The sequence below is a fragment of the Vanellus vanellus genome, assembly GCF_965231255.1.
Source record: "Vanellus vanellus genome assembly, chromosome: 1".
Classification (NCBI taxonomy): Eukaryota; Metazoa; Chordata; class Aves; order Charadriiformes; family Charadriidae; genus Vanellus; species Vanellus vanellus.
This window is the reverse complement of record NC_138905.1, coordinates 207185092-207329270: the sequence shown is the minus strand read 5'-3', so window position 1 is coordinate 207329270 and position 144179 is coordinate 207185092. Positions and strand designations below refer to the sequence as shown.

Genomic DNA, 144179 nt, shown 5'->3' with positions numbered 1-144179 from the left:
GATATAGTGTGAGATGGTGCAGCGGCCTCAAACTCTTGCTGCTTTCCCTGCAAAGGGCATGAAATTCCCCAAGTTTTGCAGGGTGTCTCTTGCTTTACTGGTCTTTTAAAAATAACATCCTTAACCAGCGATGTACTTTCCTTAAATTTTCCCCTGGGAAGAGCTCGAAAGCACAGCCTCGCTGCTCCCAAACAGCTCAACACCATGGGAAGCAAGAAGCAGCCCTGATTCATTAGAGCTTCATAATTCATAACTTTAGGCTTTTCATAATTCAGTTTGACGTTACGTTATTGGGGGTGGCATTGATTAAGCCAGCAATGGCAGTCCCTGCCTTCGCGCGCAGGCTGCTAGGTCCTCCTTTGGCAAGCCAGAAAGCGTTTTCCCGGTGCATAGACAGGAGCAGAGGGGGGCGGGGGGAAGACTGATGTTTAATTAGGGGATTTTGTGGCTAAAAATCAAAGAAATCCTGTCAGAAATGGGACAGCCGTGCCCGACGGCCCCCGCGGGGAAGTTGTGCGTGGCGGAACGCTTGTGAGCGGGGCCGGGCCCGGCGGCGGGAGCGCGCCGGCGGCGCACCCGTTTCCACGGCAACCGCCGAGCCGCCGCCGGCGCTGGAAGATGTCCGCCGGAGATCGGCGCTGCGAGGCGGCCTTCGTTTTCCGCTGCCTGCCTCAGAAAGCTTTCCCCTGCCTGGAGGACAGGGCCATCGGGGACCGGCTCCTCAAATGGTGGGAGGGGGAGAGGCGCCTCGCTTGGTGCGGCGGGGAGCGCTGAGAGGCGGGAAAGGGCGGGCGGTGCTGACGGCTGGGGCCGCCACCGCCCCCTCAGGGCTCCCGCCCTGCAGCGGCGGCGGGTCCCGGCCTCTCTCTTCCCCCCCTCCTCCTTAATAGGAAGTCCCCTCAGTATTTTTCAGGCACGTAAAAGGCTTGTTCTGAGGAGCAAGGCGTTTATCCTTGTCTTCCGAGACTTAGTTCAGCTTCGCAGCGTTGCTCTGATGCTGCTTGAGCGGCAGTTGTGCTCTCACCCGTCTTCCCCCCGCAAAGCGGGGTGGGAGGCCGGTATAAGGGAGAGTGAAAAAGAGAAAGAGGAAAAAAAAAAAAGTATGATTATTGGTCAGAATAGGACTTTATGTAGTGTCCCGAGGGAAATTTGCAAAGTGAATAAGTACCTAGTGTGTCTGCAGAATATTTCATCTTATTTTTCCATTTCAGGTCCATGCAAGGCAGGATCACAGCACAAGCGTTCAGTTTTGACCAGCAGTTTAAGCCCTATCAAAAGGACGAATTTGTCATGGTAGTTCTAAGTCCTTTACATTTTAAGTTGACATTTTTTTTTTCCAGGAAATTACAGCTATTGGAAAACTGCATAATGGCAAACATTGTAGCAGTGTTAATGTGCTATTTGCCTGCTCGCTGTCTGTCTGAAAGTAGGTGATTTAGGTGTGGTGCTCAAGTCTTATTTTGTGGGTTAACTGTATTGTCCAGTAAAAATATTTTAGTCTGTACTAGTATTACTCTGTTTTAAGAGGGAACAATTTAGTCATTCAGCGTTCCCAAGAATGGGAATCTGAACTGGATTATGATCTTGGCCACTGCATTTAATGTTGGGAAGTCCACCCAGAGGGAGACTTGAAACAGTGTACATGCAGTTGGTACACTTGTTCACAGCTATTCCTGCTTTGTCACAGTAAATACACCATGCAATTAGATGTGCATGTGCACCGTAGATCTGAAAATCTGGTTACTGGTTACCATTACTTTATACTGGAATTTTGGGCACTCAGCTTTTTGAGACTCAAGTCTTTTGCTGATTTTGTGTCCTCTGCTTTTCTTGTCTGCAAAGTCAAATCTGTTCATCTGTTTGCAGACAGAATAAAACAATACTCTGTGATTTTAAAAACAGTGTGGTTTTTACATCTGTTTTTTTTTTAAAAAAAAAACAACTCTTTGATTTGTTTTATGTCTACTTTATATTGTTATCCTGGATAAAGAGTTCATCCACTTTGTATTTTTAAGCAATTCACACAGAAATACACCAATAGTTCATCTCCCACTGATAAACATTTCAAGTGATTGAAGTTTACAAAATATGCATTTACCTTGTCAATGCTTGTCTCTTTTGAATTAAAAATGTAAAAATATCACTATGAAATGATGAACTCTGAGTAGCTGTGAATTATTTGAGAACAAAGGGTCCATTACATGATGTAGTCTGATCTCTCTGTATCCCAGAGAGGTGGTAAAGAGATTTGGTGATGCAAAGAGTGAAAAATCCATCATTTTCTTAGCAGCTCCTTCAATGATTATTCACTCTGCTCGTATGCATATATGTAAGTGTGATTTTTCTTAATTGGCTTATCTTTCATTTAATCTTGTCAGCTACCAGCATTACTATGCATGTCTTTTTTTTTTTAATTGATAAATCAATAGGATTGAATACTTAAAATCTTACTGTGGAACATCATCTCCATCCCTTCAATAACTTATGTATTTCTTCTGTATCTGTTTAATATATTTTTTGTGTCTCTACACTCTCCAAGCTTCAAATTTATTTACAAAATGTACATTTTGCAATCATACTTAGCATTGAATTTTTTCCTTCAACAGCATTGTATGCAGAGATAGAATTGTTTCATCTCTTCTTCCACTTTCTGTACCTGCAAGGTTTTCATACAACCTTTTTGTGTGTTCTTGGACTCAAAGTACTTTGCTGTAAAGCCTTAATACTGCATATATAAATATATACATGAAGATATCTTGAATATATATAAGACACTGGCTACACGAAGTTACAAAAACATGTATTTGTCGTGTGATATTTAGTATCCAAACTGAAAGACCATACAGAATCTACTTACTAATTGGATCCCTATAATTTGCTTTGAAAGTATCCAACGCACTATAAATGATGATTTTATGTTTCATTTCATTAACTTATATTCTCTTATTTTAATACTATAGGCATTTTTTAATGATCAAAATGTGAACTCCAGTTTAAAGTTGCTCTCAGCTTCAGGACAATGGACTACATTGGGTAAATTTAGAATAAATTAATCTTGCGTAAAAAGTCTGTGTTATAGCTATTTTCCTCTAATTTACCATTTTGTAATAATGACAGATCATATATGTGTATCTTCACCTGGTTGAATAATCTTAAAGAATGACTTCTTTTACTAAATAATAAGAAAAGATTCTTACCTAGTTTGTTACTAAATTCTCACATTTTACACTTTTTTCCTTGACCCCTGCATTGATCCATAAACCAAGCTACTAGAAGTGTGTTTAAATGGTCTGTGAAATCCAGTTGACCTGATCATGTATCCAGACATAATCAACTGTATTAATTGTGGAATTACAGTACTACCTTATTCAGATAATATTTAGATAAAGACCCTCTTCTACAGATGCAACCACCTTTCTTAGAACAGATCTGAAATTATTGCTCTGTTACAAATTAAAGTTGAGAGAGCAGAAGATCAGATAGAGCACAGCCCCAAGCTTGTGTAAATATGCAATCTGCACAACAGAAGTGATCTAGGCACAGAAAGAGTGCCGGGTCATAGATTGCACTAGTTGTAGTCATGGCATAAGGTTGACTTCTAGTTTGTTGCTATACCATTAACTGCTTATAACACTTGATTATGTCTGTAGATGAAGATGAGACACTGAAGGAGAAAGACCAAGAGCAAATAGCACATGATTTTATGGCACCACTTTTAAATGGTATTTTTGATTATGTAAATGACACGCAAAATTTCAAGGCAAGTGCGTGTGATAATATAATGAGATTTTATGCATAATGTGAACTCTGATATTGCTAAAGTGATTTTCCTTAAAAGGAATATTTTAAAAGGGTGTAGTGGGAAGTCCTCAGTTCTTTTGGTTTGTCTGCAAATACTTTACTGTGTGTAAATATTTAATGGAGCTTTGGGAATTTTCTAACTTTTCCATTTCAACTCTTTGGAATTGGCATAAGTTTTCCCCACTATATACAATGACATTAGACATTGCCACCTTTTTGTCAGCAAAATCTATTTTCCAAACACTGTATCTGGCTGTTAAAACAATTGAAATATATAAGATGCAAAAAAAATATCTCAAGTTGCCCTTCAGGTACCTCTTTTTCAATCTGGCAAGCAAAAAGAAAATAAATATATTTTAAACCATGGGTAAACCTTTTCCCGCTTTAGGCAAGAATTTTTTTTAGGCTATCTGTCTAGCCTGTGACTTGCCAGTCCCTGTAGTGAAGGTCAGTAGGTTACATACCTTGTGTTTAAGAGCGGAGGGTCACTTGCCAAGTATACCATCTTAACTCCTGATTCTGCTCAATCTTCCTCAGCACAGAAGTAATGCATTTTGTTCTGAGGACTGGAAGGGTTCCCTGTCTAAATCCTGAACAGCTGGTATACCCCATTTGCTCTTAAAATTTCATCTTCCCATTCTTTGCCTATTTTTGGTGAGGAATGTTGGCACATTTTTCTATCCTTAGTCTTCATGTGCATTTTTTGAAAATATAGTAAGAATAAGCTTTGAGTGGGAGGAGGTAAAAAATAATCTTCTAGTATTTTCTTCTTCAGACATTGCAATATATTAATCCAGGTATATAATTTTCTTATCACTATAAAGTAACTCTTTTAAAAACAAGTTCCTGTTCTTGAAAGAAAATACTGGAAATTGGCTTATTTTGCTTTTTAGAAAATAGGAAGAAAATGACACAATCTAGTTTGATTCAAATACTGTATTTATTCTCTTGCAAACAATTTTAGGTTTTTTTTGCAGGGGGGAGATATTTTTGATGCATAACATAAGTGGGGTTTAGATAGGTTTTTAAAAACCTCCCTTCTCTTCCCTGCTGTGAGCTTGGGCAGGAATTATTTACATACCCACAGAAAGATGTCAGCATTATATAAAACATCAATATAATACTACTTTACGAGAGTGTTTGTTTTCATAATTGTTTTGTCTTTTTCCAGACTGTGCCCCCTTTTACCTTCTCACTAAGAATTTATTTTTCTTTTTAATTCAGTCGGTGTGGTTTCACTTTCATATTTATCTCTACCTCTTCTCTCTCTATCTCCTTTTCCTAAAAGCTGTTTCTAAAAGTACTTTATTACTTTTTTCCTGTGTCTAATCTCATTTTTTTTCTTCTTTTGACTGCTTTTCATCCTCACCTTAATATTGTCAGACTGTAACATCCTCAGTCTCCAACTGTTAGATCAAAAGGTGGCATAAAACATGGGGTCCCCAAGGAATGCAACATGTACCTCTCTCCCCAGCTCCCCGATGCGTTGCGATTCCCGGTAGGATCCCACATTAGTACATTGTCTCAAGGACTTCAGCTTTAACATTACTTGAAATATAACATTTTAGGTAAAAAATGCACAAGGATATACTCTAGGCTTCTTCATCTGATCAGACATATAATTAATTACCTATTCTCACACCAGGCTTTTTTGCCTGTTGCAGTAGAGATATTTGTTTCCCCTCTTTCTGGCTGCATGGCAAAGTACCTGATAGTTCTGTCATGTGCTTTAAGCACCCCCTTCATCTGTTACTCTTGTATTTCTAAAATAGCAGCAAAAAAAGCAGCAAAAGGAACAAATTTGATGCATACCAAGTTATGTCTTGAGTCTTGTATTTTCAAATAGCTGCAATGAAAACTAAATAGTAGTTTTTCCTTGGACACATTACTGGCCTTGCACCTGTCAGCAGTCTTGGGGACGCAGGACTGTATCTGCTTAAGCTCAATTAACACTTGAAATGTTATCTTCAAAGGGATAGGGTTACTGTCTTTTTGGGTAAATAAAAGTTAAGTATTTGCCTAAGAAAGATTCTTGAGTTGCCGTATGTACTTGAAGCCCTAATGATTGCTGTCTTTGGTGTGGGGTTTTAAAATCTGGAAGTAATTTTTCATACTACTGTTATAAGTTATCATTTGCAAAAAAAAAAAAAAAAGTCATTTGAATCTATTAATCATCAATCTGCACCTTTTACTTTTGAAATACCATCTTTTTAGTAGGGAGCACTGAACTTGCATTATGTATGTTCTGTATAAACTGTTTTGTAAATAGTGAGTTGCAAGATGTTTCCTTGAGGTAAAAATCTTTCTTAAACTTTGGAGGAATTCTAAATATACCTAATCTGGGGTTTATCTGCCCCACACTAGATATGCAATGTGTTAATTTAAAAGTGTGTTAGCAGCACTTTATAGATATTCCAGAGCTAGCTGTTGTAAGAAGCTTAATCTGCTTCAGTACTTCTCAGCTCTTTGTTTTCCATTTGCAGAATTGTCAAGGCATTTCTTCTTCCTATTTTATTGCTCACTTTTACAGTGTTATTAAAACTGGTCACTCTTTTCCAGGAAATTCTGAATCTCCAATTTCAAGTCTCACCTCTCAAATGGAGAATAGGACCTTCCAGTATATTTAAACTTTTCCATTTATAGTTTGGTCTTCTGAACTACTGAATAGATTACAAAGCTCTTGATTTTTTTTTTTTCCTGATGAGATTTTTCATAAAATCTTGTTTCAGAGCAGAACTATGGCTCCTTTCCTCCCCCTCCCCCAATAAAATCCTAACAATTTGAAGGCCTATAAATAGCTCAATTTCTTATACTTTGAGCTCAATAACCGGGAAAATGTAAGATATCTCTTTTTCTTCTCAAGTCATTTAACATCTGATTTTTATACGTCTTGACTCAGTTTTTGATTCATAGGTCTCCACAAAATAATTTCTATGTTAGAGGCTGATTTAGCTCTTATTAAATCTCTTATAAAATAAAAGATGGGAGGAAGCATAAATAAATAAATAAAAATCAGTGTTTGGAGTTTTTTTCTTAAGTTGTGAGGCTGTAAGTCATGTTTTTTCTGACTTGTGATTTTGCTTACATAATTTGATTATTTTTTTATAGTCACTGTGTGGACAGGTAGGAGAATGTCCTAAACTTTTTTTCTTTAATAAAGAAATGAATAAAGATATGGTTTTCATAACCATATCTGTAGATATGAAGCCAAGCAATTAAATACCAAGCTTTTCTCCATAGCTGATTTTCATTACATCACATTGGCCCAATAAAATAATTATAAAATTTCATGCGAGTATTTTTAGCTGAAGTAGACACATTTTCAAGCCATCAGCTTGTAACTTCTCTCTAATTTTTTTCTTAGAGTTGATCAGGTGGGTGGTACAGTTTACCCAGGTTTAGATACCAAAATGCCAGTCCAACTTAACCTCCATGTAATAATATATGGGAGAAATCCCAAGGACTTTTTGGAAGTGTGGAGGCAAGAGAAATTTTAGGTTATACTACGCTTGCAAAGATTAGGATCAGAATGAAATGATAGGTGCTCTTGGAAGCATCATGGTTTATACATCCCTTCTTGGCATGTTTCTGTTCCTGAAATACTGTCATCTAGTGAAATTTGTACATTTCCTAAGTACTAATCTTTAGTGATCCTTTAGGTCAGTTTGTCAGGACATGACATAATTTTATCTTTAATTGTACAGTTAAAAGCTTTTTGATATTGTGATATTGTTGAACCTACAGAGGAGAGAACAAGAGAGTAAAGTCACGGAAAGCTGGAATGCTGTGTATATTATTTCTGCTGAGACACATTGCCCTCGTGTTGCATGCTCACTCCTGCTCATGCTCACTTGTGCACTCCTCCCCTCTCCTGTTCCAGAAGCACTTTGAAGGGTGTTCATGGTGACCTGGAGATGAGCAGAGAATGTGTTCTGATGAGCAGAGAATATGTTCCATCATTTCGTCCGAACACTTTGACCGTAGAGAGCTGATGGAACTGAACTGACTCCAAAGCTTCTTAAACATGGCATCTAATGCTATTTGAGGTGCCATAAATTATCCAACAATAAAAATTTGTAGATGTAACACTGTATGTAGAAAAGATATGTGCCCTTATGGATTGATACCTCATTAAGTAAAATACTGTGGGGCATCTCAAATGGCACTAGATGTTTAGGACCAACAAGGATCAAACCTTGGATGACTTGCTGGCACAGAAAAGAGAAAAACTACAGAAAAATGTACTCTGCACTTAATGATTACATTTAATACTCCTGATTCATACAGGAAGTACTAATCGTACCTTTTTCATCTCCTGAAATAGCTGGTTATTAAAGCTTACAGTAGCTACAAAATAAATTTTCAAAAAGTTCAGTTATAATACTTAAACCAAAAATTCATCAGGGCTGTTAATTTGGTTTTTACTTTGTGGGATGCTGTTGGCAGCTATTGACTTTTGTACTTCATCATGCCAAATTTGGTATTTGTCCTCAGACTCTTCAAGGCTTAAGGTGTAGAATATGATATTCTGAGGGTGTGATCTAAGGCGACGCTGAGTTTCACATGGTGTTTCACCTATTACTTGTTTCGGCTCATAGTATTACCAACAGGGGGAGCAGACACATGAGTCTTAATAGAGGGTAGCATCAGATGAATTTAATGTTTTCTTTACACTTGTTTATTTCTTAGCTTGCTTTGTTTTTGAGGAACTGTGTGATTGAGTCATACTTATGTGATCTGTATTTTTTTAAAGAATATGCCACACACAAGCATTTAGAGAAGCTGATTATTTCCACACTGTATCAAGTTACTAATTATTACATGGAAATTCTCTTATTGTATTTATTGCAAGAGACTTGGAATGAAGCTGTCCTATGTATTCCAGGTTCCAAAGTGACAAAAATTGAAGCTACAATGGTGCCCTGTACACAAATTTCCATGTCATTTTTTGATCGGCTATACACTGAAGGAGTTGTTAGAGAAACTGGAGATATTGTGAAATGTTATGATGACTATTACGATGATATTCTCATCTCTGATGAATTAAGGAAGGTCAGTATAGCAATGAGTATTTTCTTATAATTTTTCATACTCTAGTAGGTACCATGTGTACATGAGGACACATTTTTCAGTAATTTTTCTGACAATACGTACTTTCCATGGTAAAAATGGGCATCGATGGCCGTGTGATAGAATCAATTGAGGTGCTGCAGTGCCTGAATGTGTGAAAGCAATGGCTGTTTTCCACATGGGCTCTCTTTCAAGATGTGAGAAAAAGGTATAAATCTTCTTCTACCCACCCTTGTCTCAAGTAGTCAGTGCTTGCTTGGGGGGAAATACAGCTACTTGTTTGCCTAGGAGGGGAAAACAAATGGTGCCAATGGGAAGGTTCCACGATACCCAGAGCTGTGTGTTCACCCAGCCTTCCAGGTAGTTGATGAAACTGAATGTACTCAACAGCTACATCCTGAAGCATTCCTGGCCAGGAATTCTGTCCATATCATATGTGAAGGCATTTAAGGAACGGCTTCTTCATATATTTTCACTGAAACAAAGGAGAGGAAACTGTGAAAAGGGAAATTATTTTTCAGGGTAACACTGGAAAAGGACTAAATATAACTCTTGACCAGGCCTGCAAGGTAAAACCTGCTTGTTATACTCCAGTGGAGGTGTTAGAGAACAGATTATTCTGAAAAGGAATCTCTCTAACAGTGGCACCTTCTTAATCAACATATATCTTCACCATAAGTGTTTCTTTTGACTTCATAAGCTAACAATTTTTTTTTTACTTATGTTTGTTTAGCATTAGCAAAGCATAGTGTGGGAGAACTGGATTTTGCTCTTCCGTGTATATATAATCATCATAAGTACTTAATAATTATAGAGTTGCACTCATTTGCACTTGGCAAATCCTTTGAAGGCAATGTATTTGAACCAGTGACACTGGTTACAGGATGTGGCCTGAAATACTGGTCTGTCTTGTAAAGTTCTGGGAAAAGGAGAGAACTCAAGCTCATGTTTGAAGTTCAGATGTGGTTTGTAGCCTAGCCGTTCAAAATACTATGTATTTATTTCTAAGTTGGGTACATGTGAAAAGTTTTCTGAAAATTAGATATATTGGATACAGGAAAGTTAGAGGCAACATTTAAAATAAGAAATCATTGGAGTTTCAGTTTCTTTCCATTTCCCTTCCCTTGGAAGGGATGTGTGTGTTTGCAAGTTGCAAGTTGACAGATTCACATTTGTTTGAAATGAATGTGATTCCTACTCATAAGACCTAAGATGGCAGAAAGAATTCAGAGTCAAAATCTTCCAGGAATGATGTCAAAGCTTCAGATGAAATTAGTCCGTGCCCCAGGACAGTAGACTGTAGGGGGCAGCAAACTGTCTATCTCCTGGAGTCAGACGGTGGCCTTCATCTGCAAAACTCCATGTTTCTTTCCTACCTGTCATGTCTTCTCTTGATCCAACCAAGAAGGGAGTTGGGATACATATGAGGTGGCCGTCAACAACAGTTGCACCCCGACCCCTTTTTACGCAGGTTGTGTAGTGATGTTATATAGAGGGCCAGAGAGCAGTAAGCTCATGCCTAGCTTTGACCAGTTTGCCTTTGCCTGGGTTGGCATCTGTACTTTGGCTGATGTGACTCACATCTTGTAGCCATACTGAGTTACAATTCCTGTCCTCTCTTACAGTGGGCAGTGTTGGGACTAATGTAGCAAGTCCTCTGTGTTCAGAGGACATTGCAGCAAAAGGCAGGTGAGACGCATGGAGGCAGCTGGATAGCATGTCTGGTTTATACAGGCTGCAGATGAAGGCTTACTAGAGTCTGCAGTACAGAATGATGTGAGTGTGAATTATGTCCTCTGGGAGATCCTTAGGATTCCTTTACAAATCTGAGATAACTGTGTAAACTTAGAGTAAAAAAGGAAATGTAGGCAAAGTTACCAGAGACAAACTAATTGGCAGTGATCGACATACCAACTATAACTAGATTATTTTCAGATTATTGATTGTTTCATTAGCATGATGACCAATTAACCAGTGAATAACAAGACTCTTGAAAAATCTTCCATTAATGTCTTGTGGGCACAAATCTGACAGTGATTCTGCTTTATGTTGTATCTATAAATTTTGAACATCATTGCATCATTGGAGGAAGGATTTAGAGAGAAGTACTTATTTATTTCCATCCCTAGTTCATACATTTTATATGGGTATAAACTCTGTGTGACATACAGCAAAGTAGTTGCCTTGTTTATAAGCTTAGATGAAAATTTCTTATTTGAGATTATTAGACTTCTTTGTTATCTTCTTGTTCCACAAGGTCTTGCTTCTGGAAGATTCAGACCATTATGACTTATTCAGTCAATTGGATCGCGAGGAATTTCTGTTCTGTCTTTTTAAGCATCTTTGCATTGGAGGAACTCTTTGCCAGTTTGAAGATGTAGTTGGCCCATACTTAGAAACTACAAAAGCTTTATATAAAGACTTGGTGAGGTAAGTGTTTTCTGGTTTATACAATTGTATATGTATGTGCTCTGCATAGATACTTTGTGCTGATTTGTGTAAATTTATTGTGCATTACTGCTTCAAAAATGGGGCTGTTATTTAATCAATCTACAAGCTTATTTGTCTTCAACTATCAAAATACTGTGTAACAATGGTAGTAGTTCAATGGCAAAATATAAGCAATTTTAATGGCATCTGTCCCACATAAAAACTTTATTTTATATTACATATGGACATTGATGTTTTATAATTCACTCCCTTTTTTTTTTTCTTTTTTTTCTGTAATCATCTGCTGAAAACATGATGTGGCACTGGAACCAGATTGTGTTCCCACTGTCATTGATAAAATATCAACAATTAAGTCTTGGATGTATAGTCTTGGACTACTTTCAAGCTGCTTTTGGCTTAGGATTTAAAAATTGAAATACTTTAGTTGAAATTTTTAGTTCTGCATGTATTTTATTCCAGCTGGTTATTAATTATTTTTTTTCAATACAGTTGGATTTTTGGCATTCTTAATTCCACAAATACACTTCTTGCAGCAGAAAGCTAAGGGTCGTAGAATCTGGCTATTAACATCACACAGTGAACTAACACATTTTTGCCAGGTCTGGTGTATGGAATTGTTTGGAATTTTTTTTCTTGAGATTAGAGGTGATTGATCAGAGGTTCAAATTCAGAAATAAGGGGCAATTTTTTGGCCTGTTTTGATAAACCCATATGCTGACTTCTCTGATTGATAAAATGTCTTATTTCCTGGTTAGTGGGAAATTGAATGTAGCTATTGGTTGTGCAAGGACTCATTCCGAGCTAAGCTAATGTGAATATGAAGATCGTCAATTATATTACTAAAATTTTATATTATATTATACTTCGCCATTCATAGTATTTGTGGGATGGTATAAAGAACAATATCAACCTGAACAATGGAAAAGAACTGCAGACCTCTGAAATGATAGTACAAGAACTCTGATAATGTGGATATTAAGTAATGCAACTACAACGTACACTACAAAGGTTTGAAATCACTTGAAGTAGGAATTGAAATTTTTCTTCCTTGTCAGCTCTATTTGGAATGGTGACCAATTGCTATTTCATCTCCTATTTTAACATTATACACAAGCATACTAGGAAAAAGATAGTGTAAGATGTATTTGTCATTATGTCAGTTCTTAAAATGTCTTTGGATAGAGTAAAATGTGTATGTCTGAACAAAGATACCATGAAAGGATTAGACCTAGTGATTCTGAATCACCTGAATATTTCTTTACTTTTGTAGCACTTGTGTATAGATTGCTGTTTCCAAACAAAATATTTAAAACAAAATATTTGGCTTGTTTCTGGAATTTTTTGTAGTACTTAACTAAAGAAGCTTAGAAATCTCTAATAACTTCTAAGCAGCTTTCAGATTTTCTAGTGGTCAGTACTTTTCAGGGTGCAAGTTGATTTAGTCACTTGCTCTTTCCCAGGGTCATCTAAAATATATTATTAAAATAGCAGTAGAACAGTTCATACTTCTAGAGAAACCACTGAAACAGAGAAGTCGAACGTTATCAATATTCCAAGACTTTTTAGAAATAGCAAACTTAGATTGCTGCATGTATTATTTTGAATACATTACTTAATTAGTCACATTAATTAATTAATTAGTTACCAGAGCTTTCTTATTAGTGTGATTAGTTTTGATATTTTCATGTCATACATAGATGGAAATCAAGTGGGTTCTTCAGAAATAGAGAATATGACAAAACCCGATCCTATCAGTGCTTCAGCTCTACCCTCCCTTTTCTTTTAAATCGTTCACTCTGCACTTGAAACAAGCTGTTTGTTACTCTAATCCTTGGCCTTAGTTGACTCTGCATTGACTACAGCTGTTTCTGCTCTTGTGTTGCTGAATTGACCTAGCACAAAGCACAAATCCAATCAGTTCCTTCACTTTCTTGCTTCCCTTTGCTGTTGAGTTATTTTCTCCTAAACACGTTCAAGCTTTGTTCTAAGCCATTCCTTTTCTTTACCTTCCTATCTCCTGAAGCCTTTTCCCCTTCTTTTTCCTTTTCCTGCTGTAAAATTCAAGAAGGATGTCAAGTAGTTCTTGCTACTTAAAAAAAAAAAAAAAAAAAGCATCTGCCAAAAGCTTACTCACAATTTGATCCTCTTTTCAAGTTTTGCTTTCTCTATACCGTCAACCTGTTCCCTGTTGGCCCTTTATATATTTCTGTGATTTTTCTCGTTTGCTACTTCTATCCTTTATACAATACCAGGAGAAAACCTATCAAGATCCATTCCTCTGTTTTTTTGGTGTTTGGTTTTGGTTTTGTTGGTTTGGGTTTTTTTTTTGTTTTGTTTTGTTTTTTTTTTTTTTTTCTCCAGTTAGCAGTTTGCTTTCTGTCCTCCAAAGTTTTGAAGTACATCTACATAGTTCATGTGACAGCACTGATCTTCAATATTTATTTACTACGTCTCTTCATTTCTATGCCTACAAATGCCTGCTGGTTTCTCACTGCCATTGGAGCTGATGTTAACACTGACTAACAGTTGAAAAAGAAACTCACAATTTAACTAAATCTTTTATTCTTCTCCTTTAATATTAAGTTCTCTATTGGTCCCATGAGAAAAGCTTTTGATCTTGACATTTCAGACTTTTCCTCCCCCTTCACAATCATGGTTGTCTCCTGCTTTGTCTCATTTCCCCCTGCCCCCAGTTTATCCAAACTAACATTGCTGTTTTGTTACCACCTTCTTAAGAGAGAAAAAGTCAGTGAAAGGTTGAGCAATGCAGCTCTGAAGAGGGATACTTATGCCAGTCTTGACTTGATTTCTAATTTTTAGCTCATGCTGTGCGCTGTTACATACTTAATTTTTGCACAAATTACACCAGAAAATAAAGCAATGAAAATTACTTTCTTATAGCCTCTTATTTGCAGTAAACAATTGCTAATGAGAGTAGTGGTCTCTTAAATTGTGTTTACCAAATAGTTCACCTTCAAATTGCTGTTGAAAACCAACTATTCTTTCAATTCTTCTATTCTTGAATGCTATCCTCTGTCTGGTTTCTTTTCATCTTGGTATGCAGTCACATTGGATACTTTCTACTTTTTGTAAAGTGATATTAAAAACTTTTCGTGGTATTAAAAAATTCTGTAAACTGTACTCTTCTTAAGCTTTAATTTTTATGTCTTGAGGGCTCAGAAGGCTTGCTGAAAAACAAATGGATAGTACAATAATTATTAGCTGCTAGCTGATGTACATTGAAAAATTGGCCCCCACAGCTGAACTTAGTCTAATCATGATGTGCTTACAGAGGTGTAAACCAACACTGTTTGGTCCTGTAACAGTTTTTCCTATGGAAAAGAGCTTTGGCATGAAGAGTTCCACAAAAGAGTCTGTAGTGTCAGGAGTGGCAGACCTGTTACGAGCTTTTCCTCGCTTTTTCTTACAGCCTTTCTTCTGGCCTTTCCTGAGTTCTAACTCCAGGGCACTAGTGTTCAAAATAGTGCCAAATGGTTTGAGATTTCATTTTATAAAGTATTTTCCTTTATATTGCTTTATTATGAGAGAATGCAATAATCTTTTGAAATTACCTGCTCTATATATTTTACAAGCACAGCTTGGGACTTCCAAATACAACTATTAAATGGCAGGCATTTTCTCCTTTGTAAAAAGAGTAATAATTACTTCCTAATTAATTGATGTACAACTTGTTGTTGGTTACTAATCCAGCAGTAATAATTTTAGCATTGTTTTGTATCCTCTGTAACATAAATGTTTTCAAAATCCTTGTTGTAGTATTTTTGGTTTAGCTAAAGAATACATTTACATGGCAAAAACTTGTTAATTAAAATCTCGTCTATGCAGCTTTGTTGATAAATCTTGTCTTCTGTACTTAACCCCTGATTTTCCTAACAGTGTCTCTCCATGGTGACATCTGCGTAGTATCTTGTGGTCATTGTTCTCTTCTTTCGGTGCCATCTCTATGCCCTTTCCCCCACAACAAACGAATTTATGTGAAAGCACTGAGTTGTTCTTTTAACATTTGGAAAGCCTAATAAAATATTGCCAGTAAGGTTAAGATATAAATAAAACCCAAAGTGAATTGAGAGATGATGAGGAAGATTGCTCTTCATAAAAAGAGAATAGTTGCACATTAAAGTGATGAAGGAACGACCATATTCAGTGAATAGTTTAGAAGTTAGCAATTTGAAAGAACAAAGGTGGGTATTAAGACTGTTTTTAAGGCAATACTATCCTCTTCAAGAAGACAAGGTATTTTTTTCTAAAACCTTTTTAGGAAAAATAAAAAACCAAATAGAGCAAATGAGCTTGTCAAAGGCAACCTTCTGGTTTCTTTCACGTAAGCAAAGGAAGAATCTCATCTGATTTTGGCAGATATATTATTTTGCCTTTAAAATTAACCAAAGTACTAGAAATAAACATTCAGTCTGAAAAATGACTTACAGGAAGGTAACCACAAGGGGAAAATTTCTCAAGGCAGGAGTATAAAGAGGAAGACTTACTCTCTGTCACCCCTTACTTTGGTATCCTAGATATATATAACATAAAAATTAAGAAACCAGAAATTTAAAACATTGTTTTCATCCACAACAATATGAAGCCAGAGTGACTTAAATACAACTGTAGCTTTTGGGGGTGATGATCCATGGTAGAAAGCGCTAACCCCACTAACCCTCCATACCTTGTTCTGAAAGTTGTCACTTTCAGCAGAGATGGTTGAACCGTTTCTGAACTGCTGCAGTTTACAGCCCGGCACGTTAGCATAAACTGACGTCCATGTTAGTTTATATTAATATGCTGATCTGTAAACTGCAGTGGTTCAGAAGCTGAGTCATGAACCAGTTGAGCTGTCCCTGCTGGGAAGGCAGTAATCTCTAGAGGGGTGGTAAGGCACACAACTGGGGCCAGTACCAGTTTCAGCAGTGCCCTCTTAATCCACTGTTGAGTATATAAACATGTCAGTTGCGACAAAAAAATTCTGAGAAAGCCTCCTTACTGACTCACCACAGGAAAGATCAACTTCACAGTACAGGCTTAATTCGTACATGCCTATGTCATTACAGATGAAATCACTTAATCGGAGAGTCAATTTCTTTTATTGGTTGGAGAGATTGAATCAACAAAGATGATGTTGGTTGATTTGGGGGTTGTTTGTTCTTATAAAAAGAAGCTTTGTGAAAGCAGCGGTAATAGGGGGCTGCTGTCACTGACAGCTTGGAGCTGGTGAGGTGTACAACCGGGCCATATTTAACACACATCCTCTAGCAACTTGGCTATATTGGGACTTTTCCCGGGAACATAACCTTTTTGTGACAAGGCAGATTTTGAGCTATGCATTTCTTGGAACTGTGTAAGTATGGAGTTTATGAGACTCAACTGCTCCACAGGGAGTTAATGTAAATAGGAATCTGTGAAATTAGATAAATTAATAGAAGTTAAATGATCTAATTAATGAAGAAATGTAAGCATCACTTAAAGCAGAACTGAGGAAAAATGACACATTTAAAATATATTTTGAGTTTAAAATCTGTTGAGATGATTTGCAATAATATCTTAGTGTTATTAGTAATTGTGATGGAAGAAATGTGAGTCTTCACAACAAACACAGTGTAGAAATATAAAAATTGAGAGCGATTACCATCCTAATTTGCATAGCTGTCTATATATACAGTATCCCAAAGGAGGAAAAATGAAACCAAACTATAATTATATATTAATTAAAAATGAGCTAAAATCTGCATTTCTTCACCAGTATTGCTGCTACTTCTTGTAGTCTGTGTTAAGATACAGTTCACTTTGCAGTTTTTTTTCTCAAGGAATATGTGAAGATTTTTAGAAAACGTTTAGCTGAATAACTTTTTATAACTATCAAAATACAAACTTTATGATGGAGTCATCTAGGTCTTGGTAATATTGCTGTGATTTAGTAGCTGAAAACAGTGAAACCCGCTCAGCTGACTAGATAAGTTCGATAGTTTTCAATAAAATGTCGTAATATCCATGTTTTCTAACAATGGTCAGCACAGCTTTTCGTGGTCAATGTGATATGAGTTGAATTTTAACTATTAATTTGGACTTGATCAAATTTGAGCGAGAACACAGTGTTAAATGTTAAAAATGTATTTATTAAAGGAAGTATTCTAATAATCAGTGCTTACTGTATGTATTAAGTATGTATTATTCCCCTGTATTTCAGTGTTCAAAAGAATCCTGAAACAAAAGAAATACATATTATTTCTACAGTCTTCAGAGTGTCTGCATATGTAAGTATTAATAATTTTTGGTACAGGATTTTACTGTCATGTATAACATGAAAATAATGAATCGATACTTACACAAAGAAAGCATAATATTCCATTTGAAAGGGTTATTTTTCCATAGTTGTTGTCATTTTTTCTTCACAAACTTTTTCTCTGATCTCATCCTGCTTTCTTGTCCTCTTTACTAACTCTTCATCAATAACCAACAACTAAAGTTTTATTTTGTAGCTCACTAAAAATAGGCTTACTGGATTACACTTGAAGTCATAATAGTCATCCAGAAACTAGTTTATAAAAAAAACATCTCTTTAGGTCTGAGTAATTTTGGGTTTAGATCTACTTGAGATAGCAGTAAGGATTAAGAATCCACTCTTGACTTTGCATAGTTCTGTTTTTAGAAATATTGCTAGAGCTTTCTTAATAGCTTGTATTGCATCTGTTTCTGTAATGACTGCAAGGAAGTTTAGTACACAAAAAGGCTGGGGTGGTGAGATGACTGCTAACCTCTTTTCCCCTCCCTTGTCAAGGCTCATTCCTATCTGTTTCTCTTGCAAAATCATACATTTACCATCAAGATAATTTGAGAACTGGCTGCATGTTTACTCAATTCAGCAGATCTGTCACTTAATTGTTACAGTAGGATGAACTACTCCAAATTCTTCTTGAGTAACCAGAATATGTAATAATTAAATGTCAGATAACGTACCCACTTTCAAAAGAACTAGCTGATGTCATTTCAGACTGCACAAACTTCCCTGTAAGTTGCCAATAGCCCAGTTGTTCATCTGTGGGTCATCATTTTTAAATACTATGTGTGATTCATAAAAGGCTTTTGAAGGGTTTTTGAAAATAAGCACTTTATGGATGTATCAAAATTTGCCTATCTACTAGGCTGCAGACTGTAATAAAAATAACGTGATGTTCTTCTGTTACTACTGTTTCCTCCCCATCTCTGAATCAAGTGTATTGATGTGAACTTTGCAGATTTCTATGTTTAGGTAGATGCATGATACTTAAGAGCTCCCCTAAGTGTCTTTGCCACACATTAAATATCATCAGTATTTAAAAAAAAAAAAAAAAAGGAAAGAAAAAGATACAAACTTTGTCAACTTTTTGAAAACAAATAAGTGGATGGACAAAAAGAAAATCCAGTGTAAATACAGAGCAGGCTATCCTCCCTTTGGCTTTGGGGGAAAATTGGACTTTAAAGGACATTCTGAAAATTTGTGAAGAATTTTGAAATTCTGGTTTCCTGAAGAATTTTCTCGCAGAATAGAGAAAGGCTTAAACAGGTATGCATAAATTGTTAGCTATGTGGATCAAAACTCTTTGAACTCTACTTGGAAATTACAGGAAGGGTTTCTACTGGAGCACAAATGTCTTGTGCTTGTGATGAGAAGTTTTTCTCAAGGAGCTAACTACATTTCTTCAGTAGATTTAGGTTTTGAGTTCATTTGGTAAATAACTGCAGAGTGTGTTGTCTTAATGTTGAGCTGACAATTTTTAAGCCATGGATTTTTGGTTTCTGAAAGAAATGTATCTGAAAGAAATGGACATGTCCTCTTAGCCTTATATAAATAAATAAATGAATAAACAAACAAATAAATAAATAAAAGCTGTTCTGGTAAAAGTGACTTGGAGAGCAGCTGAGAAGTTAGAAGAACACACATTTCTGCAAGCTGGATTAATAAATAGACAAATAAATATACGTGTATACTTGCACAAGTAGAGATGGAATCAGGAATTAAGAACTTATGTAACGCTATACTGACACCATCCCTTCAGTTTTATTTGTTTTTTAAGCTGTGGCTGAGAAGACCTTGTTTTGGAAACAGTATCTGAAAAAGCACACTATTAGAGATGTAAATATTTCAAGGTATTAAGGTGTAGTTATAAATGTCTGTAGATTTGTTTAGCATCAAAACTCATTAGACCTGGGCATCACCAGAGAAATAATTTTAAATCTTGTGACCAAGCACTCTGTTGAACTCCAGATACCCTTGAGAGCTCTGGGGCTTGCACACCATGAAACGTTGTTGCAGCTGAAGTATTTGGATGCTAACTGGTATTTTAGAACTTTCTTCACCTGAAGGCAAACTAGGGCAGCGTTAGAAATCAGTGTAATGTACAGTTTACACAAAAAGGTTTTCTTTTTTTAAATTGTTTATAAAATGATGCAGTTTTGAGACGTGTTCAGTGGTATCTTTATTTCTGCATTATACTATGCATTATGCTATGCATATGTACTCTTAAATCATCAGCTGATTATCTGTGTTCCTACAAAGAGAAAATAAAATGATCCTACTGTAACATCAGTAAATCACTCATTATACCCCCTGCATGTCTGAACCGAAGTCCACGCTGCAGGTGGAATTGGTATGATTCTTCATTTGTGTACATGCGCCCTATTGCTCTAAAAAACAAAGTAAGTCTGTGTAAATGCCAGAGCCTTTATGCTCAAGTACTTCAGGGTTTTTATGACCTCTTTTACTAATTAAAATACATTTAAGAACCCTTTTAATTTAGTTAGAGTAATTATTTTCCTGATACCGGGTTTGATATATTCCAGAGTTTCTTGAAATGCCTCATCACCAAAACTTATCTCGTTTTTGTTCTTGAGTTGTTGAACAAATTTTTAGTGTGCTAACATTGCCTTTAAACAGTGGAAACCTCAACTGACATCAGTCAGTTCCATAAGGACTGCAGGAGTGGGATCTTCAGTAGGAACAAGAAAAAAGCTTAACTAGCAATCACATCTTGATTTTGGTCTACTCTTCCTTTTCTTCGGTGTCATGCATGAGCTTAGGTTATTTTTGGATCAAACTCTAAAGGCATTGTGCTGAGTACTGTAAAATCTTAAAGCTTGTTCTCCGTACTGCAGTTGAGAATCCAGTGTTTGATACACGTGTATCCCTAAAAAACACCTGAAGAGAGCTAGGCATCTTAAAATTGGAGCTACAGAGCTTGTATGTTCTGTTGCTTAAAAATAGAATGCTGTTTTTAGCTTGTGGCATTTGACTACCATTGGAAAATCCTGTGAATAAACATTATCAAATCTCCACCTGTCTTAAACAATGCTTTTATGGTGGTGCTTATCTTAATTTAAGATTTACTGTCCTGAAAAATTCCCCAAAGGAGGACACCAGAACATATAGTAGGGGGTTCATCCTCTTTGCAATAACAGGAGAGAAAATGGGGCACCAGTAACAGCTAATGGATAACATTCACAAATGGTCCTCGGAGCAGAAATCAGAACCCAGACCTTTTCCTTCTAAGCTGACTGCCTTAACCACTGAGAGAGCTTACAGTTTCCATGTTTGCTTGGTCCAAAAAAGATGGATTATTTTATGCAAAGGAAGACAGCTTCAGCAAAAGAATGTGAGAGATGTGCCTGTAATCTGGAATAGTCTGTAGTCCAGGAGTTCAAAATTTTCCTGGAGGAAATGATCAATAAATGCAATATAGCAATTTCCCTCAGGCAAAAAAGTGGAACAGAACATACATCTCTTCTACTGTTGTGTAAAGGTGCTGGGGAGCAGGAGGAAACTGGTACGTCATTTAAAAGAAAGGAGGTGTCAGCTACATATTTGTTGATCGATCTTTTAGATGTTAAATTACCAGACTGAATGAATTAAAAAAAAAATAAAATCCTCCCTCCAAAAATCCCCCCACCTAGTTTCTGGATCCCTACTGGATTTGACGCGTGTGTTGAGCTGTGCTGCCCTGACCGCGCTGAAGCTTTTACTGAGGTGGGCAGATGCGGGGTGTGAAACGCAAGAGCCCAGTTCTTGGGCTGGTCGTCAGCTGAGCGTGTGTTTTTCAGAATGAGGATTTTGGAGCTAGGTGCCCAGATTCCCTTCAAAGGGATTCCCTGTTCAAATTCCCTTCCCCTTTCTGAGGATTGGCACACAAAATGTTTTCAGTAACAGTTCAAAGCTGTTAATAAGAGCTGTAAGGAGGGTTTGCCTTAAATGCAAATATTTGAAACTGAATAGATGCATTAACAAATGTTAAGTGAATTACTGATAGAACGGCTTTACGTTGTGATATAGAGTCCTTAATTTTTTTTTCTGTTTCAAAGGAAGTATGATTGGGCCATTGTATATTTAATCATCTGTATTTTAGGCTCTAACTGTGTAACACGTGCTTGCATGTTTCATTTTACATTTTATATTAAAATTGCATTTACCTCAAGGTTATTGGAACTATTCTGACAGAACTACTGTGCGTTCGTAGTGTCAGGATCCTCATGGAGACATAATGCTGCTTAAATAAACCATTATTCTCTTTTTGCCATGAAATAAACTGTTACAATTGGAACAAAATAATACATTTCATCTGGATTGTATGAATTCTGTCGCAGGTCTCCGTGCTGTCACTCATACTGGTGTGTTTTTTTTTTTTATTCCCATTTCCTCTCAGGATGACCACGGCCTGTGTTACCCATCAAGCAAAAGCCACCAACAGACTTTTGCCTACTTGATCGTGGATCCCTGCAAGCGACACGTGCACGCTCTGTACCACTGTTTTGGCGCGAGCTCATTTACCAACTAAGTTATAATGAAACCTGGCTGTTCTCCAGCGTGATAACAGGGGGCGGCCGCCTCTCCGCACCCATCCAGGTGGGAGCTGCTGAAGTTTTTTAGGAGGAAGGATGTACGCCTCCATTACCCCACGCTCACCTAGGTGTTACTACATGGTTAGCGACAAAAGTTTTTCTATATTTAAAAGTCACACTTCTTGAAGCTGTGCTCTTGCCAGTTCTGTTCCCCTCTTCCCTCACCCGTTTTATCTAATAAAAGGTTATTTCTCTCGAAGTGTCTTTTCCGAACCAGCTTTTGCAGACCCACCAAAAAAGGTGGAGGCTCTTGGACTCAAGTGAAATCTCCGTGGAATCCGGAGAAAAGTGCGTCAGGCGGCCCGGCCCGCACCGACCGCCCTCCGTCGCCCCTCGCCCCAGACCCCGAGGCCGGGGCCGCCCGGGCCGGGGCCGCCCCGCCACCGGGGGGGCCCGGCGGTGGCGGGGCGGTCGCTGCCCGGACGGCCCCGGCCTCCTCCTCCTCCCCACGGGAAGGGCCGGGCCCCACCGCCTCAGCCCAGCGGCTGCCCTCGCTGCGGGAGGGGGTTGTCCCCGGCCGAGCCCCCCCTCAGGCCCTGCGGGCGGGAGGCGTGTGGGGGCGCAGCCCCTGCCCGGCGGGGGAGGGGAGCGCGGCCGCCTGGAAGTTGGGATAGAAGTTCGGGGAGGGGGAAAAGAAAAAAATAAAAGTTCTGGTTGGCGGCACCGGTCCGCCGCATCCGAGAGCGGGCGGGCGGGAGTGGGGAGAGGTGCGGGCGGACGAGCAAGGAGGGGCGGCGGGCGAGACGAGGTGTGAGGAGATTGCGGGCCGCCCGCGGTGAGGGGTCTGGGGGGTGATGGCCGGCAGCGCCCCCTCCCCGCGCCGGGCGCCCCCCGCGAGAAAGGCGGTGCGGGCGGGCGCACGCAAGGAGGGCTGCGCGGCACAGGCTGCCTCGGTCGGATACGGTGCGGGCGGGCCCAGGAGGGGCGGAGCCGGCGGCGGAGAGTGATTCGGGCGGGCGTAACTCCGAACTTTTGTTTGGTGTGCTGTGTGAGTTAGTTTCCGCCGCCGGGACAGAGGCGCCGGCCGGGCTGGGCCGGGCTCGGGGAAGCGCCGCACGGTCAGAGTTGTTTTGCCAGTTGCTGCGGCCGGTTCGGTTTCCCTGCCGAGGGGTGAGAAGCACCGGCGACAGCAGGACAGAGCCGCGGCCCGGGGAGCGGGGCATGCGGGGCTGGGAATCCGGGCTCTGAGCCGCCGAGCCCCGCCAGGGAAGCGCCGGGGCGTCCCGACGGAGCCATGGATCCTGGGCAGCCTCAACCCCAGCAGCCGCCGCAGGCGACGCAGCCCCCGGCCTCGCAGCAGCCGCCGCCGCAGCCCCCGGGCGCGGTGTCGGGGGCCGCGGCCGGCGCGGCGCAACCCCCCGGCGCGGGGCCCCCTCCGGCGGGGCACCAGATCGTCCATGTGCGGGGAGACTCGGAGACCGACTTGGAGGCGCTGTTCAACGCCGTGATGAACCCCAAGGGCGCCAACGTGCCGCACACGCTGCCCATGCGGCTTCGGAAGTTGCCCGACTCCTTCTTCAAGCCGCCCGAGCCCAAGGCCCACTCCCGCCAGGTGAGGGGGAGAGGGAGGGCGGCCGCGCCGCGGGCGGGCGGGCGGGCGGGGGGCGGCCCGGGCGGGCGCGGCGCTCTCCCTCCTTCCGCCGCTGAGCTCCTCCCGGGGGAGGCGGGTGGGGGAAGGGGCCGGGGCGGGAATCCGCCCTCCGCGGGGCTGAGCGGGGCGGGGGGCGCCCGGCCGGGGCTGCCGGGGTGCTCGCTGCCTGCCTCCCTCTCTCCCTCCCTCGCCTGGCGGGGCAGTTCGCCCTCCTCCTCCCCCCTCCCCCCTCCGTCCGTCCCCCCCTTTATTTGTTCTTCCCCCGGGGCGCGGGCGCCGCGCGGCCCCTCTCCTCCCGCGCCTCGGGGCGCTGAGGGGAGCTGGCGCCTCGGCGGCCGTTGGCCCCGGCCCGGTCTCCGGCGGGGCCTCGGTCTCCACATCCGCTCCTCAGCGAGACCCGCCGCCGCTCTCTCGGCCTCGCCGGGAAGGCGGCGGCGGTGTGTGTGTGTGGCTCTAAAACTTAAGCGAAAACCGGGCGGATTTCACTGTGGGGGTCTCGTCCCCCTGCCCGTCTGTTGAGGGGGGTGACGAGGTTGCCCCCCCCCCCCCCCATCAAACAATATGGATGTAGCTCTTCCACCATTTCATCGCTGCGCTGCGTTGAGTAGGATTAACCCCCCGCCTCACCCACACGCTCTTCAGAAGTTAATTCCCGAGCCGCCCTCCGGGTGTGGGGGCGCCGAGGGTCCGCCGGGCGGCGGGGGCAGGGCCGGTGTGAGGCGGCGGCTGCCGGGGCCGGGCCGGGGGGAGGGGGTGGGGGGATGCGGGGCAGGGCCGGCGCTCGGCCTCCGGCAGCGTTCGGTCTTTAAGCGGAGTGAGTTTTGTGCCAAGACCCGAGTGTCGGAGCGAATACGACTGGAAGTTAATGTTTAGGCTGCTGTTCCCAACGTGGTGTGTTTTTTTTTTTGTTTTGGTTTTGTTTTTTTTTTTTTGGAAGGAGGCTGCGCCTACTCGGGTGTTTTATGAAGTAATGAACTTTGTTGCTAAGCTGTAAAAGAGGTTTTATTATTGGCTATTGTCACTTTATCGGTGCGGCCAGTAGGAGCGAAACTCGCTCTGTGTACTGGTGCCTGGTACTCCTGTTGTTAAGGGTCTGTCAACATTTCCATTATTAAACTTCTGTTTTGAAGGATTTATAACTTGGTTCCAGGAGTTTACTCCAGGCTGAACCTTGGCACGTACTCTCCCAGCCTAGGAGTTAATTCATTTTCCAAATACTCGAAAAATCAGTCTGGCCTTCATTTTGCAAGACTCAAAAAGAAAATAGAAAGGGGTGGGGCTGAGCTGCTTCTGTAGTTTTGCTGCCTTCTGACTTGCAGACCTTTAATAACACACTGAAATCCAGCGAGGAATAAGGCAGTTACGTACAGTTGTGCAAATCCTATGGCAGTTCCATGGTGCACTGATGTGAACTGGTATACATCCAGCTGACACTCAGTGCCGTCTCCTGTTAAAGACGGTATCTGCAGTTAAATAGCTATCGCGTTTGAAATGCACTTAACATGTGTGACTTTCATACAACTTGTACTTCTGAGCTTAGTGTTATCTTCCTTGTGTATGTTACTCTCCATCTGTAATGCATATTTAGTTGGATTGTTGCTCCGTGTGTCAGTCGGTGGTTCCTAAAACATGAACTGCAGGTAAAGCCAGAGAATCAGTTGCTTCATTGTGGACTGTCTTTTAAAATAAGACTGTTTTCATTTTCCTTTTTATTTAGTAGTGCCACAACTATATTCTGTTTAGCAGAAGAGGTCTTTAAGTTTCTGTGATTCTCCCTGCTTCTCAAGAATTAAAATGCCTCAAATTCAATTGATTTGCAACTTATGTATTTTATTTGAATGTAAGCTAATTTGTTTCCAATTTAATATATGAAACTTTGAATGTGCTTCCATACAGATGTAGTGAAACAGAACTGTCAGTCTCCATGAGAGTATATAAATGGGGCCTCCTGTGTGGTGCAATACCTTGTGCAGAGAGGTGTGGCAAGGGCTGATACATGCATCTTATTACAGGTGTCCATGTTGTGCTGGTGTATCTGCAAAATCAATTAATTAGTAAATATATAAAAAAAGGTCAATATTGCTGTAGTCCAGTTTTCAGAGCTGCTTTTTCTGTGTCACGTTGGACACATATTTACTACTGGCAAAGAAGTTCTGTGTACTTATAACTGATGACTCTGGTGAATGGTTTTGTGAGTCACTTCTGATTGGCTGGTTCAACAGTTTACTGAAGCTTTGCTTTGGATACAGCATGGCCAGACTCTTTATAAGGTCCTGATACCCTTAAAGTGCAGTTTGTGTGCAGGTTAGGAAATTTTGTGTTCAGTGGTGTTGTATAGTATGTTTTTTTTTATGGTTGAATCCGGAGTCTTCCTCTGTTGGAGCTCACTGCTGTCGATTGGCATTTCTTTGTTGCTTTTCTCCTTGTGTAATCGCTTAAACCTCTGCAGAGGGTGTATGTGTGGGTGCCCTTGCACCCCCACAACCTCATTTCAAAAGGAGAGTGGGAAATTAACTCTTCCAGCAGCAAGTGGGTGCCATGGGAATGGGTGGGTGCAGTCCAGTAATGAACCATACAATATGCTGTATGGGGTCTGCTGGTGGCAGGCATGTTTTTTTTTCTTAAGGCTGCACCAAGGAGTAAAAACTTTAGTTTTCAAAATAAAACTAAAGGCACTTGGCACATAGTTATAGTTAAGCCCTTGTGTAAGTCAAGAAATATTTTGTGATGCTAATTAACCAACCTACTTGGTTAGGCTCTCTTGCTCAGTAACAACTGGAAAATAAGCAGAACTTTAAAAGAATTACTAACTTTAGACTTTCTTCTGAAAGATTCATTTAAAGTGAAATGTCTTCTGACAGCTGCATTTCTGCTGAAATATAAGAAGCTTAATGGGAATAATTTCACTTCTGGCAGGCCAGCACTGATGCAGGGACAGCAGGCGCCCTGACCCCTCAGCATGTCCGAGCTCATTCCTCTCCAGCATCGCTGCAGCTGGGAGCTGTGTCTCCAGGGACACTTACACCCTCTGGAGTAGTGACTGGACCCGGAGCTCCATCTTCTCAACATCTCCGCCAGTCTTCATTTGAGATCCCTGATGATGTACCTTTGCCACCAGGTTGGGAGATGGCTAAGACGCCGTCTGGACAGAGATACTTCCTTAAGTAAGTAAAACTTATTTTCAGCTAGCTGTATCTCTTTTGTTTTTTTTTCGGTTGGTTGGTTTGTTTTTTACAGTCTTGGAATTTTAGTAAATTTAAATGTATTTAAAATACTTATTTTTAAAAATATGCTCCTGATTTTAAGATTTTACCTACCACTTCAGTATCTCTCCCATATTGACTCTGCTGTTTTTGAAAACTGTATGGTACTCGGAATGTTTATCCTATCTTAATCTTAGCTGAAGAATGTTATACGTAATATTGTATGCTAAAGATCAGTGAAATGCACATAGTGATTTTTAAACAATGTGAGTTTTGGATTTGCTAAATCTTGCCAGAGTTCTCACGCAGGTGAAAACGCATTTTACCTCATTTTCATTATATAGATGTAAAAATACAGAGCAACTTTAGAAACTGTTGTAGTGAGAATATATGTGGTCATCTTATGTTTTTAATAAGGACAATTGTGTAACTACGCAATCAAAACATTTTTGCCTGCTCTCTTCTCATGAGGAAATTAATCTATGTGTTTGACTGCAGTATTTGGGTCTGTAACTCTTAACTCGTCTACATTCCCTGCAGTGAAAGGGAAATTGCAGAACATCTAACATTGTTTCTTGTTCTTACAGCTGTAGCTTTTTCACACAGTGAAATTAGTATCACCTTTTCTATAACTGAAGAGAGGTTACATATGCCAGCCATCTGACACCTAATCCATCAGGGAGCGTTTTCTTTTATGCTGCGTAGTTTTCTAAAACAGCAGGAGCTTGTCCTTCTTCCTGAAAGTGTGCCCACCAAGACACATAATTGGCTTTCAAATATTTTGACTATATTTTGAACGTTTTATTCAACTGCAAGTCTCTAAATAACCCCTTATATGTCATTTTCAGGGCTGGGAGCGGGGAGGGGCAGCACAGTGTGTTATTTATGTAAAACTTATTTCAGCCAAGAAAAACATCTTTATCCCAACCTTTCTTGCTAAAACATTGTCGTTAATATGTGCATTTGATTGAAGTAGTTGAGTTTGTAGCTTTGAAAACAAACTGTCTGCAAGGAAAATGGAACTTGAAGAACTTTAAGCTGTTTCTTGTTCCTGTAGTGGTGGTGTTTCCATACAGAGGAATTAGCATCATTATTTTATTTTTTTTTTTAAACAAAAAGAGGTTACAGGAGTTGTCTGACGTTATTTGAGCCTGAAGGTTACTTTTTGTAAACAATTGTTCTGTATTAGGAATGCAAAAATGAGCATTAGCTGTAGATCTGGAAGACGTGATATTTTGTTTGGTGAAGCGTATTCTAGAATGTGATCTCTTCAGTTGGCACAAAAAGATTTTTTTTGAAACTGTGTAAGTTTGTGCCATTTGAGAACTGTAGCTCATTGGACCTTGAGGAAAGCACAGGCTGAATTTTGAAATGAAAAGCAAACTTTGTTTTGACTGTACTAGTGAGAGCTCTTAAAGAGCAGGTTATGAAGCATGAAAAATAGATATTTGATTTTTAAGTTTTACTGTCACAAGTGTTTGGTGTTGATAATGCTGTCAATTTTACAGAAAATAAAACCGCTTGAGATGCAAAATGTCCTCATGCTCTTATGATCAATTTTTTAAATTATGCTCATTCAGGTGAAATCAGAGTGAAAGATTTGTTCTTGGAAAGCTTTTCTGCAGTTTCATTATTACCACAAAAAATATTTTCCTTTTTTCCTGCAAGTTTTTTTGTCCTTTCTTGGTGTCCTGGTATCCATTTCAAAGGGTCAGGTTTCAGCAAGAACAATAAAGAGCCTGAGACTGGAAAGTACACACAAGTCTGGCAAACTCATCTGCATGAGCAAGATCGTTTGTTCTCAAGCAGACATCCAAAGTAAATGATTGAAAGAGCTGCTAGCTGTGAAGGATGTGTCTTGAAGGGGAAAGCAGTGGAAACAAACCAGGTTGTTAGGAAGAAAAATAAAGGCTGTACTTTTTGAACCTCTCCCTGCTGGGTCACATGCTGACCTTGAGAGATTTTAAACAGCTTAATGGGCTGTTTTCTTTTGGCTTTCCTTGGGTTATGCTGTGGTATGGGAGAATCTAATGAGGACAGTTTTGAAGGCTCTCTTCACACTTGAAGAACATTTGTTGTTCCTAAAAGGTTGTTTAATACTATCTATAGGTGAGATCCACCAACTTCATTGGAGTTCATGAAGGTTTGTAACAAACATTTCAAGTACTAGCAAAATGTTTGCTTTGCATGTTTAGGAAATCTAGCGAAATGTGAGAATTGAGTAGCAAGTTTGTATTTCAGAAGCTTTTTTCAGTGTTGAGTGGTAAGTTCTGTCTCATACCTACAGGCCCGTTAACGCTCACGTCCTATCTATACCTCATACGTTTGCTCGAAGCGTGAGTACTAAGATTCCTGATGCTAAATACATTTAATGTGGTTCCTTCTACCATATGCAGATTTTTGACGTCTCTTCCAAGTATTCTGCTTTTTTGTTGGATTGGCTGCATTGCTCTTTGTTTCCATTTGCTCTGTTCTGTAGCTGTTCCATGAATCAGGATCTAGAAAGATCTTTGCAGAATAGGTAACACTATTAGATTTTTTCCAGATGTCGGTAAGCCTTATGGTTATAGTTATCATAATATACTACAGTGCAAACAGAGTAATATAAAATTGAGTACTGTACTTAATACAGTATGGAATATAGTCACTTCCACTAATCAATGGGTCAAGTACTGCAAACGTAGTAGACTGTGCAAAGAAATGAAAAGAGTGTGTTTGAGAGAGAAAATACTTGTCTGTATGTGTAGATATGGACACAGTTATTTGGCCAGATATCTTGTATACACACCACATGTATCCGTATTTATTAAAGGAGGGTGAGAGTGGTAGTGTAGGGTCTGAACTGGAATTACTCTTGTAAATCAGTCTGTCATCTAGATAAATAGACCCCTTTATGTATGAATGCCCAACATATGATTTGCCAGAATTCCACTCATTAGCGTTCATCTCACTATTATGAGTAGGACTCCCGAGTATAATTTTCCGTTAGAGAAAATGCAGATGATTTTGGCCAGTGAGTTAAGAGACGCTTGCTGTACAGCTGGTAAAACTAATACTATTTTTTACTGAAACTGCTACTTAAATAGAACTTGTAAGTTAAGACTTGCCTGGTTAGTGAGTGGTCACGTCTGAGTCATCTCAGCATTGCTGTGTGGTGTGCTTTAGCCCATTCTTAAACATGCAGGAGAAAAGACTCACTTGGTTTGTGTGGCGATGTCAACTGCATTGCTTTTTAACCGCTTCCTGTTAGCCAGCTGCTGGTTGACATTTCGGTGAACTATGGAGAAAGATAGGGGATCTCTCTCTAGGCAAAAGATAATATGCCATGGGAGTAGCAGACAACAACTTGCAGAAAGAAAAATAAGTTTCAGTCAATTTTGGAATTACTCTATCATTTTAACTTAGTGTTGTGCTTTTAATTCTTACAAAGCTTGTCTAATACCTCTTCTCATTTTGTAGCATGAGGGAAAGTTAACTGATTGTCCAGCAAATAAGTCTTGTAATTATTTTTTCCTACAGGAAGTAGTTCTTGCAAGCAGTTTATCAACAACTTCCTATTTTTTTTCTGTGAAGTGTTGAATGACTTCCTGAAGGAGGCCAAAGTGGTTTTCATTAGTATCTGTGGGTGTATTTGAGGTATGGCTTTGGATTTATGAAACCAAACCGTTTTAAGATAACAGGGAAGTTTGTTGCTATGCTTCCCTTTCCCCCCCTCCCCCCATCACACGTGAAAACTATCCAGCAACGCTGTTAAACTTCTCTGGAGTCCTTTTTTTTTTTGCCCCTGACTGGTGCGGTGGGTGGTTCCAATATCATCTGCTCCCCTCCTCCTCCTCTTCCCCCCACCCCACCAAATTAATCTTACTCTTCCATGGCAGAAGATGTTTATTGGAAAAACTGCTGTCGCAGTTGCATATTTTATTGAATACCTTAATTTACTGGGGAAATGCATATTCAGAATCATCCGTTACAGTGAGTCCTTATGTTTATGGTTCTATAGTTCAGGCTAGTTTGTCATTAAAAGAGCTGTATTGTTGGAAACTGAAACTGCAACCACTACTTTTGATGGGTTTGTCCACTTTTTCATGGTTTTTATACTAAAACGCAGTTAAAGATTTTTGTTTGCTAAATTTTATTTGTAATATGTCAAAATTATTTTCTTTTTTATATTGATGAGTTCTGAGTGTTTATGAAAATATTCATAATATGCCAAACGCTCAAAAAAAAAAAAAAAGAAATTTGTGCAGGGCAAAATGGGTATTGGCAGTTTCAGAACATAGCTGCAGGAAAGAAATATGTTAAAATGCTTTTGAAGTAAAACATGCTGTGTTATGTTTTAGGCAACTTAAGATTATTTTTTTTTGTCTTGGAAGACAGTCATAATACTAATAACGGTATACCTTTACTTCTGCCTCTTACTTGAAGAGTCCTGCGAAAGAACAATGATGCAAACTATTTTGAATTTGCAGTTGTACTAAAGATTTCCATGCCTCTAAAAAGGCGGAGGAAGAATAAGGGCAAACCTGCCTTACTTGTGTTAGCACTGAGACTGAGCTGGGAGGAGGATGAACGTACATCTTCAGCCCTCTGAATTCTGAGAACTTGCAGCCAGCTAAGTGGGTGGGCATCAGCGAAAACAATGGCACACGGTGCTTTTCTTGTGTTTAGTTTTGTTTTGCGTAAGAAAAATTGTAAATGATGATATCCATGCATGATGATATCCATGCAATACCCTGCCATACAAGGTTTTTTTACAAGTTCATTCCAAAAACACTTTAATAAGTGTGATCTCAGGTAAACCAAAACATCTTCTGCAATTCTGCTTATTAAAGATTTTGTCAGGTTACATTTAGTTAAAAGTAGTAGCATCAAGCTCTGTGGGAGCAATTACACTGCTATGGAACCACTTCTGTTTTCTTAGGTCTTGACCTCTTCTAAAGACAAACAAGAATTTGATATAAATCAAGATAAGTGTCTTCTGGACTCCCTTATCCTTTTGCCTTTCTTCTGTATGTTGAAGATGGCAAAGAATTATAGTTGTGGTTTTTTTAGTAGTCATCTGGTTTGTAGCATAGGGTAATCTGTAACCCATCAGTCACATCATGGAAATTCCTACTCAATAGAAAGCAGTAAAATAATAAGAGAATGTTAATTTGAAAGTTCCCATGAAAATAAGACAGGCACGCCCCCACTGGGTTCTACAAAAAATACTTCTTATTGCTAAAATGCAATTGAACTGATCAGTGGCATATGTGGATAAAATCATACCTACTTTTACAAGATTCATCTCTTACTCTCTTATCTTTCCTCTTTTGGAAATTAAAAAAAAAAAAAAAAACAAAAACAAAACAAACAAAAACCCCAAACCCACAACCAAAACAAAAAAAAAAAACCAGTAGCTTTAAAATTCCAGATATAAAGCCTCCATTTATAGTTTGTTCAGTTTCCCTTTGCAATTGTGGCACAGCAGCTGCAAATTTTTAAAAGCTGACACAGAGCAAGCAAAGTTGATTTTTCACTCAGTTTATGCATTTTTACAGTAGACTTTCAGACAAAGTAACTTATTAGCACTGGGAATGCTTGAATTCTTAACTGCAGGACCTAATCTGGGTCACATGTAAAATTAAATCAGAGTTCCTAGTTTGTTCCTGAAGAAACATTTTCACATATCAGACAGAAGCAGTTACTGGATGATGCCCAGGAGAGCAAGATGCGTTACTCAGGGTTGAGATACAAGATGAACTGTTTAAACTAGGCTGATACTAACTACAAGCAATTTCTTTCAGGCTCTTGATTAAGACTAGACACCTCCCCCTGCAGCCAACCAAAGAAAAAAAAAAAAAAACAACAAAATGAGGTAAACAGCTACAGAGAGCTGTCAGCCAAAACTAGAGATGTTTCTCTTCTTTTTATATGTGGCCAGACCACTGCATGTGTTTATCTTCATAGCTGGGAACAAATTCAGATGATGTAATTAGATTTAGCTTAACCTTTTGAAACTGTAGCTACTCAGTTCTCCTATTAATTTTCTGTCCTTGTATTTTTATAAATTCCTACATATTTGCATTTATTGTTTATACAGTCCAGTCCAAACATACGCGTGCAGTAAAACTCATTAATGATGGAACTCGCTGTCTTTCACTATTTGTGTAAACACTGTTCCCTCTTTTAAGGTGTGTTTTCTTTTTTTTTTTCTTTCTTTTTTTTTTTTTTCTCTCTCCCCCCTGCAACAAGCTGCACATGATTATGTAAACCCTAATATTTAAATGACTCAGTTTCTCTTCTAAATTCTAAAGAAAATTTCACTTGGCTGAATGCAGGCAATTTACAGGAGATTTCTGAGAGTAGCGGTCCTCTGGCAGGTGCCCCTAGGGATGTGGTCAGGGTACTGTGTAGTTGACCCAAGAAAGACAGAATTGTCTGTAAAGGAAATTTGACAGCCTGGGGGTTAGTATAATGTGAAACAAAATTCATGGAAGAGTCTGTGAGCTGGAATGTTAACGGATAGATGCCATGTAATGGCAGGACATTCTCACAAACAGCTTGCTGAACTTCATTTTGATGTAGGGCTGTATTGGGAAATTTACCAGATATTAAGCATTTAAATAGGAATCTAGAGCATGGGGGAAATTTGTCTCAATTATGAAAATGGTACTTAATAGGTTGGGTTGGTTTTTTTTTTGTAAATAAAACTAGAGTTTTATTTGGAGAACAGGAGTTTTTGAAAGGCGTGACTAGCTGTGCCACTGTTTCATGGCCTCTTGAAGTGCTTCTTGATGTCTTGTTTTCTGGGTTTTGCTCTTCTGGTGCTTTACTTGGCTTTTAACTAAGTTACTTCAGGCTGTGTTTCAAGCAAGTATAGCTAGGTTTTCTAAATTGCTAGTTAAGTCAAGCTAATAATATAAAGCTGCCTTGTAAAGTAAGACTTTTACCAGTATACTGCCTGTCAGTCATGCCAGTTGCTAAGGAAACAAAGCTGTCTTGAAAACAGTCTTGGACTTTGATTTAATTTCACTAATGAGACTTTGCTGCGTCATAATGAAAGACCAGATCCCTTTTGAGTCTCTGACATGCTGTTTGGTAACTTAGATCAGTGTTCCTGGTTAAGTTTAGTTATTGATTATTACACTGAGGTTGTGAAGCCAGTTTTTTTTTCTGCTGTACTGTTTTATGGGAAAGTCAAGTAAAGGTCATTTGCTGTTGCTGGTTTATCTCCAATGGGTTCTGATTTATGGAGAGCTTTGTTGGAGTCCGTCTGCCCTACACAAGTTTATTTAAATAGTGTTACTGCTTTAAGGTTGCCTTTCCCTTTCTGATTACCTGTTGTAACTGAAAAGCTAAGTAAACTTTTTGCCGGTTCCGGATATGTTGTAAAATTAGACATTTATGACATAATTAAACATTATCTGAAAGCAAGCAAGCGTAGGTTGTATAGGCAAAATGGAATTCTTTGGGTAAAGGAAAGAAACACAACTCATGTTGTCCCTAAACGCATGCACACTTATTCTATGTGTGTATGTCGCTTAAACTCTTCTAGCCAGTGAGTTTAACATTTGAAGTGAAGTAAGCATTTCCTTTCGTAACTGATCTTTCAGGTTTTAACTTTTTACAGGAGTCTTATTCTGAAACTATTCTAAAGCAGACCTAAGATATTGGGACCAAATAATTTCTGGGTAACAGGACAGGAACGTTCAGATTTGCAGTATTAGGAGAACTGTTATAATCCATATGCTTGTGGGGTCTTATTTTTGTCTTTTTTTTTTTTTTTTTTACTCTAATGACTAATAACTGGAAAAAATCTATTAGATTGTTCATGATATCTTGATAATTTAGTCACTGGCTAGGCATAAGGAGGAAAAAATGTGAAACAGACCTCAGCATAAAGAGTTAAGAATTAACATTTTAGCATCCCTATTAACAAGGTCAAAGGAAGTCTTAATTATATTCTTTAAAAAATAGTTTACAATTCAAATTTGTGCCCATTTTTTTATTATGCTGTTGGATAGGTCTTGACATGATCAGCTTTGTATTATAGAGGTTTGTTGGGGAACTTGGACAGTTCATTGTTTTCTTAATTCATTAAATGTCAGTTGTAGGTGGTAATGTCTGCAGGAAAAATCAATCTTAATTTAGTTTCATAGTTGTGGCACCCGTTTTCAAGGTCTGCTTTTAAGATTGCGTTGGAATAGTGAGGGGGGAAGCAGAAGGGGAACTTCTTTTTCTTCTAGTGCAACTATTTGTGTGGGTTTTGCTTAGGGCTACAATTTGAATCCTGTTTATGCTGTGATGGTGAGCAACTTGGAGATTGCATGTGAAGTTTAATTGATTCCTCCACTCTGCAATCCTGTTGGAGTAGGAGTCTAGACCCTGGTCTGTGCCAAGTTTTGCCCTTTTAAAATGGTCTCAAATGCTTGCTCTGTGGAACCAAAGGGGGAGGATTTAAAGGATTTCTTCAGGATTTTCTAAGTCAAGGTAACAGCTAACTTACCAAATAGTTGAGGGAGTTGCAATTAAGTGAAAATTGGTGATTTTTGTAATGGATAAATTTTATGTAAATAAATTTATGGGAAGTCTTTTATCTTAACAAGAAGCTGTTGAGCTCTTGTTTTGGGCAGGCATAACTAGTTTGTTTGTATGGAATTTATTTGATATACAGGATATTCTGATGCTGTTTCTTCTTGCTTTGCCAGGGTCTGCACGTAATTTGCCTGTAACATTGTAAAATTCTTTATATGAAAAATGTAAGCAAACTTACAATTTTGCTAGTGCATGATACTTTTACTTCATAGTTAGCTGAAATAACTAGCTTCTGTCTAGTTTCTACAGATAAATATATTTGATCGGCCTTCCAGTACCTAAAGGGGGCCTACAGGAGAGCTGGGGAGGGACTTTTTACATGGGCATGTAGCGATAGGACGAGGGGGAATGGCTTTAAACTGGAAGAAGGCAGGTTCAGATTGAACATTAGGAAGAAGTTTTTCACTTTGAGGGTGGTGAGGCACTGGCACAGGTTGCCCAGAGAAGTTGCTGAGGCCCCATCCCTGGAGGTGTTCAAGGCCAGGCTGGACGTGGCCTTGGGCAACCTGGTCTAGTGGGAGGTGTCCCTGCCTATGGCAGGGGGGTTGGAACTCAATGATCTTCAAGGTCCTTTCCAACCTAAACCTTTCTATGATTCTATGATGATTATTGCGATTATTGCCCTTACTTGCAGTTGTGATAGGAAGTTACGAGAGCTTAGAATACTAACCATTCAGTTACATCACCACTGTTGATTAAAATATTCCAGCCTCACCTACCATAGGTAGGTAGATACGCATATACTTTGTCTCTCTTCATTTAGTCAAACCTCAAGATAGACCTTCTGTAAAAGTAGACACACATTTTCCTTTATTGTATAGGATGCTGTTAAGTTCTTGACTTCCAGCTAAAAATCTTTTGTCTGTTTTGCAAGCTGCAGAAAAATAAGATGCAAATTCATGTAAGCAATTACTTCATCAAACTGATGAGTCCAAAAAGAAAATTTTATTAAACAACAATAGACAGACTACAGTGCAGTAGCAACTGGTGCTGTCACATTGTGCATCACAAAACAATCTTTTCATTTGTATTTCATTAGGACTGGTAGCTTTTCATTTAGGTTAGTATATCACTTGCATACTGTTTGAAGCAATATTTCTGCTAAAGAAAAAACATTTATTTGTCACAGCTATTAGGCTGTTTAGTTCATGCTCCTGCTCAGTGTTTTAGATCAGCTGAGAATTTACGAGCTGTTAGCACGCTAGTGGATCCTATGGAGCCCATATGAGGTTTTTGGTGGACATAGCAAGGCTGAACTGCAGAATCAGATTATAATGTTGTGTTGTTTCCTATGGGTATCTTTTTGTGTAGTACATCTAAGGTATACTTATAATGGTTAGGTGAAGGAAAAAATTCAAAAGGTGATGCATGGTTGAAGTGGAGATAAAAAGTAGGAATACTGGCAGTAGGGAGGCAGTAGATATAGCTATACTGTTCTTCCTAAGTCTTAATCTGCTGTTCTTGATAAGGTGTTCAATTTTAAAACATAGCAACTGCTGGGCCCTGCCAGCTTTGCTCTTGTAAGAGAGCTTGTTAGCAACGTCTCTTTAAACTGCCCATATTGATTCAAACCAAGTCCCTGTCCAGATCAGTATTTTGTTGCCAGTAGTGGTCATGAGCAAATTTCTTGTAAAGACTAAGAACAAGGCAAGCATATGTGATATTTTCGCTGAAAACTCTCCCAGCTCCCCACTGTCCTCCAAGACTTGTGCTGTCTCCCATTGAAGCCATAGAAACTTTTAGCGTCTGCTGCATCCTTTGGCTAGGAGTCTCACTGGTTGTCTATCCACTGCATGAAGAAACGCCTTTGTTCTGTTTTAATCTTGGCTCCCATCAGCTTCATTCAGTGGTGCCCAGTTCTTATTTTGGAAGTGACAATGAACAGTTGCTGCATATTTGTTCCTCTCAAGATTGATATCTTTTCCTCTGGAAAGTCGCTTTTGAAACTGGAAGAGTCCTAACCTGCTGGGTCTTACTGGGATAGAAGCTTTTTTCAGTGATCCTTGCAGGCTTTCTGTACGCCTTTTCCAATTTTTGTTATTTTTCAGATGAAAGGTTAAGAATGTTTTACAACATGCACCATTTTGAACCTTTCATCTAAAAAAAAAAAATTCAATTTTTTTCCTTCAGCTGTGTGTTCTTTTACTCTATATACTTTTTTTTTCCCATTTCTTTGTGGTTAGCAGTTGACTAAGAGTAAATTTGTGTCATTGGGAAACTTTGTGATGCTGCTGCTCTTTTTCTGGAAGTTGACCAGAGGCCTACCTTTGTCTGGTACAAAAGCTGCCGATTCCTCCCTCCGGTTTCGGGTGGTGTTGTATTTGTTGGTTGGGTCCTTTTTTTTTGTTTGTTTATTTGTTTTTTAAATTTCTTACTGGTAACTGTTCATGTCATATCAGGACCTATACTCATCCTGCAGCTGTGGGTTTTGGGGTTGTTTTTTTTTTTTTCTTTTTTTGAACGCTTGCTGTTCCTAATCAGATCTTCTAGTCATTAGTTTCTGGAACTCAATGCCTGCTATGATTGAAGTTGAGTCTTCTGTATGAACTTTAGGATGCAAATACTTCTGTTGGTGTGTTCTCCTTGAAAGGGAAAGGTTGTCTGCACTGGCTTCTGGCTTATATCTGGGAGCTGCTCCAACAAAACGGAAGTGTGCTGGTGATAAAATGATGTTGTGTATGTTATTAAAAAAAAAAAAAAAACCAACCAAAAAACCACAAAACAAGTTATATTAATTTCTAGGATAAAATATCTTCTGAGTGATACTACACATGAATGTAGGTTTTTCATTGAATGGATATATCATTAGAGAATTAAGCAAAGGCAGGGAATTTGGAAGACAGATTATGTTTCTTCATATACTCAGTTCCAGCAATGCTGAAAGAATATTGGTGTTAACCTTGTTTTGGAGCTGTCATTTCATATTCTACTTTTAAATTTAGTTACAAAATAGCTTCTGTCAATACCATGCCTTACTGCCTAGTATCCCAGTACCATGTGCTTACACCATATTTTTCTGTCATGCACTATGTCTACGGATCACAACAGTTCATTAATCAAGAGAAAAGTATTTGCCTCTCCAAATTTGTGAGTTTGATTGTCAGCCAGCTGTAACTGATTTTGTGATATTGAATATGTTGTTTCAAATGTGGCAATCAGTAAATAATTGGATAATTACAGACAATTTTCTGAGTCAAAAAAACCCATGAGTGGTTCTGATGGAAGCTTTCTTCTCCCAGCAGTGAAGGTTGATTAATTCTGCATAGGAGCTTCAAGATCGTTAAGATCTTAAGTTGACTGGAAGATTCGAAGAGCCATGAATTTACCAGGTGATCTAGACATGCTTGGGTTTTGGTGTTTTTTTTTTGTTTGTTTGTTTGTTTTGTTTTTTGTTTGTTTGTGAACTTTGGGAAAAACAAAACATAAACACAGCCATTCGTGTCCTCATTATTATCTAGCCAACCTAGTATTTAGTGAAGGTCAGTCATCCATCCAACCTTCTGCTGAAAGCATGAAAGTTGTTAATGATAAATTAGGTCAGAAGTGACTGTTTAGCCAAGTCTGGAAAACCTCCAACAATGGAGATCCCACAACCTCCCTTCCTCCTCTTAATATGTATGCTCCTTCAGAAAATGGTTCTCTGCAGCAGAGCAAAACATCTAATGTAGCTCCTGATGGACAACTTACACCTAATGACTTTTTAAATAGGCTGTAGTTTCTCTACTGGCCAAGAAAATGAAATGTCATGCTTTAGGTAGGATTTTCTTAGCATTAAGAAAAAGAGCAATTAAGAAGCTTGCTCAGTCTGTTTCGTATACATAAGGTAGTCATGTGCGGTGACATACCATCTCCCATCTTATATCAAATAAGTTGTCCAAATGACTGTGCTGTGCTCTACAGTCTTCACAGAATCACAGAATCACAGAATTATCAGAGTTGGAAGGGACCTCTAGAGATCATCTAGTCCAACTCTCCTGCTAAAGCAGGATTGCCTAGAGCACATTACTCAGGACTGCGTGTCTTGTATGTGTATGTGTATGTGCGTGTATCTTGTATGTGTTCAGTACGTGTCTTGTATGTGTTCAGTAATTTGTACAGGGACTTGCCTTTCTGGAATATCTGGTTGATGTATACCAGTTTTTTAGGTTATCGCTTACTGTTGCGATCATATTTATGTAATTCCTTTTAACTTGCTTGAAGCTCTGACAAGTTACAGGATGTGTAATATAATCGCATTTCAGCTAGCACATGACATGGCTTCTTAAATGATCTATATGCTGTGTGTTAAGTCATAATAGTAGGGAATCCTATTCAAAATAGAAGAAATTGCTGCTTGTCTATGAAATCATCCTCCACATTTGTACTCTTGGCGTTCTGCAATTATAGCTCTGTGAACTAGATAGAACAGAGAAAAAACATATTTCCATTGGGAAAGTATGTCTTTTATTTTTAATGTAGTTTGATTCTGAAAAAGAAGTCTTACACACTAACTTCACAGCTGATTCCAGTAGTGGGCTTGTGCTGCAAAGTAGCAGATATGGTAATTTCATCAGCAGTGGTACCTGGTCTATTTTGGGTCCTACTCCCTGGTTCTTATTGCTCCAGTTACTCTTTTAATTTTTTTTCTTCAAGTCAGTTGTTGGAGAACCTGTCATGGTACCTGGGATGGGAATAAGGAAACTCATGGGAAGACAGAAGAGCATAATGAGGTTAAAGATGTTCTTAGGATAGGTTGGGTTTGCGAAGTGAAAGCAAGTTTTGTTTGTAGACTTTGGGGGCAGCCTCTCTGAGTTTCATAGCTGTTGCTGTGCTAGCATAGTTACTTGTGTAGTTATGTCATGAACCGTATAGCAATTTTTTTCTGCAGTGTGGTTTGTTTTTTTTTTTGTTTTGTTTTTTTCCAACTGATCTAGTTCATGGTGTGACTGCTTAGAGGAGGAAGTTGAGATAGATACTGCCTGACAGTAAGTTAAACCTTAAATCAGTGATGCCTCTAGAGAGATATGCATGTAGAGTCATTCCATCTGACATAGGAATCCTGTTTGACTTTTTAGCCAAAACAAGCCACTACTCTGTAAAGTATTGCTGATGGATTTTAGTATTGTTAATCTAATATTCGGTATAATCATAAATTAAGTATTTTCTGTTCTTAGAGCTTTTAAAATCTTTTGTACAGCGTTGGTGAGTTTTATCAGAACTGTAGTAAATGATGCAATCAATTTGGGGGGCGAGATTACTTATTTATTTATCTTGCCACGTTTATAGTGATATTTTCCTAGAAGACCAAATGCCATTTTGGAGCCAGTAAAACAGTCTTGTTTTACTCTTTGGGAGGTACTGAATGGGTTTGGGACTTTAGAGGAGGGGTTTGTTGGTTGTGGTTTTTTTTTGGTGGTTTTTTTTTTTTTTTAGTTTGCTTATTTTTTAGAATTCCTGTCAATACTATCCTCTGCAATGCACAATCATATTGTTACCATTTCCTGTGGACAAATAGGTGCTTTGTCCTGGGCGGCTTCAGACAGGGTTTGATTCATTTGTAGTATCTGCAATAAATATAATTTAGGTTTAACTGGAGTCTGTTCCTAATCTTTCTTACCCAGTGACTTACTCAAATAATATTTTGATCAACCTTATAATGGCTGAGTTGAATATGGAAAAATAAGTTTACAGGACAGATGATGTAAATATTTTTTAAAAGATTTATTAAAATGTTACTTTTTAATTCTTGACTCAAGCTTCTAAGCAGTATTCTTTTGTTCCTAGTTGCAAACAATTTCATTGTGAAAATTAAGCAGTCATTCCAAGAGTAAGCCAGTAATAAGGCATAACATTTATTCTTGTCTTCCTTGAATCCAAATTCTATTATGAACCTCCAGAAAAGTGGTCCTTTTGGTTTTTCAGTTAATTTCTACCTACATCCTAGCAGCTATGGCAGTGCTCAACAAAACTAGCTGTTCTTAATCTAAAATTCAGAGACCTGACTGACTGCAATCCTCAAGAAAATTAGCTTAAAAAGTCTACAAAATTTCACTCTTAAAAATGCATTTTGAGATATTTGGTGAAAGAAAACAAAAAAAACCACCTTGTGTTTGAGCTCCTGTAGATAGGTGATCAGAATCTTCTGTTGTGGAACTTACATTCCCATACTGTTTGTAGAAATGCAGATTTCATTGAATGGAGTAATCTGAAACATGGTGTAAGATGGTCCATTTCATTGTCTTTAACAGAAGATGTCTTCTGCTAGGAATATGTGGTACATCAATGGGGGACAGAGGAAGTGGTACAGATAAGTTGGTGTAACAAACTATTGGTTTGGAGTGGCTTTTTTGGGGGGGAGGGGTGGTTATTGGGGTTTTTGTTTTTGTTTTTTTTTTTTAGTAAATAAACCCATGCATTAATATGTAGCTTAATGTGAACATAAAACAATGGGGAAAAGCAGTTCTTAATGAGCCATATGGAGGAAAAAAAATAAAAATCATTGGTGTTTGTCTGGGTTGTAAACTGAAATTGAAGATTTATTGCAGACATCGGTGTAGAGTTACCACCTTCCTGTAGCACAGAAACTGAACTAGGGTGACACAATGGTTCTTCCAATCCCACCAACACATATTTTAATTAATTTGGACTGGCAATTAAAACGATAGAGAAGAAACATATGTTAATGCTGGATAAGTATAATACTTGGCTGTGGTCCGGTATGCGTTCTGTAGCAGATATCAGAGCTCTGAGTTTGCTTTTAAAAAGTTGTAACGATATGTGTAAACGTGGCTTTGCTGCAGTTACAAATTTGATGTGCGAACTAAATTCAGCTTAAGTCATCAAGGTGTGTGTGTGGTGGTTTTGTGGTTGGATTTTTTTTTTTTTTTAGTTTGGAGTTTTGTTTTGGGTGTTGGTTTTAATTTTTTTTTTTAATAAAAAAAAAACTTGGGCATTGAATTGAGGTGTTATCCAGTATGATGTATTATGCTGTTGTGGATAATATGCTAACAAACCTGTTTTGAAACAAAATTTTGTTGCCTTTGTATAGAATCTTTTTTTTTACCTTGTGATTCATCAGACCCAAAAACCTCTAGCTAAACTAGAAGATCTGAAATACTGTGGGTTTTGGGAAGAGTGTGGGGAGGAAGACAGCTTGAATTTTTGTCACTGCATATAAGCATTTAATTTTTTAAGCCTATAAGCACTCAATAGAGTTTCTGCCGGTTCAGGCCTTTAACAGAGTTTAAAATCTGCACAAAATCAGCATTTTAGTGTAGGCAGTTTTAATGAGGGATCAGAATATTTAGTTTTTTAAGAATGTAGATTTTGTACATCTGGTATTCAAAAGTTACTACAAGAAAAACATACTGAGCTTGAGTAATGACTGCCCTACACGTGATTTTTAATATTCCCATGACACCATTCTCAGTAATAATTTGATCAAAGTATGCTAAAAATAAAATGGAGAAATAAAACACTTCTGTAAAAGCTGAGTGGTTTAGATCTAAAGTGGGGTATTAATATTCTGAGTTGTTCTGTTTTGAAGTGGGATACTTAATAGTGAAACTAGTATACTTATGCAGCAAAACTTCTAAGTAGTAGGTCTGTTGCGACTCTGACTGTTACTAGTCCAGGTAAAATCAGAATATTTACTTGTCTGTCCTCAAAAGTTTTGTAAGTGCATCTGTGCAAGCAAAAATCTCAGATGTTCTGATACTCTGCACTTTTTATGATTCATTCTACTGATGTAAGCTTTATTAAGAAAAGGGTAATCACGTTATTTTGTTCATAACTGTATCCACACCGGAGTTTTGGGGTTTTGAGGGTTCGTGTTTTGTTGTTGTTTTGGGATTTGTTTTGTTTTGTTTTTTGTTGTTTTGTTTGTTTTTTGAACAGCTTGCAATCAAGTTCTTAAAGAACAGCTACCAGCAAAATTATAGAGCAAGGTACAAATTCATACAGCAGGTAGTGTGAGGGAGGGCTTGTAGGGAGACTGAAATAGAAAGGAACTGAAAAATAATGCAGAATTGGCATTTCTTCATTTTTCCCTTGGTTGAAGCAAAGTTGTCCCACAAAAGCAATAAAACAGGTAATGATTTAGCTTAGTTTTAAGTAGTAAAGACATTTTGAAATGATAATTGCATGCCTATACAATACGGTGTATTATGCTTTTTGGTGACCCAGCCAGCACACTACCGCTTTATTTCCTGTAGTTGTTAGGCTTGATATAGAAGCCTAAGAGGAGGGATAGGCTTGTTTTGTGCTGTGTTTTTTGGGGGTGTTTTTTTTTTGTTTTGTTTTGGGGTTTTTTGTTTGTTTTTTGTTTTTTTTTTGCTTAGGAAATACAGGTGGTTGTTTTGTTTGCCACAGGCAAAGCAGGATGATGAAGAATACTGAATGTCTGACCAACAGAAGTGGATGTGGGGAAACAAGAAACATGTAGGTGCATGTCTGCTAGTAAAGGAATTTGTCGTGGTTTATTCTTGGAGGAACTGATACTAACGAAGAATTCAAGCCTGTACAATTGTCTGTCTTCAGATACTCTACTAGACATTTAAAAGTATGAATAAACTGTAGTATCTTACAAACTTTAGATAAAGTTCAGTGCACTTTTTTTTTTAAAATCTATTCTTCTCTGTTCCTTATGTAAATAGTTACTGTTGTTATGGTTCATCTCAAACACCAGAATGAAAAATGAAGCTGTTCCTTGCTACACACAGCTTCTTTTTGATTTATGACTTGTTCTTCCAGTTGACCAGCTTGGTTTAACTGCTGTGCTGTGTAAAACTAAAGTAAACTTTGAATGCTTTAATTAACTTTCCTACTATATGATGATAGAGCAAATAGTTTTGGTGTATGTGTTCATTACAGAAAGATGTATTCAGCTTGTCTGTGAACCTTTTATTTGCCCATATCGGCTACATAAATCAAAAGGTAGATGATTTTATTTTAATCAGAAGTCAGAGCTATAACACACAAGCACATTTTAAGAAATAAATGCCATTAAAATTCCCAGTGTTCAATATAGAATTTCAATGACTGACACATCCTTGGAATGAAAAGGTATAGCACTATTAGATATTTTGTGTAAATCTGCTCAAGAACTTGGTATAGCATGAAATTTCTGTTTTTTCAAAGTAGAAATTATCAGGTGTGCCTGAGATCTAAAGGTTGTAGTTCTAATTCTGGCAAGTTTTATATTTGAAGTTATTTAATGTGTTTTTAACAGTCTTTACAGAGTGACTTTATGCAGCTTAACCTGTTTGACAAAAGTCATAAAGAGGGAAGAAATATAGTTCATGAATTATGTGGTTTTTTTTATACTCTAGGCTGTGATCTCTATTTTCATTCTAGTAGCACAAGATATGCTGTTGGTGGTAATGTCACCCAGTAACAACAGGAGAGAGACAGTAAAAATTAATGACTTTAATTTCCTTTTTTAGTACTGTTCTATATCAAGATACAAGCTTTTTCATTGTACAGTTAATTGAAGCCAATTTACAGGTTTTTAGAGACTGAATAAGTCCTTCTTTAGTGAATGATTTGGTATTAATAGTAGTAAGATTGATTACCAGAAGTCTAGTATTTTAACTCTTTATTCAATCTATTTCTGTTTGATGAATCCATTTTTATTCCAAGGTTATGTTTTGCTTCATTCTGAGAAATATATTGGGAACTGTGTAATGCAATCAGGCTTCTCTTTAAAGATAAGAGGAAGGATCAAATGGAGAATTTCTTTAATCAATGCTTATAGTGTGCTGTTCAGAGGTAACCAGTGGATTTCTATTGATTGTGGAAATTCAAGCACTTCTTATAAGTAAAACCTGTGTGCTTAACATCATTATTTTTGATTTGGCTTTGAGCTCTCTAATTAAGTCCATAAGTAGTTATTTGCTGGGTGAATATGTCAGTGGTGTAGAAGAAACTGTCAGTTAAGATTGCAAATCTCAAAGTTCTAGGTTTGATTCTAAAAATAATTACATAGTACACAATTACATTGTTTGTGCGTGTGAGTGGTCTTAAATCTGTTAAGCTGATTAAATAGAGTTCATACTAAATAACTTAATTTTCTGTGGTGTTGCAAGCCTTAGAACTCTTGCACTGATTGCTTTTGCATATCAAAACCACACAGCTTGGGAGTTCAACCTGTTGTTGTTTTTTACTAGTTCATCAGATTTTAGGCTGCATGAACAAGTCCAACCTGGCTAAAAAATTCAAGTGGTACCCTTTCAGACAAATGCACTTTCCAGCAACAGCAAGAAAATTTGGAAACAGTAGAGATGGCTGTCACATAGTTTGACATTCTTGATAAAGACCAGATAATGTAATCCATGAATTTCACTGTTGACAGTACCTACATTTACTCTTACCAAATACTGTTCTACTTAAATGTTTACTTTCAGTGAAGTCACGCAAAGACCATGCAGGAGAAACTGAAGATTGTTTCTGCATGAGATGGGGATAGGATTCTGAAACTAATTTCTCTTTTGAGAGATCAGGCAGAATATTGGATTTGTTTTATTCAAGAAATTTTCCGTTATTATTAGTAATGGAAAATAAATGGAAATAATGTTTAACATTAACTCCTCTCTCTTGAAGTATGTATAAACTTACTATTGCTTTTAGTGCTCAAATACTTTAGAGTATTTTAATTGTTTTTTTTTAAAAAAACTTGAATACTCCAATGGAAGTGAGATTTAATATTTTAATGTCTCTTCTTGAATACAGTCAGAGAACATGTGGCACATAAAATTGGGTCCCTGCAGTCTGTAAAGGCTTGCGTATTGACTTTACTTTTCAAAGTCAATGCAATCTATCCAAACACATTGTAAAGCCAATTTTAATTGGCATAAAAGAATTGGCTTGAAACTTCCCACCTTCTTCAGAAGTTAATTAGACAGTCATGTTTTATTAATTAATAACATTTTAAACCAAAAATGAGTTAGTTCACAGCTGTTTGTGGTAGAGAGAGGCAGTGGATTAAATTTGAGGCCTAGTTTTCTTGACAGGGATTTCATAACATTTCCTACACAGTACTGTACTTGTCTCAGGATTCGGATAAATATGTGTCTAGATTTTTGCGGCTTCAGTAATTGCCTGTTTGTTTGCTGAAGCTCTGGTTTGTAACTTCCTTTAGCAAGACCTTTCAAATTTGAGAGGTGGGTTACGCAGTGGATTGTAAGAATAAAAGCTGCACTTGTATCTTTTTACCCAGGCTTAGCGATCAGTAAACGTAATTGAAGATCAGCGCCTTATGACACTTTGGCAATGGTTATAGCTATTTGAAAGATAATACACTAAAACCATGTATCAGCTATTTGAAAAGAAGACAGACGCGTGCTGATTCTTGAAAGTGAAGCTGGGGCTGATGTTTAAAAAGAAATTTAGTTCTCTTGTGGTTGTGCCAGTCTGATAGGCACATAATGTTTCTTTCTTCTCAAGGGAAGCAGAGGAAAACAATCATATGAAAACATGTTTTAACAGTGTCTTGCTCAGCACAGTGGTGTTTATCCATGTTTCAAAGCCTTCTGGGAAGTAAGGGCTTGGGCATTATCTATGAGGCCGAATGGTGAGAAATTTTGAATAATGGTGTGGAGAAATACATGCTACATACTGAAATTATTGTAAAACTTATTACTGCCTGAGGGTATACTTCACAACAAAAGCATTAATTAAAAGCAGAATTATCCTGGCAAGACGTGGAGAACAAGATCTGTTCTTGTAACAGAAGCATAATTGCAGTCTTGTCAAAATATCATTAGACCCGGTGGCAATTGAAAGAACATCTTTCCAACATGGCTTGGTTTCTTGGAGTCCATTTTTTATGCTTTAAGTAATTTAGCAGTTTCCTATCTACCACTTTTTTCTTCTAATTTTTGCAGTGACGTTGAATAAATGGTGTGTTTGTGAAGATCATAAAGAAGTGAAACAAGTGGGACCAGGGACCAGATGCCCTTCAGCATGTTATTAAAGGGAGCAATGCATTGTTTTTGCAGAGCTGTTTTATCTTCCTACAGTATAAACCTGATGGCTGCTTGGTATGGGAAATTAGAAGGAGGCGTGTTATGGAGGAAAGACATGATGGTTGTTAATTTAACCCTCCTTTGTTTTAGAAGGTTGTTTTCAACTTGAGTTAATGAAGCATGAGATACGGAAGACTATCTGAAACAGATTTTTATCAGCGGTGTGCTGGGTGCAACATGCTTGGCAATGTCATTCATGACTGTTGTATTCAAGAAATGTTGCATGTACTTGAATTCATCCTTTTGAAGGCTGTCTTTACAGCGACGCATTGCCATTTAAAAGGGGAAGACTGTTCAGCGCTAACTTGTTGAGATTCTAGCAACAAAAAGAGTGTGTTCAAATACAATCTTCATTATTTTAACTATAAAAATTTGAGACATAAACTCCTTAAACTAGCAGTCTGTACAGAAAAATATATGTGACTCTGTACATAGATGTCTTTAGTCTTTAGCTTGACTTTTAGCTCCTATTTTTGGTAACTGTTGGGTGTATGTATAGGCATTTAGACCAGCTGATCACAATTGACTTTCAGCTTCTTAAAGAAGTCAAGAGCCCTTATCAGAGTTGCTTTGTGGTATTATGAAGACTTCAGTTCTGCTAGTCGCTTACATCTGGCAATGGTTTCAGAAGGCATAGTTTAATTATTTTGTTCTTCTTTATTTGTTATTGTTTCTTAAAGCTGCTCAAGAGCTTTTGAGATTTAATAGTGTTGTTCTCTAAGGTGTTTCTTTTCATCAATTTTGGGGGAGGCAGGAGAAATATTAAAAAAAAACAAAATTGCTTGATTGAACTTCAGCTCTCTGAAGCCAGCTATAGAAGAGATTGAGCCGGTTTGCTGTTTTAAATAAGTAGTAATTGAATCACTTCAATTCCTAAAATTCAGCAGTTACTGTGATAGTTGGTATGCAAATGTTGAAAAACTTAAGTTCCATTTCACTGTTGGAGTACTTCATGAAACTTGTTTACTGTGCAAAACTTCATATATTCTGATATCTTATTTTTTTCCTCAATGTGCTTTTTTTTCCGAAAGCATTTTTCATCAATATGAATAAAAAGTAGTCTGCAGGACTTGGCAATCCAGTCTGCCTGCAGCATTCAAGGTAATATTTGTTTAAATTAGTTCTTAATTGACAACTTCTCAGACTTTAAACTAATTAGAAGTGGATTTCTTTCTTCCCAAAACCTTACTCTTGGGAAGTGACTTGAAACAAATACTTTATAAGGTGGCGTAGTCAAAAATCTAGTGTGATGTGAGAGCTGCTGCTCCATGCATCACATGGTGCGTATTGGTGACATGAATCTGTTTCCAGGCATTTTCTTCCTTAGTCCCTTCTGTCTTGGATGTCTGAAATAGGAACCTAAAGAACCTGCTGGCTCCCATGTTCTTTAAAATGCCTGGACTTTCTGATGACTCAGTTTGCATATGGTTATGTGAATTTTAGTGATAGTCAATATAGTAGCTGCCCAAATATATACTCGGTGTGTGTATATCGGTGTGTGTATTTTGAAGTTTTCTTGTTACAGAACTGCTAAGAATATGAAAATGTATAAAAGCTTTCATGGTTTAGAAATTGTAGCCTGTAGGAAAAGATTAGTCTTGACAATGCAGCATTGTCTATTGAGTCAATTAAGCATGTAGGTTTAGCTAGCTTGGGAGCAAGTTCCAGCATGTGACATTATAAATAGCACTCTCACATAACAAACGTAGGCTTAGTAAGTGGGCCATAATTTCCCCTGCCACTTTGCCAGGTTGTTTTGAGTAAACTGTACTGATGCAGAATTTGAGTCTTTCTGATGACTGTCTTGGGGTACTACTACTACATGCTCAAAGGAGTGTTGGATCAAAATAAGGCTAAGTTGGTGAAAGTGGTGTCTCGCCTCTTGGTTTCCTGGGCATGTGCTCTTTTTTCCTGTTTACCTGTATATAGAAATGGAACCTTTTGGCCCCAATGACTCAAAAACCCTTAACAGTAGTGCTGAATCTCCAACCTGTCCCACTTCTCATTAGCTTGAATACATTCTGAACGCCTAATCCTTTGATCTAGTGAAAATAACATTTAGAAGAAATAAATATTTGTATATGTTGTCGTAGCCTTCAGGCTAAAGTCAGCATTCTCTGAGGTAGCAGTTTTCAAAAGGCAATCGGTGACTAACTGGTTGCCCTTTAGATGTGAGTTGATGATATTAAAATTGTGGCAAACTAAAGGATTCTTTCTCTGCAGCAAGCAGCAAACGGGGGAAAAACCTTGTCTTTGTAGTAGCTTGTGCCTTTTATGTGCCTTCATTGCTGGCCAGCAGATTTTGTTTTGTCTTCTGGGTTTGGACAACCACCTTTTTTTTCCTCCTTTCACCCCTTCTCCCAATCCTGTTGTATTTGGTGGAGAATTATTAGGACTGGATCTCCTTCAGCATGAACTCCAGGTCAGATTTCTCTTTGCATTTATGAAAATAGAAAGGCAACAGAAATTCCAGTAGCTTTCAGCTCCTAATTTCAGGTAGTATTTGTAATATTCCTAAATGTATTTCCCAGTTGGAAAGATGAAACTATGCAGTCTCTTGTAAAATAATATCTTGCAGTGTTAAGTGCTGCCAGCTTTGCCTTGTCTCCTCCCTTATACCACTAGAAGTCTCAGCAACTTTTGGTGGAGTGTAACAAATATGATCCCTGTTAAAAAATACATGTTTTGTTTGTAACAAGACTTTTATGCTTTTAGCCTTGATTTAAAGTATAGCTCTCATCAGCCTTTCCAATAGTTGCACAACAAACACACAAGAATAGTATGGTCAACCAGGATAGTTTACTTTAAAAACAATTACATTGTATTTTTTGCTACTTTAGGGAAATCATGTTCCAAGTTCTGAAATTGAGTGCATTTCAGAAGGAGGAAATTCACCTTTTAGATAATCTAAGTCATTGGTTTCCAATGTGGAGTGCGTGCATCCTGTACAATGTGTAAGACATTGGAGCGGGGGAAGAAAATGTTTTTTTGTGCTGTTAAGTACAATTTAAAAAATAAAATAAAATAGAGCTTCATCTTTAGCTCATCCTTTTCTACTTTTGATTTTTGTGTATGTTTTATAATGTACATAATATGTTACGTAGTACATGTATATAACTTTTAAATAGACATACATTGGGGGTACACAGTCAAAAATGTTTTACTGATAGGGTTTGTGGTCAAAAAGCTTGGAGACCGCTGATCTAAGCTATCTCACAACAATGATTTGGGCATGTGTAGTTTTGTTGGGTTCTTTGTCCTGCTTCCCATTACTATTGGAAAACCTCTCTATATTTAAAACATTGGGAACAAAGCATTTTGCGATTTTGTTTTTAGTTGATCAGGTTTACCTGCAGGGGTGTATGTGAAGTTGCCTGGTGTGAACAATTAAATTGTGGTAAGATTGCTTTGATTCTGTTGTTCTAGGAGCTGCATTTTTGTATGATGTTAGAATGGAAATTTCTAAAAAATACTGGCCACTTTTAAACACAATGTCAGGTGTACTGGTGTTCATAGGCTGAATACAAAAAAAACAAAGCATGTCATAGTTCAAGCTGAAAACCGAACTTTGGATGTCAGGTGTGATATTTGATGGGTTGAGTCATCTGCAGAAACAAATTGTGAAACTAGCTGAATTTAGTCTGCATCCTTGTTTTTGTCCTTATTCTTCTTGCATGTTCTGTAAGATTAATTCATGTAATTTTTTGTTAATTTAGAAATTATGAGCTTATTGACCTGTTGGTTACATTATAAGTCATAAAACTAAAAGAAACTGAGGTACCTAATGAAATGTTTAAGCTTTTTGCCATACACGAAACTCTTTTCAATTCAAATTTTGAGAAAGGTGTTCAGGCTGGTTTTAGTAATTTTCCTGTAATTTTAACTTGCTCAATATAAGGCAGTAGCTCTGGACATCTTTCTTCTGTGCAGTTTCAGGATTGATGTACGGCACTTGGTACTACATCCCCTTCATGGATTCTTGTATTGCTTGAGTCTTGTATCAGGGAATTACTCAGCATTTTCTTAAAAATGTCTTTTTGAAGGGGGTTGCTTTTCAAAGCTGTCTTGGGAGTTCCTTCTGCATTACATACAGCAGAAAGAAGGGGCTGGTTACAGTGTGTCTGTTCCTTGGCCCAGTTGTGTCATCAGTAAAGAATTACAGCAATCTGAACCTTTAACATAAAAACTTACAAAACCATAGTCCTAAACTTTAGCCTTCTCCTGTGTCCCAGGTTTGGGTGGGGTCTTGGTCTCGCTGCTTGTGGAGTGGGTTTTGTTTATTTATTAGTGTCTTCTGTTGGGTTTGATGCTCTCGGCTATTTTAAGTATTTCTTGTTTTGTTTTTTTTTTCCTGCCTCTTTGCTGTGGTGCCCATAAGACTACAGGAGCTCCGGCAAGGTGATGTTGCTCCAACTTTTCTAGATAGTGAATTTAATAGCTTCAATAGGAGTGGGTTAATGTAGTCATGAAGTAAGTACCTCTCAGAAAATCTGATTACATCAGCGGAGCCACTAGTGTGGATTCAGTAGGTGAAGGCAAAAGGAAGGGTTTTTTTGCCTTGTATGACCTGAATAACAAAGGCAGGGCCAGAAGTGCCTTAATCTTGGCACAGCATATACCATGGGAGACTTTTTGCCTGTATAGCAACATCAGCCAGAAGGATAAGAATTTTTGTCCTGTACCAAGGTGGTCAAAGATGTCCCTGCTAGCAAAATGGCATGTGTTACTGACTCAATTCTTTCTCCTCTTGGGTTTTATTGTCATGGCAAGTTTGAAAGATAAGTGATCTGGTGGCATTGTAAATGTTTCAGGTAATTTGGTGACCATGTCTTCTGCTGACCAGCACACTGTGCACACCGGCATTTGTACGGGGACTGAGGAGGGCTTGGGTTTGGTAGATGTTAGGTGTGCTGGCCTTTGCAGCCACCCCCAAAGAGGCTTGAGAAGTTTGGTAAGGTTTTCATGCAGAAAGGCTGTCTCTTATTACAACAGGTTTTTTTTGTTTTTGTTTTGTTTTGTGTTTTTTTTTTTTTAAAAAAAGGCAAGTGTTGGTCATAAAAGCTCTACTGCAGAAGAGGAAAAGAAGAATTTGTTACTGTGGTTAGTGCTTTTTTTTAAAAGTTTCTCCAATAAATATTAATGGTGATCAATTGCAGCTCTTTCCTATATATAACTCTTGCTTTTTGGTACAGTATGACTGTTGCGTGGATTTCTCACTGCTCTCCTGATGCTTCTGCATTTGAATCTGAACTTGTAGACCCCTTGAGGGGTCTGTACTTTTTGCTATATATTATTACAGGTGAATAGATCAAAGTAACTGGATCAAAATCCCACTTACACTTCTATGCTTTTATATGAAGTAGATATTCCTTCTTCTTTAATGATGTATTTTATTGTTTTCAGCTTTTTTCCTTAGGATTCTGGCATTGTCAGTCATTTATTGCTGTCTCCCAGTACAGACAGTTTGTTTTCCTAGATGTTTTGTGAACAAAGGTGACTGGGCAGGAAGAGGAAGACTGTTGATTCCTCCTAGGAAGAAAAAGTCTCTCTGTTACTGGATATTGTTAAATCTTGAGAGTACTTCAACAGACTGAAATACCTAGTTAGTGGGGCTGTACAACTTGACTACTTCTGGAAGTACTTTTGACTCCTGGTAACATAATGAACTCAAAACAGCTGCAGAGGTGGGTTCAGCATCAAACACACTGATAGCTGGGTTTTAATTGGCTTCACCTGTCCAAACATATGGGTGATGGCACTGGAGGCAGAACTTGACACCTTCACTTACATAGAGAGGAAAGAGCCTGGCTTGACTTTCAGGGTGGTAAGAAAGCTTTTTGAGCAAGGCTGAGAATTAAAGTTTTATTTGTAAAGAGAAATTTTGTGCCCTTAAAATAGGATGCCTCAAAAAACTCATTCTTTAATACATTAAATTTATGCTCCTTTCCTCTACTTGGAGCAACGTTGAATCTGATTCCTAAAAGCAGCTGCTTCAAAGTGGCTAGAGCTTCCAGTGTACACACTACACGTCAATTTTTTTAAGTTTAAGAAAAACCTAAATAGTCGTGGCTGTCTGTGGATTGTTGGGTTTGAATTTATAGAAAATGGGGAGTGTATTTAATCAACCATCTGAAATGTAATGATTCTTTTGCTGGATATTCCAAGATATCTTCATGACCTAACCTGAGGACCTAGAAGTAATCGGGGTCTGATGCCTATAAATAAGCTTTTATATATTCTGTAAGATTTTAAATATGTCTCTGCTGCAATACTGCTCAGGAGCTGGAAGGTGCTACGAATCTGAATCCTGATTAGTTGGCTCCATTTCAGTCTTCATTAAGAGGGTGTGACCTGTGGGTTCCAGTTGATTAAATCCAGGGATGGGGCAAGTAAACATCTTAAGAAATAACTTTTTCCAGACCAGTATGCATTTGTTTATATTCTTTTTTTTTCCCTTTTGATTTTTTTGCGAAGGGGGGGACCATATGCTGAAAGTTTTGTTTTGAGTTTTCCAGAAAGAAATCAGATGTGATAGAACGCTAGATTTTCAGGCTGCTCAAACAAGTAGAACTTCTGAGTGTTTTTGACTGTCTCCATAGAAATTCTTTCCTCCCCCACCACGTTCTTTCATATTTAGTTTCCATAACCAGTGCGCTATTGTGAAGGAGGGGAAATGCAGAGTAACTGCAGGGAAGCCAGCCAATCACTCCGGCATCGGAGCAGACTCCAGGGCTTGTGGAGCTAACCTCTGTGACCTTCACAAGGGGCCTCTCCGAGGAGAGCCATTTTTCCTGCCTTGTAATGGTAAAGAAAAAACTTGGCAACTCCTTTGATCAGCAAAGCAAAAACAAGGAGAGCAAGGAGCAAATGGGCAGCTTTGTGCACAAAACTACTAAGTCAGTGTTGGCTTTCTCTGTGCCGAGAACAGCATTACCACCTTACATAGCATACATGCACATTTCTGCAGCGTCTTGAGATATTTGTTGCATAGTTTTAGAAAATCCTTCTGTTCAAAACTAAAGGAAAATCTTGATTGTTACCGGTTACGGCGAAGTGAAAGTGTTCCATCTAATAACTTGCAGTGGGAGAGAGAGGGAACTTTTCCTTTCTCTTTTTTTTTTTTTTTTGGGGGGGGGGGGCAAGATTTTCAAAAGAAAAGAAGGAATTGCACAACACTTTCAAAAATAATTCTAGCATCAAAAAGTGGACATTTGTATGCAGCTGGCATATATTTTTTGCTGTAAAACTTGTTGCTTTGCAGCTTTTGATGATGTTTTCTGTTTCTTAGTTGACGCCTACAATGCATTTCAGCTGCTTAATAGAAGGAACTGTGGTTTTGCTTTGCAAGTGTGTGAAGTTTTATTTTGACTTGTACAGATTTAAAACCAAACAAAATCTGTTCTTATATTGGGAAAATTTTATATCAGCTTTTATCTTCTCCTTTATTATGTTCTTACTGTTCTTCAGCTGCTGATTTTCAAATGCAGCTGTATGCTTCTGTTTTGCAGTTCCTAGTCTCTCTGATAAGTTGTGTTCCTCCTCTGTGATAGTTTTCTGCTCAACAAATTGAGTTAATTCTTCCACCTGAGCTGAAGTGCTCTGTATTCTTCTCAGCCTGAGAGTAGGAGAGGGTTCATAGTGTTTTTACTCAATACTTCTTTCCATTCCAGTGAGAGTCTGCCTCACAGTTTAATCTCCCAGACCAATATATTTCTGTCCAGTGAACTCAACAGTTTGTTCATTCTCGGGAAGAATTCTTTCTGTGGTTTGTAAACTTGCAGATTTCAACCTCCTTCCTTGGCTACTTCAGCTTTTCTTCATGATGCTTGGCTCCTTAGGAAATGTTGATATTACCGCATTGCCAGATTCCTTTGCAAGTCATGTTTCTTCTTTTAGACTTCCACTATTCACTTTCTTTTGATGTTTCATCCTTTCCTTTGCCACTCCCTAATTAATCACCCCCAGTACTGTGTTGAAGTGGTTCACAGTGTTTTTTGTCTTTCTTACATGACTGAAAATAAATAGTCAGCTCCACGGTAATGGAGTGAGATAACCAGGTTTTCAGATCTGCATTGTTTTGGAGTGTAGTGCTTTTCAATTTTATGAAAGTGAAGAAATTTAAATGATTTTCATTGTCCTACAAAATAGCTACAGGTTTTCAGTAACAAAACAGTTTAGTAGATCCTTGCATGGCTCTGGATAGGAGGCAAATTAATTTCCCATGGACATGATTTATTTTCGTGTAAGCTGGTCCTCAGCAGCTTCCTCCTGCAGGACATCTGTAACTCCAACATCTACAGTAATTTCCAGATAAGATACATGGTATCTGATGAAGATACCCCGGAAATTGATTGGCTTGAAGTCTGTCATCACCAATGAATTTCTAAGTAAATTGTAGCAGAGTGACTCCATCTGCAGATTCATTTTTCTAGTGCCTACCAATAGCATGATGCGGTCTCACTGCAGTTACTGTATTTAAGGGACAAAGCCAACATCTGCCTACTACCTCCTTTGCTGATTGCATTGAGGAAATCAGCAGAGCGTCTCCTGGCCTGCTCTGTGAGCAGGAGGAGTGTGCCTCCAGGCCCTCTTCCTCCTCTCTCTCCTGTGGAAGCAGTGTTGGCAGCAGCAGCAGCTTCCAGCCCGCTCTGTGCGTGCTCCAGCACAGGAGGTGGTATTTGGCTGCGGGGATGATGCTTGCTGTCCAAGCAGCTGTTCCCTGTAGTAGAGGAGGTGAGTTACCAGACAGACTGCTAGATTGCAGGACTGCTGCAGTCAAGGTCCATTTAGTTAGTCAAGGAAGACTGCAATCCTGAAGAGCCCAGAATATAAGTAGTCAAGTCAGAGATGAGGGGAAAAGGGAGCACAAAGAAATGGAGACTCTGAAATAGAGCCGCTCAACTCCAGGGCCTTGTCCACTTTCTCAGTTTCATACTGGATATTTTGTCCATCTTCTGCAGCATATTCTTTGCCCTTGTTATGCTGTTACATTTTGTCCTTCTTGATATACATGACAGTGCAAGTATGTTTCTTCTTGTAGAGAAGAATATGATTTGTAACAGTCCTTTTCAGTTCTCATTTGAACATAAATATTTTGTAACAATTTTTTGAAGAAACAGATATTTTTTTTTAAATATATTTAAAGGATAACAAGGAATCAGAGAAGAGTGACTAGAAGGTATAATGTGGCGATTTATAGAACTAGAGTCACAGTATCTAGAAATAGATTTCTTTCTTTTTAACGTACAGTTTACTTTTAAGAGGTTTTGAGATAAATTTAAAACTATGACCTTTGTAGTGATATAAAGTGATTGTAGAATAAATTTTAAAGGTAATCCTAAACAGTGCATGTTTGCTACTGAACTTTGAGTGATAAATTCTGGAAGGAAGTTGCAGGGTAAGTACCTGGAACTATAAAGTGTTAAACCACAGCTCAGAAAGCATAAGACAAGTGAATGTTTACTTTTTTTGTTTATTCAAGCCTCTCAGTTCAAAACTAAGAAACTGAGAGTTGAAGAGCAGAGTGGCTTGTTTCCTTCTTCTGTAATTCTGAATCCAAAATTGATTACGTCAAAAATTACGTCAGTTTTAAAAAGCTTTCAGTATATGGTGACTAGAAGCAGTTGATTCAGATCGCTAAGTACAGATCAGACACTTTATGAGAATGTTGAAAATTACTGGAGCAGGGCAGACCAAGAGATTATATTAGCTCAGTGTTAGGTTTTAGCAGGCTAATTGTGGATGACTATGAAGGAATATTAATTAAAAAAGATATTGGGGGTTTCATTCTCTCGATATATCTTCCCTTTTTTTGCCTGCAGGTACTGGTTTATATCTTCTGATCTGAAGATTACAATCTAGATTACTGAGTTTAAAGGGCAAGGGTGGATATATTCTGAAATTTGCGGTGACAGTGAGTCCCTGTGATGGAGCAATTGTTTTAATCGTGTGTTCATTTGCAGTTCATGCAGCTTGTCCTGGCAGGTGTATGTCAGGTAGACTATATAAAGGCTTGCATTGTGAGAAGTTGATGTGGAATTGGGATGAATATCGTTCCGTTAACTCTGTTCTCAAATTTGCTGCTTAAAATTCAGAAAAGTTGTTACTCAGCTGTGTACATATTGGCACTTCTGAGATCAGAAGCGGTATATCTTCCAAACACAGGTTATGAAACAAATGCCTTTTGTCTCCAGAATTTTATATGCTAGCTACTGAAGGAGCCAAACCCAAACAAATAGAAAAAGCCTAAACAACCTTCAGAGCTTGTGCTTACAATTGTGTTTGAAGGATTTAAAACAATTTTGGCTGCCTGGTTGGTGGGAAAAGTAGCCCTGTAGAATGGTGATAAGATGACTTTTGCCTGTAGAAAACCTGTCTTCTATAAGAGATTAAAGGAGCTCTGTTTGTCCAAGAGTTCAAAGTGACTTAATACTGATTGAAAAAAAGCTTCTTCACCATCAAGGGAATTTCTAAAACATTAATTTTGCAGGCGAAAAAGGAAAGGCTGGAAGTTTATAATGGTGTCATTTGGAACTGAAAGGGAGTGGAGGAAAGGGATGGGTCGCGGGGAAGTGCTGACTAATGGTCAGCAAACAGTGTAAGGGAGTTCTTGTGTTAAGTGCTGGCCTCACTTCGTAAAAGGAAAATAAACCCCATACTGTTCAAGCATAAAGTTTGGGTTGGGGAAGTCTCAAAGGTGGACTGTTAGAAAGTGGGGAGGGACTATCCTGGAAGGAGAGCTTGATTATAATGATGTTTTTAGCCATTAAAAAAGACACACAAATAACTTCTGGTGTGACCTGTATTCTGATCTTTTATGTGGGTAGGAAGTATTCGTATCGTTATTGTGTTAGAGAGGCCTGTTACTGGTGAGCATGATTTTTAAATGCTAGATGTGTATTTTATGAGTGCATATGTTTTAAAAATGTATACCAATAAGTAAATATGTTTTTCCCCCTTCTCCCACTGCAGCAACACCAATCACCCTCACCCTGCAATGGTTGAATCCTGATTTTGATAAGTAGTAGATGAAGACTGTCCTGAGTAATGTGCTCTAGGCAATCCTGCTTTAGCAGGAGAGTTGGACTAGATGATCTCTAGAGGTCCCTTCCAACTCTGATGATTCTGTGATTCTGTGAAGACTGCAGGGATTCTAAATTTGGAATTAACTTACGCTAATTTAGGGGATAATTTTAAGTTGTTTAGAATTTATTGGAACTTCTACTCTTATTATGAATCTCCTGCTGAAATTTAGTGAAAGTTGGAGAACTGTGATTTTTATTTTATTTTTTTTTAAATCTAAGGGTAGGCTCGAACAGTTTCTAAACTGTTTATTGATAAAACATGGTAGCTGCTAATTTTGGCAAAGACTAAACTGTTACATATCTCTAGATAAAATTTGTACTTTAAGAACAGTTAGTAATTTAAGTAATGTGCTTTTAAACAGTCCTCTGTCTAACACATTTTATAATCACTATATTTAATTCCCTCTATACCAAAAAGATACTCAAAAGCAAATCAAATTACTGCAAATCAAAAACATTGGTATCTATTGTGTTGATTTAATGGAATAAATTAAAAGTTAAGACGTCTTTAAATAATACATGCGTCTTTTGTTTCTAGAAAGACTATAGAATTTGGTTTGCTCCTCGTGATTTTACTGTCTTAGTTTCTCTGTTCCCCAAATTCTTGATAATAAAACAAAATAGAAGTGAAGGTTTCCATTTGGTAACTTCTGAAACTTGTAATGAAATTTGAGTTCAAAATTAATTTTACTTTACATTACTTATTAACAACGGGCTTCTGAAATACTTTTTAGACTGATGATCTTTAAACTCTTTGACTGGTGAAGGGAAATACAGAACCTTGAAAATCCTTAGGCTGAAAACATTGTTTTAGTTCACTTTTAAAAGTAAATATAATAGCTATTATATTTAAGTATACTATACATTTAATTATTACAGCTATCGTTTTAAATTATGTGATTTAAGTAGTTTAATCTCTTCTCATGGTTTTATTCTGTATTGTTTTTGCCACCTTAGGTTAAATGGGTAAATAAAAATAACTTTTTAAAGTATAGCCTTCAGACAGTGAGTTGTATCTGTTGCTTCTGCAGCATTGCAGCTTGGGAAATCCGTCTCTGGGGAGCTGAAGCGTGGGGGATGAAAAAGAATAATTTGCTGGCGAGAAATAGTATGCAAGATAGCCTAGAGTTGGCTGCTCACAAATTGGTAGCTCACAAGTACTGACTCAGGCAGCAACATGCTGTTGGAAGATTTTTGTCTTTGTTTTATGTGGCAATCTCCAAAGTCTTCAGGGATGTGAATAATTGCCTCTAAACTCAGCAGCATGTAGTGTTTGTCTGAACTGTAAAAGTAAAAAGCTGTCCCTGAGACACGGTCATAAGGAAGAGACAGAAAGGGATGAAAAAAAAAATGTAATACAGGAAGTGGAAGTGGAAAAGGGGGGGGGGTAGAGGACAATAGCATAAAAACTCATAAGTATAGAGAAAGGAAATAGAGGAGTTGTTTTGTGGTTTTTTGGTGGTGGTGGTTTTTTGTTTTGCTTTTTTTTTTTTTTTTTTTTTTGCGCTGAGCTGCAGTCTCAAATGAGGGAAAAGATTGTCCATAAGACTTTTTGTATAACTAAAACTGAGAACAGCTAAACAGCCAATCTGATCGAAGGTGTGAAGTCTCAGTTCGAAGCATATGTTAAAAATAGTTGTCAATATTAATGATTTTAATGGCAAGACAAACAGATTCACGTATTGTTTGTAGCAGAAAGCTTTGCATTCATTTCCAGTAGGTCCTACCTAATGGTTTATTAGTCATCTCATCCTGTCAAGGCCATCTGGGAGTGATCATTGTCTGAACACTCAAGCAACCAGTTTGAACTGCCCTCAGAGACTTCCTACTTAGAGCAATAAGGAAACAACCTAAAGAATCTTTTTATCTTAATATTTTGTTTTCCTTGGTGGTGGTTAGCCTCAGGGTTATTCAACAAGATTGCTAGGAACCCCCTTTAGATACTAAGGCAGCTGGCTATAGCAGCTTTTATTGCAGCATGCTGAGGCAAGCCTCTCTGACTTGAAAACCTTCAGGCAACCAAAAATAGGGTATATAGAAGGGGGTGTAAAATTGCCTGGCTCCTGTTCATGCAGAGAGGCATTTGATTTCTCTCTTGTTTTCTTTGTCTCCTTTTAAGAGCTAACTAGGGAGAGAGAAATGAGATAGAATCTTGGAGATAAAAGGACAACAAAGTAATAATGTATTCTGTGGCCCATCACTTCTGAAAATCATCTGCCCTTCTCTTAATAATGTGAAAGTTAGTGTTTGTGTAATCTTGTCCTTAGTGGCACAGAAGACAAAATGGTCACATCTTAAAAAAGGGCTTATCTGTGTTTGCTAAGCAGAGGCATAGGAGGGTATCTGTAAAGTTAAATGAATCCAATAATTTCACTTGAAATAGCAGCCGAGACAGTTCTTCCTTTAGATTTGCCCTCCTCGGTGATACATCTTTATCTCTTTCATTTAAAATTAAGGACAGAAAGAAGGATGAATTCTGAGTATGCTGAGTGACTTAGCTACGGGAAGCAAAACTCTTACCATTGGGGGCAGGATGGAGAGAAGGGGGAGGTTTTCTTTAAATGTAGCCTTTCTTTCTGCTGTGGAACTGAGAGGGCAAGTTTACAATTAAATAAATCTGGTGATACAGAATGTGATCACAGCATTTAGTCCTTTATGGAGCTTGGGAAAGGGTTGAACTGGTACAAGGAATGTAAGAGCAAGGCCTTTTTGTCTTTGTTTCTGTATTACTGCAGTTTCTTATAGTTTTCAAAGTAATGGAAAGAGCCTTGGAAATGAATATGCCCTCATACTATTTTTTTTTTTTTTTTTCTTTTTCCTGAAACTCAGAAAATGGTCGTCTTTCATTTGGGAAATCCACACAGGAATTCAAGAATCGTATTTTTGTGACTCAATTTAAAATACCTCTAAGCGTTGTGATCACGGAATCACGGAATTTTCGGAGTTGGAAGGGACCTCTAGAGATCATCTAGTCCAACTCCCCTGCCAAAGCAGGATTGCCTACAGCACATTACTCAGGACTGCATCCAGGCGGGTCTTGAAAATCTCCAGAGAAGGGGACTCCACAACCTCCCTGGGCAGCCTGTGCCAGTGCTCTGTCACCCTCACCGTCAAGAAGTTTTTCCGTGTATTTGAATGGAACTTCTGTGTTCTAACTTGTGCCCATTGCCCCTCGTCCTGTCACTGGGAACCACTGAAAAGAGCCTGGTTCCATCCTCCTTCAACCCGCCCTTTAGATACTTGTACGCCATAATAAGGTCTCCCCTCAGCCTTCTCTTCTCCAGGCTAAAGAGTCCCAGCTCTCTCAGCCTTTCCTCATAAGGGAGGTGCTCCAAGCCCTTAATCATCTTAGTTGCTCTTCGCTGGACTCGCTCCAGCAGTTCCCTGTCCCTCTTGAACTGGGGAGCCCAAAACAGGACACAGTATTCCAGTTGTGGCCTCCCCAGTGCAGAGTAGAGGGGGAGAATGACCTCCCTCGACCTACTGGCCACACTCTTCCCTATGCAGCCCAGGATTCCATTGGCCTTTTTGGCAACGCTGCTGGGCCATGGATAATTTACTGTCTACCAGGACCCCCAGATCCTTCTCCTCTGAGCTACTTCCCAGCAGGTCCGCCCCTAACCTATACTGGTGCCTAGTGATACTAGCCTTGTTTTTCTAGATGAGGCCCTTGAGTGATACTAGCCTTGTTTTTCTAGATGAGGCCCTTGAGTGCAGGGTGAGGAGAGACAGGAGGAAAAGGAATCATAAAAGCAAAAATAAGCGTGTTATTACTTCAGTTTTTGCTTTGACAAATGGCAGTTGTTTCAAGAGTATATTATAATGAAAGTGGTGCCACCACGGCAAACCTTGGAACATCATGTCATGCCTTCATCTTTTCTGTTAGTCATGCATGTATGGTTAGACTGCCTACTGCCCACCGTCCAGTTTAGCATTATTCACTGAAGTGAGGACCTTTCTGTGAGTGCTTTCCCAAGGATAGTGCTGTTCTGCAACTCCAAACCAGCAAGATGTTTATAATCAGAACAGTAAGCTTAGTGTAAAGTCCTCAGTGTATGTATCATGCACTGTGTGCATGCAGGCCAGGGCCAATGAAGGCTGCCTTTGAATACCTTAATGTTAAATACTGTATTTTGTGTATCTGTAAAATTTCTGTTTCGTGTATCAGTGTCCACAGCTTTATGGGCCATGCTTTCAGGAATTTCTGGTAGCTCTTAGCATCTTGCAAGCTGCAACTACTTTAGAAATAAATTCCAGAGGGATTTGTAGAAGAACTTGCCTGACTCTTAGTGACCGTGTGCAAAATCTGTTTCTGCACCAATTAGACTTCTGTTGGAGACATTTAAGGCATTTAAGTTCCCTTTACCGCTTTGTTCTAGTTCAGATTCAAACCATTAATTTGGTGAATGAATTTCTGCTGCTTAGGATTAAGAAGCATAGTATATATGGTTCTATTTCATAGAATTATAGAATGGTTTAGGTTGGAAAGGACCTTGAAGATCATCAAGTTCCAACCCCCCTGACATAGGCAGGGACACCTCCCACTAGACCAGGTTGCCGAAGTCTATGTCCAGCCTGGCCTTGAACACCTCCAGGGATGGGGCCTCAACAACCTCTCTGGGCAACCTGTTCCAGTGCCTTACCACCTTCAAAGTGAAAAACTTCTTCCTAATGCTTAATCTGAACCTGCCCTCTTCCAGTTTAAAGCCATTCCCCCTCATCCTATCGCTACATGCCCATGTAAAAAGTCCTTCCCCAGCTCTCCTGTAGGCCCCCTTTAGGTACTGGAAAGCTGCAAGAAGATCTCCCCGGAGCCTTCTCTTCTCCAGGCTGAACAGCCCCAACTCTTTCAGCCTCTCCTCATAGGGGAGGTGCTCTAGCCCTTGGATCTTTCTCATGGCTCTCCTCTGGACACGCTCCAGCAGGTCCATATCCTTCTTATGTTGGGGACTCCAGAGCTGGATGCAGTACTCCAGGTGGGGTCTCACGAGAGTGGAGTAGAGTGTCAGAATCACCTCCTTTGACCTGCTGGCCACACTTCTGATGCAGCCCAGGATATGGTTGGCCTTCTGGGTTGTGATCGCACACTGCTGGCTCATGTTGAGCTTCTTCTCAATCAGCACCCCCAGGTCCTTCTCAGGGCTGCTCTCCAGCCATTCCCTGCCGAGCCTGTATTTGTGCTTGGGATTGCCCTGACCCAGATGTAGGACCTTGCACTTGGCCTTGTTGAACTGCATGAGGTTGGCTTGGGCCCACCTCTGCAGCCTGTCCAGGTCCCTCTGGATGGCATCCCTCCCCTCCAGCATGTCTACCTCACCAAAGAGCTTGGTATCATCAGCAAACTTGCTGAGGGTGCACTCGACCCCACTGTCCATGTCGCCAACAAAGATGTTGAACAGTACAGGCCCCAGTACCGATCCCTGAGGAATGCCACTCATCACTGGTCTCCACTTGGACATCGAGCCCTTGACCGCAACTCTTTGAGCACGACCGTCCAGCCAGTTCTTTATCCACCGGGTGTCCATTTGTCAAATCCATGTCTCTTCAATTTAGAGACCAGGATATTGTGTGGGACAGTGTCAAACGCTTTGCACAAATCCAAGTAGATGAAATCAGTTGATCTTCCCTTCTCCACTGCCACTGTAACCCCTTCATAGAAGGCCACCAAATTTGTCAGGCATGACTTGGTGAAGCCATGCTGGCTGTCACTGATCACCTCCTTGTTTTCTATGTGCCTCAGCAGAGTTTCCAGGAGGATCTGCTCCATGATCTTGCCAGGCACAGAGGTGAGAGTGACTGTCCTGTAGTTCCCTGGGTCTTCCTTGTTTCCGTTTTTGAAAATAGGGGTTATGTTTCCCCTTTTCCAGTTGGCAGGAACCTCGCCAGACTGCCACGACTTCTCAAAGATGATGGCTAGTGGCTTAGCGACCTCATCTGCTAGCTCCCTCAGGACCCGTGGATGTATCTCATCAGGTCCCATGGACTTGTGCAGCTTCAGATTCATACTTTAATTAAGGGGCTAGAGCTCTGACAGGCTCTCTTCCCACCTGGTCAACAGGTGTTCATGCCCACCATTCTCACATATTTTGCTTGTGTTCTTTCTCAAAGTTAATGAAATCACAGCTGTGGCACAACACGATTGCACACTGAATGACTGAATGTTGATTTTTGAGGTGTGCTTTTGCAAGCTGAAAGTAGGATAGAGCTGTCTGTTGTCATACCACCAGTATGCTCTCTGTCATCATATGCCTGTGGTATGGTTTGGTGAGGACGTCATCAGTAGCATGGATGGAGTAATCCGCCTGAAGCTTTGTTTAGTTCATGTGTAAAGACCTGTCAAAGAGAAGAACGAATATGGAAAACTCAAAAATACAGCCATGTTATGTATTGCAGCAATATTCAACAACTCCTATCTATGTTTCTATTTCTTTGAGGCAATTAGGCCATGGCTGGAGACATTACTGTCCGTAAGAGACTGTCAGATTAAGAAGTCATGAGTTTTATTGCTGTGTGCTTTTATAGGTATTAGGCTGTAAAAAACCTGAAACCTAAGGAAATACTGGAAGTTGATGTGGAGAGGAGAAGTGGAAACACAGTGCTTTCTCAAGCAATGGGTAGAATATCACCTCTCAGCAGATGAGGGTTTTTATTGCTGTGACCAACAGCTTTTCCTTTTCTTGGATTTGTTATTTGCAAAAACAGTTGGAAAGTCCTTAAAGGATTTTGGGCCATTTTAAGTGTGTCTCCTTGTCTAATAGTGGTTCAAATTTAGGGAAGTGTTTATGAGGACTGAACTGGGGATAGAGATAGTTGCTAACAGAGCTGTCTCATTTCCCCTTCAGGCTTTTCTCTTTACTGTTGCTGCTTTGAATTGAAATTTGTTATATCAAACAATGTATTAATGCTACTTAAGATATAAACCTGTAACTTTGTTACACCATTTGCAAAGAAAAGTACTTCACTTCTAAGTCTGCAACACCTAATTAAAAATGGCCCATATAGCTGAAGACTTAGTTTCATGTTTTAATCTTTTCCTGTAATCCCCTGAATGGGATAGAAAAAAGGGAGCACAAAGAATGTCACAGCTTCTACCCTCAGGCAAAGCTGAATCTGCTCCGTTGTGTGTAATATCCTAAGAGCATCACCAGCCATAACCCAGAAATCTCTGCACGCAACACTCCAGTTTTGAGAGTGGTAATCAGAGCAGTTCATGCTGAGGCTGTTTCTACTCTAAACTTTTTCTTTCATCCCATGTCTACATTGAACTGTGGAAAATTCACCTGTGGGATCCCCTAGCCTATCTGCCATGTCAGACCGATCTTGGCCTTCTAGCTATTGTTGCCCTTCTTAGGAATTTGCATCTAGCCCTGTTCTTGAATTAGTAGATGCTGTCACTTTTGCAGCTGCCCTGTAGCCAGACCACCATATTTGTGATTCTCCTGTAGTGATTAGGCCTCTGCAGAAGTAGATGTTCCAGTTTCTTCTCTGCCTGCTAGAATGATATGTTGGTGGGTATCTTGCAGGTAGCCTCCATTGCCTATGCACAGGACAAGTTTATATAAAATTTGGCAAAGGGATTAATTTGAAGTTGATTTTATGTTTTTGTTTTTGTTTTTTGTTTTTTTTTTTTTTTGAGATAATTTATGGTATTTTCAAGAGCAGAAATATTCAGTTTCTCTTAGGGTCACCAGGAGAACTAACTTTCAGTATATACATCAAGTCCTGATGTACTCGTGATAGCTCTGAAATAATTATGGCATTTATTAGGAGAATCTTACTCTGGTCATGATTCATCTGATCTTTAAAGTTCTTAGATAAAAAGAAATAAAAAGGGAAAAACTTTCAGAAAGTTAGGTATTATGTGGATTGGGGAAAGCAGCTGGTTAGAAGACAAAGGAAAAATGAAAGAATAGAACCTGTAGCTCAGTCATTTAAGGTAAAGCAGAATCATAGGTGACATGCTTGTCAATGGAGCAGTTCACATTTGTAATATAATGCAAAGTTGAAATTTCACACCAAGTGAAATAATTAAGTTTAGCTTCATTTGTGCACTTACTTGTGTTACACAGAGACTTTCCTATCCATCCCCAATACAAAAAGTACACAATGCCAAGTCAACTGTTTTGGTAGGTCTGTCATGATGTGGTCAGTGGTGTGTGTTTGTGTTTTGCTTTCAATAAAATAGGATTTCCAGTGAATTGCTGCAATAGTCCCAAAAATCTGAAAACCAAAATCCAAGTTACTCATTTCAACGTCACTAGAGACTGGAAATAATTATCTCACAGATGTAAAATATAAGGCTTGTCTACATTGTAAAACACAAACATTACTTCATTGAGAGATGCTCACATAGTTTTTATGGTGATGCTTTTATACTGGAGAACAAATTGTCTTTCTAAATGTTTGTGACTATTTTTTTGAAATATCCTTTTATGAAGAGTCATGTCCAAATGCAAAGAGAAGCGATGTATGATGTATTCTGCCTTGTTTGTATTCTTTTCTGTGAAGATCAGACTTCAGTTTTTTGCTAGTGCAGAAATTTCTGCTAGTCTGATCATCTCATACATAAGCTTAAAATATCTGTTCACTGTCTTTTGCTTTTCTTCCTAATGGCACATTTCTATTACACATTTTAGTAAAATAAACAGGTCAGAAATTGCCAGATTATTATTATAATATAATTCCTGAGAAGATCCTTTCTTGTGAAAGGGAAGTTCTCATTAAAAATGATGTAGCATATGTGCACAGTATATAAGGTGGCTTTGCTAATAAAGGCAAAAAAGAGGAAGAAAGAATCATGGTTTTGTAATGACTGAGAATTCTGCTATACGAATGAAGCCCTCAACACCTTGAACAGCATTCCTACCAACGAGGACACTGTAGTTGCAATAAGTACTACAGAATATCAAAACTGAAGGCCTCTTAGATAAGCCTTTCTTGAAGGATTTAAGTAATTTTTTTGCCCTTTTTGTGTTTGTTTCTGATGTGGCTGTTGATAATGCAGTTTGTCTTTGCAGTGCAGCAACTGGAGTGCAAATGTGAAGGTGTATCACACCTTGTTCAAAGGCAAATCAGTTACCTGTTTTTAGGAATGATTTTATTTTATTAGTTTGTTAGCATCTAAAGGTTCTTTTCAATAAAAAGTGACAAATATGATTTTCTGGCTGAATGGGAGAGCTTAGGGGCTTGTGATCAGTGGCGCAGAGTCTAGTTGGAGGCCTGTAGCTAGCGGTGTTCCCCGAGGGTCAGTACTGGGTCCAGTCTTGTTCAACATATTCATCAACAATCTGGATGAGGGGACAGAGTGCATCTTCAGCAAGTTTCCTGATGACACAAAGCTGGGAGGAGTGGCTGACACACCAGAAGGCTGTGCCGCCATACAGTGTGACCTGGACAGGCTAGAGTGTTGGGCGGAGAGGAACCTAATGAAGTTAAACAAGGGCAAGTGTAGGGTCCTGCACCTCGAGGAATAACCCCATGCACCGGCACAGGTTAGGGGTTGGCCTGATAGAAAGCAGCTCTGCAGAGAGGGACCTGGGAATCCTACGAGCTGGGACTGTTTAGTTTGAGGAGGAGGAGGCTGAGAGGAGACCTCATCACTGTCTACAACTATTTGAAAGGACACTGTAGAGAGGTTGGTGCTGGTCTCTTCTCACAGGTAATTAATGACAGAACAAGTGGGAATGGCTTCAAGCTCCAACAGGGTAGGTTTAGACTGAACATTAGGAAAGAATTTTTCACAGAAAGGGTGATCAGGCATTGGAATAGACTGCCCAGGGAGGTGGTTGAGTCACCATCCCTGGATGTGTTTAAGAGATGTTTAGATGTGGTCTTGGGGGATATGGTGTAGGGGAGAACTTTGTAGAGTAGGGTAGATGGTTGGACTCTGATCCCAAGGGTCTCTTCCAATTTAGACAATTCTATGATTCTAGTGGATAGCAAGTTGACCGTGAGGCAGCAATGTGCCCTTGTAGCCAAGAAGGCCAATGGCATTCTGGGGTGCATTAAAAAGAGCATGGCCAGCAGGTCAAGGGAGGTCATCCTCCCCATCTACTCTGCTCTGGTGAGGCCACATCTGGAATACTGTGTCCAGTTCTGCGCTCTCAAGTTCAAGAAAGACAGGGAACTACTGGAGAGAGTCCAGCGGAGGGCTACCAAGATGATCAAGGGACTGGAGCATCTCTCCTGTGAGGAAAGACTGAGAGACCTGGGTCTGTTTAGCCTGGAGAAGAGAAGACTGAGTAGGGATCTCATCAATGCTTATAAATATCTAAAGGGCAGGTGCCCAGAGGATGGGGCCAGATTCTTTTCAGTGGTATCTACCAACAGGACAAGGGGCAATGAGCATGAACTGGAACACAGGAAACTCTGTCTGAGCATGAGGAAAAACTTCTTTACTTTGAGGGTGCCACCAGAGCACTGGAACAAGCTGCCCAGAGAGGTTGTAGAGTCTCCTTCTCTGAAGATACTCAAAACCCACCTGGATGCGTTTTTGTGCAGCCTGCTGTAGGTGAACCTGCTTTAGCAGGGGTGTTGGACTAGATGATGTCCAAAGGTCCCTTCCAACCCCTACCATTCTGTGATTCTGTGATTTATTTTTTTTTTTTGTCTCTGGATTTCCTGCTTCTTTTCCATTGTACTTTAAAAAAACTCAAACAACAAACCAACCAACCAACTGCCCCCCCCAATAAAAAAAAGACAAACCCAAACCACAAACTACCAACTCTTTAAAATTAGGTTAGAAATGGAATCTGACAAATCTTCTGGCATGTAATAGTGTTTAATGGTAATAAAGATTTCTTCGAATTAGAAATTCCAATTCTTACTAAGTGCAGAAATGCTCTTTGCATCCAAAAAAATAGAACATTTTTCTTCTCTTTAAAGTTGTTCTTGTCAATATGTAAATAATTAGTATATGACTGTAAATCTTGGGGCAGGTTGGGAGAGGCAGCTTGGTTCTCTTCATAATGCATAGCACTTTCAACATGCTTTTTGGTGGGGGGTGGTGTGGCTTGGAACAGTCACTCTTCTTGATTTAGCATGTTCTAGCTTTGTTTTTCTAAGACCTGTTACCACAGACCTGTATTTATGGTACAGTCTAAGTTAATTTCCTTAGTTTATGCAATATTTGTCTGTTTTAACAAGGATTTACTTCGCCTAGACATAAATGAACAATAATAGTGTCAGATAGCTAGTTGTTGGATTTGAGAATTAATTCTATGAAGTAAAACATCTTATGTTCCTTGATTGTCCTAGAGATGTTGATTTTAATTCCAAGAGTGTTTATTAATTTTATTCTGTGCACATAGTACAGAGCTGTGATTCTATTCTAGTTCGTGAGTAGGTAACTTTTAAGTTTGATAGTACTGTACTAAATATAATGGCTGATTTATATTTCATTGATTGGGTTTCATTGATTTGATATAATTTGCTGACGTTTTTAAAAAAGTTTGAGGTTGACAGTAGTCCTTTATCAAGGTGCAGCTCAGGCCATGTAAAATAGAAGATATTGAATGTAAGGTTTGGGACAGTTGTCATGTAATGCAGCTACTATGGAAAAAATCTGTTTAGTGCAGGAAAGATAATGCAGTGTTGGTGTCAAGAGTTCTTGTTATGTCCATTTAGACCTTTTCTGCACCGCTATTCAAAACGGAAGGAGAGGTCTTTACTTGTGGAGAATGCCCTGTTTCTGTACTTAAATTGATAATCAGAAATATATATTCTACTAAGTTACCCTGGTGCACATGCTGCAGATATTCAACAAAATTAAGAGCTATATTCATTCCTGTAGTAGTAGTATTTATATAAACATTTCATCCATGTAAGTGGGGGTTGCCTGCTTTGTATTCTGTAAGCTGATGAGCATGGTTTGGAAGTTGTGGAAAAGAACTGATTTGTTGGGATGTGTTTTGGGAAGTTTCTTAGTATATACTGTTCAAAAACTCAAGACATGGAGCAGGTAAGATACACGTAAAGACTGAGGTTTGAAGGAGGTTGAAGAGAAAGGTTTTGAGGGAGGGTGTGGGGGAAATGGGTGTGTAGGTCAGGAAGCACAGAGATGAGTGGGAGGTGACAAATTTTGCCTTATTGAACCAACCTTATGATTAGTATGATTTTAATGTAATCAGCTTGCTTACTTTGAGACTTTTCTTCTGTGGCTCTTCGTTCTAAGACGACTACTGGTTGGAGTATAGTTGGTAAAGTAAGGAACGTAATGTCGGTATGTTCTCAAGTGATGCTCAGCTAGGGAAAGTTGGAAGCTACTGCTGCCTAAAATAGCTATCCATGTTAACAACTCCGCATGAACATTAACTATACTCTGCGTGGTAGGCTTAAGCAGTCTTGAGGAATTGATAATGCTGTCCTTGTGCTCAGAATTGGAGGTACTTTGAAAATTGCTTCTTTCATAGTCTATTCATCTATCCCATATTCAGACATGTTTGGAGAAGCTGGTGAATGTTGCTTCGGTGTGTTCCTACAGTTAATTGCAAAAAGGGTTCTGTAATGCAGTGAGACAACTTTTTTCCTTCTGTTTTGTACTCTGCACTCAAACAGTGTACAGAAACAAAGGCTATAAAATACATACCTTAGGTAGACATTTTATAAGTTCATAGTGTTACATGGATTTTTATGGGGGTTAAATGGAAATAAATGAATGTGTAATCATGGGTGCAGTGGTGTTTTCCCAGTTTCCACTGTTCCCAGAACTGAGTTGAGCAAATATAATAAATCAGAAATAGAGGGGAGGAGTAGCACATGCTGGTACTGTAATTTAAACACATAGTCTGCAAAGCATTACTGTGCAGTGTTTTTACATCTGTATTATCTTTACCTGCTTTCACTGCTTTGCAAAATTGACCAGCAGAAAAGTGAAAAAATGTTCTCTGGTATGAAGGTTTATGTATAGTCCAGTATATATAGGGCAGTCTTTACTATGTTGTGCTCTGTTTTATCAATAAATAGGCTAAAAAGGAAGTAAGTAAGTCTTGCTGCATAGCATGTTTCTCAGTGGAGCTGAATGTTGGAAAACATACGCAACCAAAGATGCAGTGTACTTAATAGTACCTGTATTAAATGAGCTGTATCGTGGAAACTAACATGGTAGTGACACCTTCTAATTAATGCTGTAGTAACGGGGGGGTTCCTGTACGCAAGGGAAAACTGGCAGTAGTTGCCACATGCAGACAAAGTAGAACTTTGTTTACTATTGTATTTTTGTACAAATAACATTCCTACCTGTTTTGTGGTCATGCTACAGTGTGTGTAACTCTTTGACCTAGAATTGTTAGTGTACATGTTTAGAGAAAATACACATATTTTAAAACAAAACTTTTTTAAAAGCCAGTTCATGTTACCTTCTACCTTATAACAGAAAGTCCCTTCAGTGATTAGAATGTGATAAATAATTCAATATAAGTAATCTTGGTGACTACTGCTCCATTCTATGATCTTCTGAATTTGTATCTATTAATTCTCACTTCTTTGAAATGATGAAGTAGTTACAAAGCTTAGTATTTTGGGGGGAAATACCAACTTTTTGAACATCAAGTAACATGTTAAAAACATTTACCAATTCAGTGGAGCCCATTTTTATTAATTTGAATCAAGACTTTCTTTAGTAAGTTTCTAGGCATAGCAATTAGTTGCATAGGCAGGGAGAAAATAAGATTGTTTTGTTTGTCCACTTTGACCTATGATAAAGTCTTAATTTATGATTAGAGCTCTTGGATGTTGTGGTCATGCAAATAGATAAACAAAGTTTGGGATTAATTTCTCCTAATGTCAGTGTATTTGACGTAATTAACTTAGGTTCCCTTCTTGAAGGAGAAAATAGGCCTGATTCACCTTCAATACATTCCTTAAATTGATCAAACAAATTACATCCTAACAGTGCTTATTTAGGTTCGTTTCTCATTGGTTGAGATATCGGTGTCCACAAAGATGCTAGTGTTTAGGTGACCCAATCTGAACTATTTATCCCTTTAGAGTGTCTAAAATAATACAATACCAGCTCCTAAACTTGAATATGCTTTAAAGTATGAGAAACTGTGAATTAGGAACAGTTGCACAATTATTATTTAATTAATTAAATTTACAGCCTGTTAGATAGTTCAGTACAAATACACGTTGATCCACCAAGATACATAAAAACCACAATGCAAGACATGGATACAAGCAGAGGTATGAGTTGGACTACCTAGATTTGAACTGAGATCACCAGTAGAATTTGAATTGCAGCTTTAAATGTTGTGTTTTTGCTGAAGTAAATGAAAAAGGGCATTCCATGTAATCCACAAAAATGTAACTTTAGGGATTATTAATGTAAGGAAAGAATGGTACCAAGTTGATGCATTGGATTCTAATTGATAACAATACTATTTAATTATGAGTTTTAACTGATACCAGCTCTAAATGAATCGATAACAAACTTTGTCAAAGCTTGGTGTGTATTGGTAGTTTTATTTTTGTCCACATGTACTTCACGGAGCAATGTTGCTTAATGGAATCAAGATAACATTGATGCTTGTTATGAATAGCCTGCATTTGTTGTTCATTAGCAAAACATGCTAATCACATACTCAGAAGGTAAACTAATGATTCATTACACTTCTGTATTTTCATTGAATTGAATATTTTTATGAATGACAGTGCTGAATGTACTTTCCAGTTTTTACAAAACAGATAAATCTAAGCTCCCCGAAGTTTTGTAATTAGGTTCCGCAGAGGGCTACTTGAGTTATTGACAGTCCAGCTGTCCTCATCTTCTCACATGAAGCTGAAAGGCAGCTGCACATCACTTTTATATTACTGTTCTAGTGTGACTGGCTACTTAAATTACCACAGAGAGATTGTTCAGTTGTCAGTGGTGAGGGGAGTAATCCATCAAATAATCTGAGGATGTGGTCTACGCACAAAAAGTTTGGGAACTCTGATGATTACTCACTAGCCAGTTCATTACAATTCCCTGGGCAGTGGATGTGAACTCATCATGCCAAGTTACTTGACAGTGCTTGAGATTCCAGACATAACTGGCTTGGTTTGAAAGAGTCTGAAGTCACATTTAAAAATTACAAGTAACAATCAAAGGGAAAAGGAAGGGAATGTTTAGTTAAAGGGTATGACATCTAGTTATGGTACAACAGTCTAGATGATGATACTCATGTTGAGCCTTATCTCACCATTGCTCTAGCTTTGATCACTACAGCTGTTTCTTGGGAAGCTGGTGGTGGCTGGAGTAAGGGTTTCAGGATCTGACTGTTACCAGTGGTGTTGGTAACAATCCAAACAGTTCTTGCTTGGTTTTGAATGTGGCGGCTGTTGGCAGGCTTAAGCTTTTGTTAAACTTTCTGTGCTAGCAGGTCATTCATGTGAATGCATGACTGTCCTAACTCCCACTTTCTTTTTTGTCGTAGTCACATTGATCAAACAACAACATGGCAAGATCCTAGGAAGGCCATGCTTTCCCAGATGAATGTTACAGCTCCCACCAGTCCTTCCGTGCAGCAGAACATCATGAACTCGGCATCAGGTAAGCAACGTTTGGATTTATGAAAAAGATCATACAAATGAAGATACCACTTGGTATTTTAATTGGAGGGGAGGGAGTCCAAATCTCAAAAATATCCTTCTAGTTACCCTGGTTTTAGACTTTAAATTTGTTGACGCCTGATGCATCAAGCAAGAGGCTGATCCTCGAGGTAAGAGAATTTGTACAATATTTATACAGTACAGAAAGTATCCTGTACTTCTTTGGTTTGTGTTTATATTTTTTCAAATGGATGATGCAAACATTTAAAGAAGCAGAATTTTTGTCTTATTTCTTCTGACTGAAAATGCTGTTAAATTGATGAAGACCAGAATTTCCATGAAATTATTGTCTATTTACATTAAAGCTACTGGGCTTCTGCAGTGTTCTTCTGTGTCCTCTTGCTCACTTACTAGACTTGATTTACTTCCATTCATTTACATTTCCTACATTTGTTATGAACATCTCATTTTTTCTGTCTTCCCTAAAGGAATAAAGCAAACACCTGGAAAATCTTGTTTGGAAGCAGAGATGCTTTGGCTTTCCTCTTATTTTCCTATACTTTCCAAAATCCTGTATCATGATGATTATTCCTCTATCTGAGGAAGACTGGTATCTTTTCCTGGAATATAAAATTGTTTTTCAGCTAGTTGGGGGGCGGGGGGCGGCACTAGACAGTAGTAAAGTGTGCTTGTTCTTGCTGTGGAGTCTGATGTATGTTTTCAGAGCTCTCTTGTCCTGATGGTGCAGAGAGCAAGCAAATAAATTTGGTGCCATGCTAGTTTGACTGCTGCGCTCTCCCCTATGCTTTGTCATCTTCTGTCTGTTACTGAGGTTCATGTTTTATTTATTTTCTCACAGTCTGATTATATTTTGTGTTTGTCTGCTGCTCCTGTATTTCACAAAGGTTATTCTATGGTGCTGCTTTTTGTTGTCCGTTTAGACAGCTTTGCTTCATGCTGCAATTCATATGCTGCAGACAATACCAAAAGATTAACAAGCATGACCAAATGCTGCTGTTCATGATGGAGTATTAGAGGGGAAATTAATCAAACTTTTTGCTGGCTTGACCAGGAGGTTGGATTATCCTGAAACAAATTAGAGCCCTGTTTGAGTTTAGGAAGTCACAGCTCAGAGCAATTAAGGTCTCAGGCTCTGATGTGAAAATATAGTATCTGTGATTATTTTTTCTATAAATATATCCCAGGAAACCTGCAGCAATAGAGATGGCATGATTTTGCAGGAACACTTGTGAAGAACAGGGAGTAGGAGAAAGGAAAGAATTCCCTTTGTCTGTCTTGCCTTTTGGCTTATCTTATTCGCGCTAAAACTAGATGCTTGCTGTTTGACTATTGACATAAACTCTGTGTTTTAAGATAACCCCTCAAACCTTCTGTTGTACCAAGACTTAACAGGAAAAAATACTGATAGTGAAGTAGGATTCATTTTATGTACTTAGAAAGAAATAAAGGGTCCTTAGCAAAAAAAAAAAAAAAAAAACTGGTTAGTCGTAAGCGGTAAAAATTTAAGAGAATCTAGCAATCAGTACATGGGGATTATTTTTAAAAGAAAACCAAGAATTTACTTGTAATTGGCGTGTGTGAGCAAGTGATCCTGCATAGATTTTGTTGCTTTTTTGTTGTTGTTGTTTTTCCAGCAATATAGGAGAGTTGAGACATTTAAGTGGGTTGTCCTGTGACTTGAGAAAGCACTTATTTGAATACAAGTTCATTGAACATTTATTTATAATAATTTCACGGATGATACTGTATTGAATATGAACTGCAAATCTTGTAAAGTTTTTTCCCCACTGCTCCGAACTTGACAAAGTGCATGAAGAAATCAAACTTCTGTGTATAATGAGTTATGTGTTTATATGGCGTTACGTTTTTAAGCTTAAATTAGTTGAGATAGTATGATGGAACTGGCTCTTTGGATGCACATGCTTACTCTTACTTGCATTTAACAAAAGCTGTTTTGAATTAAATAATACTGAACCTGCAGTTATTGGATATGATTCCATTTCTGATACATGATTTGGCTAATCTTGATGTACTAACTTTAAATTATGACTGTATATTTGGTTTTGCTTAAGTCTCTTTTATGTCTGGTTCTGAGTTCATGGTAACTTATGCTTCCTTGGTGGCCTCATAAAGAATGAGAGAAATGGAAAAATCAAGTAACTATGTACCACTTCAGCACAGCGGAACTTAAACCTGAATGCTAACGTCATAAATATAAGACTACTTAATGTTCTAATTTGGATATTCATCCCCAAGAACTGGGAAATAAAGTTGAGACCTTTAAGACAGAAGTTTCCTGTGATGAAATATTGCTGGCAATGAAACATTCCCTTGTTCTTTGAGAGCCTTTCATGACAGATATTGGGAAAAACCAAGTGCGAGTATTGTGACAGCTGGAGGTCAGTGACTTGCAAAAAAAATGTCCAAAATGCCACAGGGGAGAATGTTTTCCTTTCTGTACTGTTCATCCTTGTATAGTTCTTAGTAATTGTAGCCCTTAATCAGGAGTTGCTGTCCAAGTTTTAGTGTATTTAATTACAGACTGACATCAGAGCTTGTGAGTAAAGTTGCTGTGGTAAAACCTAAGACAGGAGATTTTTAGGAGCTGTCTTGAAAGCCATTAGAAGCTTTAGCCGTTTAGCCAGAATTAAAATTCTAGTCATTATGTAGAATTAAGAACAGAAAAACAAACTGAAGAGGGAGAGAGAGAACAGAACTCAGAAAGCTGTCTGCTTATTGAAGATAAACTTGTTGTCATTTCTGGACAGATAGGATAAATGGAGCTCAGGGAAAATGGGAAGAAAGGAAAACTAGAAGGTGTGGTAAGGGTAAAGGAAAGTCAAGAGAGTGTTTAAAATAAAAACAGGGAAGGTGTAGTTTAGCACGAGGTTGAGATTTTTAGGTTGTTTTTCTTAAGAAATCCCACATCTTGAGGCAGCTAAGGCTGGATGAAAATCCATGTATTTTGCTGCAAGTTATGTTTCTTGAAGGAAACTAACAGGTATCTGAACCAGCTTCATCTGTTCCCAGCATGATTTTGTGAATGAGCTATTTTGAGTGTTAGCATACATCCTTTGTAGGGGGGGCATCAGAATGGGAAAAGTGAGGGTTTTTTTTCCCCTGTTTGTTTTGATTCTTTGATTATTATTTTTTGTCTCAGTCTTGCTGAACTTAGCTTGCTACGTGTAATCAACTAAAATGGCTTGGGCCGTATGTATGCAGAGAAACACAGTGCTCTTTGGATGACATTTGTTGGTTAATCTTCTGTGAAATAGGATTGCATCTTCACATCAATAAGGGAAAGAAAACAATTTCTAAATATGCAACTTGTATATAAAAATTAGTCTTGACTGTTTTGTGTGTGTTTCTAAACATTTTTCCCTAAAGGTGTTACAGGAAAAACTATGTTCTCCTGTCTTTTTTTCTTTAAAAACAAAACAAACAAACAAAACAACCAATCAAAAAAAAACCACAAACGCCAAAAAACACAGTACATTGTTCTTCTGAGGAGCCTGTCCTATGCATTTCTTATTGAGGTAAAGTTGTAAATGTGAAAGTAAACAATGCCTGTTTCTTATACAATTACAGTTGATATAACAGAGATGGGATAATAATTGTATTTGTATACTTCCATTCTTCAGATACTTGTACCTCCTGAATCATGCTTGACCGCACTGCTTGCTTCAGTCTCTTCTGCTTGCGCATAGGCATTAGATAATTAGCTCTGGAGCAGATTACCTGTCTTTGTCCTTCTTCGTCTTCCCTCTTACATTGCAGTTTTGAATTGGGCTTCCTGGTGAAAGTCTGTAGACCTAGTGTAATTCCGTTGCCTCTTAGGGTAAGGCTGCAGTGCCATGTTAAAGGATGGCAGGAAAACGGACACTTGAATTCCTAACTCTTGAGGGTTTTTTTCCCCCCTTTTGTGGGACGGGAGGGTAGGGGGGGATGTGCCAATAATTAAAATAAGTTCTAGCTCTTCTGTTAGATTCTTGCTTACTTCAGTTGCAGATTTCTCTTCTATGTCATCAGTCATACTACAAATTCTGCTTTGTGTACAGTTAACACTACATATGATCTGTCGTGAACCTGGAGTTTCGAAATATCTACATGACAGTAGTGTTTGTGTCTTTCTGCATCTCCAAAAAATGCCCCTTTTTTATGGTGTCTTGTCGTAAGTTTTACTGATTCAATGGAGTAAAGGTGGACTTTAGGTAAATCTTGTAGACTGATACAATTTTGAAAAGTTTTGGAATCACAGTGACAGTGATTGAAGGGTAAAATTTCATCTTTCACAGGGAAAGATTAGGAAGGTTCTTGGAGATCACTGTTTTTATTAGGTAAGGTGATTCCTCCTGTTGAATACAGGTGTTCCGGTTTCTAGGTTGTCCATGCATATTCTTATAATACTTACATGGATACAGATGCTCTCTAATATGCATTAACCTTGTGATAAAATATAGCTTTATTTGCATTTATTTTACAATTAAATATCAGAAACTGTAGGGACTTGCAAGATTTACCTTGTTTCCCAGCATAGCTTGAATCTGTACTACTTTTTTTTTTTGTTGTTGTTACTCTTCCTGTTGCTTTCTATCTGCCAGCAGCGAGCTCTGCTTTGCATTCAAGACTGTGTTTCATGGCAGAAATGGTATATTGAGAAAGTAAAAACTCACAAAAAATGGAGACATGAATGAAACAGACATGCACGCAGGCTTTTAAAATTACATGTATTTACATCAAGTTACAGCATTATACAAATATGTAGTAGAGAGGTATGCCTTATCAGTAGCTCTGTGAGGATGGCTTACATTTGGAAATTGGAACCTAATTTTTGGATAACCCTATCTTTAAAAGTACCACAGTAAATTATGAGTTCCCTAGAAGGGTTGTCTCTCCCTGTGCAAATAATTTCATAGAATTGTAAGCTTATGTCAATTGACCTAGGAGGTATCAAACAGAACTAGTAGGAGACCATGCCACAGGGGTTTTCTTGGTGCTAAACGTTTACAAAGGTTCAAGGGAAGACTGGAAAAGTACTTGAGAGAGATCCTTTGGGACCTAATAAGTAGACAGAATCTAGCTCAAGAAATCACCTGATGGAGGCCAAGCAACTCTGCATAACTACTAGGCTTTTTGGGTCTATTTGTATTGTATTCAGTGGTTTGTTTAAAAGCTTATAGAGTGTGACAGTCACCAAATAGGCTGCTTTTAGCAATAAGGTGTGTCTGTCGCCCCAGGCTAGGTGCCTGCGCTAAATGGACTTTTAGTTAGACCCAGCATGGCTGGTTTTGTACAACATGGGCTACAGTAACTATGGAAATTTGGGTGGTAAGGCCTGAATAGCAGCAATATAGAGCTTTTGTAACTTAAGTCACTTAAAAACATAAGCTAATGCTGGGAATTCTGTTCCTATTGAGCCTTTTGGGGGTTGGAAAGGGACATGTGATTGCACAGGAATTTTCCTAGATCCTCTGAGTAAATGTCTGCTATTCTTCACCATATTTTTCCATTTTTCCTGTTACTTGCCTCTAATACAGAGTTTGTCAGACAGCCAGTTACAAAATCAGACTTGATAGTCTTTTGGTTTCACAACTGCTCACAAAACCAAATAGGAATTACAGAAAGCATTACTAATCAATTTTTGAACTACGATTTCAACACGTAGGGATGACAGTAGAAACACAAAAGCAGTTTGCTGGCCAAGGAAGAAAGCAATGTCATGATTAATGCCAAAAGCTTCTAGAGAGAGTAGTTCTTTTTCTGCAGCCATCGATGGCACTTAGCGAGGAAGACTTGCTACAATGAGCAAGGTGAGCAGACAGACCTTTTCTGCCCTGTCCACAGCTGTGTATTTGATTTAGAAAGGGAACCTTGCCCAGGTTTGTCTCTAATAAGCTAGTACTCATCAGATCACTGACTCTAATAAGTGATATTCTTCCACCAGGTAGGTGGACTGATCAGCTCCTGGCATCCTGCTTCAAAGGCATTTTGTTCTTATTTACTACAAAGGAACATGCTGGACCAGTATACACTTTACTCCATGTTCAGCAGGACTGACACCCCAAGGCTAATTTTGTTTTTCCTAGACCCAGCTGGTTTTTTTTTTGGCTTTGCAGTTCAAAAGAGAATTTCTTGCTGAGTTTCATCTCTGAGGGATGTGTGGCTTAGAAGCACCCTGAGGAGAATGGTAGCGAGAAGGTCTGCCCACATGGCTAGGGTGTTGGCTTAGCAGTCAAGGAACATTTTTGGTTCTTCATTGGATTCTGTGGTTGGATGATGTAGGGCATGTCACTGTGCTCCTGTGCCCCAGTTTTATAAAACAGCATCTCACTGATTAACTGGCTGGTCTTTGGGTATGGTAACAAAGTACAGGGTTCTTTGCATTTGAGCTTTCAATTCTGCATTCAAGTCCTGTTACACCGTGGATAAGTTGGGATGTATGAATGTTTTGCAGCGTTGTCACTCGTTCTTGCCTGTTCTGTTCACTAGCCTCTGATAAAAGCTGAGGTACTGTTGTTACTGTATGTGGCTGTTAAAGCTTGTGAGCATTAAGGATGGGAAGGAAATGTCCAATGGTTAGATCACTGTTTTTCCTTACTCAAAAACCTGTAGCTCTAATGGTGGAGTAGCGAGTTTGCATAGTTTTCTTAGCTAAAATGAAAGAGTTTAAATTAGAAATGTAGTTTGCAGGGGATCTTCAAAGACAAATTCTTGTCTTGGTTGTGCCTTGGGATATTACTGGAATGCAATTGAATGATTATTTTACTTTTTGACATTTCTCCAAGAACATGTTTTGAGATTAGGCAAACAAATCTATCCTTCTCCTCTTCCCCCCCTCCCACCCCCTAATTTAGACAATTAGTTCCTCAACAGGAGTGTGACTTCAGGACAAAATGACAGGCAAAGAGCTAATGTACTTTGAACGTGGGCATAGTACGTGCTTTAGGCATTTATCAGATACACACACACACTTTTGTGTGTATATCTGAATCTCATGTGTGAAATTATGATGTTTGTGAATACTTAATGTATTTTACACGACACAGAATGGTCTGTTAGTCAAAGTCTAACAGCCAAATGACTTTTGCTAGTGTAGTACTATATTATGCTGAGGAAAAGTGGAAGAAGAGGTTGAAAGATGATGGTTTCCTGCAGCAGATCTTGTTCTAATGTCTTTTACATTCTTAACATTTGCAGTGAATCTTTTGCCATATCATTTTAGGATTGTACTTAAATCTAAAGAAATACAGGCAAGATCTTCCTACATCTGATTTAGATAGTTTTAGAAGTCCATATCTATGTGAGTGTAAGAATTCAAAACCATAGATTTGTAAGCACCTGACAGGTAAGATCAGATGAATTTAACTTGAAGAATAGTTTTCAGACTAAGCAAAATACAGATGAACATACATCATCATATAGAGATGTGAATGAGTGGTTTATGAACTGTATAGTGACGAAAGGTGGTTTTCTCAAAAGCCGCTGTTTGGAACACAAGGGAAACGCACCTCAAGACTCTCTGTTCAGACATTAGCTCTGGACTCCAGAACACCATCACCTACCTACCTTCCTTTTACCATTTCCTAAATTTAGGTTTCCCTGCCTGTGCCTTCCCGCTCATAGAGACGTAGTGCTGTGTCTGTGTCTGCTGCTGGTGTTTTCTTACCTTTACTTTTTCATTGCTTGTTTGCCTCCTGTTCTTCAGGTTTGTTTATTTGCTTGCTGAAGCCTTTAATGCTTTCACAGAAAGCTGTGGTATGAGGGAAAGGGAAAATGAGTTTTGTCACTTTTTTAATTGTTTGTGAAAGATAGAGGAATATTTCAGGACCTCATCAGGGTTGCCTTGTTGCTGCTGCTGGGCCATAATTGTTAGATGTTCCTATGAAAGGTAGAACATCTATGCTTATTCTTTTTCCTGGTGCTCATGCTGGTTTCATTCTGGCAGGCTTGACTTATTGCTGGTTTTGTACTATAATGCTATAAGCAAAAGGAAGTGTCAAAAGCATATGAAAGGATGCAAACGAGTTACAAAATTAAACTCCAAATCCTAAATCAAAATAATAGAAGTGTTTTCTGTTCTTTTATTTTCCACCCACCATTTCTTTGCCCTTATCCCAGAAATGTTAGACATGAGCTTGAAACTATTCTGTTTCATGTACTGTTATATATGTAAAATGTTGGAATTTTTTTTAGATCAATTTCAGCTGGAGCAAACAAGAGCCCGCCATCAACTCCTTCCTTCTATATTGCAGGCCCACTCCCCGATGGATGGGAACAAGCTATGACCCAGGATGGAGAAATTTACTACATAAACCATAAGAACAAGACCACATCTTGGCTAGACCCAAGGCTTGACCCACGCTTTGGTAAAAGTTCATCTCACTTCAGAATTTTTGATTCGCTTCAGTTCACTCAGCTTTAATTTTGCAGACATATTTTGAAAACTTTTTATAGTATGATTAAAATACATTTTAATTTGAATTATAGAGACCTTATTTAAACTATTATATATTAAAAAGGCCCCACAGATAAAAAGGAATAGCATATATCCTGTAGGAGTGTACGTCACCAAAGTTTCTAATGCTAGGGGTTGGGATTTTGCCATATAATCCATACATTTTCCAAAATTGGTTGCATTCAGAAACCTAGAGACAGTTCCAGCCAAGCTCACTCTTCCCTTTAAAACTGCAAAACTTTACCACAGAAGAATCTTTTAATTCCCAAACAAATATTTACTTTCCTTTGCACTATCCTAAAGAGGGCATTGCCAAATAATAATTTGTGCTGTTTAAATACACTTGAAACATATACCAGCTTATAATTCCAGCTTGTCACAGTGATGATCATGACAAAACTTATGGTTTTAAACAATATGGAGATAAATTACTAGTTTTGTTGTTTCTAATTTAATAACCTCTTTGTGGGGTAAAGACTATGTAATATTGGAAATAGAAATAGTAACTTAAGTTGTGATCACAAGGTCTAGATGTAAAAATTTAACAAAATAGAACTGATATCTCATGTTTTGTAATGTTTTCAATCTATGAAAAGCAGAGCTGCAAACATTTCAATAAAATATTGGCACTGATGACTATGAATAGCAATAGCATATAACATTAAGAGACTCTAAACTAGTTTCTTACGTTGTCCAAGTGATTGTTCTGTTGTATTTAAGGTGGTATTACAACTTTAGTAAAGCCATGACCTGTGTGTGTAAGCCTTATTAGCTGTATTGATTTGACCTTGATTTGTTTCCCCAATAACTTACTATTTTCAACTCCTTTGGATTTTAGTTATTTTTCCAGACCCATGGAAAAAACAGTAGGGGGAAAAAAAAAAAAAAGAGATCATTGTGGTTTTTCAGGCTTTAGTTTTGGACTCGGTGCAACTAAATGAAAACAGTGTGCAGATCACTGAGTAGGTCAGGCTGAGGGGATACAAAGCCTTTGAAGCTTTACAGGGGTTGACCTAACAACAACTGTGGGCCCCTTTTGGGAGAGGCATTAACTCCATGAATGCCATATAAACACAGAGCTGCAAAACTCAACAGTCACTGTTGTGTTTTGTTTTTCTGAAATGGCTGTTGGAAATTTCAGCATTTTTGTTTTGTAGGCTTGAGTGCTTACTTTAACATCCACTTGCTCTTGTGGAGAACACCAGATTGTCACACTTTGTTTATAAACTTCTCACCAGTTTGTAGACAGGTTGAACCACTGTGCAACTTGAGCCCAAAGGTGGGGCATATATTGAACGTTGTCAGCTTTGGCAAATGTCCGTGCTGGCTTTAACACCAGCCAGAGTTGCAGACCTGTTTTCGTGTTGCAAGAGGAGCGTGTGGGTAATTTGCAACTTTACAATTACTTAATATGTGAATAAGGCTGAAAAGGAAGCAGTCATCTTGAAAATCAGTGTTGCCTTTTGCAGTTAAGAGGCAGGTCAATTATATTTACTTAAGTAATCTTGCAGGGTATGTATTTTGCTTTTCTTTGTATTACTTTATAGTTTCCAACGATGAGCTGGAATTAAAAAGGAGTGTGGAAAAGGCTTTAATTGACATGTCGTGAGTAAGATGAATCTTGTTTCTCAGAACTATTTTGTACTCCTGTAGATAGTATGGCCTAATTATAAGGGCAAAAAGTTACTTGTCTTGTGCACACTGAAACTCCATCAAATGTTAACGCTGTGCAGTTAAACTGAAAGAAGTTCGAAATGTCCAAAAGACTGCATAAGGGTTTCTTGCTGCATAGCTTCCCTTTTTGGGCCCACTGTGTATGTGTATCCCAGACAGGCTTGAGTACATGCCAAGGCTCTTTATTTTGTGGTTGGACTTTTAATCTGTTCCAGACCTTTTCAGTCAAAGAGCTCAAGTGTAACTGAAAGGGGCAGGAAAGGAGAAAAAAAAAAAAAAAAAAAGCATGTGGGCTCTTCTGATCTAGAGTGACGGCAAATAGAGACAAGCTGCTAGCTGCTGTTGAGCTTGAAGGAGTTTTCCTTGAAATCTTAAGTTGTACGCATTGTATTGTGGTTTATGTTTTTATCATTTGAGCCAAGAAAATATAAAAATCTTATTCCTGTTGCTTTCTCACTTGTGACCTCCTTAAGTGACTCCAGTAAAGAAGAAAAAAATCTGTTTGACAGAGCTAACTTACTGAGCCTTGCATTTATTATCATGTGGAGATCCTCAACAAATACGTGCTGTGACCCTAAATAGCATGTGAATGACTCAAAAGTTTACCTTTCTGTGCTTAATATAGGTTGAAAATCCTGTTGGGTTTTTTCCCCCCTAAGGATCACCATACTCCTTTCTATCGCTACGTTTTAATATAAAGGCTTAGTTGTTACTATTTGACTACTAACACTTTTAGAAGCAATCCTAGTTGACTTCATCTTTGTAATGTTGAAGCTTTTGATTATTACAGTGATACTAATGTTGATTGAAAATGAAGGAGAAATTAATTTCTTCCTTGATACTCCCACTTTCACCTATCTGAAGAACCATTGAAAACAATAAAGCTGTTGAATGGTATGTGCAAACATACTCTTCTGTTCCAGTATTTAGAAACAGAAGGTTTGAAGAGCCTTTGCCCTTATTGCTTCTGAATGCCCAGCTTTCAGGGAGACAGCCCTTATGTCTCTGTATATTCCTCATCAGATGGAAGCTTTGTGTTCATTTTTATTTTCTCTTGTAGGTGTGCGTATACCTCTTTTCTTCCCCCCCCCCCCCCCCCCCCCCCCCCTTAAGTAGTACTGGGAATTTTCCATTAATGTGGCTAGAAAAGAGAGAGGCAGGAGAATCAGTTTGAAGAAATTGTTTTAGGCGGACACACCTACTGACTTACTTGGTAAGGGGAATTTGGGTATTGCATTCATGCTTTTAAACAGAAAATAAAAGGATGCAGTTAATATGGATTCTTTCTTGGAGCAGGCTTTTAAGACTAGTGCATCAGATAAGAGTCCCTGTCAGAATACCCTGCTGTGGAGTAGGCTGGGTCTAAAACCTGAGCGCTCCAAGTTGAAGATAAGAACGTTGTTCCAAGACTCAGATCTAACATCTTTGAAGTGGGCTTGAGGTCTTCAGCTATACCACTTAAATGGCAGTGAAGTCTTGTTTGTGGCTCAGATGTTGATCCTCCAAGTCTACGTATTTGACTTGAGAACAGTTTTGCATTAGGAGAATTACAAACTTTAAAATCTAGGAAAGAGCTAAGTATGAAAGTCTTCTCATGCCAAGCACAGACAATCATAAAAGATGACAGGGAATCAAAGGGATGGAGATGGGAGGGGGGGTCCTTAGGGCTGGGTCAGCAGGTTTCTTTGTCTAGTGGAGCATCTGGTACAAACATGCTGTCCTACCTTCTCAGTGCCTTTGCAGGCCTTGTAGTAAGGGTCTTCAAATTACTTTTTTTTTTTTTTTTTTTTTTTTCTTAAAGAAGGTTATGTCTTTCAGATAATTGGACTGTCAGGTTGAGGTTGTGTTTTGGACTGTTTTGTCTTTTACTAGCTTCTGCTATTGTCCAGTGGGCCTTCTTCACAGATCCTAATGTTTTTCTTAAGCCTGCCAGATCACTTAATATCTTTTCTTGATAATTAGACGATGTCTGGGTAGGAAGCAGGTCAGATATACATTCTGAGTGGCTGGAGTTGGTGAAGTAGAACAACATCTGCTTTTTCTGTAAAATTAAATTTCCTAGAACCAGTTGAAGTTTGGAATCGTTCAACTTTATTGCTACAAGTTTCCAAGAATTGGCTTTTGTATCAAATACCGTTAAAGGGATTTCAACTGTTATTTCAGTTTGCAGATGATAGGACTGGTTTTTGAAATGCAACTAAAAATACTTTGCCTTTAGAAGATACTTAATTTGTTAAATTCAAAGGTAGGATGGTGAACCTGAAGTGGGAAAATATGTGAAACTGGCAGTTGATTTCTGTGTTTCTATTTGGGTTAATGTAAGTCTTGTGTTTAAACAGTAGTACTCCATTAGAGTAGTCAGACAAGTCTGTCTGCAGGAATTAGAGTAAAATAAGATCCTGTTTCAGTTTTCTTGTTATTTTATTCCAGACTTCAATTTTATAGGTAGTTGCTAGTGATCATACCAGTGTTACACGTGCCCAGTCTTTTTCCTTCTGTTTTATCAAATGTTGGAGCTGCCATATGGAATATGAAGCAAAAGACGTGACTTCAGATTGAAATCATTGCCATGACTTTATTTTCATCACTCAAATTTAGAGATTATGTTAATGTTTTTTGAAGTTCTGTATGAATTTTGGATGAGGGGGAAGGCAAGGCAGGACAGTGTTTAATATCATTATGGAAAGTGCCATAGGGGCTCTGTGTACTTGAGCTACACAAGTGCTTGGTGCTTGAGCTACACAAGTAGGAAAAGGAACAAAAGTGATGATAAATATAGGAGTATAGAGAATACACATCAGGATTTTCTGTTTCCTTTTCTTGTAATGTAAGAACATTACACCTTTGAAACAATGAAAAGGGCTTGTTCAGAAATAGTGAAGTAAAATGCATCTGTATATTTCATTGAAACATGTATTTATTGTTTTCATTTAAAAAACTCAACCAACCAACCACACAACAAACTTGAAATGCACTTAAAATTAAGTGCATTTTATTTAACTGTGGAGGTTCTACTAATTTTTAAGTATCGGAAATTAAAAGGAAGTATTCCATAGTGTTGCTTTCTTATTCCTTACCTGTCTAGCACTTTGTTTAATATGTGTTTCTTCAAATAAGTTTGTTAGGAGTCTTGACAGAGGTACATTTGTGGACAAGACAGAACTAGAACCCTGGACTGGAAAACTTTCTTTTGTCTGGTCAAAAAAAAAAGCCCAGACCTTATGTCTGGTCACAGTGGCATTTTCAGATATTTTTAAGTTCCAGATCTGCCTTCCGTTTTTGCATCAAAGGGGAGCATGAGCCACAGTTGGTTTTTATGCGCAAATGCAATGGCATATCCTCTTTCCACGGTCTCTAAAACAAAAGTGGATTTGACTCATGTGTAAGGTCTATTGGTATTAGATTTTTCACTTCCCTGTCTCTGTTTGTCCAGAAGAACAGTTTCAGGAGATCACTCAGGATGGGGAAAAGACTTCTGTATTTTGGTATGTGTGTCAGAGAATGTGTACAGATGGAGCAGCATCAGTTTTCAGTGAACTAGACTTGTGTCAAAGTGAGCTCGTTGCAAATCTGCAGAGGCAGGTGAAATTTCACTGGTAAGCACCCCTTTGTAACAGGGGATGCTGCCCTTATGGTGGTTACAATAAATGCTTATTAGTTTTTCATCATCATACCAGAAAGTGAAATCTTGTATTGTTTGAAAGCAGGATTTATTTAGAGTTCTTTACTGAACAGAGTTCACTGAAGAAATTGTTAAATCTGTCTACAAGTATTGTGTAAGAATGCAGTTACCTACTTTATGTAGAATGTGTATAGTAATAAAAATGGGAAAAAAAAACCACTTTATTAAGGATTTGTCAGGGCAGTAAGTTTATGTAAGTTTATACCTGGTTTGGGTTTTGTTTTGTTTTCAGAATAACTTAATTCTGTTTGAGAAAGGAGATTTGTTGGTAATGGTGTCTTTATGCCAGTAAAAATAATGCGTACTTCCAGTGTTGTGCTAGAACAGCTGTGACAGTGGAAGAAAATTGTACTCCTAATAGGGCCATTTTTTCCACCATATCCTTCTAATACCACAGTTTGCATGTCTCTTTTAATAAGCATACTATGTTAAAAATTGAAGGTACATTGTTTTGAACACATCATTCATCATCTGTAATCTAAATATATACACACAATAATTATATACTCTATATCTAATCATATATAATCTAAAATTCAAAGAAGCGTCTGTTTTTTTTCCTCCTTGAATTCAGTCATGTCGAAACATGATTTCGGTTTCTCATATACAGAAAACAGTTTTGCTCTGTTTCTTGACAGTATACTGATTTTTTTAATTACAGTAGTTTTTACTGGATTTTGTAATTCTTGTTTAATCATTTCTAATGGGCTTATGACAGATTAAAAAAATGCAGACGTGCACATGCATATACACAGGGTTTATTCCCCTCACATAAATTGAAGTAAACCTGCATTAAAAAAAAATAATAAATTCCCATGTTATTTTATAAGAAATTATAGAAGCTTGTCTTTAGGCCTAATTAACCCAGGAATTATGTGGTGATCAAGCAGTGAAACTGTTTGCAGCTGGTACCCTTACGTAGACTCTGCTGATTAAACTTTGGTCTAAAATGAGGAGTAGCTTTGATTAAATGTATTTTTCCGGATATTTGGTGGACAGACATGGGGCCTTGATGAGCTCAGTCCTGCATTTTCTGTAGTCTTCAGTGTTTCATACCTACATGTGAAACTTAAATGACATTAGTTGAGGTTTCTTTTAATAATCTGTCCCATGCAGTGTGTCCTACACAGTTCTTCTGTAATACGAATACTTACACTGTCAGTTCCATTCTGTATGAAGATTTAAAAATCAAGTCAAATACTTAAAAAATTATTTACACTTTCAAAATTAAAATTGGTTTCTTTTTAAAAAATAGAAAAGGTTTTGTTTTGTATGCATGCACTGAGCAGAAGTTTTTTCACAGCTATTCATGTTACTGCTGAATCTCATTTATATTTGCTTTTCTGGCTGGTCCAGAATATTTCAGTTCTTCTGAAACTGGCATACATTGAGTGAAGATGCTTTATAAATATTGCTGTTTACTTCTGTGGGGTGGGAAAAGTTAGATCTGTGAACAACTGCAGCATTTTACTCCAGTTAATTTTCCAGTGTGTCAAGAGTCTGTGGATGCTATTGAGTCTTTGTGGTGGTCAGTCAATCCAGCTGTTGCACCTTTGCGTTTTAGGATACAGAAAAACTCTTCAAAACAATGGCAGCTTTATCAAAGAAAACAACAAATCTTATATTGTTTTAATTAGCAGGTGGTGTAGTGATAGAAGAACAAAAAAATATTAATTTCATTTGAACACAAGTAATTGATAAATGCAGAATAATCCATTTGCAGTTTGGACAGCTTCTGTAATGCTATTTTCATTGGATGTATCTTGTTTTAACCAAGAGTCCACCTCAAGGGTGTGTGACTGTTTCTTTCTACCTGACTGAGACACTAAGATTTATTTGTACACTTAAGACAGCAAAATAAGCCTGGATAACAGTCTGTTTCAGGTTCCCCTGTTACTCTAAGCTCCAGGATTCAGGTTAATCAGAAACTGAAAACAATGGAATATTTTATTGTGCTAATTTTTAGGTTGTTTTGTAACAGCAACATTATGAAACTATAACTGGGATTTCCTTAAAGTAATATAGCAATGCATTATAAAGAATGTAATCCAGAAACATGACTTGTGTCCTGATTAAACAACAAATTCTTGTACCAAGTGTCTCTAAAAAAGCCACTTGGAACAAGTTTTTATTACTTCCGAGACTCATTCTTTCAAATCCTGCTGGTAATTTTTTTGCAAATTAATCAAAGAGGATTTTTGTCTTTGTTCCAGTGCTGCAAACTGGCACCATTCAAAAACCTGGCCATAGCCAAAAATGATGCGCAAAAACTGGCTAGTTTCCAAATGAAGTTGAAGGGGGCAAGTACTCTTTTTCAGTCCCTCAGTGAAAATATTGATTCTTATTCTTAAGAACAGTGAGTTATAGTATGCTCAGATCCTGAACATTTTTGTTGTTTGTTCAAATAAATACGCCTTTGAATTTGTAGATTAAAATTAGATTTAGTTTTGAATGGTGAAATGATAAATACAAAAAAAAAAATCAAACATTCAGCTATGTCTATTAATTATTAAGGGTGCTCTACTGCAATCTTTGCATGTAATACTGCATAGGGGAAAGGAACTGTTACTGCAAACCGTCAGTGCCCTGGGTTGTCTGATTTAAATTGGCGTAGGATCTTTGGAGAGAATTAGCCTTTTATGTTTGATTTGTTAACAATCTGCTGGCCTTTTCTCTCTAGCACCAATGACTGGTAATTGTTTGTCTCTCAGTTTGTATTGGGGTGTTTTTGGGGGGGAGATGTGTTGGTTTGTTTGGTTGGTTTTGGTGGTTTTTTTTTTTTACCCCTCCATTAAGGATGTAGACAGCAGTGTAAGCTTTTTTTCAGTAACCGTGAAGTATTATCTTCTACAGTACAGAACAGGCGTTTTGCTGTTGAGTTTGGACAGTAGAATATTTAATGTGTAACATTTGAGGACCACTAATTCTCTGTTTTCAAAAGCATATTGCAGCTATTACAATTGACTGTATTCTGCAGATTGTGAAGCTAAGCCATTTTATAGGACGGCAAGATTTTTTTTTTTTATTGTCTTAAGTTGCCCATGTTTTTTAACTTGTCTGCCCCTCCTCCTCCTCCCTCAAATCCCCCTCTTCTAGAAACAAAGACTTGTTTGTTCCTTCTCTGCCTGTGAGGTCTCTGCAGCCTGCACTGTGTGGGTGCAGAGCCCCTTATTTAAATGCTTTCCATACCCATGGAAGGTAAGGAACAGGATGCATCAGAAGACTGCTAAGTCCTAACTCTAATAGATAAATGAAGCTCTTTGCCTTTGAATTCCAAAGTACTTTCAAAAAGAGCTCTGTGTGTCAGGGTCATCACAAACCCATGAGGTGTGGAAGAAATAAAATGTGCTTATCTGAGATCACATTGATAAGCGTATTCTTTAGAGTGCAGATTTCTGCAGTCATGTCCTTGGTGAGTAGTGGAGAATTGAGACTTTAAAAAAAAAAAAAAAAAATCAACCCACAAAACAGCCCAAACCTAAACCAACAGCAAAAAAACCCTACCTTAAGAACCCTCTGTTTTTTCCTGTCACTTGAAACAAGCTGTGGTTTCCCTCTTTTCATTAAATATTGAGTTGGAAATTATAGAAAATTACATTCTTCTTTCTGTTTCCCTTGAAGATAGCACACTTGTTTAATCAGCCAAGATAGCTAAAAATCATTCAGTGTTATTACTGTTGTTTTTTTCCCATTGATTCTTCACTTGGGCATGTTGTTAAGTCAGTAATATTCACTTAGCAGTATCTTCTTTTAATGTCCAAACTTTTAGTTTAATTTCACAGTTAAAGAGAGTTCCCTTACACGAAAAACATCTCCATGGTCTGTTCTGAGGACAGTTTAAAATCTTGTCAACTTGAAGTCTTTTGCACTTGCATTCTTGAAATAATAAAATGCTCAGAAAAATCCTCCTAATGGGCACCTAAATAAGAATTTAGGAAGTAGATTTTTAGGTTCAGTTTCTGAAGGGCTACAAAATCATATGATTAAATTTCCCCCCAGTATTTATTGATGAATATTAAGTATACACTGAAGTGGCAATATCTTACTATATTCCTGTTCAAGATACACTTTACTTATGTACATTACTTTCAAAATGGACATTAGAAGGCATTTCAAGGAAATTTCTAGGATGAGGAAATAAAATGAAAAACAACAGACAAACATGATTTCTTGGGGTTTTAATTGCAAAGACAGTAGATGTGAAGAATGGATCAAACTGGGATCAGAGAGAACTGGAATAATACAAGCAGCTGTCAGAAAGATACATGTATACAAAATATGATAAACTTGGCATGAGAAGGAAATTATTTCCAAAACTGCATGTTAGTGGGAAAGAGACCTAGGGAAGTAATACTTGTATGGTGCATGGAGGAAAAACAAATTCATAACATGTGAAGGGATGTTAGTGATACTGCACTTGTGTTTAACTAAGGTTATAAACTGTTAGATTCTTATGAAGTTATCTGCAACATGACTTGGCTGTGAACTGCATAAGGCAGGGACTCTGAAACCCTGATTATGTAATTGGAGACTAGACCATATAGGCGGCCTTTTTACCCCCCCAAAATTGACATTCTTCAGCTTTGGGTACTTAATTTTTACAAGCTAGGCAGTTTGCTTTCAACTTAGATGTGCTTATTTCAGGTGATTGCAATTTTCTAACCTTTGTCCCTCGTTACTTTCCACTGTAATTGACCCTCCATTGTTTTTAATAACACGGTTTGAATCCTGGAACTTCTGAAGGGTAGCACAGACTTCTGCTTGAGTTGCAGAATTAGCTAATAGCAAGAGAAGGCTGTTTTCTGTTGTCCCCTACTAACTCCTTCATTGTCTGCTTCTAGAGGTGAAAGAGGGTAAGATATAAAAAGCAAAATGCACGTGCCTGGTTCCAGAATGGAACTTGAGTTGCCTCTCAATGGAAAGATGAGCTGTGGTAAGGGGAAAAGGGAGCAAGGCTGTGAAGCAACAGCCATTTTACTACGGTTATGAGATAAATATATTTAGGCTTTCTTGGAACACAAGAAAAGCACTACTGTACCTTAAGTTAAACACTCAAAAGACAGTGGAAACTTAAGGGCTTTTCAGAGAAAAGATGATACAGACTCTTTATGAGACAATTCTCCTTTCTTATGATGGTTAAAAGTGTTAGTGTTCCCGGAATCCTCTATATATGATGAAAATGTTAATTCAAACTAGTACAACAGATGTTTTTCTTTGCACCAAATGTCGTGGTTTAGGCCAAATCCACCACTGGGGATTGGGGATCGCTAAGAAGCGAAGTTACTGAACAAAATTGGTTCTGTTTTACCTCAAACCAGGACACCAAATCAGCCTGTCATCCTAAAAGAAGCTCACTCCCTTTTTTTTCTCGTAGTTCCCATAAACCATAATCCTCATTCCTAGAAAAAAAAATAAATCCATACCACACTCCCATCACTGCTTCAGCAAATGCATTCTGCAGCATATTGGGCATGTTAACAGATTCAGGCTGTTCCAGACAACAAGATGAGGAAAGCTACTTCCAAAACTTAAAGCCCCTGAAAATAGTGCCTTTGTAATACATTCAGCTTTTCCCAGCCCTCTGTTTCACTATGGGAACTCCACTGCCTCAGTTGACTTCAACTACACTGGTCTCATGTTGGGGAAAAATCAGGCCTGTCAAGTAAATGTAGCCCAGTCATGCATTACATTTATAAAATTGCCTTAGGTCTTGTTTTTATGGGGGAAAGGAAGATGGCTTCTCATCGTGCATTAGGCATACAAGATGACACTCTTTCTTCTCCACACCCCAGAGCAGATGCATCACATACTTCTGTGGGGTAAAAGAAAACTAAGCACCGGCAAAATGTTTCCCATGATGATGGCAGTATTTTTGGCTGTATAATTCATTTGCCACTTCTGTACCAATGCTGATTTTGCATGTCAAGATGCCTTAAATGGAGTCTCAACACTCAAAACTTGATGGGACAAGGATGTGAATGATTGTTGCGTGACCTGCACTGCATTGGGAAGAATAGTGGCCTTTAACCAAATGTAGTTTGATATAAGTGGGATAATCTGTTTTGTCATTCTCTGTGTTCTTGAGTTTAATGATTCTGAGGTTTAACATGAATAAAAAAAAGTGATTTTGCATTATTTGTGTCTAAATTGGGAATAGTTTATTAGGAAGAAGAGAGAGATCTTTCTAATTAAACTTGAAATATTTTGTTACCACTTTTGAATTTTTCACCAACTTTAGGCATTTAAGTGTTTTCAGAAGCTTTTAGAACAAGTATGTACTCTTAAATGTGAGACTGTTGCATTGATTTCACAGGAATAACACATGTGAGCATACATTTCACTCTCTGAACATCGGTGTAGCTTCATTTTTTTGTACTGTTATGGCTTGTAATTTTATTTTATAAAATTTTTAATACATGCCTTCTAAGGATAATACTTCCCTTGCATGTATTTGTTTGAATTCATTCTTAAATGTTTATTGTTTTGGTTTCTTAGCCATGAATCAACGAATCAGCCAAAGTGCTCCAGTGAAACAGCCACCCCCTCTGGCTCCTCAGAGTCCCCAAGGTGGTGTGATGGGTGGGAGTAGCTCCAATCAGCAACAACAGATGAGACTTCAGCAGCTACAGATGGAGAAGGAAAGGCTGAGACTGAAGCATCAAGAACTGCTTCGGCAGGTGAGGCCACAGGTTAGACACCTACTTCCACTATTTCTTTTGTATGTTATGTTTTGTTTTGGCTAAGTCGTTGTATCAGTGAGGCTTAAAGACCGGTGACTGTACAAAAAGCTTTGAGATCTAAAAAGGTCTGAATTCATTCTGTTACCAATATCAGCTTAATAGTGAAAGCGTCTGACATACAGACTGAAGGATTTTGCTTTCCTCCCTCATTCCTCTCCCTAACAAAACTCTCCGAGAACAGGCTTCTTTACTATTAGGATGACATCATGCACTGTTGATCTGATTGGATATTCCTCTTGAGGATATCTTTCATATTCATTGAGTTCTGAGTCATGCAGAAAGATGAGAAGTTGGTTCCCACAGCTGCTTTAGTTCTCCCTTTTAAGTGGAGGAAAGTCTTTCACTTTCAGAACCTGTCACAGTCTGTAGGATTTCAAAGTACTTTTAAAGTTTGTATAAGCTTAACTGAGGAGACACCTTGTTGCTAAAATCTTATCTGTTAAACAGTGGAGTGGAGCATGGAAGAACTGAGTCACTCGTGCTGCATTTTGGACCTGTGGTTTTCTTATGCTGAAGAATTTCAAACTTGATAATTAGCTATTCCTTTCAGTATTTTTCTACTCTATGAATGTAGCTGTAGCAAATGTTCAAGTGTAGGACTGGACATTGGAATCTCTGGATTTTGAATTCGGGCTTGACTTCCATGTGACTTTAAGCCTTCTGCTTCAATTTTTCTATCTGAATGTTTAAGAGTTACTACCATCTGTGCTAGATACTGATGATATTCCTTGTTTTTTGACGCTGTTAGAGAAAGCACTAATTGTTTCTTTGAAGAAAACCTCCTAAAATCTTATCCTGTTCCCTTTTCACTTTGGGTGATGGGCCTTGTATCAGCAGAGGATGATATCTTAATGTCCTCAAAGACAGCTTTTTTTCTTTCTTCATCACCTGCAGTATTCTGTCCTGGAATCTGATTCCCGTTATCCTCTTTGTAGTCAAGGCCTCTTTTGTAGGAATCTTCAGCATCTCTTGGTGTAAGATGGGTCATCTTTACAGCTGTTACTTTTTATAGTGCTCTAGGTATACAAGAATACATTGCAAAGGTGGCATCAGAACTTTCTCTCTGCTTAAGCACCTGGGCTTCTGCTGTTCCTGCTTTGCTATTAATCCACCACCAAACATTTTACCCTGTGCTAGCATGCTTCTAGGTAGGCCTTCTAATTGTCTTCTTGCCTCAGTTGTCATTGAGAACGTGACTAACTTTGGACCAGGTGACAGCCAGTTCCCTTCATGTTGTTCTCCCTGGTCGTTAAGCTTATCTGTCAAATATGCATCCTTGGTAAATCTGTGAGTTTTGTTTCACTGTGTCATGGTTTTCATAGTTTCTTAACTCCCTTATCCTGTCTCATCTGGCCTGTCTTGGGGGCTTGATACTACAAGATGGTGTTTATAAGACAGCCTGCATAAGCAAACCATGCAGCTAAAGTAATTTTTATCCATCTTATTTTTACTCTTAGGCATTGCGGAATATCAATCCCAGCACAGCAAATTCTCCAAAACATCAGGTAGGCTCTTAACTGATGTTTCAGCATAATTAGAAAAATGAAAGCATTAAATTAGGCTAGCAGAGGAACTTTTTGCTATATAAAGGCATTCCAAAAAAGAAAAAAAAATATCCCAAAACAACAACAACAAAAAACCACCCACCACCGATCAAAAAAACCCAAGCTCTACTGTACACATTTTTGAACCACTTCTCTGGTCACAACCCTAACATTGTTTTTAAGAGTGCTGCGTTACCACAGCTTTGTATCAATTTTTAAAAGCAAATTAGGAATTCATTGCATGGTTTTCTGCATTGAAAACAACCTTCTTGTTTAGCATTCTTGAGGATACTGCTGTTCCAGTCCTGATGTCATCAAGATGTGTATTTAAAGCAAACCTCTCATTATATCTAAGGTAGTAGTTTGTGACAAATTTTAAGTACTGTTCATATGAATGTTCTTATCAGTTTGTTTAAACAGGTATGATCTTAAAGGTGGATATCTGTAATCAGTTAATAAAAAATCACTTAAAATATTTATGACTTTTAATCATGTACAGTGTAACAGAATTATTTAAGAGATGAGACTAACAAAATAATTGCTATGGAGATGTGATATGTAACTATTCCATTTTGCCATTTAACAGGCTCCTGCACAAATACATTTTCTATATAGGAAGCAACAATTCTGAAAAGCCTCCCAAGCTCGGACCAAAAGAAAAACTGGTCAAAATGTGAAGCATAATAAACAGTTTAATGCAGACTTCTTTTAGGATCTTAAGAAGTTTAATATGGAGTGAATCTCTGAGAGGGCGGATTTATGGATATATTCAGAGCACTTCTTGTTTGCTATAGCTAACAGTATTCTTAATCTACTGGTTCTTAAGACAATATTTATATTGGCTTGTATCGTACTTTGTTTTTCTAAGAAAAACATTATGTGCACTAGGCAAGAAAAACAGAATAAAAGAAAGTACCCTGTGTCTGGAAGCCATGAGTACTGGTGTACCATTGCATTCTGAAGAGTATCACAAAATTTGTACATTACTAGTTCTCCCGAGATGATCATCTTCAAAATAGAAACCTTGGATCTTAAAAACAGTACTGACACCGTGGAAAAAGACTTTCTTGTTTAGCAATATCAGTGCAGCTCTAAAATAGAAGCATTTTAATTAAGATGTAATCATTTAATTCATTTACAGAGCGTTAACCACATAATGATCTCGCCGATCAATATTAGATCCTATTGTGAAGGAGGATAAAAAGAATTCCTTGAGAATTGCTGGTACACAAGGAAATAAACGGAGAAGCATGCTACTCCACACCAGTTGGAAACACCTTATCTTTTGCCACAATTAGGTCATTCAGAAGGGATGTTTTTCTTACTGAGTGCCAAAAGTGTATTCTTGTATGCCTGAAGCACTGTCATACAATTGTTTGCTCTTCCATATTAACTTCTTCCTGTTGCCAGCTCAGAAATATGCAGCAAATGGAGAACTTAGGGATCAGTTTCATACCTAATAGGATAAGATTTTTGGAACTTCTTGAAATTCTGGCTTAAAACACTAAAAAACTGAAAAAGCACAAGGGGACCTTGTGGATAGTTCATTACATGTACATGCAGTGGTCATTCTGCTTTGTTTGGAATGGGAACTGATGACAGGATTTATGCAAAAATCAGGATTCCAGTTACATTTAGACTGGCTTCGTAACAGACTCACCTGCCTGGGATCAGTTTTAGTAGTCTGTACTTGCTAATGAGTCGAGCTGTGTTTGAGTGATCTGGTGGATAGAAAAGTAGTCAATCATGTCAACTTGAAAGTTCTGTAATACTAGATTATTCATGTTGTGTCATCTAAATGTATTTTCTGTGTTTTCATGCGTCGCTTCAGAAATGCAGTGCGCAGCCACATGTGGAAGAAGGTGATTAGAGAACTGTTTCTGGAAGCTGTTGTCTAAATGCTTCTTGAGGCCTTGTACTATAAAGGCAAATGTTGTATGCTATGATTGAAGTCCCACTCTGTACATCCTGTCAGGTCATAGTCAAGCTAGTGAATCTGTGAAAAATCTGTAGAAAGAACGAACACTTATTCGGTAAACGACTTCTTTTTGACAGATCCTTTCTTTCCTTTATGAATAAAATTAATGAAGCTTAGAGGAATTATGCGCTTTCATGATGATAAAGCTGTGCTTGGGGGAAGAATAATAGCTGCTCTTGCTAAATTTTAGGTGTTCTTTTAAGGAATACTGAAAAGAAAATCTTCAAATGTTCTCTGCTCTTAATTCTGGGAAGACTAAGTCTATTTTAGAGGATTGTCAAGGTCTTCCTTTTGTAAAGAAATTATACTACACCAGCATTCTTGAAGCTTGCCTCTAATGAAGTATCTCTTTTATACGGATAAAAAAGCCTGAGAAATGTTCCTTTACTTGTAACTGGGTCTCTGAGATTTCCTTAGTCACAGAATCAAATAGGTTGAAAGGGACTGTCTAGTCCAACATCCTGCATCCAGCCCAACCTCCTCTTCCTTCTTGACATTTTTGTCCACAACCTGAATACAGTGCCATGGTTGTATTGATATCTTCGGTCAGGTTTTCCTTTGGTCAGGTTTTTCTGGTACTGGACGAACTCTGTGTCCCTGCCAGTTTTTATCGCTTTGACCTGATACTGTAGAATCCTGTAGTGACACTGACACTCAAGGTGTTATGTATGGAGTGCTAAGGAGCACTTAAATACCTCCTGGAAAGATTAAACAATTGCTCAGCTTCATCTTTTGTAGCAAGTACTGTAAAAGACTCTTTTTCTTTGAATGAGGTTGTATTTTATTGTAATTCTAAAAATGTTGAAGTCAAAGGTATTTGAAGCAAATAACTTCCATATTTACTGTGCATAAACAAGAGGTATTGAAACATCCAGGGAATTTGAAAACACCGAGCACCTGACCAGTTACTTACGCGCATCATCATCAATTATCTGTGAACATCTTAAAGATGCCTACCTGTGTTAGGTAAGAGATTGGGAGACTTGACTTTCTCTCCATCCCTAGTAGCTCTCCTTCCATTTTGCTGCTGTTAGCATCCGGTTGTCAACCATGTCTCACCTAAGTAGCTGTCGGTCAACTTTTATATAAATCATAAAATTGGCTAGATGTTAGGTAACAGATTTCTTGCCTTCCGGTATGTGATGGAAAGAGATAGAGGCAAATAATGTTGAGGAACTGATGGTATTATTCTTGGATGTTGTGCAGACTACTTTCTTGTGCTAGGACTGGAAGATTTCTTAAGAAAAGAAATTGTTTGCTGCTAATATTAGGGTATTTGCTAGTAAGATCGGCATACTACAGAGCTGTTTTCATGGTAGGTTCTTCTTTCTTGATAGTGCGTACCTCGAATGTGCTCTCTCTCTTCATTGTCTCCTTTCTTTTTTCCTTATTTTATGAAGTACCTCTCATATTCTCTGTCCTGTTGCATCAAACTTATTTCTTATCAACATTTGTTTCCCATCATTCCTTAAAAGTTCATTTTGGCTGATGTTTGACACTTTTCATCAGCTTAGTTGATGAGATTTCCAGTGTGTCCAGGAAAGTATCAATTTCCTAGGACACTATTATTTTTCAATAAAAGATATTTTTTTTTGAGTCAGTTTGTATGTACACCAATACAAAGCTGTGTTACTGTTGGATTTGTGTCATATTCTAGAAAGTAAGGAAGGCATCATTAAAAACAAGTGCAATCTGGAATTCTGTACTCTTGAACTTCCATGATGTTAGTGAAGCTGGAAGTTTTAATGAGGACTAAGGGTTTGGGTTTTTTTTTTTTCTCTTCCCTGTAATATGTCTTTAAATAACAAGATGTACTTGTGTTCAAATCCTAGTGGAAATGGCGGGCAATAGTTGCTTTAGTTTCTTAGTGAATCCCAAACAGTCTTGTCCCTTGAATCTCGCTTCCCACCCCTCTGTGTATTATCTGAAGCTGACCTAGATTAACAAGAGAATTACTCGTCTTGGTTTCATCAAGAGTGTTTGGGGGGTGGCTTGGTGTTGGGTTTTGGTTGGTTTTGTTGTTGTTGTTGTTGTTTTTTAAAGAGAGAAAGGGTACTGAAGCCAGCTATTTGGTCTTTGAAAACGGCTTTCTTGACCAGTGAAGGTATGACCACTGGTATACAGAAACATTTTTGAAAAATACGTTTACAAGATGCAGGAAGAAAATAACAAGTCACTGGCAGCAAATTCATAGCTGTATTGTGTCCCTCGGTTTTAATTTGCCTGATTGCTTGATGTTTGGTAGGGAAAACGGGCTGTGATAAGCCTTATTCTGAAGAGATCCATTATGTGAAAAGTTTTGAGGAGAGCTAGCTAAGACTCAGTGAACAATCTTTCCAACAAAGTTGTTTTCCCATTTGAAATTTTTGCTTCCAATTGAATTTATTTTAGTCAATAGTCACAAATAATACCTGAAACTTCTCATTTTAGTGGAAGTAAGTATTGTATCCCTCCTTTATTTGTTTTATTCACTTCATAGCTCTTTTTACTGATACTAAGGTTTGCTTTGTCCCTTGTGGCTTACGTTTTCTGTTAGATGTTTGTTTTGTGCAAAGAACAGAAATTGTTACTGATTTCTTACTCTGCAAAATCAATTAAAATATTACTGGAGAACTGTCACTCAGATAAGGGAGCTGAGCAGCGTATACAATATTGTAAGTAACTTAAAGATTTCAAGCAGGCAGAAACCAATTTTGTATGTGTTAATCTCAATTGTCATTGAACTGTTGATATGTTATTGTTAGCGTGAATATTTTACTTCATTAGGTAACAAACTGTTCTTATTTACTGGACTACCTTCCAAAACTCTTTGTAATTAATGAACCGACTTCTTTAGTCTGTGGCAGTAAATTCAGCATGTAATAACAAGTTGTAGCATATTGCCTCTATATAGGCATCTGTTTCTAGGAAAGCAGTTGTATTTGAGGTAGCTAAAGGTTAGTTCAGATAATCTGTCAAGTACCCGTCATCTACTCTGCATCAGTTTCACAGAGCTTTGTTATAGTGTACCACGAGGCTTACAGGTAAGGCAGCATACCTGTGCAGTGCTATGACTTTAGAAATAATTTCAGAAGAAGACTTAACCAGCTGTCTAGAACCATCCTAAACTGGGGCTGAAGACTATAGCTGGGGAGTTGTGTGATATTTTTTAAGCAAAATATTTGCTCGTAATAAAATGACTTTGAGAGGTCTGGTAGACATGCTCTGGCACACTGAACTGCAGCAGTTTAAGACATTAACTCAGCTGTCTGCCAGAGATTGCCGTAATAATAAGGCAGCAGAACAGGATGTGTCTAACATTGTTTGTTCATAATCTAGTAGCTGAAGTGTTGGTGTGGCTACAGGTATAGACCCACAGGGATTAAGAGATCAAGGCACACATCTTCCTCTGCCATGACTAACAAATTTTGCTTCTTCTAAACATTATTAAATAAAATGGAAAGTTTTGTGAAAGCATCAAGAATTACAGCTTGGAGTTGGATGTCCTGTAGAAATTATGGAGATGTTCCTTGACCTAATTATTACTTAAGTCTTTGGTATTTCTGACGAGCAGTATACTAAGGTACTACTTTAAAGACTGCCTAGAAAATGCAAGCATGATTGGACATAAATGGGCAAGCATTATTGAAAGAGAATCCTGTGTGGCTGGATTTGAGGGGGTAAATGTTGGCTGCCATCAAAATATACAAAATGTGGAGTTCAGCTACTTTTACTGCAAAAGCTACACTGCTGTTGTTAGCCATCTTGGGAACTAAGCACTCTAAATCACAGAATCACAGAATTTTCAGAGTTGGAAGGGACCTCTAGAGATCATCTAGTCCAACTCCCCTGCCAAAGCAGGATTGCCTACAGCACATTACTCAGGACTGCATCCAGGCGGGTCTTGAAAATCTCCAGAGAAGGGGACTCCACACCCTCCCTGGGCAGCCTGTGCCAGTGCTCTGTCACCCTCACCGTGAAGAAGTTTTTCCGTGTATTTGAACGGAACTTCTGTGTTCTAACTTGTGCCCATTGCCCCTTGTCCTGTCACTGGGAACCACTGAAAAGAGCCTGGTTCCATCCTCCTTCAACCCGCCCTTTAGATACTTGTACGCCATAATAAGGTCTCCCCTCAGCCTTCTCTTCTCCAGGCTAAAGAGTCCCAGCTCTCTCAGCCTTTCCTCATAAGGCAGATGCTCCAATCCCTTAATCATCTTAGTTGCCCTTCGCTGGACTCGCTCCAGCAGTTCCCTGTCCCTCTTGAACTGGGGAGCCCAAAACAGGACACAGTATTCCAGTTGTGGCCTCACCAGTGCAGAGTAGAGGGGGAGAATGACCTCCCTCGACCTACTGGCCACACTCTTCCCTATGCAGCCCAGGATTCCATTGGCCTTTTTGGCAACAAGGGCACATTGCTGGGCCATGGATAATTTACTGTCTACCATGACCCCCAGATCCTTCTCCTCTGAGCTGCTTCCCAGCAGGTCCGCCCCTAACCTGTACTGGTGCCTAGCATTCTTCCTCCCCAGGTGCAGGACCCTGCACTTGGTTTTGTTGAACCTCATTAGGTTCTTCTCTGCCCAGCTCTCCAGTCTGTCCAGGTCACGCTGGATGGCAGCACGGCCCTCTGGGGTGTCAGCCACCCCACCCAGTTTGGTATCATCAGCAAACTTGCTGAGGATACACTCTGTCCCCTCATCCAGGTCATTAATGAATATATTAAACAAGATTGGACCGAGTATTGACCCCTGGGGGACACCACTGGTTACAGGCCTCCAACTAGACTCTGTGCCGCTGATCACAACCCTCTGAGTTCTGTCCCACAGCCAACTCTCAGTCCACCTCACTGTCACCTCATCTAGCCCATACTTCCTCAGCTTCCTAATGAGGATGTCATGGGAGACAGTGTCAAAAGCCTTGCTAAAGTCAAGGTAGATGACATCCACGACTTTCCCCTCATCCAGCCAACCAGTTATAACATCATAGAAAGCTATCAGATTGGTCAAGCATGATTTACCCTTGGTAAATCCATGTTGACCACTTCCAATAACTTCCTGTTCCTCAATGTGTTTGGAGATGACATCCAGAATGAGTCGCTCCATTACCTTCCCAGGGACAGAGGTTAGACTAACTGGTCTGTAGTTCCCTGGGTCCTCCTTCTTGCCTTTTTTGAAGATTGGAGTGATGTCGGCCTTCCTCCAGTCCTCAGGCACCTCTCCTGTTCTCCATGACCGTTCAAAGACGATGGAGAGTGGTCTAGCAATAACATCTGCCAGCTCTCTCAGCACTCGCGGATGCATACCATCAGGGCCCATGGACTTGTGAATGTCCAGTTTGGCCAAGTGGTCTCTGACCCGGTCCTCCTCAACTGAGGGAAAATCTTCCTCTCTCCAGACCTTCCCCTTTGCCTTCAGAGTATGGGATTCATGAGGGACAGCTTTAGCAGTGAAGACCAAAGAAAAGAAGGCATTCAGTAACTCTGCCTTCTCTGCGTCCTCCACCACTAGGGCACCTGTCTCATTCACCAGTGGGCCTACATTTTCCCTAGTCTTCCTTTTTCTATTGATATATTCAAAGAACCTTTTCTTATTGTCTTTAACTGCAGTGGCCAAGCTGAGTTCTGATTGAGCTTTGGCCCTTCTCATTTTCCCCCTACATAGCTTTGTTATATCTTGATAGTCCTCATAAGTTGCCAACCCCCTTTTCCAGAGAATGTAAACTTTCCTTTTTTTCCTGAGGTCCAGGAAAAGTTCTCTATTTAGCCAGGCTGGTCTTCTTCCCCATCTGCTCGTTTTTCAAGACAAGGGGATGGCCTTCTCCTGAGCTTTTAAGAGCACCTGCTTGAAGTATGCCCAGCCTTCCTGGGCACCTTTGCTCTTCAAAACTGCCTCCCAAGGGACACTCTCGACCATGCTCCTAAACAGGCTAAAGTCTGCCCTTTGGAAATCCAAGGTGGCAGTTCTACTGGCTCCCCGCCTTACTTGATCAAGAATTGAAAATTCTATCAATTCATGATCACTCTGCCCAAGGCGACCTCCAACCTTTACATCCCCCACAAGACCTTCTCTGTTAACAAACAGTAGGTCCAGTAGGGCACTTCCCCTAGTTGGTTCCTTCACCAGCTGTGTTAGGAAGTTGTCTTCCACACACTCCAGGAACCTCCATGACTGTTCCCTCTCTGCTGCGTAGTATTTCCAGCAGACGTCTGGGAAGTTGAAGTCCCCCACAAGAATAAGGGCAGATGATTGTCAGACCTCTGCCAGCTGCTTATAGAATACTTCATCGGCTGTATGTTCTTCTGCTTGTGAAATAGTATAGCTTCTTTCCTTATTGAAAATCATAGATCTAAGTAAAACTTTGTGTGGCAAGAGCTGTACAATTTGAGTTTCTCACTCTGTTGGTTTAAGTGGGAAATGCAGAGCATCAATAGCTAGCAGCAGTTACACAGTAGGAAAGATACTCGTATTATATGAGTAACTCACATTCAGAAGTTCTGATTCCACTTGCAGTAGTACCTAAGTTTTACAGGTTAACAAAATAATTTTATTGCTTGCTTGTGAATGTAGACCCTTATGGATAAATACCCTGTCTACAAGTCTATAGAGTAAATCAGATCTGTACTCATTGCCGTTGTCTGGTTTTTATGCCCCTAACTGCTTCAGGACACACTTTGTGTCTGTATAGGAGTTGTAGCTCACTGAAGTGGGTTTCCTGGAGTCACCAGTGCTGCTTGCAGTTGCAAAACTTAAAAAAAAACTTGCTGAGACTTACCTGCCTTACTGGTGCCCTGGGATGGCTTGGGTAGGCAGGGACAGTCCTGGAGCCATGGGCAGATGGACAGCAAGAGCAGTGTGAAGCAGTGGCACAGCAAAGGAACTGCAAAACCAGACAAGAAGCCAGACTTATTTACAAACATCTATTCCAATTTATGGTGCCTTATCTGTGCTTACAGCGCTCTGCGTAGTATTGAGTTCTTTGCTGAGTGTATATGATACAGTTAACTATCACTCTATCAGTATCACCTCTTAAATTAATTTTTCTGGTTTTCACGATTGCAACACTGATTTATGTTTCCCCCCTACTCTTCACTAATTGCATAACTCCTCATTGCTGAATTCATTTGTCTTCATCTGTCCGTGTGTTTTCCCTGTTTCTTTTGTACGTGTGCTGTAACTTTGTGGCCCTCAAACAAGAACGTAAATACTTAGTCTGAAGAAATAACTGGTGCTGTAAGTCTACCCAGTCAGTCTTCTCTTTCCCCTAGCACTTCTCTCCCATCTCAGTGAAGCCTGTTGATCATTTGATAGTTGAGCAGTGTTTGGGGGCAGAAATATTATAGTTGGCCCTTTTAAAGTAAATTTACCAAAAACCCAATTATAAAGATATATCAATTCAAGTTGAGTAGCATATCATATGTTTAATACAGGAAGAATATGATGTGGGAGTTGCATGAGGGAGCCTTTTACCTTTCGTCAAAAGCGCAATGAAGATAAAAATAATGCGCTGAACAGAGTCATTTTATAAAGTTAATTTGGACATGGTGTGAATGACCTGCAACTTCATGTAAAACTTAATCTGTATGCAATTATGAACAGAAAATTATCATTTTGGTCTTTATGTAATAACCAAAATTCAGCTTTTCTGTTAACAATAGGAATGCTAAGCTTTTATTTTCCCAGAGGTACTTAAAAAAAAGTTTGACATACTTACAGAAATAAGATGAGATCAAGTTATAGAAATCTAAGCCAGGATTTTGTCATGGTTTTATTTTTGCCTCTAGACTTTAAGTACTTCTAATAAAGGATATATTTTAAAGCATGAACTAGAAGCCTAGAGTTCACATTGCTCTGCTTGGAGCTGGGAGAGGCTTGTACACTCCCATAGATTTTTTTGAGTATCGAAAACATAACTTTTTTAATTGAAAAATCAGTTTTATAAATTTATAAAAAGACTGTTCTTCAGGCAACACAACTTTAGCTTCCATTACATGCACCTTTTAGGAAAAGCAGTCTTAATACACTCTTTGGGGCTTGTAGAAAACTTTCCTTATCTTACGGAATCATTAAAAACTGCTCTGTATTTGTTTCTGAATAGCTCGTCTTTTTTGGTAATTCCTTTTTCTTTCAGACTCCCAGATTGACATAAATTTATTACTTGAATGCGTAATGGAATAAAATTCTTTCTAGGGGGAAGTGCTGCAGTTCTGCCTCCTGAAAAAGTAGCAGTAATGATACTTATAAAAGTAGTTGTAGTTTTGCACTTTCAGCCGTGTCGTTGTTGAAACAAAGATAAAAGTAGTACTAATATTTAAAATACTTATTTCACATGCCAAAGAACTGGCAAAATGCAGTTCTCCCCCCTGTTCTAATACACCTCCTTTTAGTGGGCCTTCAGTGAAATGTGATTTTTCTTTTCTAACTGGCTAGTGTCTGAGCTACATTACTTTTTACCGTATTAAAGTTCATATATTGATGAAACTTCAATCTCTCCAACCCTTTAAGGATTTAGAAAATACAAAGGTTACTTTCCCATTTTTCCAAATTGCTTATTCCTTTGTAATGACTTTATTTCTTAAGATACAGAAGAGAAATTTGTGGGTTTTTTCTTTCCTGGTGTCAGTAGCTCTTGAAAAGGGGACCTGCATGGATTTCTCTTCTTTCTCTTGGGTTTGTTTTTTTGTGGTGGTGTTTTTTTGCCTTTTGTGTGTGTGTGTGTTTTTGTTTTGGTTGGTTGGGGTTTTGTTTTGTTTTGTGGTTGAGGCGGGGGGGGGGGTGTTTAAACTATTGCATCAGGAGGCAGTGCTGATAGGAAAGACCAGGCCTACCACACGATTAGATATAATGTCATTTTAGTGCTTTATGTACGGAAATGACTCTGTGCTGGTTTTGCTTTGTCATCACTCTTTGGGACACTGGTATGTGATTAAGCTTCTTCCGCAGGCTGCTGGCGCTTTTGGCGCCTCCTCTTCATCCTACTCAGGGACTGCAGCCCAAGGAAATAAAAATGCAATGCACAGATCAAAGCAAGAGGGAAGGGGAGAAGGACAGAGCATACTTGCCAGGCCAGGTAGTTGTAGATGCGTAAGAGCCACACTCGCTGATTGACAGCTCTGCTGTCACAGTGGAGAAGGAGTGTGTGCTGTACTGCAGGTATGAACCCAAGGCTGATAAGATTCTAGAGGCAGTGGTGCAAAATCGAGTTTGTTTGGTTTTTTGTTTGTTGTTTTCCCTTCCTCCTTTTTCATTGGACAAATAGCAAGATAGAATTAGTTAAAAGTAGCTACATCACAGGAAGGCATTTTCTCAGAGGAGGGAAGGTTCAGGTGACATTTGGGAGAATTCTAGTGTCCAGAGGAAAGGCATGAAGATTGTGATGTGAAGGAGCAGTTCGTGAGCCATCTCTGGGATGGCTGCTCTAAGACCTTCTACCTTTCTTCAGATCACCATTTGGGAAGCATTTCAGGAAAGAAAACCTTTTTTTCTTTTTTTTTCTTTTCTTTTTTTTTTGTTAATGAATCGAGTCTACCTGTATATCAACCTTCTTGTATCAAAGCTGATGTGACTGATAGAAGTTTATAAAGTTAGCTGTGAAGGAAGACTTCACTATATAGTCTTTGTGCTTGGTTTTATTACATAAGCAAATGAAAATCATACGGATAAGCCTATAGAAATGATTAAAAGGTGCCTAACATCCTGTGATCTGAAAATGAGGAGAAGGTGTATTATTACTATTTATTAGAACAGTGGCCAAGTAAGTGGTTGTGAGCAGAGGACTGGATTTACTTGGAGTAGGCAATTGGGTGTGACGAACACAGAAACCAATGGTATGTTTGTACACTTTCTGCCAAGGTCTAATCAACTGGAGTGAGAAGACCTTCTAGTCCAAGACATGAGACTTGGTATTAAAGGAATATATAGAATAATAACCCACAGGAATGGGAATGAAGCATATGTACATTAGAAAAGGAAAATAACCCAGGTGGTAGGGTGGAATATTGTGCCATTCAATATTTGGCACAATCTGCTGGAAAATAAAATAACCTTAGACTTTTTTAAAAAGAAATCACTTTGAAGAAGAATTGGAGAAAAAATATTTTTATATATTAAAAGTCTACAGTAGTCCTCAGGCTATAATTGAGAATGGATTAAGAACTCTCATTTTACAAGTGAGAAATACTCAGTATTGTCAAGACTGACGAGATTGCTTTTGCCTGAGATTAGCTTCCCAGGCACAGCCTGGAAATCACAAACTACTAATAATGGTAACAAGATCGTCGATAAATTTCTCTAGCTGTCTCTACGTTAACAAAGCACAGACTTGGTGAGCAGTTGATGATGTTTTAGGAGAGCTCCTTGAAGAAAATTACTGTATTTTTCACATGTGTAATTCATGGATTACCTGTTTAAGAAGGGAGAGAGGGGGCATTGGAAACTACATCAAATGCAGCTTATGTCCACCCACCTTTAATTTTGTGTATTTTATGTTAAAACTGACTTTCATTAAATAGTAATGACAACCTTTATGAATGAATTGATTCAAGTTGGCGCACAGTCAGAGGCGTAAAAATATATAGCTAATCTAGGTGTGTAACTTCAGAAGTGCAGTTCTTAGTTTTACTAAGAAATTGCTAGGGATATGAAGAGCTTTAACATTTACGTATGGGATAAATCACTGATACGATCAATCAGAAATTTCAAAATGCATGCCTCAAACAGGAGGAGTGAATGGAAACTTGTAGGGAAAGACTTTAAACTTTGCTGAAGGAAGTAAGCAAGGTAAAAGGGATACCAGGGACTAAATCAGAACTTAAAAGAAATGGGGGAAAAATGCAAGTCAGCAGAGCTAGACAGATATAACTTAGGGGTCAGATAGGCAGTGTTAACATGTTTTTTGTTTTGATCTTAAGAATAGATTTAGCAAAAGGATATTGAGGTGAACTAGAAAAAGTAATGTATGTAAAGATACAGATATTTATATCCATAAACACGTTTGCAGTGAAGTCTCTGTAATGCTGCGGTTGACTGGTGGAACTTTCATTATTATTGAGGCCAGTAAAAATTCTTGCTGTCTTCAGAAACTTAATTTCATCTAAATCTTGTAACTGGAAACAGTAAAAGTACCGATTACCTATAACGTCATATGTTTATGTATCTGAAAAGTGTATTCAAATGCCTAATGTGATCCTTCTTTCTCCCCTTCCCCCTGTTCTAGGAATTGGCTCTCCGTAGCCAGCTTCCATCAATGGAACAAGACGGTGGATCTCAAAATCCTGTGTCATCTCCTGGAATGTCTCAGGAACTGAGAACAATGACTACAAATAGTTCTGATCCCTTTCTTAACAGGTTTGTAGGAGTAGCTGCTAGAGGGGAAAAAAATTGATTTAAAATTCTGTTTAGTACATGTAATAGTTTATTTTGAACATCTGTCTGTGCCAAAAGCCACAGCTGTAAATGAATCTTTCCTTAAATGGCAAGTCTAGTAAAAGTTGAGGATTAAAAGCTGTCTCCTGTGGGAGGAAGTAGTCTGTTCAGACTTGTAGGAAGGTTTTTTATTCAAAGTCATAACATGTTTGCCTCTGCATAATCTGTTGACTAACAGTCATTTCAAATTACTGACTCAGAAGAATTTGTGAATAGCTTGCTATGAGATCAAATGAACTGTGAGGCACATTTAGGACTACACCTTGAGGTTCATTTCAAGGTTTCTCCATTCACCCCTTCCCTCCACATCAGGTATTTAATTTAGCATTATTTTTACTCTGTTAATGTTAGGTCTGCAAATAGGGGCATGTTTCATTTTAAATGCTGTATTATTTTGAAGTGGGTCTTTTAATTCAAGATTGAGAATTTTACAGTATAGACTAGTCTTTTTCATATAATTTTTTCCTTAATCCTTCTGAGTTGGAGTGTTTGCTTTGTTGGAAATACTGTTCTAATTACAGCTTGTGAATGCTTCATACTAACTGTTACAACTTTGGAGAAAATGCTGCAGCATGAGATAACTCATATCTGTATTTTTTCCTTAGCATGCTGGAGAGAAAAGATGAAAATGGTAGAACAGTCAGATCTCCAAGCCATATAAACTTTTAATCAATGGAGTAAAAATCTACCAACATTTCAGCAGTATCACGTAGTTGATCTTCAGTTGGAGTAGTTGATTTTGTAGTTCTTCATTGGACTATGTTTTGTCAGCATTCTAAACTGATACCAACTCAGTATCCCCTACCATAAAAGAGAAAAATTATGTATTCTATCAGAGTTAATCACTACTTTCCTGCATTACCTAGAAATGTTAACCTAACTTTAGGATGCTTACTGTAAGCTGTCATGAAGTATAACAACGTGCTCATCCTTCTCTTTAATGGTACATTATTATACTCATGGAAAACCCCATAAAATTCATCTTGATTCTTTCAATGTAAGTCTTAACTTCCATGAGTTTTGCCACCAATACAGTTTCAAACCTGGTTATAAGGCGAAAAGTTCACATCATGATAGAACTGGCATGATTTTGGAGTAGGGCAGGCTTAAATTTTAGATTAGAAGCCGTAATTTTAGATACTGAAAACTGTTAAAATCTTTTTAAATCTTTGCTGCAATTATATATCCCTTCCCATCTTCTTTTAAATGTCTTAATGTTGCTGATATCTCACATTTGGGTTCTTCATCCCTGAAGATGTACTGTCATTGTATGTAACTTTTCTGGTTATTGATATTCCATCACCTTAGCTTAAGTTTGTTTCATTTTCTGCCTTTTCCAGGAGACTTTTCTGTCATTTCATATACTCTGTCCTTACTGTAATTCTCAAAATCAGTGAAGTTCAGTGGAGATGGTGCAAGAACATACTCTTCATTTGCCAGTGAAATCTGTTGTGATTCATATAATTTAGGTTTACGTAAATAACATTTGTTGCTCTTTAGCTTTTTCTCCTGCTGCATGAAGTATTGTCTGTGTTACTGTTGTGTGTGCTACTGTGAGAGTGGGAGAAGAGTTTCTGTGTCAAGGTACACAGTGCTTTTAAATTGGTTTTCACCAATATATACAAAAAAAAAAAAAAAGGGTCTTGCATATGGAGAAGAATAGTGTTGTTTTGTTATTAAACTACCTAAGGAAGCAAGTGGTATTTCCAAGTTTTGGTTAAGCCCTTCGGGAAGACTTATCTCCTACACAGACAAATCTGATTAGAAAACTTCATATTTTTGGCTAGAGGGAAGGATAGTCCTCCGTGGAATTCATCCTGGGATTGGGTGTGAGCCTGAACTGTAGTGGCCCTGTCCCAAGGAATAAAAAGGACAAGAAACTTAAAACTGACCTGCTCTTCTATGAGAAGCCTCTGTAGATAGATGATGGCCTTCATGTGTTATAGTAACATACTAGCTTGAATTTCTGGATGTACAATTGCCATTGTACATTGAGCCCAGGTATATTTTGAAATTTATTCTTAAATGATGCAGAATCCTCACATCTTCAAAACCTGTTTTCTGACCTGAAAGAAATGCATCTTCAGGTTTCAAATATCCATGGCAGTGGACTGATGCTGTTTATCCATTGTGAGTTTACACATATGAATTATAAAATGATGGATCTTTACCTTTAATTAGAAACAGGAAAAAAGCCAGTAAGGGCAAATTAATGTTGTTTGTAAATTTTGTGGCAGGTTGATAATTAGCAAGGACTATTTACTGTAAAATGCATAAAGATACTACTTGCATCATTGCAAATATGCTTAACTGGGCTTTTTTTTTCTGGCCCTTCCTTACACAACACTTAACTGAAAATCTGTACCTGACTTGAGTGCAGAATATCTAAATCTGCATATTGGTCTGAGAATTGTCCCCTTCTAGGTAATTTTATGTACATCACTGCACTTAATTCTGTCATATGGGTAGGGAAAGGGATTTTAAAAAAGGACATTTGTGGATATGCATTGCTGTCTCTGAATTAGATACAGCAGTACAATAGTTCTGCCCTAAAGATCTCCTTGATGTCCCTTATGTTAAAGTTCAGACTTAGAGAAATGTTTCTTCTATCTTTATGGGATGTATATATATAAGGGATGCCATCCAGAGGGACCTGGACAGGCTGGACAGCTGGGCTCATGCAAACCTCATGGAAGTTCAGCAAGGCCAAGTGCAAGGCCCTGCACGTGGAGTGGAGAATGGATTGAGAGCAGCCCTGAGGAGAAGGACTTGGAGATATTGGTGGATGAGAAGCTCAACATGAGCTGGCAATGTGCACTCACAGCCCAGAAGGCCAACCTCATCCTGGGCTGCTTCAAAAGCAGTGTGGCCAGCAGGTCAAGGGAGAAGATTCTGCCCCTCTGCTCTGCTCTCGTGAGACCCCACTTGGAATACTGTGTCCAGCTCTGGAGCCCTCAACATGAGAAAGATATGGAGCTGTTGGAGTGAGTCCAGAGGAGGGCCACGAAGATGATCAGAGGGCTGCAGCACCTCTCCTATGAGGAAAGGCTGAGAGAGTTGGAGTTGTTCAGCCTGGAGAAGAGAACGCTTTGGGGAGACCTTGTAGCAGCCTTCCAGTATCTGAAGGGGGCCTACAAGAAAGATGGGGAGGGACTTTTTACAAAGGTGTGTAGTGATAGGACGAGGTGTAATGGCTTCAAACTGGAAGAAGGGAGATATAGAATAGATATTAGGAAGAAATTTTTCTCTTTGAGGGTGATGAGGCACTGGAACAAATTGCCCAGAGAAGTTGTGGATGCCCCATCCCTGGAGGCATTCAAGGCCAACTGACAGGGCTTTGAGCAACCTGGTCCAGTGGGAGTTGTCCCTGCCTATGGCAGGGGGGTTGGAACTCGATGATCTTCAAGGTCCTTTCCAACCTAAACCATTCTATGGTTATATTTAAGTTCCTGGCAAGACAGTCCTCCTAATTTGATGTACTAAAGTTGGATATCCAAAGTTTAGGTAGTTGAGTAATTTCCACTGCCTGTATAATCAGAACATCCAAAAAATCTTAGAAAATAATTGCTACATTGGAGCAAATGCACAGTAGTGGTTTTATTTATGTAGTCAGTCTTCTGCCTGCTGTCTTCAGTACTTGCTGTCATTGTGGTAGATTTTATTTTTTAAATGGGACATCCAGCAAGGCAGACTTCTGGTTTGCCACTCTGTTTATATACTTTTGTCTGTTAGATTTATATTGGTAGTGACGGTAATTCTCAGTTTAACTCCTAAATTGGGATTTCTTCTTCTGTATACACATATTTTAACAAGTATTAGTTGAAGAAGCATCCGCTCTATTTTGGGTAATGCAATTTAGTTGCATGTGGTAATTTTGGGTGGTGTGACTACTAAATGAAGAAATTCTTGTTGAAGAAAGAGGAAATGTGTATTACAGAGTGATTTGAAGAGAAAAAGCTGAACATTCCAAGTGTGAGAGCAGCAGCCAAAAAGCCTTCTCAACTGGAGTGATTTAGTTCAGCAAAGTCTCGGTTCTGTTTTTAGTATTTTGTGCCACAAAGTAAACCAGCATTTTTTTTCACAGAAGGTTTAAATAGCTTAATTATAAGGATTGTTATCAAATGTGTAGTGATATTATTTTTAAATCAATCTTTAAAAAAAAAAAGAAATACTTAAGACAACTATAAAGAAATGTTAGATTTATTTCGTGTATGGCAAAGATGTCTTTGTGAAATCTTATATATACACACATATATATCTATATTCATGGCTGATGGCATTCTACTTGCATCTGATGTTGAATAGCTGTTCAACAACCATCATCTGTTTGGTGCTTCATACTTGACAAAAAGGCATGCGCTATATATTTCATAAACACATTATGAGAAGGATCAGTATGTTTTCAAACACTAATTTGAACAGTATGTCAAATTGATCTTCATTTAGTCCTCAAGCTGGAAAATCAGTAAGGATTCTCAGTGAATGCTACCACAACCTGAAGAAATACAGATTTTGAAAATATTTTGTGAAGCTTGGATATTAGGAGATACAGCTGCTTATGCAGGCTACAGTTCCTGCCAGAAAACCTGCTCTTGCTTGGGCTCTTCTCTGTGGGTCACAGTTCCTGCCAGGAACCTGCTCCAGCATGGGCTCTCCGTGGACTGCAGCTTCCTTCAGGATGTGTTCACCTGCTGCAGCACGGGGTCCTCCACAGGCTGCAGGATGGATATCTGCTCCAGCATGGTTCTCCATGGGCTGCAGGAAAACAATCTGTGTCACTGTGATCTTCTCCACAGGCTGCAGGGGAATCTCTGCTCTGGTGCCTGGAGCACCTCCTCCACCTCCTTCTGCACTGACCTGGGGGTCTGCAGGGCTGTTTCTGTCACGTTTTCTCACTCCTCCTTCCTAGGAGCTGCACAGTGGTTTTTTTTACCCTTCCTTAAATACATTGTCAGAGACACCACCGCTGTCGATGATGGGCTCAGCTTTGGGCAGCAGCAGAACCATTTTGGAGCCAGCTGGAACCAGCTGTGTCTGACGTGGGGTCAGCTCCTGGTGTCTTCTCACAGAGGCATCCCTGCAGCCCCCCTGCTACAAAACCCTTGCTATGTAGACTGAATACACTTGCCTACCTCCTACCCCCACCTCATCCCAAAATTCCCACTACAGCTTTCTTGGTCTTGCTCGCTCCACTGGCATTAAGATGGCAGTCCAAAAATGAATGCATGTAAGGCCCTGTGCCATCACTGTTTTGTTAACTGTTCTGTCAACACGGCTGTTCTGAACGGGGTTTGTTTACAGAATGGCTTCTGTACCAGTATTTGATTTATATTAGGGTGATCTCTTGCCATGACATGTGTGACTGAATTAGTAGTAATGCAACAGTGGGAAGCAGTTGAAGAATGGCTAAAGGAGTTCCAACTATAGCTTCTATTTATAACAACAATGACCTAAAAATACACTTCAGTGGTTGATAAAACATGGGCACATTCGGAGTTAGACGTACTTTTTTTATCCTTATAGAAGTGTGAAAGGGTATGCCATTATCATCATCATCATCATGAACTATCTGTGATATGCTTCCAATGGCTTTTAGCTGTGTGTGGGTGTGAAGAGTTTAAAACTATGCAGAACAGAGGTAGGCAGTTTTTTTAAAGCTGTTCAAGTATGCTCTCATCAAGTTAAATTGAATCTAAATAATACGGTTTTAATTGGAAAAGGTCTGCATAAAATAAACCCCAGGTGTTTCACACAAAGGCTTCAGTTTTTGCTGAGAATAGAGCACTTCTCATGACAGCAGTGTTTTCAGAGCCCTTGAATTGGTTCAAAAACAAGCATGTATTTTAATTTCTTCAGTACTCTACCTTCATTTTTTGCTTCCTTTCTTCTGTTACAGTGGCACATATCACTCCAGAGATGAAAGCACAGATAGCGGACTCAGCATGAGCAGTTATAGTGTACCCAGAACCCCCGATGACTTCCTGAACAGTGTTGATGAGATGGATACAGGTCTGGTTTTGTGTACATCCTTAATGCATGTTTTCCAAATATACTTCTGTCCTTTTGCAATGAAAACAAGCAACTCTGAGGAACTGTGATACTTTTTGCATTGTTTTTCTACCGTCTTCTATTTCTGTAATAGAAATAGCATAGTTAAATTTGTGAAAAACGTACTTGTAATCAACTCTATTGGGAGGATGGGGGATTGCTAATAAATAACATCACTCCTGTTGTTATATGGAAGTAGAGTGTCCATTTGCTTTTTTAAGTAATATTGTTTGTTCAGAGCTAAGAGTAGTACCTCATCCAGTGTTGCTAATAGTGCTTCAAAACAGTAGCTGACCCAGTATTGTCTTTTTTCCTTTAAGTGTAAAAATGCAGACATGCTAAATGACATCAAAGTTCTGTAGAGATTTGGGTCAGTAGTAGGTGAAAAGGTCGATCAAAGGCATGTTCTTTGTACATCTGCATGCACTCAAGTCATCTTTGGTTATTGTGATGGATTTCTATGAATCATATAGCTTGTATGATGCAAGAGATACAGGATTAACCTTTAACCAGTTGTCCTGATAAATTGTGGGTTTGGTACTTCCTGTACGTTTAATATCCATCCTTCTTTGTGTTATAACTAGGTGACAGTATCAGCCAAAGTAACATGCCGTCCCATCAGAACCGTTTCCCAGACTACCTTGAAGCCATTCCAGGGACAAATGTGGACCTTGGGACACTGGAAGGAGATGGAATGAATATAGAAGGAGAAGAACTGATGCCAAGTCTGCAAGAGGCTTTGAGCTCTGACATCCTTAATGACATGGAATCTGTCTTGGCAGCCACCAAGCTAGATAAAGAGAGTTTTCTTACTTGGTTATAGGGGCCTCAGGGAGACTGAATTCTAAATCTGTGAAGGATCTAAGGAGAATAGGACATCTGTATCTGAAGTTCAGAACGAGCCAATGTGGCACACTTTGGCTTGTGTTCAGAAAAAGTAAAAGAACAAATATTCAACAAGATTCTTTTGGTTTGCTCTTCCTTGTCCATCGCTGCTGTTATATACTGTTGACTTTTTTCCACAGTTGACTCTGAAGAACAGACATCTTCTTGATCTTTCTCTATTGCTGTTGCAACTACTGTTCAAGGGGGGTGGGGAGAGATGATGAGCCTATTTGGATGACGAATGCCATTCCTTTTGTCCTAGTGTGCGCTTGCGTATCATTTTACCTAAGTACTCAGATTTGAGAGTTAATTTCTGCATGTCACTGCTTGTAGTTTGCTCAGCTAGTTGTCTCCTGCTGCCTGTGGCAAGTGGTAAAACATGACATACTGGGGTGACAAGCCAAAAATGATGTATCTGGTCAAAAGAAGTCAATACTGATTTGGAGATATGACTTAAAGGAGGGCTGAAGACTGTTTGGCATTAAGTGTTTCTACTAGTAGCTCTTTCATTAGTCACAAAGTGCTCTTGTTCATATTTTATGTTATAGTAAATCATGAGTCATTTTACATAGAAACATATATGAACTTTGTTGTCACATATTCTAGCCTAACTTTTGTTTGTCAAAAATAGTTTTGATTATTTTTGTTAGTTTGTTTAACTGTAGCTGTAGAACGGGAAGTAATTATAGGTGGTTGGTTTTTTTTTTAAATAGTGAAATCTAAGATTTTTTTTCTGATTTCACATAGTCTTATTTAAATCTGAATTGTCTGCTTTTTTTATACTTAAAACATGCCTATTGTAGCCTGATAAGCTAGTGAGTACATAAACCAGTATGTTTTGCCTGTAACTTTTTTATTTTTTTAAAGGCTAGCTTTGAATGTAATCATTAGCATTCATGACCAGTGGCTTATTTTTCATGTTTATTTGCAAGATTTTGAATTAGAATCTGATTGCAGCAATGTAAAAGTTAGAATCCTAAGTGTCGTATGTACAATCTTTAAATGCATTTTAAAGTAGCAGAAACCATTTTAAAATGACAGATGCATCTGATCTCTCTTCTGGTTTTCAGTTTTGATATCTAAGTGAGTTTAGATTTTAAAATCCTTAATGGGAAAAAACTATGAAAAGTTCCTTTTAAGTTAGCATGGAAAAAGTCTGAACTATTAATATCACTCGTAAGTTGCAATGAAAAGGCTAGAACACCAAAAAAAAAAAAAAATCCTCAAGAAAAACTCCTAAGTGTAATAGTTATCAAATTCTGTTTGGTGAAAAATAAGCCCTGGACACTATATGTAGAAGAATGTAAAGATATGTGTTAGATGGTGACATGAGCAGGTAATGAAGTGTATATTAGTAGTAGAGCTTAGCATGGGGTAGAGGTGAATATGAATTATCTTTATTTTAACAGGAAAAGATGTATCACTAAGTTGTCTGCAGGAGTTGACACAGTTTCCAAAGAGTATTTTTAAATGAACAAGATGAGCATGAATCAAACTTTCAGTATAAGCTATGAAGTTTTGTGGGGCTTTTTTTTCTGATGAAAAATAGTGTCACCAGTTAACACCTATATAATTAAGGGCCTGTCACCATTCTCAACATGAGCCTTTATTTTCAAGGGTGTATAACATGACTATAAAGATACTGTAAGCGTGAAACTTGGGTTTGAAAAAAATCTCAGCTAGCAGGGACTTCTCCTGGGGAGAGATTTTTGGGGGGTTTTTGTTTTGTGTTTTTTTTTTTAAAAGACATTGACTATTTTTAAAGTTAGGAGTGAATCAGCAAAACAAAACAACACCCAATGTTATTATTATCTTTTGGACTCTTGTGCTTCAGAAATAGTTCTGGTTTAGGATAATGTAATGAATGAAAGTTCTGAACCAAGTCTCATTTTAAAAACTGAAGCAGCAGAGGCAGAGATTTGAAATTTGCCACTATAAATGTACACTTACTACTTTACGTAAGGATATTAGTGTTTGAAATACATGAAATTTATTTGTGGCTTGTTATGGAATACAGGCAGGTTTTAAAATACAAATTTTCAAAACACATCCATAATGATAAATATATTCTGCTACATCAGTAATTCAGCCATTAATAGGCCACTTATATTGTGCAATGACACAGTAGCTCCTAAAGCAGTATATTGTGTCCAAGATAGGGATTTTAGTAGCATTTTTACAATTTCATTATGAATTCTTCTCTCTTCTTCCCTTCAGGAAACAAAAAAGACACTAAGCTGTTATAACTTGAATGGTCTGACATAAAAGCACAACAGCGAGGAAATTCAGAGTTTATTCCATTTCAGTTGTCTTCCACAGTTGTATCCAGGTATAACAGCACATACGATGCACTGAGTGCAAACTCCTGATACGCTGTACCTTGCTACAACAGGGATGAATACAGAACAAATTTTCTTTCCTTGCTTTTGTGTGTTTGTCACAGCTTTAATATTTGAATGTTTTCTTCTCGTTGTAGAAACACTAAATGGCTTATACTGTATTTGGGTAGCACTGCTTAGGGTAGATACTGACAAACTGGGAATCCTTGAACTGCTCTAACACTAATTCTGTTTTGTGATACTTATTTTAATTGATTTTAATACATTTCCGTTCTCTCATTTATTAGGAAACATACCATAGAGATGCTGTACTGTTGGCAATCAACATTAATTTGGATTTTTTTTTTTTTTACTTCTGCAAATGCATTGTTTGATGAAGTGGTTAAAATTGTTTGAAATGCAAAAGTGTTTTGCGTAGTATTTTATACTGATGTATATATTGAAACAGAAATCATTGTAATAATTGTAATAGCTTTTAGTTATAAATACACTACATGCAGACAGACGGGGCTGTACAGTACTGTGCTGTTCAACACCCGAGCAGGGCTACTGCTTGGAAACAGGTTGCAGTGTCAGCGAACCATATGGATCAAATACTGTACCATTCAGTGTTGGCGCTCACCAATGCAAAAGGAGGAGAGACGATTTCAACATGATTAACACTACATAGCTTTCACACATCCGGTAAATTAGTACTAAAGTGACCTTTTCACTTACAAGCATGTTTTTTGTTTTTTTTTTTTTTTTTTATACAAATTAACAGGTGTGCCTGTGTAAAATAATTTGTTTTCTGTATCTTGGAAAAAATACTCTCCACATTTAGAATGTTGTATGTTAGAGAACTCTTAAATGCACCCTTGTCAAAAATTATATATATTAGTTACCAATGTTACTTTTAGATATGAGCATGACTGTAAGTTAGGTACTTAAGTATGTTCTGTTACATTATTTTTCTTTATGTAATACTTTTTCAGTTGTTTTATTTGGTATAAATATATACTTTGTGCTTAAACATCTTTGTTTGTTTTTAACGTTCAGTAGTATGTAAAGATACTGATTTCCTTCAGTAAGATGGATGCATTGAATTGTTGGAATTCCTGTTGTGGTATGTCTGTTCTCGTCCCCCTTGTCACAGCTTTTGTAGTCATAAACTCCAGTCCTGCAAACATTATGTACAAGCTCACCTAAGAGACAAAGGAGTCCCAGTGAAGACTTAACATTAACATATACGTCTCTGTGTGTTTGCAGTAATGCAGAGACAGTGACTCTACTGAGCCTTATACAGTCTGTGCAAAACAATAATTGAATATGGCACTACGGTGAGAGCTGGTAACAGAGCACCTGCTATCTACTATGAGAAAGCATCCACTTTTTGCAGATATGCTTGCAATGTTCAGGATCTTCCCACGTAGAAGATACATTTTTGGCTAACTCTAAGTTTATACATTAATTTGTGTTAGACTATCAATAAAGACACACTATTCTCATTTCCAAGTTTTGAGTTATGAATTGTGAAATGTGTAATGACATACCTTGAAAGTGTCTGAAGACTTTAGTTTAAAAAAATCTTGACAGGATTCATTAATTTTGACCTTCTGTAAAATCCAAATTCTGAAAGGTGGTGTTTGTTTTTTTTTTTTAATGTAATGCAATTAGTGATGGCATTTCAGTTGTTACTGTTGAGGCACTGAAATGCCTCAACGCCGTGACATTCAGTGCAGTTGTGTGTTCTCTTAGTTAAAGGTCCAGGGCTAGATGCTTCTATATCAGTGTCTTTTACTTGTGATTGCAGAGGTGGGTTTACTCACTCAGATCCTTTAAATTTAAACTTAACATCACACCTCGCACCTGGGAGCAGAAAGCCAGTGCCAGGGCATGACAAGGAACCAATTTTACTTGCTGATATCACTCTCTCCCATTTATAAGGCGGTGATGTATTGCACTAGTAGAAGTATGAGTGACCTTCTGAGGCAGCTCTGAATAGACTGTGTTACAGCAAAGCAGGATGTCTGGTCCAGGTGTTCCAGGCTCACTTGGCGATTCTTTTTGAAGTATTTTCAACACTTAGTTAAAAATAAGAAGTATTGGTTTCAGTAAGCCAGAAATAGTATGCTTCCAAGGAAGCTCTGAGTCTTCCTCGTACTAATGTGCAAGTTATCAGGAAAAAAAAAAAGTTTTTCATCTAGGTTCATTAACAAATTATTTGAGATGAGGCTATGCTCTGTCTAGCACCTCCTGTTTTGGAGGTTCATTCCGAGATAAAGTGGGGCCATCGATTTTAATTTACAGCATCAGCATCCATAGTGTATGTGTTCCTGTTGCAGAGTAAAGGTGGTGTTCTTGCCTCTTGTTGTCACCACTTCTTATTGCTAACAATACTTATTTGCACCCTCTATATTTAGATGTCATCAAAGTAGGAAGACATCTGTACAGCATGACAAATCTTGGCTGACACAAAATGGTAAAATCAACACTAACTGAGGAACCAAATTGTCTTTAGAATATAGGGTAGAACTTTGTACCATCTACCCTATCTGGTACTTAATGTCTCTTAAACAAAAAAGCCAGTGTTTTTCTCTAAAGGAAAAAAAAAAAAAGAGGAAGCGTGTTGAATAAGAAACATATAAATGCCGATACATCTGACAAAGCTGCCTAGTGGTTTGTCAGTTTTGTTTCCTAGTGGGAAACTCATGATTCTTATTTTCCTGACATTAGAGGTTGTAACACTGAATGCTGCAGATGTAGGCTGTTACTGACTGGTATTATTTTCTCTATATGGGAATGAAGTTGGTCACTCTGATAATAGTATTTTTTATATGAAACTGGCTTGTATTAGATCATGAGAAGCAAAGTAATTTTATTGGATTTTCCCGGTTTTTTTAATAGCATGTGATTATTTTTTTTTTAAAGTGGCAGGAGAGGGACAGGAAGTCAGGAGCAGCCCAGGAGGCTTTTTCTTCAATGTTATGCAGCAACAAAACAGAGCTCCATAAAAATGATATGTTGGATACCACCTGAAATGCCCTTCCTCCTTCTCCCTTATATGTTATTTCTGAGCTACTCTAGTGTGTTTTAAATTATTTATTGTATTTACAGTCTGTGAGTATTGCTTGCCTAACACCTGCAGACAGACTGTAGTGCTAGGTGCTGTTGCCAGCTCCAAAGGAGAACGGCTTTCCTCCTCTCCAGAATTGAGCTGTCCTCCTGTTTGAAGTCTGTAGTATAATGCAGAAATCACAGCCTGACTCCAAACGTGCAACACAACCACGGTTGCAGGATGGCCATTGGCAAGCATGATTTTTTGAACGATGGTGGATTACTGTTCTGGTTTGACTTCTGGAGACTGGAGTAGCTCAGCTTTCCCATTTTGTTGCTTTGATTTCTGCAGCCAGCTGTCATAGCGGCGGCACGGAGTTCTCCCTGCGCCGGTGCCACCGTGCCTGCTGGAGGACTCCTAACCAGAACTTCAACCCGATGTTAACAGTGGGGTTTTTTTATAAAAAAAAAATGCTGATAGTTTTATTCAGTCTTTCACTCATAGTTTCATTGTTAGGCATGCAAATACAATTGTCTCAGCTCTCTTGACTGACAAGTGACCCTTGTTAGACTTCACCAAGCGATACAATCCTTTCATACCCAGCATCTGTTGTTGAAGAGTGCGACCCAGAGGCCTCGGAGAGGTTCAGCTCTAAATCTGGACTTTCAAAGTCTACAATTAGAACAATATACTGGTTGTGTGGGCGTATGACAAAATCCCAGGCCCACACTTCTAAGAAATTGCATGATTTAGGTGGTGACATCTCACAGTAAATGGCAGTAACTGAGGTGCCTTCTGGTTAGACCAGTGGCCTTCAGACTGTGGTCTGCGGACTGCAGCAGGCTGTGGATGTCCATGCAGACCAAGAAGTTGCTAGCAAAAGCAAAGCCGGTGTGGCAGCCTACACTTGGTGTACAGGAGAGATCCAGACTGCTGCTGAGAAGGGTTCCAGTGCCTGCAAAAGGTGACGACTGCTGGACTTGTTAAAGCTCTGCTGCTGCTGCAGCCTGTGCCTGCCCACACCTTCATCCCTGCCCCCAGATGATCCTAATGACTGCTTTAAAGCCCTGGCTTTTAAATTTCTACACACCAGTACGTAAAACTGGTTTCTACAAACCAGTACGTAAAACTCCTTCATTTCTTAATTTTAGTTTTTCACTTAAGACATGACTCTCCTTTTAAAGATCCTGAAAGGCTCCTGTAAACAGCCTTTGAGGATCTTTCTCGAATGCAGGATTAAAATGCAGGATTAAAATAGCCGCCTGAGCACGCCGTCTGAGTAATGTTCAGGGAAAGCAGAGCTTACAACAAGAAATACCCCAGAGTTTTCCCTAAAAGCGTGTTTATTGTTAGACACTGAAACATGTACCTGGTGCCAGTTCAGAATAGCAAGAGAGACGAAGGTCATTCCTCTCAGCATTCTCGGCATTCTTACTGAAGCAGCAAGGAGTTTCACCCCCAGGCGTTTAACTCAGTCCTTTGAGGCACTTGAATTAAATTTGGGAGTCTTTATTATGGATACAGATTCCTCTAAGAATTATCTGAATGTGATACGCATCGACAGATCACTGAGAAACAGAAATTCCTCTTTGCATCTTACTGGCGTGAATGCTAGAAAACCTGTCAGGGCAAACAGTAGTATCGGTGTACGGGTTTGTTACCCGTGTGCTCACCCTGGCTTGGAAAATCAGCTGGTTTTACATGAAAATCCATGGTTGCAGTAAGGCTGAGGTTCCTTGCAACTGTGATCTCTGCCGGTGAAGCTTACTGTTGTGATACCTGGATTTTGCTTTATGGTCACCTTTAAATTAAAGTAGTGAAGTCTGATGAGGCCCCTGAAAACGGGCTGGAAGGTCCGTACAGCTGCAGGAGGCCACAGTTTCTCAGCTGCTTCTAGAAATGTCTCGCTCCTAGCGAAGTGAAGACATCTGGTGGACTTGTCTCTTTGTGGTAACTGGCTTCACATTTGCTTGCATTTTATTTTTAATGTCACTAACTTCTAACATATGGTCAAGTTGTTGAAGTGAGTGCATTGGTGACAACTGAAACAAAGGATATAGATGTTTTCTCTAAAATGCGCTCTGGCTGGGACGTGTTGCCCCAGATAAAGAGGACTCCCACCTGGCAGTGGCACATCTGACTCTGCTCAGCTTCTAAGTGAGGTATTTTACCATTTCCCAGGAAAGCTGCTTGGCACAGTTTGCACGGTTTTACTTGTGTAGGGAGCACTGAAATGTTAATGTTTGCAGAATGCTTTGAGGCTAAAGCTGTATTTAAGAGCTTCCTGTTCGCTTATTCTCTAAGCCGTGCTATTTTTGGGGTCTTTTACTGAGTGGTATCACCAAGAAGTATAATTTTTGCAATGTAGTACAAGCTATGTATCCGATTCCACTAGCTTAAACCCATGAATTACAGAAAGGTATTATGTTAGTGCATATCAAATGATAGTTTTCACCGGCACGTGGACGCGCCGTAGGAAGCGTGAGCTGCTTCAAGTCAGCCCTCCTCTGCTGCTCACCAAAGTTAACTTGAATTACCTTGTCTTCGCTGCAAGACAGGAGCGCACAGACAGTTACCACTGACGGATTAATGTGCACCAGTTCTGCCTTCTCTGGAAACATTTGTGCCTGAGGCCTGACGTTTTAGCTATTTTTTGGATTCAGCTTTCCTGTTCAGCTTTATCAGGTCTTCCTTCTGGGAAGCCGAAGTAATCATTTAGGTGTAAAAGTGCACTGATTAATTATGAGCATGAGGGGGGAAAAAAACCTTGCGTCATTATGCGTATATACACATAGAGTAATGCTGCATGCATTTGTGTATGTGTCTATATATAGACACACTATATATAAACACGAATTTCCTGCCTAAAGACAACTCGGGTTCTCATGTGCATTATGATATTTGATCTCGGCTCATAAGGATAAAACCCAGTAGAAGTGCCATCCCAGTTATAAAGTCTGCACGGTTGTTGCTTATTTTTCAATCTTCAGGTTTTTCGGTGTGATGTAGGAGCATTTCAATCACAAAACCAAAATGAATAATGAGAAGGAACATGAACGTGCATGTTATTCAGCTATGCTGCCTCCCAGGAAACCGGTCTCAAGTAGTTACAGCACCCATGTATTAGTTTAGCTTGTTGGGACTTAAAGGCACCTTGAACAACAAAAACCACCAAAACAAAACCCCAGACCCAAAGGGTTGGGGTAAAAGAAGATGGGTTGCCCGTCACTGCCCTCCCGTGCGAGTGCATCTCTCGCTCTCAGGCTGCGACAGAAGGGCAGTTGGCTTCAGATAAGGTATGTCTACGCTGAAGTTCGCCTTCACGTTTAATGCGTAATCCACGCTATGCATCTCAGTACCTGCACATTCGGTAACTGCATGGTCATATTCGTGCATACACACACACAGAGCTGTGTACGTGTGGCTAAGGAGATGGAGAACGGGTACATTACGGAGCAAAATGTTTACTCCCGGCAGGGATTAAACCCCTAATGGGTGCCTAATACAACCGAGTGCCGCGTTCCACTGATACATAGCACATACTATGCTACTTGCTTGAGTTATTCTTTTTAAATAGAGATTAAGATGTTTTTGGATGACTTCCCCATCCCAAAGATCCCATGACAGTTGCTGGGGTTTCTTTTGTTTTTGAAGATTTAAGCTGCCTCCATGGGTGGGCCTAGACTGTTTTAAAATGTATTAACATGTGGATTTATTCCGCACTTGAGTGTAACTGTTTCTGCGCTACAACTTCTGTTGCTAGGTATTTCTCTGGTAGAACAGTAGCCCTGGAATATAAGATGACAAGCTGATGTCCGGGCGTTTGAAGCCGGTTCAGGGTGGTTTTGAAGTTGGAAGTCTTTGACCTTAGGTTTTGAATCAGCCCTGTGGACTGCGTGCTGTGCTTGCATAGGACCTAGTCTCCTACTGGAACAAAGAGGAGATTTTTATATCCCATAATAGGCAAACTGAGTGCTCTAACTTCTGCAAGCACTGGCTCCGGTGGCCACTCTCTTCGTATTTCTTTTTTTCCATTGTGTCATCTGTAAAAATGTATGATATACTTTCCATGTTATTCGAATACTCGCATCTCAGCAGGGATGTTTGCGGTTTATGCGTTTATATGTATTAATACATTTGCATATGTTTGTGAATGGTATTTAGAAATACACAGGCAAAATTTGGAGGGGCTCCGAGTGTCCTAGGAGACAAGATCAGACAGTGAAGTGTTGGGAGAAAAAACAGAGGCAAACCAATAAAGACAGATACACAAGTGTGCCCTCAGAAACAGTCAGCTACAGGAACTGAAGATTAGGACCTGGTAGCTCAGTAGATAAAATTGCTTTTATGACTCAGTAGAACGTCACAAAATTGATTTCTCTGTCAGGTTTTCTTCTGTTATAAAAATGTATATGCTCTCATGAGATGCACAAATGCAAATACAACAGACACAAAGCTGGTTTGTGTCAGTGAGTGGCTGGAGTGCCGGCCAGCCTTTTGGGCACAGCGTTTGACATGGACGGAAGATGGTCCAGAGGAGAGCAGTGATGATAAGGAAAACATGAGAAAGGAAGAGTACAGTAGCTGGGCCGTTTATCAAGAGAAAAGCTGATTAAATAGTTAAAGATGATCTTCAAGTAAAAAGCAACCGCTACTAAGAATCACAGAATGGTTTAGGTTGGAAGGGACCTTGAAGATCATCAAGAATCTATTGTCCGTGGTGCACAGGGCAAGAAGTGATCGTGTTACGTTGCAGTAAGGTAAACTCAGGTTAGGAAAACCTTCTTTTACTCTTCTGGGTGCCTTGCTGGGGTGCCTGAGGAGGTTGTAGTAGCTCCATCCGGGGGAGAATTCAAAGAACAAGTTAAGACGAGCATCTCTCAGAAATGGGATAGAGCTGACCCAGCCTCGGGGTGGCTGGGTGGTCAAGCTGACCTCTGAGGTCCACTCCTGGGCACCATCTCAAAGAACTGGGGTCACTGTTAGAGCTTGAGCACTAGGTTAGAAAATGCCGGTTCCTAGAGTTTCGGATCAGCAGAACCGTTCCATTTTTTGTTCAATTAGTAACCCCCGCTGCTCCTGTAATTTGTTGTTAGTGAAGGTAAACACCTCAGAAACATGCAGTTTTGACTCTACCAAGATCTACCACTCCTTCTGGTAATTCATCCCAATGGACAATCCCACCAGCGGTGTAAAAATGGAAAAAAACCTTCCTTGCTATTTCATTTTGGTTTCCAAACATTGTGTTTTTTTTTCTCTGCTTAAGAAATCCTTTAGTACCTGCTCTTTTCTGCTATTGAAAATACTTTCATGCTTTAATTAAGCTCGACTGCTTTAATGAACTGGACAAAATGTTTCCAGTGTGGTAAAGGGTGCTTTAGTGCTATCTGTCTTCTAACTAAATGTACTGCATGTGTTCAATTTGTCTGTGAATTAACCCAGCTAGTCAAGCCCGAGTGTGGCCAAGATACAATAGATTGAGCACAGCTCCCACTTAGTAGGAGAAAAACCTCCTGCGGAGAAGTAAAATCATCCTGAAAATCATCCAGCCTTTGTGGAAAAGATGTATTTTTGGCTGAAACTCTAAGGGAACTACTGATGAGCTTGAAGCTAAGCCCAGATACCAGTCTCAGCAAAAACAAAAGCATCAAACTGGGTAAGAGGGGAAAAAATCCAGCAGTAGAAGTGTGTGGTCTTTTCTGATGGAACAGTCTTTTGCACATTCTCCGGTGCAGAACTGTGTGGTAAAAATGATGGCCTGCAGACTTACACATCATTTGTTTACTGGTATATATCTCCCTTAAGGGAGTGGCATATTTCCCACCCCCTTCACCTCCAAACTTTCTCTTTACAATTTCTTTTTTTTCTTTTTTTTCTTTTTTTTTTTTCTACTGAGGAAGGTTTTCCTTGTAGTTGACTTTCTGCTGTTTGCAATCCTGCCCTTGAATAAATAAGCTTCATGAGACTTGAAAGAGAATTTTTTGGAATGTAAACCTGTTTGGGACTCTGGAGCGATTTCAGTAAGTTAAGATGAAATGCTCTGTGTTTGGCTCAGGGTCATTAAATAATTCCCTGTACTTCTTGCCAAGCAAGGACTATTTCATACGCCGTTTTCCTGGCTAAATCCCAACCAGGCTAATTCATGTGCCCACCTGAATTCCTCCTGTGTGTTTGAACAGAGGAGATGATAGTCTTCACTCGCCTCTTTGACACGCTTGTGCCCCATCTGGCTGGTGCCGCCTGCCTTCGCAGGTGCCTCTTTCATGGGTGGGTAGGCGAGAACTCCTGTTATGTCAAATACTTGGGGCTCTCTCGGGATGAGAGGTGCTAAACGCACGGCAAGTCACTTCTTATTTTGCTCAGAGCCTGCCAGTTCTGCCTGCGCTGGAGACATGCGCGACCTGTTCTGACTTTTCCAAAACAGGTTTTAATGTGCACTAAACCCGTTTGCCAGCGCTGCCTTTTGTTTCTAAATTTACCCTGTTGCACAGCTGATTAGGGAGACAGGAAGCAATATATCTTGAAGCTTTCAGGAGACGGCCCCTCCCAGAAGATGTAGTTCAGTGAACTAAATGTACAGCGAACAACATGCAAGAGGTGGAGTTTCAAGCCCGGACATGCTGATAGAGGGGATACCATCAAAGAGTTTGTCACTTCCTTCAGAAGTTCACTAGAATTCACTAAAAATGATTTTATTTTAAAATGCAGACAAGATACTATTGCTGCTTCTCCCTGCTCCGTGTCGAAGGGCTGGGACTTTGGGGAGTTTGGGATCGGCTATGTCAGAACTGGAGTAGGTGAAGCAGTGTTTTGGTGAGCTTTAAACTAGAGCTCTGGAGCTGGGAGTGGTTTTTCTTCTCCTCCCTTATCTTTTTGGCAAATGCCTGAAGAAGTATTGTCTCTCCCCCTTCTATTTTTGGATAGAGGGATGGGAACACTTTGTTCCCTTCAAGTAGTATTTGAGTCCAGTTAGCAGAGAACTCCTTAGCACGTGTGTGCTTCTGTCTGCACAAAAGACATCTTTCTGCGGTTATTAACTGTGTGATACCCGGCCTGCACCTGATGCAGCAATCACGACGCTTGGTCTACCAAATGCACCGATTCTCTTTGTTCCTTGGTAGGGAAAAGAAGAGATTAAAAATACAGCCGTTTCATACCAGCAAGCTTTTCGAGTTTGCTTTGCGTGGAAAGGCAAATGGCAAAACCAAGAATTTGATACTTTGTGACTGGTGAGGTAGTCACCTGTGAGGGGATGGGCATGGTATCGCACTGGATCACAAGCCAAACCCTGAGCTCTAACAGAGCACAGACCTCTGGCAACCTCCTTCCTTCGCATGCCTCACCTGTGAAATGGGTACAGTTAATTTGCCACTATGAGGATCACTTGCTTGATCAAGTTGTTTCAAGGTTTTGTTTGTTTGTTTGTTTTTTTTTCCTTTTGCTACCAAGTCGTTCTTGAAAGGCATTCACGCAAAAAGTAGGGTTAAAACCTACCCAAATATTTCCTGAAAGTGCGAAAACCTGGCCCAGAAAGGCTTCCTTGGGAGCCAAGGTGCATTTGGCCTGCTGTTCTCCAGAGGTATTTCATGTGCCTTCTCTTGGAGTTTAGCTCACCAACGGTGTCACCTTCGCAGGCTTGGCAATGTTTGCGTCTGCCACAAAACTCTGGCACGCCAGAAAACTGCCCCGGCAAGCCTGGCATGGCTTGTCTGTACCAGTGGGTGCCTGGGCTCTGTGGTGCTTTAGATACTGCACAGCTTTTTCTACAAAAAGCAGGAGCAAAATGCTACTAAATCAAATCACAACTGTAGAAATGAATTATCACAGGTAGTACAGTCTCGGGAAAATTGTCCCTAGGATGTTCTTCAACTGCGTTTGCCGTTCAGTATAAACCTGTTAATGCTATTCTGTCTTGCGAGACGAGGGAAACAGAAATCTGTGGTCGGTCTCAGTACTGAAAAAGATGGTTGCAAAGGTGTAATTAAACATGCAGTCGTGCCCAGTACAATTACATCAATGAGGGCACAGTCATTCATCTGTTGTTTCCCATGAATTTTACTAATCCTGTAAAGCTACCTTAAAATGTTTTTGCTGAAAGGTAAGTTGCTTGACTCATCCATTCAGTAGGTGTGTGGAATCTCCACATCATCTACAAATAAATCATTAAGTTACGTTTGCAGTGATTCTTCAGTGGAGGGTGTGATAGCCAGGTGTCAGAAATACACAAAAATCCCATTCCCAGGGTTTAGTTCAATTATCAAAGCATGACCATAGTTAAAACTTAAGGGACACTGAATTAAGTGCATCCTTCCAGAATGTGAATAGATAAAAGCGAACACAGATCCAGCTATTCCAGCATCCTTTTGGGTAGGTGATGCTGTGCTGTAAATTGCAAATTAATAATGTTGGTTTAGGTCCTATTTTATTTTTCTGTCTGGGAAAAAAAAATAAGTTACTTTGAAGCACAGCTGAAGGGGAGTAGGAGGTACATACTCTAAAAGCAATTTCTCCATTTAGCCAGATTGGTTTTTTTCCCCTGATTTCCATTAGTAATTAATTGACATCTATTACTTTCAAATTTCTCCATGTTTTTAGTTTTAAGTAATGTAAGAGACTAGCTGAAGTTGATACCAGCAGAGCCCCCCCGTCAGCAGACCTCGAGCTGTCCCCCCGCCAGCGCAGGCCACGGGTTTTCATGTGGCTGAGTGAATCACCCTGATCCTAAACATGTAAATTATACTTGTCTGCTGCAATTTTAAATAAGCTTGGCGCTCTGCACAGCATAATTAAGAGCCGTGACAGGGAACTCTAAACGCTGCCTCCAGCCTAAAGTAAATCACAGATCTGTGTACAGGACCTCCAACAGAGTCCAGTTTTGCTCGATGAATACTTCCATGTTTTTAACCTTCCCTTTGCAGGGTAGATTCCACCTTTGAGTTAAAAGATCTGGGAGAAATTGAAAAGTAATCTGAATGCTACAATGCCAGTCTGCTTTGAACCGTCCGTGTTCCTGCCAGGTACTCCAACAGCTCTCCCTGCACTGTACTCCTCTCAGCGGGGACACCCCAAAACACCGGGGACTATGTATAAAAGCCTGGGACCTCCTCTCACACCAGTGATTCAGTGACTCAGGCCCCAGTGTCCTTGCCTGAGAAAGTCCTCGGAAACCCATACGTCTGAAAGAGCCTGTGCTGATGGGATGAACCCATTAAATCCAGTAACAACAGGGGTCCCCCCAAAAAGCTGGTCCTCTGTGGCAGTGCTATATCTAGGCAAGGAATTTTGTTTTCTTTTTTTAAGATATCCATATAGCTATAGGAAGATCTGAAAAGAAGCATTTGCTGAGAGATTTGGCTTGATGGGTTTGGAGAAGTCACCAGCTAACTCCTGCTGGTGAGATGGTCCTTATGCCACTAGTGCTGTTGAAATTGGCTGACAGTGGTTGCTCTCCAGCTGAAGCTGACTTTCGTTATTTTGTGGCTTTTGTGTGGCACACAATAAGCTCTTAAGTTCATGGCTGTCTGGGGGAGAGAGTTCATAAACATCAGACTCGGAGTGAATTTTGCTTTGTTACCAGCTGGGATAATAACAGTTACTCACTGATGGACAGAAAAAGCTCAGACTTTGTAGAATCATAGAATGGTTTAGGTTGGAAGGGGACCTTCATGATCATCCAGTTCCAACCCCCCTGCCATGGGCAGGGACACCTCCCACTAGACCAAGTTACTCAAAGCCCCATCCAGCCTGGCCTTGAACACCTCCAGGGATGGGGGAGCCACAACTTCTCTGGGTAACCTGTTCCAGTGCCTCACCACCCTCATAGGAAATTATTTCTTCCTAATATCTGATCTAAATCTACCCTCTGTCAGTTTAAATCCATTACCCCTTGTCCTATCGCTACACTCCCTGATAAAGATTCCCTCCCCATCTTACCTATAGGCCCCTTTTAGGTACTGAAATGTCACACCAAGGTATCCCTGGAGTCTTCTCCTCTCCAGGCTGAACAATCCCAACTCTCTCAGCCTCTCCTCATAGGAGAGCTGCTCCAGCCCTTGGATCATCTTTGTGGCCCTCCTCTGGACCCGCTCCAACAGGTCCATGCCTTTCCGATGTTGGGGGCCCCAGAGGTGGACACAGTACTCCAGGTGGGGTCTCCAGAGAGTGGAACAGAGGGGCAGAATCACAATTCTTTTGATGCAGCCCAGGATGTGGTTGGCTTTCTGGGCTGTGAGCACGTTGCCAGTGCATGTTGAGCTTCTCATCCACCAACATCCCGAAGTCCTTCTCCTCAGGGATGCTCTCAATCCATTCTCCACTCAGACTGTATTAGTGCTTGGGATTGCCCCGACCCAGGTGCAGGACCTTGCACTTGGCCTTGTTGAACTTCATGAGGTCTGCATGGGCCCACCTCTCAAGCTTGTCCAGGCCCCACTGGATGGCATCCCTTCCCTCCAGTGCATTGACTGCTCCACACAGCTTGGTGTTGTCAGCTTCATCTCTTCTTCTCACACAGAAAAAGCTAAGACTTCATCTCTTCTTCTCCTTCACAATAAAGGAACAGTCTACAAATTATAACTGGTTTGGGTTTTTTTTTCACTTTTTAGTCCTTCCCATTTTTTTTTCAGGCCTAACTCTGATACTTTTTCCAAACCAAAGGAATTTGAAATGGATGCAGTCAGTCCTACCTGAAGCAGTAGTCTTTCCCCTCCCCCTCCCAAACAGAATGATCCCCTCAACCCACCTTAATGGAAACCTGGCATAAATAAAAACTGTCACCCAGGAAAGAAGAAAATACTTGACAACTGATGTTTAAAGAGATGGAGTTTGCGCCGGCTGCTTACACAAAAAAGGAAAAGGAAATGTATCCTGCATAGCAGTGTTAGCTAATGCAGCCACCAACCCATGGACCCCCAGGTCAATAAGACAACCCCAGCAGCAACCCAGAAACTTTGGGGCTTTTCAGAGGAGCATCGCTAACAACCACGCTAATTTTGAAAAGGTAATAAATACATCAGCATGGACCCAAAATCTATAACCTCAATTTCTTCTTGCTGATATTTTCAAAACCAGAAGAGAATCTCATTAAAGATTACATTTAATTGTGTGCTTGAATGATATTTTTACCAAGTGTGAAGTAAATGGCAGTATATGTTTCTTCGGTTTGTTTAAAAATTTCATTATTCAACCAAAATTTTCTTATGCAGAGCAGTGCTCAATTTTTGAACTGATTATGTGTTAAACTGAAGAAATTCCTTTGTCCTCAGTCCTTTGCCTCCTACAAAATAATCCAGCCATAATAGTCAACTGGGAACGACCATTTCTAAATGCTTAGTTGCTTCATAACTGCCCAATGTTAAACATTTGTAAAAGCCGGAATCACAAACAGATGAAAATATATAGATAAGGCACTAAAAAAATCCCAGCTCAGTATAAAACTGAATAGCGTTTATGATCCTGAAATAACTTTTTAAGGAGTCAGAGCAAAGAGGGGTTTTTTTTAGCTTAAGATTTCCTGGATCTTAATATATTTGATTTTTGTTAAATTTATCTTTGTTATTTTTAAGTTTTGTTTGCTTTGGAATGATTCTAGCATCCTAAGCTATTTTTATTTTGTTCTTGGTGCATACTTACAAATTTAATGTGGTTACTTGAGCTTTTCTTTTTAGTTGTTAAAACTTTCATGCCACCAGCATTGAAACAGCAAAAGGATGTGTCATTTGCAGTGATATAAAGAAAAGCATCAGCCTTATAGGTCAATCGATTTATTTTTTTTTTTAATGACAGATTAACCAAATCCTTGGTAATTGTATTTCATTCTGCAGTAGTAAATAAAGAAGAAATCTCTCTGGCAGCTTAAACTGGATCTTCAGCTGCCGCATCCCCAAAAGTGGGCTCAGTTTCCTCCTTCCTTTCCCCCTGTTCACTTGGATATGAAGGAGGGGATGAACTGCTGGAGAGCATTAGGAGATCTGCTCCCCTCCCAACTCCCAGACAAAGCACTGCCTGCCCAGATGCAAAGGGGAGAAAAAGCCTTTGAAAGCATCTTGGAAGGCGGGCGGTGCACATTGAAGAGTAATATTCCCCCATCGCAATGAGTCGATGCTGAGACACCGTGAAGAGTTACGGTGCTCGGTGTTGCTGAAGATGCACACTGAGGGGAACCAGCAGAGCCCTTGCTTTCAGGTGATGCTTTTGCACAGGGACCTTCAGGCTCTTGGCTACGTGATGTGCTCATTGCAGCTCTCGTTGGGCACCATGTCACCTACTAAACCACCAGACTCAAAGAGAAAGGCTCAAGGTCCTCTGTCAGCCTCCAGAGGTGCTGTCGCTGGATGTGACTCTGCACCGCAGCGGCCTCGTCTCCCTGTGGAAATTTTCAGGAGACCTTGAAAAGTCTCAATAGTTTTTGGTATCTTTGTAGAAACCATTGCCCCACTCACCACGAGAGATGCGACAGCTGCATTTTAAACCAAACAAAGAAGATTTGCGGTATGAAAAATCGTATTGGCTGAAGCTTTGGCACTCTGACAGCACTTGGGACTTGAATGGAATTGAAAAATAAATAGGTTCAGTACCGTGTAGGCAATGAAAGCCTTACCTCAGGATTACTTGGTTTATAATTTGTCCCACACAAAGAGCTATGTTAAAATTGCCAAGTTGGCAGTCATGGGAATGGCAGATTGAAGGCTGCCAGGCAATCCTACCCTGCCTTCTCGTATACATTATTTATGCTTATTCATTGTAATAGAGTCTTCAAATAAATATGGCTACAAATCACCTTCCCTACAGAGGCACATAATGAAAATATTCAGTGAATGAGCAACCAACCTACGCTATGTAAAAGGAGCTTGGAGCCAAGATTAATTTTTGAAAGATGATGTTACTTCAGATTTTCTTGTTTTGTTGCACAATGAAAATAATTTTTAGATTTTCTATTCTGCAACTTTGAAAACAACTGTTCGGCATCAACTGAAAAAAAAAATCAGTTAGATATATTTATCTATATATCTTTGCACACCGTGGTTTTGTTTCTGAATTTTGTTTCATACTTAAACACTTTTTTTTTTCCCTAGGAACAGCTGCACTTGCCGGAGCAAAGCTCTGCCGAGGCAGGTAGCCCATCGCCAGCCGCGGCCAGCAGTAGAGAGGCTGTAAGTACAGGGAAACACACAGCGTTTGGAGTTCCAGCGTATAGAAGGATTCTCACAGACTACACTCGGTAAGTATGGCGTAGGAGCCCTGAATGCTGTCCTGACGGGCGATAAGCATTTCAGTATTCGCTACATCATGCGGTAAAGAGTCACACGGTTCTTTGCCTCATTAACTGTCGTGCAAGTAGCCATTGCATCTTACTTGTCTTGAACCTGGTCCCTGCTAATTTCATTTGATGTCATCTGATTTTTGTATCAGAAGAGAGGGTGAGGAGTTGTTCTCTTTCTTCCTACTACTTTTAATATTTATATTTAATATTTTTCTTCTTAGTCCTCTCTATTTTTGAGGTGAAAAATTGTAGAGCTTGTGAAATTGGTCCCAAACCTCTCTGCCCTTGTAGCCCTTCTTTGAACCTTTCAATTTCTACACTATCATTTCCAATGGAGAAAACTGCCCGTAGATTTCCAGACGTGAGCCCACCCTGGATTTCTCCAGTGCATAACGTTGTTGTCTCCTCCGTTCTCCACTCTCTATAACTTTCAACCCATTCTGGTCAAGCTGATCAAACTGGAACATACTGACCTTAACAAAAGATATCACTTAAATGGACTCTAAACAACACCTAGCTGAGAACAGTACTTTCTAGGCACAAGGATGGAAACGGTGGAAAAATAATTCCTGGAGACTTCCCTTATTCCTGCTTTTCAATAATGTTTACCGCTGGGGCATTTCTGTGCCCAGCTGTGTTATGAATTTTTTTTCTGCACCATGCTTTGAGATCTGAGCTCTTACCACTAGGTGGTATTGCATTGCACCGCGTTGTAGTGTACTGTATTGCATTGCATTGTTGTGTGCTGAAGGCATCGATCGGCCGAGGGTGCTGCTGCTGAGCCACCCCTCGCTGGGCAAACTCACGACGCAGGACGCTCTCCTGGAAACTTGAAATGCTGATTTGAAGGAAAGTAAAGATCATCACTGAGCATGAATTAAAAAATAAGGATAAATATGCAATGTTGTTTCAGGTGCAATCATCTCAACAAACTTTATAAGTCAACAAGGGACATGGGTAAACTGAGCTAATCCTCCACTTACAGTGATTAGAGAAATAATGGTGCTTTTGGGGCAGCCAAATAAATGTCTAAGCTGAGTTAGATCAACGGTGCCCGAAGAGTGTCCAATTATCTCCATTCACTGTAAAGGAAAGTGATGCCCACTTGTTGGATACGACTGTCCAAGTTCAGCTGGGAGGAAGCCCAGCCCTTGGCACTGAGTTGACTGTGCCTAGAAAAGACAAGAAAGGGTTGTGCTGCTTCGCCAGTGAGGTCTCTGCACCCAGTTCCCCTCACATGGAGATGGGGAGGCAGCTGGAGAGGGGGCTCAGGATGACACTGGGAACTAGACCTTGGAGATTTGGGCAGCAGCAGGGATGAGGGAGTTGTAGGAATAGTCATTTGGGTGGGATGATGCGGCTAAATCTGAAGGTGAGCAGGGTCACTGGTGATACGGAGATGACTGGGATGTGAGGGTATAGAGGTTACAGAATAAAAAGATTAATGCAAGAGCCAGAAGGGCTCCAGGGTGCGGGGGCTGAGTTATCGGGAGCATGCTGGGGTGTTCAGAAGATGCTGGGGCTAAGAGGCCTGAGGGATAACGGTGGCTGGGGGCAATGGAATTGGGAAGATGCTGAGGTGCAGAATGAGGACAGGCTGGCATGACTTCTATCCCAACAATTGCACAGATGGATGAGAAGATTAACAGGAAATATCAGCTGATCAATGCCTGGCTCAGAGACTGGTGTCGTCGGCAGGATTTTGGGTTCTTTGATCATGGGCTGCTTTTCAGGACACCAGGCCTTCTGGCAGCAGACGGAAAAAGCCTGTCTCAGAGGGGGAAAAGGGTCTTAGGGCAGGAGTTGGCGGGGCTCATTGACAGGGCTTTAAACTAGGTTTGAAGGGGGATGGGGATAGATCCAAGGTTGCTAGCAAAAAGCCTGAAAGTGGGGTGCTGGCACTAGACTTGGAAAAGACAGGGGGCGTAACCGGGCTCCTTAGGAAGATGTCTGGGGATGGCAGAACTTCAGCTCCCTCCAGTAAAAAGAAGAAAGGACCAATAGCCCAGCTGAAGTGCTTATACACTAATGCACGTAGCATGGGCAACAAACAGGAGGAGCTGGAAGCCATTGTACACCAGGGTAATTACGATGTAGTTGCCATCACAGAAACATGGTGGGATGACTCACATAGCTATAGTGCTGCCATGGATGGCTATAGACTCTTCAGGAAGGATAGGCAAGCAAGGAGAGGCGGGGGGGTGGCCCTGTATGTTAGGGAGTGTTATGAATGTCTTGAACTAAATGATGGTGATAATGGGATTGAGTGTTTATGGGTAAGGATCAGAGGGAGGGCTAACAAGGCAGATATTGTAGTAGGAGTGTGTTATAGAGCGCCCAACCAGGATGAGGAGGCAGATGAAATATTCTATAAACGGCTGGGAGAAGTCTCAAGATCGCGAGCTCTAGTCCTTGTGGGAGACTTCAATTTGCCGGACATCTGCTGGGAATACAATACAGCAGGAAGGGAACAGTCTAGAAAGTTCCTGGAAGGTACTGGGGATAACTTCTTAACACAACTAGTGAAAGAACCAACTAGGGAAGGTGCCCTGCTGGATCTGTTGTTTGTAAACAGGGAAGGTCTTGTGGGGGATGTGATGGTTGGAGGCCGTCTTGGCAACAGTGACCATGAAATGATAGAGTTCTCAATTCTGGGAGAAGCAAGGAAGGGGGTCAGCAGAACTGCCACCTTGGACTTCCGGAAAGCGGACTTTGGGCTCTTCAGGAGCCTGGTCGACAAAGTCCCCTGGGAGGCAGTCCTCCACGGCAAAGGAGCCCAGGAAGCCTGGATGTCTTTCAAGACGGAAGTCCTAAAGGCGCAGGAGCAGGCTGTCCCCGTGTGCCGTAAGACAAGCCGTCGGGGAAAAAGACCGGCCTGGCTAAGCAGGGAGCTAGTGTTGCAGCTTAGGGAAAAAAAAAGGATATACGGCCTTTGGAAGGAAGGGCAGGCCACCCAGGAGGATTACAAAGAGGTAGTAAAGCGATGTAGGGAAAAAATCAGAAGGGCCAAAGCTCAGCTAGAGCTAAACCTGGCTTCTGTTGTCAAGGACAACAAAAAAAGTTTCTATAAATATATTAGCGATAAAAAGAGGACCAAGGATAATATCTGTCCTCTAGTAGATGGGGCTGGTAACATAGTAACCAAGGATGAGGAAAAGGCTGAGGTACTTAATGCCGCCTTTGCCTCAGTCTTCAGCAGTAGGACCAGTTGTTCCTTGAATTCTCCGACCCCTGAGCTAGAATACAGGGATGGGGAGCAGAGTGAAGCCCCTGTAGTCCAAAGGGAAATGGTGAGGGACCTGCTTCAGCACCTGGAGGTGCACAAATCTATGGGGCCGGATGGGATCCATCCAAGGGTGCTGAGAGAGCTGGCGGAAGTGCTCACCGGCCCACTGTGCATCATTTATGAGCAGTCCGGGATAACTGGGGAGGTCCCAGCTGACTGGAGGTTGGCAAATGTGACGCCCATCCATAAGAAGGGCCGGAAGGAGGATCCAGGGAACTACAGGCCAGTCAGTCTGACATCGGTGCCTGGGAAGGTCATGGAGCAGATCATCCTCAGTGCCATCACACGGCACATGCAAGAGAACAGGGTGATCAGGCCCAGTCAGCATGGCTTTGTGAAAGGCAGGTCATGCCTGTCAAACCTGATCTCCTTCTATGACAAGGTGACCCACTTGCTGGACAAGGGAAAAGCTGTGGATGTTGTCTACCTGGATTTTTGCAAGGCTTTTGACACCGTTTCCCATAGCATTCTCCTGGAGAAACTGGCTGCTCATGGCCTGGACAGGTATACTCTTCGTTGGGTAAAAAACTGGCTGGATGGCCGTGTCCAGAGAGTGGTGGTAAATGGAGTTAAATCCAGTTGGTGTCCAGTGACGAGTGGTGTCCCCCAGGGATCGGTGCTGGGGCCCGTTCTCTTTAATATCTTTATCAACGATCTGGATGAGGGGATCGAGTGCTCCCTCAGTAAGTTCGCAGATGACACTAAACTGGGGGGGCGTGTTGATCTGCTTGAGGGTAGATTGGCTCTGCAGAGGGATCTGGACAGGCTGGACAGATGGGCTGAGGCCAATGGTATGAGGTTCAACAAGGCCAAGTGTCGGGTCCTGCACTTGGGTCACAACAACCCCATGCAGCGCTACAGACTGGGGGCGGAGTGGCTCGAAAGCTGCCTGGCAGAAAAGGACCTGGGGGTGTTGGTGGACAACCGGCTGAGCATGAGCCAGCAGTGTGCCCAGGCAGCCAAGAAGGCCAACACCATCCTGGCCTGCATCAGGAATAGTGTGGTGAGCCGGACTAGGGAAGTAATCATCCCCCTGTACTCGGCACTGGTGAGGCCTCACCTCGAGTACTGTGTTCAGTTTTGGGCCCCTCACTACAAGAAGGACATTGAGGTGTTGGAGCGTGTCCAGAGAAGGGCTACAAAGCTGGTGAAGGGTCTGGAGGACAAACCTTATGAGGAACGACTGAGGGATCTGGGGTTGTTTAGCCTGGAGAAGAGGAGGCTGAGGGGAGACCTTATCACCCTCTACAACTACCTGAAAGGAGGTTTTAGAGAGATGGGAGCTGACCTCTTCTCCCTGGCGACAAGTGATAGGACAAGAGGAAATGGGTTCAAGTTATGTCAGGGCAGGTTTAGATTAGATGTTAGGAAGCATTTTTTCACTGAAAGGGTTATTAAACATTGGAATAAGCTGCCCAGAGAGGTGGTGGATTCACCATCCCTGGAGGTGTTTAAGAAAAGGGTAGATGAGGTGCTTAGGGACATGGTTTAGGAGTGGTGGTGTTTTTATCAGGGTAGGTTAATGGTTGGACTTGATGATCTTAAAGGTCCCTTCCAACCTCACTGATTCTATGATTCTATGATTCTATGACTGGGGCAGAGGTTTAGTTTTATGAGGTTTGAAAATATTGGGGTGAGGAGCGGGTGGGGATGTGAGGGGAGACTGGCTGTTGACTTGGCTGGGGAAGAAAGAGATCATTAGGACATGTGAGTAAGGATACGGTTAATGGCCATTGCTTCTCGCCTTTCTTCAAGTTCTTCCTCCGTAGCTGCTCTGTGTTATGCTTCAGGGCCTGCAGCAACACGTGGTATTAAGGCCTTTTATCATCTCTGTGCCGCCCAGCCTGGTGACAGCTGCTCTTTCTTCCCCCCCAGCAGCAAGGAAGGGCGCACAGACAGCTCGTCTGGCTGTGCACCACGTCTCGCTCCTCATCCCCCTCCGCAGCATTAGGGGAGAGTGTGCATGGCAGATGGCGAAGTCTGCCCTGATCCCAGGCTGAGGTGCTCCACCAAGGAGAAGCACTAATGCATCTTCCTTCTGGAGAATCGAAGTTTTAGACCTAACCCAGGAACAGGAGTAAGAGGTTTTCAGCCGGCGCAGGAAGCCCTGCAAGCAGGGTGAACCACAAGTGCCAGTCGACTTTCAGATTTCTGCTGGTAAAAGGGGAAGGGGGTGACTTCAGCTCTGCTCTGGGCTCTGGAAAGGCCATGGTAGACATCAACAAGATGTTTTTCTTCTCTCTCCCTTCTGTTATCCTTGCTCCTCCTGACCACCCCGCTCCTCTTGTCCCACCAGTCACCCCACTTCAGGTCCTGGGCTCTTTGCTAGGCTGGGGCACTGGTATTTACCTTTCCAGTTCCTTCCGTCATCGCAGTTTTAATCTCACTGGTTTGTAATCATGTACCTTTTTACCTTGCGGACTCAGCCCCGCTGCCCTGCTCCCACCCACCTCCAGGCTGGAGCCCCCCAGGGCAGCAGCAGCCCCAGTGCCCAGCGCTGGGACATGGCAGCTCCCAGCTCTCCTGCCCACTGGGGACAGTCCTGCCATGGCCAGCAAGCTGGCGGGAGACGCAGCGTGCCCTGTGGTGACACAGCCCTCTGCGAACCCATGTGCCAAGCTGACAAGTCTCTGCTGAGGTACGCGAGCTGAGACTTTTTAAAAAAAACACATTTATAACTTGGCTAAGTCTTCTGGCATCGGGGTGACCTCCCCCTCTTTTGCCAAATTTCAAGCTCTTGCTCAAACGAATGGTTGCCTAATCTTGCCCTGAAAACCACAGAACCATTTTTACTGAAACTGCCCTCCCTTTCCCCCCCTCCTAAAAGAAAATGGAGGGCGAAAGAATCAGCCCGAGGCCAAGCCTTGGCAGAAGACATTTCAGCCTGGATGAGTAACATCTAACAAACTTACCAGCAACCCAAAGCAGGATCTTATAACAAGAACTGTCAGGCGGTGGTAATTACAAGCAGTGCTACCAACTCTATCTGCAATGTGCATCACCCAGAAGGGGAGGGAAGTGCATAAATGGTAAAGATAATTTTACGTAACCTGCAGAATTGGATGCATGCCTCCGAGTGTCTGTTTCTCATCCTACTTCATCTATCGTTAGCTTCCCTTCGTGGCTTCTCGCTGCTCTTCCTCCTCTGCAGTTCCTGCCATCTGGAACAGCGTTCTTGTATTCTTCTATCAACTGTCTAATGGCAGTTTTCGGTGAAATACATCTCTGGGATCCCTTGTCTCTTGCTCTTACTTTTCTCCTTATTCTGCTAATATTCATCTCTGACATGGTTTACTCAGAATCTTTGGGGTTTGTTTTAACAAGGATTATAAAAAGGACACAAATCTACAAATACATGTGATGCTGAATACATTAACATTAATGATACTGACTTTCACTGAACAATTTATGTAAAGCTATTTCCCGATCATGAACTGTTATTTAAATTAGAAGAAGGCAAAACCTCAGTGTCCAAAAGCCACAGACATCTTATATTAGCTCCATCTTAAAAAGACATCTTCGGTAAAATCTAGTCTGTTCCCAAAATCAGAAATATTAATAGATGCTTCATTACACTCAGTGCTTATTTTAAAATGATTTTAAAACTGCTGATGTTGCAAAAATCTCCACATGAGAAGCAAGGAAGAAGTATTAATTTACAATTTAGCATAGGATTGAGCTTCAGATAAAGTCAACTAAAAAACCTGATGCTCTGTAACCCCCGTCTGTGGACACTGTTTGAATTTATATAATCTCCAGATATAAGCTTAAAAACAAGCTAATAGATGCGAGTGTCACACTTAGGAGGGTATGTTGCTCACCAGCCACGCAGGATAAACTATCCACAGGTCGACGTGCTCAGCCAGCTCTTGCTTGGATTCACAGGGGGTTAAAATTCTGCCCAGTCAGTTGTAGGAAGGATTCAGCTGTTTCACAGCTGTAAATCCAGGAGGCAGGTTTGTTATCTAATCTGATATCTTGCATAACACAGGCTGTGGGGCTTCCCTGGGTCGATGTTTACCCAATTAGACCATAATCTTCTTGAAAAAGCAATAGCCAGGCACAATTTTATGGCAGCTTTAGGTACTTCACGCACTGAGCCCCGGGTTAGGAGCCCCCCCTCCTCCCCCCCCGTGTTTTGCATCTGTAATGTTTTCAGGTTAACTACGGGTGTAACTTGTGAGCACTTGAAGTTACCTAAATAGTTGGCACCTTCTTAATGGTTATGAATCCCTGCCATGTGGAGTTACCCAACTGCTAGGTGACATCAGCAGTGTAATCACGGTCACGCTAATGGGCATCTCTGTTACCCAACAGGAAAACTTTTTCCTCTCTGGGATGGCAACTGTTCCACCAGCTGCAGACATAAAAAGGAACATCTGTTTTGAAAATAGTCTGTTACATTTCAATAGCAGGCTCATTTACATAATTTGCTGTTAAACTAATTTACAATCCACTAATCAATGCAATTACCTGGGTTTTCTATTAGTGCAAATCTCTTTTCCCACTAACTTGGAGCAAAGGGAGCACACTGCACTGAGGAGGCGTTTTCTTTCACACAGCTGTTGAATCCTGCTCCGGGGACGTTTGCAGACGTCATCGGAAAGGCGACTGAGACAGAACGATCAGAATTGCAGGAAATTAACTTTTTTCTGTATTTATGGGGTTTACGATTCAAAACCCTCTTGACATGCTTTGCCTTTCTGGTTTCTTCCTCCACTGCCTTCTGGAGAAGGCACATGTAATCGGGAGGTCTGGTAGGTAGTTCCGTGGATTAGAGGGATGTGGTGTGGTGTGGTGTGGTGGGATGGGGTGATGCACATGGGGTGTTGGGGAGCTGTCGCCTGGGTCTCGTCCCGTTTCCTTTGCATGTCTGTTTTCTGTTACCTAATTATTGGATAGTGCTTGTGGGAAACAGGCTCAGAAGGAGAATGGTTAATTGTTCATTGGTGCCTCCTGGGGAGGATCAGAGCCCAGAGAGGGTCAGGAGGGGACAGGGTGACAAGCCAGTCCCCAGAGGCAGGGAAGGGGCAGGGAGATGATGGGTGCTGCTGAGCCAGACGGGTTTAGCTCTCTCGGCTGTATTTCCACCAAAGTTCAGCTGGGAAATAAACCACAGCGCTACATCTCTGAAAAGCACTGCAGGTCAGCCTGAGGGCTAGAGCCAGCCACGTGGCGAGAGGGGTAGGAGAGACCCCAGCAATGTACTGTATCTGCAGTTTTTAAAGCCTTTGTACTCCTGGTATGAAAATCGTAGCACAAACTCTGGTTTCCTTCATGTCACTGCCACAGCTGGGTGAGCTGGAACAATATCTTCATTGTATTCAAATGCATACGTGGTCCCAGGTTTCTGTATCCCTTTTCCCATTACTGTGAGGTACCGGGACAGCTGTAGGGTAGTACAAGCTCTCCTTTAATCAGCCTCGTTCCAAGGGAAGCCTGGGAATTGCAAGGTCACAGATGCCGGCTTGTGAAACCGCTGAATGAATCAGGCAGGAGCAGGTTCGTTGACACAGAAAGCTGCTACACAACCTGGGCAAGGCAGAACGAGGAGAGACGAAATGCAGATGCTCTGCTCCAGCCAGAACTGAGATCAAACATACTTTCTAAAGAAGCTCAGTAATAGGTCTCCCAGACGTTGA

General features: G+C 39.6%; 2 protein-coding genes across 9 annotated transcripts; both read left to right on the top strand.

Annotated features, from left to right (window-relative positions):
• Positions 1 to 590: 590 nt before the first annotated feature.
• On the top strand, positions 591 to 22139 carry CFAP300 (cilia and flagella associated protein 300; the record flags this gene model as incomplete). Its single annotated transcript, XM_082481935.1, has 7 exons — positions 591 to 728; positions 1212 to 1293; positions 2961 to 3033; positions 8687 to 8853; positions 11129 to 11301; positions 17522 to 17588; positions 22008 to 22139. The coding sequence occupies exons 1-7, from the start codon at positions 619 to 621 to the stop codon at positions 22137 to 22139; spliced, it is 804 nt and encodes a 267-aa protein (XP_082338061.1). The 5' UTR covers positions 591 to 618.
• A 1052-nt stretch (positions 22140 to 23191) lies between these two features.
• On the top strand, positions 23192 to 120019 carry YAP1 (Yes1 associated transcriptional regulator). Of its 8 annotated transcripts, none has more exons than XM_082494882.1 (9): positions 23192 to 23755; positions 26711 to 26958; positions 74074 to 74189; positions 82462 to 82575; positions 94516 to 94697; positions 96218 to 96265; positions 109473 to 109603; positions 115578 to 115690; positions 116314 to 120019. In XM_082494882.1, the coding sequence occupies exons 1-9, from the start codon at positions 23438 to 23440 to the stop codon at positions 116550 to 116552; spliced, it is 1509 nt and encodes a 502-aa protein (XP_082351008.1). In that variant the 5' UTR covers positions 23192 to 23437; the 3' UTR covers positions 116553 to 120019. The 8 variants fall into 8 exon arrangements, with proteins under 8 accessions (XP_082351008.1, XP_082351007.1, XP_082351013.1 ...); XM_082494881.1 differs by having other exon boundaries at positions 94516 to 94709; XM_082494887.1 differs by lacking the exon at positions 82462 to 82575.
• Positions 120020 to 144179: the final 24160 nt, after the last annotated feature.

Coding starts and splice junctions, on each gene's coding strand:
- YAP1 (XM_082494881.1), top strand. CDS start 23,438: ATGGATCCTGGGCAGCCTCAACCCCAGCAGCCGCCGCAGGCGACGCAG. Junction 74,190..82,461: donor CATCATGAACTCGGCATCAG/GTAAGCAACGTT, acceptor TCTATATTGCAG/GCCCACTCCCCGATGGATGG. Junction 94,710..96,217: donor TTCGGCAGGTGAGGCCACAG/GTTAGACACCTA, acceptor TTTTACTCTTAG/GCATTGCGGAATATCAATCC.